This window comes from Megascapheus bottae, chromosome 1, assembly GCF_031878675.1.
Source record: "Megascapheus bottae isolate mThoBot1 chromosome 1, mThoBot2.hap1, whole genome shotgun sequence".
NCBI classification, from domain to species: Eukaryota; Metazoa; Chordata; class Mammalia; order Rodentia; family Geomyidae; genus Megascapheus; species Megascapheus bottae.
Genome location: NC_143509.1, coordinates 32,209,515 through 32,353,693, shown reverse-complemented (window position 1 = coordinate 32,353,693; position 144,179 = coordinate 32,209,515). Strand labels below are relative to the sequence as shown.

The 144,179-nt window shown below is 41.0% G+C and overlaps 3 protein-coding genes across 11 annotated transcripts; 2 read left to right on the top strand and 1 right to left on the bottom strand.

Moving 5' to 3' along the window:
- Positions 1 to 12,740: 12,740 nt before the first annotated feature.
- Positions 12,741 to 41,746, bottom strand: LOC150068922 (olfactory receptor 7E178-like). Its single transcript, XM_090329651.1, has 7 exons — positions 40,949 to 41,746; positions 39,783 to 39,799; positions 37,485 to 37,652; positions 35,697 to 35,820; positions 35,408 to 35,524; positions 24,554 to 24,675; positions 12,741 to 12,909 (listed from the first exon to the last, which is right to left on the bottom strand). The coding sequence occupies exons 1-7, from the start codon at positions 41,744 to 41,746 to the stop codon at positions 12,741 to 12,743; spliced, it is 1,515 nt and encodes a 504-aa protein (XP_090185777.1).
- A 14,668-nt stretch (positions 41,747 to 56,414) lies between these two features.
- On the top strand, positions 56,415 to 128,644 carry LOC150068921 (olfactory receptor 7D4-like). 9 transcript variants are annotated; one of them, XR_016537120.1, is made up of 7 exons: positions 56,415 to 56,515; positions 57,626 to 57,717; positions 58,340 to 58,502; positions 59,586 to 59,693; positions 60,675 to 60,800; positions 70,831 to 70,999; positions 84,652 to 85,814. XR_016537120.1 is itself a non-coding variant. In XM_090342184.1 (7 exons), exons 6-7 carry the CDS (start codon positions 126,962 to 126,964, stop codon positions 128,642 to 128,644), a joined length of 1,026 nt encoding a protein of 341 aa, XP_090198310.1. In that variant the 5' UTR covers positions 56,415 to 56,515; positions 57,626 to 57,717; positions 58,406 to 58,502; positions 59,586 to 59,693; positions 60,675 to 60,800; positions 126,904 to 126,961. The 9 variants fall into 9 exon arrangements, 6 of the variants coding, with proteins under 6 accessions (XP_090198310.1, XP_090198291.1, XP_090198282.1 ...); XM_090342184.1 differs by lacking the exons at positions 70,831 to 70,999; positions 84,652 to 85,814 and adding exons at positions 126,904 to 126,978; positions 127,636 to 128,644 and having other exon boundaries at positions 58,406 to 58,502; XM_090342165.1 differs by lacking the exons at positions 70,831 to 70,999; positions 84,652 to 85,814 and adding exons at positions 126,904 to 126,978; positions 127,636 to 128,644 and having other exon boundaries at positions 59,586 to 59,682.
- Positions 128,645 to 134,316: 5,672 nt separating this feature from the next.
- On the top strand, positions 134,317 to 135,330 carry LOC150068920 (olfactory receptor 7D4-like). Its single transcript, XM_090330296.1, has one exon. The coding sequence runs from the start codon at positions 134,335 to 134,337 to the stop codon at positions 135,328 to 135,330; it is 996 nt and encodes a 331-aa protein (XP_090186422.1). The 5' UTR covers positions 134,317 to 134,334.
- The last annotated feature ends 8,849 nt before the right edge of the window (positions 135,331 to 144,179 follow it).

Sequence of the window (144,179 nt, the reverse complement as noted above, 5' to 3'; positions counted from 1 at the left end):
CCTTTGAATCCTGAAACAGAATAAAGACATGAATTAGGTATGGTCTTCCTCCTGATTGTGTGGATTGCAAGTTCATTCAACTCTAAGCTTGATAAGAACATTTAGTAATGATAAGAAAACCAGAATTATCTGTTCAGTGTGAAAATCTCAGCCTAATAGCACACTCAATTACTGAGAGAAACCAAAAAAAGCAACTTAGAACTGTATATGTCCTTTTACTACCATATTCAAACTAAGAATCTTCCAAAGGAGAGCATTTGCCTTTGTCTTGAGAACTGGTGTCTCTGCCTCTTAGAGTCTGGGCCTATCTCCTCCCCAACTCCTCCCTACATGGCTAGGGTGTGTTGTGATCCTGGCTTGTTCCTTTTGGTATGGTAGAAAGCAGGCCGGGTTCATGGCAGTCAGTTATTCCAAGTCTTTTTTTTTTTTTTTTTTGCAGATGAATCTTGGCATTTGCTGTCATAGGAAAATATTTAGGGAATCCCTGATTAGGTATGCACCAATACCAATGGAGTCATTGCCCTTTGTTTTTCTTCCCTCTGGCATTCCTCTTTCTTTCCATTCAATATTGCTTTCTCTCTGAAAGATCCACTCTAAACAACAGAGTCCAGGCCCAAGACATTGGCCTACTGACAGAGTGCTTGGTGAGCATTCATAAAGACCCACACATAATTTTTGAGGGGGGATGCATTTAGGGTTTTTTAATTCTTTTTTTTTTTTTGACAGTCTTGATACTGGAACTCAGGGCCTGAGAACTTGAGCACTATTTCTATCTTTTCTATACATGTCCTTCCAAGGAATGGAGTTTGTGTGTCTGTGCATCCTGGGCAAGCCTCTACCAGGAGAGTGCTTGAGGAGAGCTTATTTCTGTAGAGATAACAGGCCCCTCTACCGTTTGTCGGTCTTTGGGAACCATGGATTTCAGGTCAAATTTTCCTGAGCAGGGAACCTCTGATCAATCAGGTATGCTGCAGAGTTTGAGGCTGGCTTGTGTGTTCCCCTTCCTCCATCCAGAATTATCAGTTTTGTGTGAAAATATAAGGTTACTACTCCAGTGAATTACTAAGAGAAGCCATACAAAGATAGAAATACTCTATGTGTACATTTATTAGGATATTCAACTAAGAATCTTCCAAAAGAGTGCATTTGCCTTTGTCTTGAGAACTGGTGTCTCTGCCTCTTGGAGCCTGGGCTGGTTTGTATATCATAGATACATATTAATATATGTAATAAAACATTATGTCTATAGAATCATATGTTTTTTCATATATTTTTATTTTAATTAATAGAAGGGTTACATTATATTTGCCAGATAGAAGGTGCATTACTTCACATACATTGAATACCCTTTCTCATGTCTTGGTCCCCATTTCCCTCCCCCCCACCCCCACCTCTCATCTTGTTTTCCCCCCCTTCCCTATCCTATTTCAAATAACCAAATATAAATACATCCAATATATCAGATAACAAAGTGAGATACTGTAACAATATGAGATAACCAAGGGACAGCAAAAGAGATGAGAGATAACATAGTACATTAAGGACAACAATCACTTATTATATGGCTTTTGTTTCTGTATCCTAGAGGTCCTTTCATTTACAGTCATACTGTATGGCCTTGTCAAAGATTAGGGACAGACAGTTCTTCAAAGTCTTTTTTATCCAGATGATCGTTGGTATTTGCCGGATTAGTAAATATTTACGGAATTCCTGATTAGGCATGCAACCAATAGGAATGGAGTCATTGTCTTTTGACTTGCTTTCTTCTTTGAATGCCTCCTTCCCATTAAGTTTTGCTTTCTCTCTTTAAAGATATAATCTTAACAGCACAGCTAAGTCCATGTCATCAACCTACTGGTAGGGTGCTTGGTGAGCAGGCACAAAGCCCAGGTCCTATTCCTTGGTTCCCCATACTCTAAGAAACCCAGAAGGTATGCTCTACTTCAAGTGATAGAGTGCTAGCCTTGACCAAATGAAGCTTAGGAAAAGTGCTCAGGTCCTGACTACAAGCAACAAGATTGGGGGGAGGGGAACCCACAGGCCAGCCACAAACTCTGCAGCATACCTGATTGATCAGAGGCTCCCTAAAAAAAATGACCAACCATGGAAGTGCCAACACACAGCAAGGGAGGAAGGACAGTGAAGAATTCTCTCCTTTCCATGCACACTTCTTTTCCACCCAACAGCTGGTACCAACACAAGAGAAAAACTCATCTTTACCCCAGGGGGATTAGAGGGAGGGTTTGGAGATCAGTGTGGATTGCCCACACCTGTAGGCATAGCCTACAGCAAGCAGAGACACCGGGTTCCCAAGCTCAATCTACCCTGTCCTTCCCTGTGACACCATCTCTGAAACCAAACAAGCCAAGAAGGTCCTCACAGGCCAGCCAGCAGGCTCAAATCACCACAAAGATCCAAGAATAAGGAAGACAAGCCTGGAAGACAACACTCACCTGAACAAATATGAATACACAACATATGTATATATATTTGCATATATCTACATATTTATGTTATTATCTATGAGTATATATATTCACACACATATACATTACGAGGCATGCATACACATATTTACATATCCACATAGGTAATAAATATTTCCATGTGTGCATGTATTTATTTCTCTGGACAGAAGGAATGTCTGCTGTGTTCAGGTTGATTGGTGTATGGTTGCTCGATCAGCAAGTGTCCAGATTGGGAAGTGCCAACAAGCATCAAGTGGTGATGAAGGGCTCTGAGGTGCCAAGGATGGCCACAGCCCTGGAGTGTGCGGAATGAATATTATAAACTGAGGGTTAGCATGGGGGGGCGGAAATGAAGGGCCAGATGGACAGGTGCTGGTAACCATGGTGGGAAAAAGCAGTGTTGGTTGAGAGTTCTAGAGGCCACATCTTCTGTTTCCCCAGGCAAGAGGATCTTGGTGGATGTCTTTGACCCAGAGGCCCCAAGAGAACTAGCAATTGGTGCCTAGGGAGTTGTGAGGAGGGTGTGGCTGAAAGACCAGTCCAGATGCATCCTGGGATACCAATCTTCCCTGGGGGAACTTGATCATGAGGAGTAGAAGTTTTGCAGATAGAAAACATTGAATCCCAAATACAAATAAATTCAATTTGGATATTTGAAATTTGATAGGGAAGGGGGAAAAACCAAGACGGGTGTGGGGTGTGGGGGAGGAGGGAAATGGGTACCAAGACATGTGAAAGGGTATCAATGTATGTGAATTAATGCACCTTCTATCTGGCAAATATCATGTAACCCTTTTACTAATTACAATAAAAAAATTAAAAAAAGAGAAAACATTGAATCCCATGGGTAGTGGGTTGGCTTAAGTTTATTGCCAATTTTTACTATAATTTTTAAGTAGTTGCACTAAGGATTTGACAGTTAACAGTTTTTGAGTCAATGTCACCCCTTTCCATATTCATGCCCTCCGCTACTCCCTCCTCACTCTCTCTTCATAATTTTGTGGGATATACATTGGATAATTGTCTGCATTTTCCCCATCTTCTCCTCTTCATCAACCCCTGGACACCACTCAAACCCTGTCACTACCCACTTCCTGGTGTTTATTTCTCTGAACTTTGATTTTGCCTTTCTATGGAATTACATCATTTGAGACCTTCCTGAATCTGCTATATATATCAGTGAATTCATTTGTATACAAGATCATACCACCCCATGTATTTACTAAGGAGTTTGTAAGCTAAAAGTACCTCCAATGTACAAGGAAAAACATGGATCCCGAATCTCTCTGAGTCTAGCTTCCTTCCTTGAACTTAATTTTTTTCCAGGTCTTTCCACTTCTTTACAAATGATACACACACACACACACACACACACACACACACACACACAATTTTTTGCTCTCTTTCTCTCACATACTATGTGTGCAGCAATCCCATATTGAATGAAGGACTCTTGGACTCTGGAAAGCACAAAGAAATCAAATGGGTTCAAAATATGTGGAAAGACAGTAGACTTTTGGCTCTAGTTTGCAATCCTACTCAGGAAATTTTAACTTGAAATCTATGGTTCCCCAAAAAGGGGCAAAAGGAACAGTGGCCTGATAACTCTACAGAACTAAGCTCCTCTCAAGGACTGTCCTGGTAGATGGCTTACCTAGGATGCACAAACACTTGAATTCCATTTCTTGCATCCACATAGATAGAAAAGCTAGAATTGTCCTGTGGCTAAGTGGTATAGCAATAGCTTTGGAACAGCAAAACAAGGGGAGTTCTCAGGCCCTTAGTTCCAGTCTCACTACTGGGAAAAGAAAAAAAAGAACTAACATCCCTAAATGCAACACTTTCCCTTGCTGTAGACAGGCTGCACAGGTGTGGGAAATAAAGACCTACCACCTCTGCTTCTCTCACATCACCTGGGGGTAAGGATGTGTTTTGTCTTGGGTTTGTACATTCTGTTAGGTTGAAAGGAAGTGTGGGTTGATGGAGCAGAATTCTTCACTGTTCTTCATCCCCTGATCCGTGTTGGCATTTCCTGAGTTGGTAATTCTTTATGGAATCTCAAATCAATCAAGAGGTCACACAATTTATGGTGCTCCTTGGACTTTTTCGTTGTTTTTTTTGTTTTTGTTGTGTTTTTATTTACCAAGCCTGAGGCTTAAACTCAGTGCCTGACAACTTTCCTGGAGATTATTCTTCTTCAGGCTAGCACTACCACTTGAGTCCCTGCACCACTTCCTGCTTGTTCTTAGGATATGGAAACAAAGAATATTACCTGGATCTTCATGTATGCTAGTCAAACACACTTCCATCCAGCCAAACTCTCAGACCTAGCCAGTGCTTTTTAGAGGGTCACTTTCTGAGAGAAAGTGTGGGGGTGGGGGGAAGAATGGAAAGAATGAAGGAAAGAAGTAAGAAAGGAAGGAAGACAAAAGGCCATTACCTCCAGTTGCATTGGTGCAGTACTAATCACTCTATTCGAATAATCATTACTTCCATTTTTACATCCATCACACTGCAATAGAACAGGAAATTAGCTTTACCTAATTGTAGGACAAGAGACCAAGTACAAGAGATCTGCTCTTAGGGACAGAGCAAAAGGAAATTAATTACTACCAAATCAAACAGTTAAGATCCAGTCTTCTAATCTCATGCCTTCTATCCATAAGCAATGCTTCCAATGCAAACATGGCTGAAATAGTTTGGTTTAAACACTGAAAATTACATTTGGGGATGCTATTTGCTGCTGATTTGCCCTGTTGCACCTTCTATGATAATTTAGGTACAGCATACACAACTGTCCTGGGATCCTCTGGGACTGAGTTGATGAGATACAACTTAGACATTTGTACATTCTGTGCCTTCAGGTCAGAATTCTATCAGAGATGTAATTCAATCATTGAAAATGAGGGAAATTACGCAACCTAATGTCCCCTGGGCCAGGACTACTCTGTTTATCATAGTTTTACTCAGTCTTCCATTTCCTTAGAATTTTTTTCTGTTTATAATTAGATGCTCATTGTTTTTATGTGTGTACATATGTGTATATGCTATACATAAATATACATTTATAGTACATATATATACACACACACTCACATAGACACACACACACACACAAACACACACACACCATAACATATTGACCCATTCATCTACTGAGGGGCATCTGTGTTGGCTCCATGTCTTAGCTATGGTAAGTAATTCTGCAATGAATATTGTGTTCCTGGATCTTCCTTTGCTAATTTGGGTAAATGCCCAGGAGTGAGATTGCTAGACTGTATGTGAGCTCCTTAAATAGACTTTGAGGAACCTCCATATTGCTTCTGATACTGTTTGAAACATACACACATATGTGTGGATTCTCAATAATCCCACACAGAGACCCGAATAGTGAGTCATTGCTGCTGTACTGTTTGAATCTTATATTGTCCTATTAAGGCTACTAAGCACATGTTGTTCCTTTGGTCTTGACTTATTTCATTCAACCTGATTCCCTCTTATTTCATCCACTACCCAATGAATGCCATTATTTTTTCTTGTCTGTGGCTGTGTGGAATCACATACACACACACACGTATATTCACATACAACACAGACACACACATACACAGAATGTTTTGTTCCCTTTATATCTTCAACTGTGTACGTAGGTCTCCCAGACTCAATAAAGTACTGACTAATCTGTGGGACTCTGTGAAGGGCCAAGTAATCAAATGGGTTCAAAACATTGGGAAAGGCAGCAGACTTTTGGCTCTAGGTTGCAATCCTACTCAGGAAATTTTAATTTGAAATCCATGGCTCCCCAAGGTGGCGCAAAAGTTACAGGGGTCTGTTATCCCTACAGAACTAAGCTCCTGTCAATGACTCTACTGGTAGAGTGCTTGCCTAGGATGCACAAACACTTGATTTCCATTCCTTGGAACCACATACATAGAAAAGCGAGAATTGGTCCTGTGGCTCAAGTGGTATAGCAATAGGTTTGGAACAGCAACCCAAGGGAACATCTCAGGCCCTGAGTTTAATTGGCAGAACTCCTCACTCCCCACCCCCCACCCCACCCCCCCTGCTAAAAAAAGAACTAATCATCCTTAAATGCATTCCTCATTTCACTTGCTGTAGGATGGCCTCACAGGTGTGGCCAACAAACACCTACCTCCTAGCCCTCCCTCCTATCCCCAGGGGGTATGGATGTGTTTTGTCTGGGTTTTGTACCTTAGGTTGAAAGGAGCATAATCCTTCATCACCTGATGTGTGTTGGCACTTCCTGATTTGGTAATTGTTTAGGGAATCTCTGATCCATCATGGCTGTCCAGAGTTCAGGTTGGTCTGTGGTTCTTTTTGTTTTCTTTTTGGCGACACTGGAGGTTGAAACTGAGCGCCTAGCACTTTCCTTGAGCTTCTTCTTCTCCAGGCTAGCACTATCACTTGAGCCCTGGCACCATTTCCTGCTTTTTCTTAGTATGTGAAATCAAAGAATAGTACCTGTGTCTTTATGTATGCTATCAAGCACACTTCCACCCTGCCAAACTCTCGTGACTAGCCAATGCTTTTTAGAGTCTCTGTGAGAGAAACAAGTGGTGTGGAGGGAGGAAGACAAAAGTCCTCTGCTACTATTTTGTTGATGCATAATATTCTAATGTTTATTTCACCTTCTACTTCCATCACACTGCAATAGAACAGGAAAAAAGCATGACATTATTTCTTTGTTTTTGTTCTTCTTTATTAAAGTTTTTATTAACATTGATTTTTACATCGTATTTTAAATGTCCTTTTTAATGAACAAATATTCAAAAAGGCATTCTCTATATACAATCACTGGCACACAGATTTTTAGAATGTAATTAAAATTAAGCTGAGAGTTTGTATGTCATAGATACATATCAATGTATATAATACAACTTTATTTCTAGGGTATATATCCCATCATATATTCGATGTCTATGTAGTTACGTTTATACCTTGTGTACTATGTCCATAACATTGGATACCCAAATATTGAGTTATCCCTCTTGTACTGTTTGGATTTAATATCCACATATTAAGTATACCATGAGCCTTTTATTCTTGGGTCTTCACTTATCTCACTCAACCTGTTTAGCTCAAATTTAATCTTCTACGCAGTGAATTTAATTGATTTATATTATCTGTTGGCTATGTAGAATTAAATTGCATGTATCTACCACATTTTTGGTATGTAATCATCTTCAGTAGGACATCTGGGTTGTTTCCATTGCTTGGCTATTGTGAACAATTCAGAAATGAACATGGGTGAGCAGGTGTCCGTATCATATCCTGGGATATTCAGCTGTGAATCCATCTGGCCCAGGAATTTTCTTGCATAGGAGGTCTCTTATTGCCATTTCTATTTCAGTACTTGAAATAGGTTTGTTTAGCTTGATTAGGTCTTCTTGGTTCAGTGTGGGTATGTTAATACTGGCTAGAAATTCATCCATCTCTTCTAGATTCTCAAATTTGTTGGCAGAAAGGTTTGAAAAGTATTCCCTTAGGATGCCCTGGATATTGGTAATTTGTGTTGTATTTCCATTCTCATCTGTGATTTTGTTTATTTGCCTTTGTCCCTTTATTGTTTTGGTTAGATTTGCTAAGGGTCTGTCAATTTTGTTAATATTTTCTAAGAACCAATTCCTTGTATTGTTGATACTTTCTAGAGTTTTTTTCTGGTTTCCAATCCATTTAATTCTGCTCTGATTTCAATAATTTGCTTACTTCTACTGGGATTCGGGCTGTTTTGTTCCTCTTTTTCCAAGAGTTTAAGGTGGGCCATTAAATTGTTGGTTTGCAATTTGTTTCCAATTTGTGCACTCAGAGGTCTACATTTTCCTCTGAGAACTGCCTTTGCTGTGTCCCAAAGGAGCTGGTATTTTGTGTGCTCCTTTTTGTTAAATTTCATAAACTGTTGAATTTCTGTTCTGATCTCCTCGATGACCCCTTGGTGATTCAACACTGTCTTGTTCAATCTCCATCTGTTTCAGGGTTTTCATTGGTGGAGATTGCTGTTCAGTTCCAATTTGATGCCCTTTTGCTCTGAGAAGATGCAGGGAATAATGTCAGTGTTTCTGAATCTATAGAGATTTGTTTTATCCCTTAAAATGTGGTCTATTTTGGATAATGTTCCATGTGCTGCTGAGAAAAACGTATATTCTGAAGTTGTGGTGTGGAATCATCTGCAGATGTCGGTAAGGTCTATTTGGTCTATACATTTGTTCAATTCTCAGGTTTCTCTGTTGAGTTTTTGCCTGTTTGATCTGTCCATAGGTGAGAGTGGTGTGTTCAAGTCACCAACAATCACTGTGTTTAGATCTATGTGTGGTTTTAGTGAAAGTAAAGTTTGCTTAATGAAGTTCAGTGCTCCAGGATTAGGTGTGGAGATATGTAGGACGGTTAAATTGTCCCAGTAGACAGGCACTTTTATTAGTATATAATATCTTCTTTGTCTCTACTCACTAATTGTAGTTTGAAGTCCATTTTTTATGATATGAGGGTGGCAACTCCAGCCTGTTTATGGGGACTGTTAGCTTGATAGATTTTATTTCAACCTCTCACTTTCAAAATATGTTTGTTTTTGGGAGCAAAATGTGTCTATTGAAGACAGAGGAACGATGGATCTTGCTTTTTGATCCAATTAGACAGTCTATGCCACTCAATTGGAGAATTAAGTCCATTGATATTTAGGGTTAGGATTGAAAAATATTTACTAGTTCCTGCCATTAAAAAATTTCCTTATTGCCTGTACCTTGTCAGGTCTTGCAGTAATTAGCTGGTATGATTTTTCTAGGTGCCATTTCTTTGTCAGTACCATTTTTGTATTGGTTTTCAAGGTGTAGAAAATCTTTGAGAAATTTCTGTATTGCTGGTTTGGCCGCTATGTAATGTTCCATCTTTTCCTCGAATGGAAGGTTTTTATTGTTCCCTCAGAGATGAATGACAGCTTAGCTGGGTACAGTATTCTTGGTTGGGAGTTAATTGTCTCTGTGGCATGACATACATCCTTCCAAGCTCTTCTTGCTTGCATGGTCTCTACTGAGAAATCTGTGGTTATTCTGATTAGTTTTCCTTTGTCGGTGATTGTTCTCTTCTCCTTGGCTGCTTTTATGGTCCTTTCTTTGGTATCTCTTGATCCTGTGCAGATTATAATGTGGCAGTGGGATGTCCTTTTCTGATCAGGTTTGCTTGAGGTTCTTGTATCTGGATGGATGTGCCCTTCCGGATATTTGGGAAGTTCTCTAAGATGATTCCTTGAAGTATATTTCCAATTCCATTCACTTCTTTCTCCAGGCCCTCCTCAATACCGATTAGCCTTACATTAGGCTTCCTAATTGTATCTAGGAGCTTCTGAAGAGATCTCTCATATTTCCTAGATTTGGTTTGACTCATTTTCTGGTGTTTATAATATCCAGATTGTCTTCGACCCTGGAGATTCTCTCTTCTGCATTGTATCACCTGCTATCTATACTTTCTACTTTGTTCTTCATCTCCCTCCCTTCCAATAGGTCATTGTTGATGCCTTGCATCTCTTCTTTTAGATCATGTATGGACTTCTTTACCTCCTTAATTTCGATTGGAGTGGTCAGTTTGAAGTCCTTTAGCTCAGCAGCTTTACTCTCATTGGACATTTTTTGGAGTTCAGGCAGCTTTTTGCTTGTGGATTCTAGGAATTCATCCATTTTTCTTTGCCTGGCTTCCTCTCCTTCATGGAAATCCTTCTATATGGTTTCCTCAATTCATGTGTATCTTTCTTTATAGCTTCCTCACTTTCATGTATGGCTTCCTCTCATGTGTATATACTTCTTTATGACTTCCTCATGTTCACATACATCCTTCTTTATGGCTTTATCATGTTTACATATGGCTTCCTCTTGCTCAGGCATATCTTTACATTCCTTGGTTGTGTGGGTCCGTTAAGCTGGCAGATCAGTGCTGCGGGTAGGTGATTGGCTCTCTGCTCGGTCAGGCTCTGTCTGTAGCCAGCAGGACTGCTGAGAAGAGCTGAGAAGATCTCTGTGGTGTTAAAGCTTACTTAGAATCCATCTTTAGGTACAAACTTTCTGCTACGATGCTAGAACTGGTATCTTGGTGAGAGCTCAGACTCACCCAAAACTGCTTCCCATCTTCTCCGCTTCCAGGTAAGAGCCTCTTGCTGGGAGTTCTTTCTGTTCTGCTCTTTGTTCTTGATCATTCAATATTGTTTTGTTCATGTTGCTTTAGGGTGCATATATTCATATAGGTACTTTTGGAATGAAATATACTTGTTTCTCCCTCAAATGTAGGAAATGCTAGCATCACAGGATATCTCAGTCTGGGTTGGCAGTTGTTGGTTTTCAGGGCATGAATGATATTTTTCCAAGTGTTTCTTGCATTTAGGGTTTGCGTGGAGAGGTTAGCCGTCATTCGAAATCTTTTTTCCATTGTAATATAGGTATTTCTTTGTTTTTGAGGCTTTTAGATCAGCTCATTAGCATTCAGGTCTAATGTTTTTACTGTGATGTGTCTGGAGGAGTTTCTTCTGGGACCTGGCATTTTGGCTGTTCTGACGGCCTTCTTGTAACTACTTAAGAATAAAAATGTTTTCAAAATTATAATACACAAGATCTATGCCCTCAATGTAGAAGAAGCCTCACATATTCTCTTATGGTTTCCTCTTCCATTAATATTAGAAAATCCTTGGAACCAGTGTGACTGATTGTGATCTCTAGAAGCCAGGCAGTAGTAATCAACCTGTACCTTTAGTGTAGCTGTTGGCTGACTGCAGTTTAGGAGCTTGATAACTGTTCACCTTCCAAGCAGTATTTTGTCCATCAGAGGTTTCTGTCACTCTACTCAAATCAATTCCTGAAAAGATAGCTTGATTTTACACCCTATTTTGAGCCAGTCAGCACTGGTGATGACTGAATAGACCCACAGGGAACAAAGGAAATCATGGAGGGGTACAGGAATGAAGGACAGTCTACCAGGATGTTTTATTTTGTGAGTCATGAGGGCTTGAACTCATCCTGAGCACTGTCCCTGAGCTCTTTAGCTCAAGGCTATTGTGCCAGTCTTGAGCCAAACCCCAGTTCGCATTTTCTAGAGGTTAGTTGGAGATAAGAGTCGCTGGTCCTTTTGAGCTCTGAGTGGCTTTGAAACTTGATCCTTAGATCTGAGTCTCCTGAGTATCTAGGTTTATAGGCGTGAACCACCCAGACCAACGATAATGATTTTTGCTCATCATTTAGCCTGATGAGGGAATAACTTTATGTACATTTCAGGCCAATAGTCTGGAAATTGCCTGTTTTATGTTGCACTGGAAGTTCCCAAATTCACACTCAATGATTTCCTTTTTATCAAGAGTAATTCTCCTAGACCTTGAGCATTTTCCTTGAGCGTGGAATTAATTAAATAAGTTCATCTGAATTTCTCTTAATTCTGTATTTATTATTATCAAACACAGAGGTGTTGTAGTTACATAAGTCATGTCATAAGTATATTTCTATTTGGACAATGTCATCCCATATTGATTTTTTTCATAAGATCTTCTAATATTTTTCTTCCTCTCTGTCTCCCTCCTTTTTTTCCTCCCTCCCCAAGTCTTCCTTTATTCCTTCTTCTTTTGTTTTCTTTCTGCCAGTACTATGCCTTAATTCAGAGCTTGGATTCTATCCCTGAGTTTTTGTGCTCAAGGTAGCACTCCATCGCTTGAACCACATCTCCAGCTCTGGGTGTTTTACTGGTTAATTGAAGTTCAGTATCTTATAAACTTACACACACACACACATACACACATACATATTTTCACACACATATGTTAGATGTTGGGCTTAAGTGAGGGAAGAAATTGAGCAGGGATGGATGGGCAAATGAGGTCCTCATTCTCCAGGGGTCAGTGTCCAGAATGATCCAGCTGGCCAGTTCCTGTTCTTCTGCTCTGGCTGCCCCGCCCCTTCTGTCAGCTACACCTGTAGGCTCCTCCCTGGCTCACACCAACCACACCCTGCCTTCCCAGCTGGGGGTCTCCCAACAAGCATCTTGCTTGGTCTTCCAGCCACACTCTCCTCATAACTGCCCAGGCACCACTTGCTAATCCTAATGGGGCACCTGGGTCAAGGTAATCCAACTGGAGTTTCTGGCCATTGGCCATGCCCTGGGGCAACACAGGTGTGTGGACTCTTGTCTTCTCCACCAACACTGCTTGGTAAACAATCCTGGTGACCAGCACCTATGCATCTGGCCTTTCATTTTCCTCCTTGAATGCTATCACTAAGTGCACTTTAAAATTCACTCCCCACACTCCAGCCCTTTGGCCACCCATGACATCTCTTCATCACCACCTGATGCTTGTTGGCACTTCACAGGCTGGACCGTTTCTGAGGGAGCAACCATGCAACAATCAACCTGAGGACAGCAACCATTCCTTTTGTCTGAAATTCTAGGACATCCTTGAAATCTGAAAGAGAATAAAAACATGAAGTAAGCAAGGTCTTCCTACCTCAGTCTCCTGATTGTCTGGATTGCAAGTTCACTCAGCACTCTTAAAGCCTGATAAGAAAATTTGGTAATGATAAGAAAACCAGAATTATCTGTTCGGTGTGAAAATATTGGCCTAATAGTACACTCAGTTACTAAGAGAAGCCAAAGAATGGTAGAAGAATTCTATATGTACTTTTATCTGCCTCTTGGAGTCTGGGCCTATCTCCTCCCCAAATCCTCCCCACATGGCTAGAGTGTGTTGTGATCTCGGCTTGTTCCTTCTGGTATGGTAGAAAGCAGGCTGGGTTGAGGGTACACACTTTTTCAAAGTCTTTTTTATCCAGATAATTGTTGCCATTTGCCAGCTTAGGTAAATATTTATGGAATTCCTGAGTAGGCCTGCACCACTAGGAATGGAGTCATTGCCCTTTGTCTTCCTTCCTTCCTTGTATGCCTTCTTGTTTCCATTCAATTTTGCCTTCACCCTGAAAGATATAATTTAAACACCACAGGCTAAGGCTGAGACATTGTCCTACTGGTAGGGTGCTTGGTAAGCCTGCACAAAGCCCCTGGTTCTATTCCTTGGTTCCCCATACTCAAAGAAAAACAGAAGTGATGCTTTCCTTCAAGTGATAAAGTTCTAGCCTTGACCAAAAAAAGCTTAGGGAGAGTGTTCAGGCCCTGACTTTAAGCAATAACAATGGGGTCGGGGGCCAGGAAACCAACAGGCCAGCCTCAAACTCTGCAGCATACCTACTGATCAGAGGTTCCCTAAAAAATGACCAACCCATGAAGTGCCAACATACAACAAGGCATGAAGGACAGTGTAGAATTCTCTCCTTTCAACCCACACTTCTTGTCCACCTAACAGCAGGTACCAACAGAAGAGAAAAACTCACCCTTATCCCCAGGTGTTGGGAGGGAGTGATAGGATTTCACTGTAGATTTCCCACACCTGTGTGTATTGTGCCAAGATTGTCCCATGTTCTGGGAATGACCCCCTCCTCCCCGTGCTCAGGGCCCATGTACTTGAACCTCCGGTGGCAACAGCTTGATGCTCAGTGGTTAGACACCTGAGCTCTGATTAATCTTAAAGTGACCAGTGGTTTAAGTTACCAAATAGCCAATCAGGTGATTGTAACTATGAAATTCCCCTATAAAAGCTGTGTAAAATCTTTGTTCAGGGATTCTTAGCATTGCCAGCTACCGGTACGTGGAGGTCCGAGTCTAGACTCGTAATAAATGACCCTTGCTTTTTAGCTTTGACTGTGGCCTCTGGTGGTCTTTTTGGGGTTCTAGGAATTCGGGTACAACATGTGCACAACTTAGACTAAGCAGTGACACCTGGGTCCAAAGCTCTAATGGACTCTGGTCTTTCCAGTGACAAACTCTCTGAAACCGAGAAGTTAACAAAGTACTTTGCATTCCAGTCATCAGGCTCCACCACCACAAAGCACCAAGACTAAGGAAGACAATCCCGGAAGATAGCACTCACCTGCACAGACATGCATACCGGTCTCTAGTTTGCAATCCTGCTTAGGAAAATTTGACCTAAAATCCATGGTTCCCCAAGACTGACAAAAGGTAGAGGGGCCTGTTTTCTCTACAGAAATAAGCTCCTCTCAAGGACTCTATTGGAAGTTTGCTTGCCTGGGATGCACACACACACACACATTCCATTCCTTGGAACCACATACATAGAAAAGCTAGAAATAGTGCTCCGAGTCAAGCAACAGGCATTGAACAACAACCCAAGTAGAATTCTTAGGTCCTGATTTCCAGTATCAGGACTGCCAAAAAAAGAATTAAAAAACCCTAAATGCAACCCCCCTCAAAAATTTTTGCTGGTCTTTCTGAATGTTCACCAAGCACTCTATCAGTAGGCCAATGTCTTGGTCCTGGTTTGTGCTGTTTCGAGGTTATCTTTTATGGAGACAGCAAAATTGAATGGAAAGAAGGAGGAATGCCAGGAGGGAAGAAAGACAAAAGGCACTGACCCCATTGGTATTGGTGCATACCTAATAGGGGATTCCATAAATATTTACCTATGACAGCAAATGCCAAGACTCATCTGCTAAAAAAAAAAAAAAAGACTTGGAAGAACTGACTGCCATCAACCCAGCCTGCTTACTACCACACCAGAAATAACAAGTCAGGCTGACAACACAGTGTAGCCTTATAGGGAGGAGTTGGGAGGAGATAGGAACAGACTTCAAGAGGCAGAGACACCAGTTCTCAGGACAAAGACGAATGCACACTTTTTGGGAGATTCTTAGTTTGAATATGGTAATAAACATACACATACAGTTCTTCTAAGTTGCTTTGTTGGTTTCTCTCAGTAATTGAGTGGGCTATTAGGCTGAGATTTTCACACCGAACTGATAAATCTGGTTTTCTTATCATTACCAAATGTTCTTATCAAGCTTTGAGAATGTGGAGTGAACTTGCAATCCAGAAGATCAGGAGTCTGAGGTAGGGAGACCATACTTATTTAAATCAGTCCATCTGAATTTCTTAATTTTGTATTTATTATTATCAAGGTAATTCACATTGGTGTTTTAGTTACATAACTCACAGTTGGGATTCTATCCCTTAGTTTTTGTGCTCAGGGGAGCACTCCATCTCTAGAAACACATCTCCATCTCTGGATGATTTAGTGGTTAATTGAAGTTCAGTGTCTCATAAACTATCACACACACACACACATTTTCACACACATTTATGTTAGGTGTTGAGCTTAAGGGAGGAAAGAATTAGAGCAGGGATAGTTGGGCAAATGTAGTCCAGATCCTCCTGGCGCCGGCGTCCAGAATGAGCCAGCTGGCCAGTTCCCCTCCTTATATTCTGCTCTGGCTGCCCCACCACGCTCTGACAGCTCCCCCTGTAGGCTCCTCCCTCCCTCACACCAGCCAATCACTGGCTTCCCAGCTAGGGACCTCCCAACATGCACCTCGCCTGGCCTCCCAGATACACCCTCCTGACAGGCACCACTTGCTAGTCCTCTTGGGGCCCCTGGGTCAAGGCCATCCTCCCAGATTACCTTGCCATGGGGCCTTGCCCTGGAGCAACACAGGTGTGTGGAATCTTGTCTTCTCCACCAACACTGCTTAGTAACCAATCCCATTGACCAGCACTGGTCCATCTGGCCCTTCATTTCCCGCCTTGAATGTTAACCTTTAGTCCACTTTAATATCCACTCCCCACACTCCAGGGCTGTGGCCATCCATGGCATCCCAGTTCCTTTCATCACCACCTGATGCTTGTTGGCACTTTCAGGCTGGACCTTTGTTCTTCATCTCCCTTCCTTCTGATTAGATATTGTTGATGCCTCACATCTCTTTTTTTATATCATGTATGGACTTATTTAACTTCTTGATTTCCATTTGAGTGGTTAGCTCAGCAGCTTTACACTTCTTGGACATTTGTTGGAGTTCCATCAGCTTTTTGTTAGTAGATTTTATGAATTAGTCCATTTTTCTTTGCAAATCCTTTATTATGGCCTCTTTTGTGGCTTCCTCTCATTCATGTATCACCTTGTTTATGGTTTCATCTCATTTAGATATGGCTTCCTCACGAATCTCTTTCTGTATGTTTTCAAACTTTTCATTAATCATGTTTATCAATTGTATGTGTATAGCATTTAGAGAACTCTCCTCTAGTTTTGCCATTGACCGCTCCATTACCTGTTTATATTGGGTGGGAGATGCTATTCCTTGATTTGCCATTTTTCTTGAGTTTCTTGTTCTGCCCATTTGAAAATGCGAACAAGATTAATACTGCACAAGATTACAATTTTAAAGATATAACCAACCTAGACCTCTTCAGCTGGCCAGAAAATAGATGTTCACAATTTTAGATTGGTATTATCACTCTCTCTCTCTTTTTGTGCACTTACAGACAAATCTAATACCACCAATGATCACCATTTTATGACCCAAAAAATAAACCCCTCAATCCAATCTCTATTGTATTTAAGTCCCTCTGGACCTACAGTATAATTGAACACCTAAATATACAATTGCTCAACAACCATCAACTGTAGATCCATGCATTATGAAAGTTGAAGGATGAACAGAGGACCAGAGAGAGAAAAATAGTATGAAAGACAAGAGGGGAGGTAAGAAAAGAATAATGTAGGAGTGTAAGATTAATATAGTAATGAAGAAAAGGGAGAGTGTAAGGATAACTGACCTAAGGTGATAGAAAGGTAAAATAGTTGAGTACAAAATTTAGAAAAATAAGATAAAACTTATGAAAATAAGATGAATAATAAGAAGAGTATAAGAAAAAAAGGAAATAGGAGAGTTCAATGATAAAAATTTTAAAAAGTAAAAATAAATAAGAAAAAGAAAAACAAGAAAAAAAGTTTGGGGTAGATCCCCCACAATTGTGAGTTCTTAGACAAGAAATACTAGGGTTAAGAACCAACAGATTAAAAATCAGGTGACTATATCAATATAAATATCCTTTGTATCCAGTCTGTACCCAGTGCTGTCACTATGTTTCTAGGATTGACCACAATGACAGAAGGAAATGGGGGGGGGGGAAGGAAAGGTTCATAATATAAAAAAAAGGTGGAGGTAAAATGGCAAAAAAAAGTATAAATAAAAATCCAAATAAATAGAGTAGAAAAAAAGGGGGGGGGGGAAGAAAAGAAAAAACATGTTATTCTTCAGTTTGTCTTTTTGTGATGGACAGGATACCAAACTTGTGTCTCCACTAAATTCGGGATCCAAACCCTTCAAAAAGTCTTTTTCTCTTGCCATTTGGCTTTGCAGTTTTTCTGATCAGTTTGCTTGATTGGGCAGGAAAAAAAAAAACAATGGAGTCACGAGGGGCTTTCTTTATGGGGACTGCGGCCCCCGCTAGGGGTAGGACTTCCACTGGTGCCTGAACCGACATCCAGCCAAGCTGCCTCTGGGAAAAACCTTTGCCCTTTTGAAAGATGGCACTGCTAGCACCACTTCTCAGGCTCCAGTTGTTTTAGCCGTTTTTTGTTTTTTTTTTTTTTTTTTTTTTGCCAGCAGTCAAGATAGCGCTGCTCTAGGCTGGTACCGTTCTATGGAGGTACTCACAAAATGATGGGTTTTCTGGTTCCGTGAACCTAGCAGGTTCGAGATATGGTTGAGTGACGGCTCTGGGGTCGCGCAGGCTCTGTGTGGCTCTGTCTGGTACTGGTCTGTGCTGCGGAGAAGAGCTGTCTGCTCAGGTTCAGGAGAAAGGCTTTGTCTCCTGAACCGTGGTGGCTTTGAGTGGCGGGCACCACTCCACACTGTCTTCTTGCTCCGGTTTTCTGCCTTTTTCCTCTCTGTCTGAGATTGCTGTTGTGGTAAAGCTTACTTAATATTGATCTTTGGGTACGAACTTTCCCCTATGATTCTGCAACTGGTATCTTGGAGAGAGTACAGAAAGACTCTCACTGAACCGCTGCCATCTTCCGCCATTGACAAGTTCTTTTATCCCTATTATTACTATTATTTTTAAGTAGTTGTACTAAGGATTTGACAGTTACAAAAGCAGTTTTTGAATATATCTCGATCAATGTCACTCCTCCAAAAATGTCACCTTCCCCTGCTCATGCCTTCACTCTCTCCTCACTCCTTTTTAATGACCCATCTGTTTCTTTCCATTTCACTGTGAGAAATCATACAACACGAACCTTAGACTTCTCCCCCATATTAAGGTCAAACTTGAGAGCACATATTATAGCAGAAGGACAGTTTACATATGTCTTAATAAAAACCCCTATTTATTTCTACAAAATGAAGAATTTATCATTATGTTTCTGAGTATCAGAAAATGGAGTACTGGAAATCTAGAGAGTAGGAAAGAGGATGGTAGAAGAATGAAGACAAAAGGGGGAAATGTTATAAAAGATTTTATACCCTTCAAAATTAAGACAATTTAAGGGAGGGGAGTTTGGGTAGAATGAAGGAGAATGGAAGTGTTGATATGGATCAAGATTCATTGTGTTCATCAACTGTTTTATTGAGTGGAAACTCCTTTAGACAACTACTTTAATGTAATTCAAATGTTTATTTAAAAAAAAATAGAATATTGAAGATATTGTTGAAGTTGGGAGAGTTGGGGAAACAGAAAGAGTGGCAACAACCAAAATACATTGTACTCACAAACTGATATATTGAACTGTAATATCAAATTAATATTAATCATGATAATGAAGAAACCAGTGCACAACTTAAAATCCTATTCTTGTTTTTGCCAGTCCAGGGGCTTGAGCTCAGGCTCCTGGGAATTGTCCTTGAACACATTTTTCTCAATGACACTATTCTGCCATTGAGTCACAGCACAACTTCTGTTTTTTTTTCTGCTTATGTGTTTCCAGGGAATCGAATGTAGGGCTCTGTGCATAATAGGCAAGCACACTACTCTAGGCCACACTTCTGGCCACATGTCATGGATATTTTTCGTGATTCTGCCGTCCTTGTGTTGGAAATGTCCAGAGACTTGGCCTATTAATACACAGAGTTTGGTTAATTGTGAGGTGTGGGTATTAATCCTCCAAGGCCATATAGAAGTCAAGGATGAGCCTTCCCCCTCCTGTCTCCAGGACACTGGTCCTATATCTGTCATCTCATCAACACCATCTCTGTTCCTTCTGTGTCTTCATCTCTTTCCTGAGGACAGAGGCTGGATGTGTGCTGGGCACCATATCTGGGGTCCTCAGATCTGTCTCCTTGGGCCATAGCTCAAGAGAGAAGCAGCTTAAGCAATAGAGTGGGGCGGAATGGGTGGTGAAGGACTTTCAGGAATGTCTTCTCTGCAGCATGAGGACAGGTAGGATGGTTTGGGCATCACAGAGGGTGAGGATGCCCTTGTAAAACCTTGCACAAAAGGAGAATCCAAAGTGTATGTCCTCAATGAATTTGCAGGTAGGGGTTGAAGGTTAGGTGTACCAGTATATGTAATGGAAAATTCTATACCTACTGTGCTTTTCATTCTCATTTGTGGGTCACCAAATGTAGCAGCATATAAATGGTCCAAGCCACTTTCCTAAGTTCCTGGAGGTCCTTTCATTTCGCCTCCTCCTAACTTCCTGCTTTTCGCTAGTTAATTTAAAACAAGAGTTTCTCAGAACTCCCTGCCACAGACTGGCTTCCACCTGTGAATCTCAGACCTCAGCCTCTGGAATAGTTAGGATTAGAAGTGTGAGCCACCTGCCCCTGGAACACTGTATATTTTTAAGGAGCAGGCTGTTTCAGCTTCCTCCTATTCATGTGGTTAAACTACAGCTTACTTGATGAGAGGAGTTGTTCCATCAGAATCCTTTCCTACCACACTTTACTCAATTTGTGTGTGCATTGATCCCCATGACCCAATGTGTATTCATATATAGTGAAAATTGAGATTTAATTTCCATGGTTTAGAGAAGGACTAATGCCCTTTGTTTCTGTGAGCCTGACTTATTTCACTCAATACCACATTTCCAGGCCTGCCCATTTCCCTACAAATGCCATAATACCAGAAGAGGCAAGTCAAGAGGAATCAGAAGTAGATTCCTGCCTGTCTGATGAAAGAATAGAGATGAATAAGGACTGTTCATGGGATTGGATTTTCTTTTCAGTGCACTAATGGATGGGAAACTGCTTTGTTCTCCTTACTCAATATTGCTCTAGTGGCTTGGCCTACTGCTGGCCCTTCCTGGTGGGATCTTCCTGAAATCCTCCAGCCCAGTTTACAAGCCAGAATCTCAATCTACACATAAAAGCCCACTCTCCCTCCCTGTCAGTGGATGGCCTTCCAAGAGTCTAGGGCAGGGCACTGGCACCAAAAAATAGGACCCTAGACAGAGACATGCATCATAAACATGTAAAACTCTTGGATCCCTTCTGCTGCCCTGGAACCTGCTTCCTCACACTACAAAGGGTGGGCTGTACTGTCAGGTGATCTTCCTCTAGCCAGCCTTTATGTTCTTAGCTTTCCAACACAGCTGTGTGTCACTGGGCAGACATGTACACAAAAGACAGGAACAGGCATCCCAGAGTGAGAAGATTCTAGAAGTAAATCATTGTCACAATTCACAAACACAAGTATACTGTACTTCATAGGTGGTACATGGTTCAAACTTGTAAATACTTGAGTTTCAAATATTTAGAGCTGAAAATAACTGGATATTTGTTTTCCTTTCTATCAAGATGTTTTTGTTTTTGAGTAGATGTCCAGGTGATAAAGAAGCACAAAATCTAACCCACGTTACAGTTTTCCTTCTCCTGAGAATCTCAGAGGATCCAAAATAACAACGTGAAATTCTCAGGTCTCTGCCTCCTGAGTTCTTGGATTCTGGGTGTGAACCACAGACACACAGCTAAACCTGTTTTTCTTCACAGAAACCAATAAATGATCATTATTTGTGACTGGGTAGGAAAATGAATACATAAGCTATCTTACATTATAGAATGTTTATTGATTTAGAGAATATGGATGAGACAAATAATATGATGTAAGATCAATAATGTAAAATGTATGGCTCATCATATATTTTCTTTAATTATGGGAGAAGAATGTGTGCTGATATCATTTGTGTGCTTGGCTCTCCACACATACTTAACCGAAACAGTTTTACAAAAGTTTGTATTTCACAGAAGTCACTGATGATAGTTAAAGACTATATCATTTAATAATTAGACTAAGCTACTTTTTCTCTTTAACACTTTTTCTAACTTCCTTGTAGAAAAACATTTCAGATTAACAAGTCCACACACTTGTACAAAGTATATTCATCAGATTCACCTCTTCCTTCATTCTTCTCTTCCACCTACCCTTTCACCAATGTGCACATTGCAATCCAAATTTCATTTTTACACACATGACCATTGATTGTCATGACTGCATTCTCCTATGACTCCTTGTTTCCATTCATTCCAGTACCTCCTAAATGGAACCCCACTCAAGACACTGATATTCAGAATATTTCTGTTGTTAAATTGTCTGGGGACTATTCAAAAGTCTTACAACTTGGAATTGCATTCCTCTACATGCTATAATTAGCCACATTTTTTGCCAGTCCTGGGGCTTAAACACAGGGTCTGGACACTGTCCTTGGGCTTTGTCAAGGCTAGAGCTCAATGACACTTGAGCCACAGCACCACTTCCAACTTTTTCTCTACTGAGGAATGAAACCCAGATCTTTGTGTATGCTAGGCAAACAGTCCACCACCAGGGCAAATTCTTGGCCCTAATTAGCCATATTTTTGATGCTGTGTTCTAGGCATAGAACTTGGAAGCTTTGCTTTCCAGAGGACAAATATAAAATCTATTGTTTTGGACACTCTTTTTTCCCCTCTCATCGATGTTAGTGAGTTGATTGGGATTTGTAAGCTTTGGATTAATTTTTCTAATTGTGAGTTCTGCAAATCAGGTTCCATGATGGTAAGAGAGCCTGTCATCAGCCTGTCCTCTGGCATCTCATCAAATTTCCAACAGTATATGACACTGCAGCTGGAAATCCTCCATGTCCACCTATACAGAATCTATTCTGTGAGATTCTTTTTCCTTTTCTTTTCTTGTCTTTTCTTCTTTACCAATCCTGGAGCCTGAACTGAGCACTAGGTCACTGTCCTTGGGCTTTCTCCAGGCTAGTGCTCTACCACTTGAGACATAGACAGTTCTTCCTTTTTCTCTCACTGTGGTATCAAAGAATCAAACCCAGAGCTTTGTGCATGCTAGGCAAGCACTCTACCACCTAAGCATGCTCGCAGCCCTACATAATCCATTCTGAAGAGAGAAAGCTGTGCTTTTTTGTTCAGCTGTGGAGCTTAAACTTGGGGCCTGTCACTGTCCCTGAGCCTCTTGTTCTCAAGAACAGTGCTCTACCACTTGAGCCATTCAGGTTGAGTAAACTGGAAAAAAGTTTTGTTTACTTTTTTCATATATTTTTATTGTAAATAAAAGAAGGGTCACATTATATTCACCAAATAGAAGGTACATTACTTCACAAACATTTATACCCTTTTTCATGTCTTGGTCCCCATTTCCCTCCCCCTACTTCCACCCCTCATCTTTTTTCCCCTGTTCTCTATCTGATGTCAAATAACTAAATAAGCATATATACAATATATCAGATAACAAGGTAAAATACTGTAACAATATGAGATAACCAAGGGATACCAAAAGAGATGAGAAATAATCACTAGAAACCTTGGGATCTCCTGGCAGAGATTTACAATAGAGCAAAACTTAGATATATATTATGATGCTAAATGAAAGGACCTCCAGGATATAGGAAAAAGCCATATAATGAGTGATTGTTTTCTTAAAGTATAGTTTGTTTTGGGTACCTATGGCTGACACCTGTGTTCCTAGCTATTCAAGGCACTGAGATCTTAGGATCCCAGTTCAAAGCCAACAGAGGCAACAAAGGCCATGAGACTCTTATCTCCAATTAACCATCAAAGAGCCAAAAGTAGAGGTGTGACTCAGGGGTAGAAAGAGAAGAAAAATCTCAGTGAAGTTTCCAGAATCTGAATACAAGTCCTTGAGCTGACATACACACAGAAAGAAAGAAAGAAAGAAAGAAAGAAAGAAAGAACAAAAGAAAGAAAGAAAGGAAGAAAGGAAGAAAGGAAGGAAGGAAGAAAGGAAGGAAGAAAGGAAGGAAGAAAGGAAGAAAAAGAAGGAACCAGGATGGGAATTATAAAACCAGGAATGATGAAGAAATCTCCTTGGAGATAGATGACTCAGCAGAGTATTTTCTAGTGCTGAATTATCTGTATGAAATTAAGGGTGAGAAACCAATTGTCTATGTTTTCCAGAACGTTTACAAGGATCATATCTTCAGAAAATGTCACTATTTCTTTATAATAAAAGAAAGTATGCATGAGTGTTTCTTTATAGAGTAGAGGAGATTGAGTTTCACCAACAAGGATGACTGCTGTGGGTTTTTCTCCAGTGATCTTTGAAGAGGAGCCTCTATTGTTCTGTGATCTGAAAACATTGCATATAATGGTCATTTCTTTCTTTCTTTCTTTCTTTCTTTCTTTCTTTCTTTCTCTCTGTCTTTCTTTTTCCTTCATGATTCTTTGTTTTTTTTTTGTAAAAATAGAACATCTAAGATTATTTATTCATCCAACTAATCAACATGATCACTTCTGAGAAAGACATGAAATTAAGAATAGAAGGTAGCATAAATACAACCAAGAAACGATTCTAACACATTTTAAGGGACATTTTCACAAAGCAAACTGTCTTATTGGGAATCCCACCTGGCAGGGCCGGTCAAGTGAATGGTATGGATAGTTATAGGTAATAGTTGTATGTGACTGGGAGACAGAGATAGGAGAATCATGGTTGGGGGATAGCTTAGGCTAAGGGCAAGAACTTAAAAGTCAGCAGGACACAGTGCTAAGTGCCTGTAATTTGAATCATACAGAAAGTTTAGGAAGGAAGATCTCAGTTCGAGGCCAGCTGGAGGATAGCCTGAAACCCTATGTGAAAAATAAGGCAAAACAGGCTGAAAATGTGGTTCAAGTGGCAGAGCACCTCGAACCATCATCAGACTCTGAGTTTAAACCGTGGTACTATCAACAAACAAACAAAATGGTCCTATAAACTGCCAAATACAGATGAGTGGAAGCCAACTACTTAGCTGTGTGAAGCCATACCTCTTATTTTGTGGGAAAAGGAGAGAAGCATCTTTCTGTCTCGTGTGGAGGATGCTCGTGTCTTCCAAGAATGCAATGCCCACAGTGTTAGAGCTAGGAGTGGGAGCAATGAAGAGAAGCCACTGGGAGCAAGGAAAACTGTGCAGAGGAGGATAAAAGGAACAAGCCCATTGACCCCACAGGCAGGTAGGTGAGCAAAAGCAGAAAATCTGAGAAAAAAAACAGCTCAATTTTTTTGCCAGTCCTGGGCTTAAGCTCATGGCCTGAGGACTGTCCTTGGATTTTTCTCAAGGCTAGAACTCTACCACTTGAGCCTCAGCACCACTTCTGGCTTTTTCTAAGTATGTGGTACCAAAGAATTGAACCTGGGTCTTCGTGCATGCTAGGAAAGCACTCTACCACTAGGACAAACTCCTGGCACCATGGTAGCTCTATTTTTTTTGATAGTCCTGGGGATTGAACTCAGGGCCTGAGCTCTGTCCTGAGCCTCTCTGTTCTCAAGGCTAGCACTCTTCCACTTGGAGCCACAGCACCACTTGCAGAGTCTTCTGTGTATGTGGTACAGAGGCAGTCAACCTAGTGCTTCCTACTTGCTAGGCAAGCACTCTACCCCTAAGTCAGCCCCTTCTATTCTACTATAGTTGAGTGTCTAACATGAGTACCTAGAGGTTGATTGAAATGAGGAATGTGGAATAGAGTACCATTTTACAAATATACATATAAAGACCTGCAGGATCATAGGTGACTATGAACAAATGTATTGATAAACAATAGACTATATAGGGGAGGAGTCCAATGGTATGATTCTTTGAGCCATGAAATTATTACCTAACTTAAAAAAATATTAAGTAGCTTGTACTTGAAGTGTTGGGGAGGGGGATCAGACCAAGAGGAACGGTGTAGATGGGTGAAGATGCAAGGGTAAGAGAGAAAACACTCATGATATTCAGTAAGTATATTCAATATTATCCACCATATGTGAAAATGAAAGTAGGACAATCAGGAGATGAGTAAGGTTGAGAGATATGGGGCGGAATGATGAAAGGGGTGATATGGACACAGATACATAAAGTGACATACTAAATTGTGAACACTTTGACATCCACTTAAAAACAATAAAACTATTCCTTGAAAGGAGTGTGGGTATTTCCATGCTGATTTCAATGGTCACTTGTATACAGAATTACTCAATCTAAAACCTTAAAAGCCTTTATCTACAGATCTGGCCAGCTGCTCTGAAGTTACCATTACATGTGTGAGCCTCTGTCTCCTCATTAAAAAAATTTGGGTCATATGTTGGGGTGGAGAGTTAGTTATTTGTTTGTACCAGTCCTCAGGACTTGTTGCTATCCACAAATTTGTTTCCTGAAGACTAGTGACCTATCTCTGGAACTACACCCCACTTCTGACTCTGTGTGTATGTCTGTGTGTGTGTGTGTGTGTGTGTGTGTGTGTGTGTGTGTGTGTGTTTAGTTGGAAATAACAGTTTTATGGGATTTCCAGCTGTGGCTTACCTCAAAATGCAAATCGTGAGATTTCTTCCTTGTGAGCAGCTAGGACAGTACCCATGGACCAACAGTGCCTGGCTGTTAGTGTTTTGGGTCAGGAAAAAAATAACAAATGACCTTTCCTTGCAATTTTACCTAAAAGATGTTAAGTACATTCTCTCACATGACAGATGGTTCATGGGCATGTAGAATATGATTGAAACAAATGAAACAGCCTAAAATAAATCATATGAAATGTGTGTCTCATCGTTCATAGTTTTTAATTATGGGAAGGCTCTGTGTGTCCTAATGTCACTTCTGGGATCTGCTATAGCATACCACCACGTGCATTTAACTGAAACTTTTAAATAAATTTTTGCATTTCACACGAGTCATTGATGAGAGTTAAATATAAGTTACATTCTGTTTTTAACCATTTTTGTGCTGATCCTTGTGGTTGAAGTCAGGCATTAGACACTGCCCATGAGCTTTTTGGCTCAAGTCCTGTGCTCCACTCCTTCAGCAACATTGTCTCCTCCAGCCCTTGCTGAGTAGTTTATTGTAGATCAAAGTCTCACAAACTTTCCTGCCCATGCTGGTTTAAAAACCTGATCTTGCAACTAGAAAAGCCTAATGAAAGAAATTAAAGAGGACACTAGGAAATGGAAAGACATCTCATGCTCATGGCTAGGGAGAACCAACATAGTGAAAATGGCTATACTGCGAAAATTGATATACAAATTCAATGCAATCCCCATCAAAATCCCAAAGACATTCTTTACGGAAATAGAAGATATAATCCAAAGATTCATATGGAACAATACAATGCTAAGCAAAAAGAGCAATGCTGGGGGTATTACAATACCAGACTTCAAACTCTACTATAGAGTCATAATAACAAAAACTGCTTGGTATTGGCACAAAAACAGACCAGAAGATCAGTGGAACAGAATAGAAGACCCAGAAATAGAACCACATACCTATAGGCAACTTGTATTTGACAAAGGAGCCAAAGATGTACAGTGGAACAAACATAGTCTATTCAATCATTGGTGCTGGCAAAACTGGGCAGCCACATGCAGAAAACTAAAAATTGACCCTAGCCTTTCTCCATGCACAAGCATTACTTAAAGTGGATCAAAGACCTCAACGTCAGACCTGAAACTGTGAAACTGCTACATGATAAAGTAGGAGAGACACTGGAACTCATAGGCACAGGCAAAAGATTCCTAAACAGAATCCCAGGGTCACAACAGGTTGGAGAGAGACTCGATAAATGGGATTACCTAAAAATAAAAAGTTTCTTTACAGATAAAAGCATAGTCGCAAAAGTAGAGAGACAGCCAACCAATTTGGAAAAGATATTTACCAATAATATATCAGACAAATGCTTAATATCCAGTATCTACAGGGAACTCAAGAAACTAATCACCCCCAAACCCAACAAATCATTCACTAAATGGGCTTGGGAACCAAAGAGAGACTTATCAGAAGAAGAGATTAAAATGGCAGAAAAGTATATGAGAAAATGTTCATCATCTATGGTCATAAAGGAAATGCAAATATAAACAACCCTAAGATACCACCTTACCCCAACAAGAATGGCCAAGATTTTGAACTCAGACAATGACAGTTGCTGGTGGGGTTGTGGAGAAAAAGGAACCCTACTATACTGCTGGTGGGATTGTAATCTAGTTCAGCCACTCTGGAAAGTAGTGTGGAGGTTTCTTAAAGAACTGAAAATAGACCTTCCCTAAGATCCAGCCATACCTCTTCTGGGCATCTACCCTGAACATCATAACCCAAGATGTGATAAGGATACCTGCTCAGCTATGTTCATCTCTGCACTATTCACAATAGCCAGGTGATGGAAACAATCCAGATGCCCTACTTCAGATGAATGGATACAGAAAAAGTGATACATATATATACTATATATATGTATATATATAGTATATATATATAATGGAATTCTACATAGCCAACAGACAGGATAAAATAATGGCCTTCACAGGGAAGTGGATGAATCTAGAGCAAATCATGTTGAGTGAGACAAGTCAAGACCAAAAAACAAAAGGCGCCTGGTGTCCTTAATATATAGCTATTAGATCCAAAGAGTACAAGAGTGAGGACACAATATTTGCATACCCAACGCTATGGACATGGTAATGGAAATATAAGCATAACTATATAGACATAAAAACCTATGACTCTATAGGCATAATGTTTTATTTCATAAATTAATATGTTTCTATGACATACAAACCCTTAGCCTAATTTTAAGTTCTAAAAACTAAGTCCCAGTGATTGTATATAGAGATTCCCTTCTTGAACACTTGTTTGTTAAACTTGTTATTTGAAATCAATGTTAATAAATTCTTTAATTAAAAAAAAACTTGATCTTCCACTCACAGCACCCTGAGTAGCTAGGATCACAGATGTGAGCCACCAGTGCAGCCTTGTTTTTGAAGATATTAATTCTTCACTTGTTTGTAGACAGAACTTTCCATTTCAGACATTCATGTACATGTATAATGCATCTTAAACCCAATCACACCTTCCAAAATACTCCCTCTCCCCCTCCCCAACTGCCACATTAATATCTACACTTCCTTTTATACATGCACATTGAGTATGGTGACAAAATTCTCTGTCTGTTCAATGATTCCATGTGATTTATTCCTTCCTGCTAGTCCCTCATTCAAGACACTGATATTCTAGGTATTTCCTTTATGAATTTTCTGGGAACTGTCCAAAGGGTTTGCAAAGTGGAATGGCCTTCTTGTATAGCCTGTAATTACCCATACTTTTCACCTTGTCATCTATGCATAGACAGACCAGCTTTGTTTACCAAAGGACATGCTTCAAAACTATTCTTTTAGGCATTTGTTCTCCCTCACCCCCCTCCATGTTCGGGGTGCCTAGAGATAATTTGTTTGGCACCAGTTTGCCAAATTGTGAGCTCTGTGAATTGTGCATCCACAATCATAGAAGAGCCTACTACCAGCCAGTCCCCTGACATCTCTCTAAATATCTCCAATGCAATATTAGCCCCAGTTGGAAATTCTCCTGTATTGCCCTATTCATGGTCCACTGTGAAGATTGAGCCTGAGGTTTTAATACACTTCAGGCATGGGACAATCTTTTCATCTGTACTTCCTGGACATGACCCAACCAAGAAGCAACACAACCAAGTGTGTAACGAGTGTACCACATCATTCATACAAGCATGCTTTCTGCAAGCTTCTTGGTGATTTAGAGTTTTCCTTCTTGTCTCAATATACAATGAAATGTCTTATGTCTTAACTAAAGAGCCAAATAACTGCAAGTACTATTTCTACATAATGAAGACAAGCCAACAACTTGGTAAACTGTTAGAGGAGCCCAAGGAATAGCAGTAGTGAAGAATGTAAGTTATTACTTTTCTCCACTGAAGCTCACAGGAATCTTACATAAAATGTCTTACGATTTGTATGGAAATGATTGTAGATGGTTACATTAAAAAAACCAGTGTGAATCTTGCTTTCTATTTTTCTATTGTCACCAAATATTAAATACTGGAAAGTGTTTTGTGAAAGGCCTTGTTTGTTCTCCAGTGAGAATCTGGGCATCTGTCTCATTTCTCTCTGACTTTCAGAAAAAGAATACCAGTTTCTTGTTTAGGGGATTATTGGCTGATCACAAAACAGAGCTGCAGGGGTCACCGCTAGTAACCAGTATAGAAAGTGCAACAATCAAGTAGATAATTGAAAAGGAAGAATCCAGTAACTAAATATTACCCAGCAATTGCCTTTCAGGAATCCCTTGCTACACTGTCAGTAATTTCCACAATTCCAGAAATTAGTTCAGGAAGGAGCAGATATCATATCGGAGGTCTTGATTTATTTATATGTAGGAGACTAAAGAGTTTGTGTTTTTTTAAGTATACTTCAGTCCCAGTCCTGGTATCTCATACCTGGAATCCTAGCTACTTACTTAACAGGCTGAGTTCTTTAGACAGAGGTTCAAAGCTAGCATGGGTAGCAAAACCTGTGAGCACTCATCTCCAATTAGCTACCAGGAAGCCAAAAGCTGAGTTTCTTACTCAAGTGTTTGAGCTTTCCTTTGGGCAGGAATGGCTCAAGGCCAGTACCCAGGCCCTGAGTGGAAATCCAAGGATTCACACAAACACACACACACACCTGGGACCTTGCAGGCACATTGGATGAAAATGAAGTTCACAGATTAAAAAAAAATCACTGCTGTGAATTACCCTGTAATGAAGAATAATCTGTATTTTCTCTGATCAGAAAACACTGCCTATAATGTTCTAACATAGTCGAGTACTACAATGAATACATAAACAGGAATAAATGAGACATAAAAAAACTAGAATGATTGGGTTTGTGACAACTGAAAAGTGTGGTACAGAATGTCGGTATCAACTATGCATATTTGAATTCAAAAATGATTGTGGAATTCTGACTTCTTCATTATGTTTTGCTCTCTCTTTATATCAAAGGTCTCCAATTAATACAGAGCTGTGCAATCTAACACACATCTCAGAATTTTTTCTCCTGGGACTCTCAGATGACCCTGAGCTACAACCCATGCTCTTTGGGCTCTTCCTGTCCATGTTCGTGATCACTGTGCTTGGAAATCTGCTCATCATCCTTGCTGTCACCTCTGACCCCCACCTCCATACCCCCATGTACTTCTTCCTCTCCATTCTCTCCTTGGATGACATTTGTTTCATCTCCACCACCATGCCCAAGATGCTGGTGGACATCCAGACTCACAGCAGAGCCATCTCCTATGGGGGCTGCCTCACCCAGATGTCTATTTTTGTCATTTTTGCCTGTATGGATGTTTTGCTTCTTGCTGCCATGGCCTATGACCGATATGTGGCCATCTGTCAGCCCTTGAATTACCCTCTCATCATGAACCCTCGTCTCTGTGTCTCCTTGGTTCTGCTGTCATTTGTCACCAGCTTCTTGGAAGGACACCTGAACGTGTGGATGGTGTTACAGATAACTGATTTCAAGGAAGTGGAAATCCCAAGTTTTTTCTGTGACCCTTCTCATGTCCTGGAACTTTCCTGTAAGCACACACTCACAAGTGATTTATTTAAATACATTTTTGGTACCATTTTTGGTTTCCTTCCTACCTTAGGGATCCTTTTCTCTTACTACAAGATTATTTCTTCTGTGCTGAGAATGTCATCTTCAAGCGGGAAGTACAAAGCCTTCTCCACATGTGGCTCTCACCTGTCCATAGTCTGCTTATTCTTTGGGACAGCATTGGGGGTCTACTTTTCATCGGCTGTGTCACATTCTCCCAGAGACATGGCTGTGTCTTCAACAATGTATACAGTGGTCACTCCTCTCCTGAACCCCTTTATCTACAGCCTGAGGAACAAGGACCTCAAAAGTGCCCTGAGCAGGTTGTACAAACCAGGAACTGAGACCAGCAGGTAGGAAGTTCATTTGTTATGGCTTTTGCAGAAGCAACAAAATTGAGCATATAATCTGATAACTTTTATGTGTCTGAAAACCTTATTATTGTATTTTCATTAATATAATCTATTCTTAGAAAGGCCCTGGCTATATCAGGATAGATTCCTAAAGGAGGACTATTTCTTTTCAATGTTTAAATTGTTAGTTTGTAAAGAATGATGAATGTGTGCAGATGGTTGTCCCAACAAGGAATGTTGCAAGGATTGAGTGGTGAAGTTTGTAATATGTAAAATTTATCTCAATAAACTTGGATCAAAACAGATTTTTGTTTTTTTAAAGTAGGCTTTGAAATCATAACTTTCTAATTGGTAGATATCCTGCCTCCTCCCTTTTGTTTTGAGTTATTTTAGAATTTTAACTTGGTCTCTTAATTGTTGCCTGTGATGCATTGTTGTTTCTTAGACATTTGAGTGTTCATCTCAAATTCACTTGAAGACCCCACCAAGAGTAAGGGACATCGGCTTGGTTGTGGCCTTCCAAGACTCAACCAGCCACTGCTACCCCACCCTTTATCCCATCCTTCATCTGTCAGCCACATCCTCGCCGTCCACTTATTGCTGTCAAGACAGGGACACTCAGGGGCATCAACTTGTGGATCTGAAATGCAGTGTACAGTCCCCATCTTTGACAGGAAGATTCTCTCATGGATGTACCTAACATCCAGTGTTGGTTAATACACAAATGCAAAGGACTAGCTGGCCTTTCTGTGTCAGTCCAGGCCAAGCTGAGCGGCCACCCAAAATGCAAAGTATCTGATGGGATTGGCTGGGACCACTGCATCCCACGTCAACTGCTTTTTATCTACTTGCTTTTCTTTTCAGCTCAAGAAGTTCCTGCAAGAAACATTTCTATATGCAATTTTCACCTCAAAATCTTTCTATGGATTTTAATGGCAGTTTCCTATTAAGTCTTACACACTGTATATGTATGGTACATTGTGGTCCAAATACTTAGGAACATTTTGGAGAAAACTTATATCCCCTTAACTCCATTAATGTCCCAAGAGTACCAGGAGATGTAGATAGAGCAAGTCCATAAAATACTCAGCATTTCCATATGACAAAACCTGATGTACTTGGATATTTCAACTAGCAGATCCAATGTCTACCACCAGAATTACAAGTGATGATGTTTAAAATAAGTGACAATTGTCATGCTTTGCCTACATTGCCTTAGTTTATTCTTACTGTCTGTTAATAATTCGTATATATGTGTGAAATAATATTGTTCTTAGGACATCATTATCTCATTGTGACATCACATAACTAGTAAAAAGATCATAGTTTGTGACATCACATTTACACAGTGACATCACTGACGTACCATAACATCCTAACCTTTGTGATATCATGTGGCTATTTTGACTTCAGAGAAGCTTTGACCTCATGTCTTGATTTTAGACTAAGAAAGTTTCAGACATGACAGGCATTGAGACAGCAAAAAATCATCGTGACCTCACATCAGTATTTTGGCATCATTGTGCCACTGTGATGTCAGAAACCTATTTTGACCTTAGAATGTTTGTGACATCATTGTCCTATTGTGACATCATAAACCTACTGTGACACCCACAGTGCTTGTGGCAATCCATTGATTAAACCTGCATTAAAAGTATCGGCAGCCCCACCCATGGAGATTAAAGAAACCCCTGCATTATTCATAGTTGCATGCTCACAATTCACACATATACAGAGTCACTATTTGTATATGTTTCTAGTTATGAATATGGATAGCATGTACTTTTCTGATCATAATATCTAAGCTATTCTAAGTATAAATATAGGCACAATTACAATTTCATTGATTGACACCAAAAGAAATGATAACACCAGTGGAGTTTTCTGTCCTATACCAGGACTTAAATTCAGGATCTCCTGTTTATATTCTGTTTGCTCAGCTTGTTTGCTCATTTGAACTACATCTCCAGCCAGCCTTTTTGCTGAATAATTAAAATGGGTTTTCAAACATTTTTTTTTTCTAACCAGACTGACTTAATGACATTCACAGGACAGAGAGAAAATCCTGAAGATAGAAGAGGAAAATACAAGTGATACTAGAAGCAAGTAAAAGCACACCAATATTATTGACAAATATTCAAAAGAAATGCTTTGGCTTGGCTCTGATATTAAGCTTCCCCAAATCCTGGACTTGTGATAAACCATGCACAAGGAAGCCCAAACCACGGCTTTGTTTGCGTTGGGCTGATATGTTACATCAGGCCACAGGAGAAGTTCTCTAGGCCTATCTCTGAATGCATACTACAGGGTTGTTCCTGATATGCTTATTTAGATCACACAGGAGGATGTCATACTATTGTTGGAAGGTAGATTCTCTAATAATATAAACGTAAAAGAGTCTGAACTTTATTTTTTTGAAGTTCATGGGGCTTGAACTCAGCCTGGGCAGGGTCTCTGCTTTTAGGCTCAAGGCTACCACCCTACCCCTGGCCTGGGTTCTGTCCCTGAGCTCTTCAGCTCAAATCTACCACCCTACCCTTGAGCCAAGCCCCACTTACTATTTTCTAGAAGTTAACTGGAGATAAGAGTCTTAGGTCTTTTTTTGCCCCAACTTGCTTTTAACTTTGATCCTCAGATCTCAGCCTCCCGAGTAGCTAGGATAAGAGTCTGAACTTTGTCTGAGTGCTCCTCCAGTATACCTTAGTTGATAGTTTTACCGTTGTTGACAGAAAGCATCTTTCTACCTATTCCCTAAGTTCATGACAAAAATTATTTCACTCCAGCGCTATTTCACCTTCATAGACCAAATATTCGAAGTTTATAATAGTGGCTTTTCTCTTCCAGGAAATTATAGCTACACATAGCTTTAGACTGAGGGTAAAACATCAGTACTTATAATAACTCTGGTTTTTGAAACCAATACTGCTTAACTGTATTTCAAGCTTTCTAGTATTTCACTGGCACTTAGGTCAGTTTTATATTGATAGAAGCATTGAAAAATAATAAGCCAGTATTTCATAATGTGTGTGTGTGTGTGTGTGTGTGTGTGTGAATAATTTTAATACCCATCTTGACTTGCAGACCAACCAGAAAAACTATAGGACTGAGTGGTGTTTCAACAGTACCAATGAGCTGATAACGAAATCTTTACGGTAGAAAATTAGTTGTTGCTGAGGTTTCCTGGTTTAAGGATGGTGCTTTACCACTTTCATGAGGGGGTGTGCATTTAGAGGAGGTTACTTCATTAGGGAAAACAGGCCCCTGCACTTCTAGAGCAACCTTGTTGGAACCATGAACTTCAGATTGCAATTTCCTGAGAAGCAAGAATTATCTGGCAAATATCATGTAACCCTTTTATTAATTACAATAAAAAATTAAAAAAAAAGAATTATTAAATGAACCAAAGATCCTCTATCCTTTCCGGTGTTTTGAACACATTTAATTACTTACCCCTAACCAGAGGCCCACTGAGTAGAGGCCAAGAAATAAATTCACAAGTAAATAGAGACACTGATTTAAAAACATTAAAAATATTTGGTAAATAAAAGAGTTTAAACCATTGTAAGTACATCCCTGGGATAGATGATTGGTTGAAAGGCAGGGGACACAGGCTGCGGCCCTCAGTGTGGGCTTTGGCCTATGAGGTGGTAGAGACACTCTGGAGCCAGGTGGTTCACCACCAGGTTGCTGGAGAAACCAGTACTTTCTGTCCGTGGAAGCATGGGAGGAGGGCAGAGGTAAGAGAAGGAACACACAGAGGAGAACTTCCATGGCCAATGGCACCACTTCTGGGGGCCTAACCAATCTAAAGGGACCACCTCTGTCCAAATCACACCATTTTCACAGAAAGGCTTCAACCTAGCAGGGAGTAGTTTCTAGACACAGCCCCCCAACCCACTCAGCTCATCACATCACCGTCTCTGGAGCCAGCAGCACAGACCCCGCTAAGCCCAGCTTCTCTTTCCTGTGCCCTACACTGCTGGACAGTGGGTGGGTGGTTGTGCGAGCCATTCCCATGTCCCCCACTTCATTCTGCAGAACATCCAACACATCCAGAAAAAGATCCAGACAGGCTGTGTAAACTAGCTCAGAAAGAAATCCCTCCCCTCTACTCAGCCTGCTTTCTGCCTGACCAGAATCAACCTTCCCACAGCAGAGCACACCCTAACCGTGGGTGGTGGAGGGTGGAGGAGTTAGAGGTTACTGTTGATAGTCTACACTTGTGGGCCCAGCCTACAGGAGACACCTCGGGCTCTAGTTCAACAAGGGCTCCCTCACTGCCTTCTAATGTGTCCCGGGACACTTGGGCTCCCTGGCCAGCTTCACTGCTGGGTGCCGAATAATGCCATGTCTAACTTTGAGCTATATCGTTGGTAATTACTTTCTGCTGAGAGGCAAGGCAACACGCAAGTGTTACTGCTTTGAGGCAAGGGGCAACAAGGCAAGGCACCCGAGGCGAGGCGCAAGACTTGATTACCATTGGTTACGAATGTGTTGTTGCTTTATCACTCTCTGCTGAGACCTATAGTGGGAATAAACATGTGGACCTCCCTGTCCTGTCCACCTTTGTGCTGATAGGCTCTGGCACTCGATATAAGGAGGAGGGACTTCTGGAATAAAGAGAGATTCCTGCCTTGACGAACCTGCCTGACCTGTCTATTTGTGCTCCGGAACAGGAGGGCTGGGTGCAGGCGGTCAGTGAGCCCTCTCCTCCCTTGGCTTGTCCTGGTCAGGGCGTGTTCTCCCTGTCCCTCCTGCTGATCGAGAGGGACCAGGGAAGAAAGACCCCTACACTTCATGGTGGTTTTTTAAGAGCCTGCCTGACACATTCCATGAGGCCAAGTTCCTGACCTTCAGCATGCTGGTGTTCTGCAGTGTGTGGCTCACCTTCCTGCCTGTCTACCACAGTGCCAAGGGGAAGGTGATGGTGGCTGTGGAGGTCTTCTCCATCTTGGCCTCCAGTGCAGAGATCCTGGGCTACAATTTTGCCATCAAGTGATATTGTCTTTTAAAAAAAAATTCTTTTTTTTTTTTTTGCCATTCTTGGACTTCTACTCAGGGACAGGGCACTGTCCTTGGTTTTTTTTTCCTCAAGGCTAGAGCTCTACCACTTGAGCAACAGTACAACTTCTGGCTTTTTTTCTGTGCATGTGGTACCTGCATAGTAGGCAAGAAGTGATATATATTCTCAAGAAGATCAGAGAGAATTTCTCTAAGAAGGTTCAGACAGAGACATTCCATTCTGGAAGCAAGAAACCTTAAGATGAGTATTAAGTGTTGCCTGGAATACTTAAAGGTTCTGTGCCATTTTGACAGCCATAACTCAGTAGAATTTGAGGAATTCCTTCAACAATAAGTTACTATTCTTCATTATATTATTGTCACAGCAAGTTTCCTCTAAGACTTCTTCATTATGCATTGTATCCTGGAATTTCTATACTTTCTATGCAACTGGCAGCAGAGGACTTTTGTCTTCCTTCCTTACTTCCACCTCCCAAGCCCACTCCGCATTCTTTCAGAAACAGATCCTCTAAAAGCACAGGCTAGGGCCAAGAGTTTGGCTGGATGGAGTTGTGTTGACAAGCATTCATGAAGACCTGGGTACTATTCTTTGGTTCCATATACTCTGAAAAAGCAGGAAGTGGTGCTGGGGCTTGTGTGGTAATGCTAGCCCAGTGCAAAAGAAGCTCAGGGAAAGTGCTCAGGCCCTGATTTTAAGCCCCAAGACTGGCAAAAAACCAAAATAAAACCCAAAGAGTACCCTAAACTCTGGGTCAAACCTGAATGATCAGAGACTCCTTAAACAATTATGGACCCAGGAAATGTCAACACACTTCAGAAACTGCAGGACTGATGAATTGAAAGCGTGCCCCAAGAAGAAACAATGCTTCAATGGTCTCCCCTAGACCATGCCTCTCCCACACAGGTGAATGTACTCATTTGAACTTCAATCACCAACTGCAAGTTCATGACCAGATCGTAATCCCCTCACTGCCTGGGGATCACTGCAGGCTCAGGCAGATTTCCAAGCACAGTGATCAGGTATAGGGACAGAAACAGCCCACAGAGGACGGGCTGCAGATGTGGATTCCCGGAGAAACACAGGACATGGAACTCTGAGACTGGGGTAAGATTATCTGCCTCTGTCTTGTTTGGACCCCTATTGAAACAAAATGTTTTAGAAAAATTAAGTGGAAACAAAAGTTATGTATAAATGTTCAAGTATCTGCAGGATATTGTCACCACCTCATACCAATAGTCTGAAATCATTCTCCATGGTGACATTTCCTGAATGTCTCAAACCCTGTCTTTTGGTTGATCTACTTTCAAATTCCTATTTGCATCTACTGTAAAGAGTTTACAAGTGCACAATAACACTGAGATACAATCTAGTCTTAAAATAGAGAATGAGAAGCTGGGTACTGGTGTCTCACAGCTGTAATACTAGCTACCCAGGAGGCTGAGATCAAAGCCAGCCAGGGCAGAAAGGTCCTCCGTAGAGTGTGTTGTGATCTCAGCTTGTTCCTTCCGGTATGGTGGAAAGTAGGCTGGGTTCATGGCTGACAGTTCTTCATAGCCTTTTTCATCCAGATGATTGTTGGGATTGGCCATTTTAGGTAAATATTTATGGAATTCCCGATTAGGCCTGCACCAAAATGAATGGAATCATTGCCTTTTGTCTTCCATCCTGCCTTGAATGCCTCCTTCTTTCCATTTACTTTTGCTTTCTCTCTGAAAAATACACTGTAAACAGCACAGGCTAAGGCTGAGACATTGGCCTACTGGTAGAGTACTTGGTGAGCATGCACAAAGACATGGGTTTTATTCCTTGGTTCCCCGTACTCAAAGAAACCCAAAAGTGGTGCTTTTCTTCAAGTGGTAGAGTGCCTTGGCCAAAAGAAGCTTAGGGAGAGTGCTCAGGCACTGACCTCAAGCAACACAAATGGGGGGCAAAAAAGCCCCACAGGCCAGGCACAAACCCCACAGCTTACCTGATTGATCAGAGATCCCCCAAAAATGACCCACCTGGGAAGTGCCAACACAAATCAAGGGATGAAGGATAGTGAAGAAGTCTCTCCTTTTAACCAACACTTCTTTTCTCCCTAACAGCAGGTACCAACACAAGAGAAAACACACGAATACCCTCAGGTTCTGGGAGGGTGGGGTAGGAGTTCACGGTGGATTTCCCACACCTGTGTGCACAGCCTACAGTAAGCAGTGACACCTGGGTCCAAAGCCCTAATGTACCCTAGTTTTCCAGGGACAACCTTTCTCTGAAACCAAGAAGCTAACAAAGTACTTTCCATTCCAGTCAGCAGGCGCCCAGCATGTCAGCAAACCAAGACAAAGGAAGACAATCCTGGAAGACAGCATTCACCTGCACAGATTTGCATATCAGTTTCTGGTTTGCAATTCTGCTCAGGAAATTTTGACTTGAAATCCGTGGTTCCACAAGATGGGGCAAAAGGTACAGAGACCTGTTATCTCTACAAGCTAAGTTCCTCTCAAGGACTCTAATGGTAGTGCTTGCCTAGGATGCAAAAACACACAAATTCCATTTCTTGGAACCACATACATAGAAAAGCTAGAATTGGTCTTTTGGCTAAAGTGGTATTGTAATAGAACAACCCAAGGGGAGTTCTCTGGCCCTGAGTTTCATTTGCAGGACTGCCACCCCCCCTCCAAAAAAAATCCCCCCAAACTAAGCATCCTTAAATGCATTCCTCATTTTGCTTGCTGTAGGCAGGCCAACAGGTGTGGGCAACAAACACCTACCTCCTAGCCCTCCCTCCTCTCCATAGGGGGTATGGGTGTGTTTCCTTTTGGTTTTGTATCTGTTAGGTTGAGAGGAAGTGTGGGTCATGGAGCAGAATTCTTTATCCTCTGATATGTGTTGGCACTTCCTGATTTGGTAATTGTTTAGGGAATCTCTGACCAATCATGTCTGCCCAGAGTTTAGGGTGGTCCATGGTTCTTCTTTTTAATCGCCAGACTGGATTCTTAAACTCAGGGCCTGACCACTTTCTTTGAGCTTCTTCTGCTCTAGGATGGCTCTACCACTTGTGCCCCAACACTATTTCCTGCTTTTTCTAAGTATGTGAAACCAAAGAATTGTACCCTTGTCTTCATGTATGTTAGTCAGGCACATTTCCACCCTGCCAAACTCCCAGCCATGGCCTGTGCTTTTTAGCGAGTCCCTTTCTGAGAGGAACAAGGCATGTGGAAGGAAGGAAGACAAAAGTCCTCTGCTGCTATTTGTTGATGCATAGTATTATAATGATTATTTTACCTTCTACTTCCATCACACTGCAATAGAATAGGAAAGAAGCATTGGTGATGACTGAATAGACCCACAGGGAACCAAGGAGTTCCTGGAGGGGGACAGGAATGAAGGACAGATTACCAGGATATATTTTTTTTGTGGGTCATGAGGCTTGGACTCATCTTGGGCGCCGTCCCTGAGCTCTTTAGCTCAAGGCTCCTGTCCCACTCTTGAGCCAAGCCCCACTTACTGTTTCTAGAAATTATTTGGAGATAAGAGTCTTTGGTCCTTTTGTGCCCCTGTTGGCTTTGAACCTTGATCCTTAGATCTGAGTCTCCTGAGTATCTAGGTTTACAGGTGTGAGTCACCACACCAGATATAATGATTTTTGCTCATCATTTAGCCTGATGAGGGAATAACTTTATGTACATTTCAGGCCTATGGTCTGGAAATTTCATGTATTAGGTTGCACTGGAAGTTCCCAAATTCACACTCAATGATTTCCTTTCCATCAGGAGATATTCTCCTAGACATGAGCATTCATCCTTGAGAATGGAATTAATCAGTCTATTTGAATTTCTCTTAATTTTGTGTTTATGATTGTAAAGTTAATACTCCAAGGTGTTGCAATTACAAAAGTCATGTCATAAGTATATTTCTATTTGGACAATGTCATCGCATATTGATTTTTTCATAAGATCTTCTAATATTTTCTTCCCCCGCTCTCTCCCTCCCTTCTTTCCTCCCTTTCTCCTTCCATCCTTTCTTCCTTCTTCCTTTGTTTTCTTTCTACCAGTACTACGCCTTAATTCAGAGCTTGGATTCTATTCCTGAGTTTTTGTGCACAGAGTAGTACTCCATCACTTCCAACAACCTCTCCAGCTCTGGCTCTTTTAGTGGTTAATTGAAGTTCAGTATCTTATAAACTTTCACACACATACACACATACATATTTGCACACACATATATGGTAGGTGTTGGGCTTAAGGGAGGGAAAAATTAGAGCAGGGATGGGTGGCGAAATGTAGTCATAATATTCCTATGTAGTGAAAAGAATGCCATAAATCTATGATTACAATATCCTACTAAGGCAGGTTTTATATTTATGGAGGATCAGTTTTCCAAACAAAATGAGAAAATGACAACACATGGAGCACATTTATATGGAATCTGCCCAGAAGATAGCCCAGGGCCTTATGGAGGTCCTTGTTTCTCAGGCTGTAGATGAAGGGATTGGCCATAGGGACAACCACAGCATACATTAATGATGTCATTGCACTGTCTTGAGGAGAATTGGACACAAGTGATCCAAGATATACTCCAATGGCTGTCCCATAGAACAAGCAAACTATTGTCAGGTGAGAGCCACAGGTGGAGAAGGCTTTGTATTTCCCACCTGAGGATGGGATTCTCAGAATGGAGGAAATAATTTTATAGTAAGAGAAGGTGATGGCTGAGACCGGAAGAAAGCCTGAGATGGCACTCACAAAATTCATGACCACGGTTTTGGTAAGGTTATCAGAACAGGCCAGATTTAGAACTTGAGAAGGCTCACAGAAGAAGTTTGAAATGTCCATACCTTTGAAGGTTGTAAAATATAAGGTAATCAAATTGTGCAGCTGGGATTCAACAAAGCTACTTAAAAAAGATGTCCAAACTGACAGTACACAGAGGCCAGGGTTCATGATGACTGTATAATGAAGAGGGTGACAGATGGCCACATACCGGTCATAGGCCATCACAGTCAGCAGCATGTCATCCATATTTCCAAAAAGGAAGAAAAGAGACATCTGTGTCAGGCAGCCCACATAGGAGATGGTTCTTCTGTGACTCTGGATGTTCACCAGCATCTTGGGGACTGTGGTAGAGGTGAAGCAGATGTCATCCAAGGAGAGGATGGAGAGGAAGAAGTACATGGGGGTGTGGAGGTGGGGGTCAGAGGTGACGGCCAGGATGATGAGCAGATTTCCGAGCATGGTGATCAGGTACATGGACAAAAAGAGCCCAAAAAGGATGGGCTGGAGTTCAGGATCCTCTGAGAGTCCCTGGAGATGAAATTCTAAGATGTGTGTTACATTATGTAGCCCTACATTTGCTGGACACCTTTGGATGTAAAAAAGAACAATATGTAATGAAGAACTCAGAACTCTGCAATTAGTTTGAATCCAAGTATTCATATTTGATGAGTACAATACCCAGCCACTCTCCATTGCTTGTTTTTCATTCACTCCTTTGTCTGTATTCACTTTAGATACTTCAACTATGTTAGAACATTACAGGCAGCATTTTCTGATGACAGAAAATACAGCTTATTGTTGTAAGCTCATTAGAGATTAATCCGTAGCAATCATCTTTAGTTTGTGCAATTCATTCTCATCCACTCTACAAAGAACACTTCTATACATTTTATTTCACCCTAAGGAAATAGTGAAATGGTCTGTAAAATATAGAACTCTATTATTTAAATCTTAATTTCAAATAGTTTAGCACTAGAAAATATTGTTTCATCCCAATTATCTCCCTGGAAGTGTCTTCATTGTTTCTTGGTTTTTTACTTTCCTTTCTGGATTTCTTTCTTTCTCTCCTTCCTTCCTTCCTTCCTTCCTTCCTTCCTTCCTTCCTTCCTTCCTTCCTTCCTTCCTTCCCTTCCCTTCCCTTCCCTTCCCTTCCCTTCTCCTTCCTTCCTTCCTTCCTTCCTTCCTTCCTTCCTTCCTTCCTTCCTTCCTTCCTTCCTTCCTTCCTTCCTTCCTTCCCCCCCTTCCTTCCTTCGTTCCCTCCCTCCCTCCTTCCTTCCTTTCTTCCTCTCTTTATTTTTTTCTCCTTTCCTTCCTTCCTAACTTTCTTTCTTGATTTCTTCTTTCTTTCTGGTGTTGATCCTAGGACTTAAATTTAGGGGCTGGGCAGTATTACTGAGCATTTTCTGCCCAAGGTTAGCACTCTATCATTTGAGCCATAACTCAGATATAACTGACTTCTTGCTTGGGTTGGCTTTGACCTTCTGTCTTCAGATCTCAGCCTCTTCAGTAGCTTGGATTACAGGCATGAGCCACGGCCACCAAGCTTCCTGATTTTCTAATTTGTAGCTTTGAAGAATGTAAATATTCCCTGAAATTGTATATATTGAAAAAAAACATTTTATACTATAATTTTTGTTTTTTCTTTGAAAAAAGTTCAGCCTTTTGTAAGTGTAAGGGTTTAGTTAAATACACATAATTAGCTGAGTGCTGGTGGCTCAGGCCCATAAACCTCATTACTGAGAAAGCTGAGATCTGAAAGCCAGTGCAGGAAAGTCCATGAAATACAAATGTCCAATTAACTATCCAGAAAGTCAGAATTGTGACATAATCAGTAGAGCACCAGTCTGGAGTGAAAAATTCTCAGGGCCAAGGCTTCGAATGCAAGACTCAAGACCAGCACAAACACACACACACACACACATACACATATCTGAAGAGTATATTAAGAAATTACACTTTCTATACAAGCCTGACTCATGACATCAGAAAAAGGATCATTGTACTCAGTGTTAAACAGAAAAAAGTCAATCCTCTGAATAATTAGACAAAGACCGAGTAAATGGCCTGTTATGGAAATAGAAATCCGATCACTTCCGATAATAGGATAGTGTACTTGAATGTTATGCAGACTAATCTTACCATTGCCCATAATAACAGCTTAGTTTTCTTTGCTTTAAATTATGCTGTATCACCCCTGAATTCAGGACAATTTCCTCAGCTAGAAATTCACATCAATGCTAATACTGATTCTCAGAGATACTGATAAATCACAGAGTTTCAAAATTTTAAAAAAAAATCAGGTCTGTTTCCTATGAGGTAAGTACTTTTAATGTTTCCAAATAAACATAGAAATCCATAATTCTTAACTGGTACCTCTAAAGTATACATGTGTGTGTATGAGCACGCGTGTGTGTGTGCCGGTATTGGAACTTAAACTCTCACTTGCCTTTTTCACTCAAGACTGACACTGTGCCACTTGAATTACAACTATACTTCCAGCTTTCTGGTGGCTTACTTAGATAAGAACCCTCATGTGTTTTGCTGCTTCTACTGTCTTGGAACCTCTATTCTCAAATCTCAGCTTCTTGAGTAGCTAGGATTAGGAGTATACTTTAAAAATACCTTTGTGATTTTCTAAATAGAAATAAAAGCAAGACATGATGTTACATCTGTTTCTGTGATTGATTGAGCTTATTTCAGGAATTTAGGAATATGTTGACAGAGGCAAGAGTATATCCTGGGATGCAGGATACATCCTGGGATGGTGGTTGAGACTTAGTTACTGGGTTCTGCCATCTCTGATTTATTGAACTTTCTATACTGATTTCCAGTTAAGACCCCTGCTGCTCTGATGTGTGATCAATTTGGAATCCCCCAAGAAGAAAACAGCATGCTCTTCTTGGAAGTCTGAGAGAAAAGAGACAGATGTTCCATGGGCTATCAAGGTCTTAAACAAGGTATGCTTTTCAAAAGTAGATATTCTGTCAATAAACAGACATAAACATGAATACACATGTTTATTTTTTTTATCTGTTTACCACAGCATCCATAAGAAAACTGTAAGAAAACCATATATTATAATGGATCAATGCAGACTACACGAAAACACAACACAGGAAGAGATTTTCAAGTCATATTTCTATAACTTAACAGAACAAAAGTCATAACTATTAAATTCCTCATTACTGATAATCCATGCTGTTACTCAATGTGCTAGCTTTGTCTTCATGATGCAGAAATAATTTTTTCACTCTCTAGTGGGACTTCTGGCTATGTTTTGCTACAGGAAGGAAACCTCATGATCATGAGCAAGATTGTAGAAATTGTGGCTTGCATGATTAGTATGGCATAGTACCCTACTTACTGGGATGAGTTACTTCTCTGTTGGGTCATGACCCCCTCACGCCTGAGGTCTAAAAAAAATCTCAGCTTCACTGCTTAGAATCGAGCCTAGATAGACAGACAGGAGAATTTCCTCATGTAGTCTAATATTGTTATGGAGATATTTATGGAGATGTTTGAGGACAGGCTAATTATGGGCTCTCCTATCACTTTGGACACTCAATTCTCAGAGCTCACAATTAGACCAATTAGTACAAAGTATATAGATCTCTATGGACTCATTAACATTGATGGCAAAAAGGAAATGTCGAAAATAATAGATCTTAGGCACTTTCTCTGGTAAGCAAAGCTTATCTGTTCTATGCATCTGTGACAAGATCAAAAGTATGGCTCATTATGGGATATACAGAAATGCAATTCTAGTGTTGTAAATGCTTTTGATAGTTCCCAGGCAATTTAATGGATGAAATACCTTGAATATTAGAATCGTATAGGTGTATTGAGTAGGAGAGGCTGGAACTAACGGAAACATAGAACCACAGGAAAATACAGTCATAATACTTAATGTCCACTTAAGATCTATACTTCATTAAGTGTAGATCTTAATATGTCTGTTGGGAGAAGGACTTGGTGGAGATGATGGTAGGAGCTATTCAGACTAAGATGCATTGCACATGGACATGTGAAGTTGAAAACCCCTTCTATAATCATGCAGAGATGTTGCTCTTAATGTACTAAGTAATTTCTTTTCTCTTTTTTCCCCTAATGGTTAATCTCATGTGGTTACTGTATTTGACTTTGTTACCTGGTATATTGTATAGATATTTATTTGTTTACTTGGAATAGGGAAGGGAATGGGGGAAAACAAGATGATTGGGAGGTGTTGGGAGAGAAAAATGGGGACAAAATCGTGAGAAGTGGTATCAATGTATGAGAAGGAATGCACCCACTACCTGACGAATATAACTGTAACCCCTCTATAAATTACCCTGCCAATAAAAAAACACAAAAAGTATTAAAAACAGAATGTAACTTAGTTGTTTTATTAAATTCCATACTATTTAACTCTCATCAGTGAATTCTGTTATATGTAAACTTTTACAAAACTGTCAGTTACATACTATAATATATCAATATACTATGATCATATCGTATAGCCAATCACAGAAGTGACACTGGCACCCACTAACTTCCCAATAATTAAAACTAATTATTATTAAAATATAATATAATTAAAAATTATATTATGCAGTTCTACTTCTTTCCATCATGTTCTGTATAGTGAAACCTTCTGCCACATAACATTGCATATGTATTCATTGCCCTATCAAGAATCATATTTATTTTTTTTGATCAAAATCACTTTTAGCAGGGTGCCTGTGATTAAGGCCTATAGTCCTAGCCATTCTGGAGGCTGAAATTGGAGGACTTTTGGTTTCAAAGCCAGCCAGGGCAGGAAAACCCATCAGGTTTTTATGTCCAATTAAACACACACACACACACACACACACACACACACACACACACACACACAGAAGTGGAAGTGGAGCTGTGGCTCAAGTAGTAGAGCACTAGCCTTGACTCTCCCCTGATCTGGCCAGCAACTTTACCCAGTGCAAATGGACTGTACTTTTGAGTTAAATTACAGAAATAATGTGTGCAAACAGGTAAGATTTACAGGACTTCCTGCTAAATTTTCTTCCTTCTGTAAATCCACATTACAGATGGACTTCCTACCTGCTGGTATCAGCTCCTGGTTTGTACAACCTGCTCAGGACACTTTTGAGGTTCCTGGTCCTCAGGCTGTAGATGAAGGGATTCAAGACAGGAATGACCACTGTGTACATCACTGAGAACATGGTACTGCCCCTGAGAAAATGTGACATAGCTGACCCAACATAAACTCCCAATGTTGTCCCAAAGAATAAACACATCATTGATAGGTGAGAACCACATGTGGAGAAGGCTTTGTACTTCCCCCTTGAAGATGGCATTCTCAGCACAGAAGAAATAATCTTGTAGTAAGAGAAAAGGATCCCGAAGATAGGAAGGAAACCATATATGGTACCAATAATGTATTTAAATAAATCATTTGTAAATGTGACTTTACAGGAAAGATCCAGGACTTGAGGAGGATCACAGAAGACTAAACCCTTTTCTTTCAGTGGACTAAAAATGGAATTCAGTACTATTTTGCAATTAGATGCCTTTTGTAAAAACCAAAAATTAGGCAGTAGATTTTTGGTCTGGTACCAGTCACATAAAGTCATCTGGTACAAAAATAAAGAGGGTAAGACTGGAGTGTTAGTAAATCAGAATACTTGGCTAGAGCTTCAAAATAGGACATCTGGCCATTTGAGCTTAATAGATCTCACACACTTATGAAAAAAGGTCTTAATATCTATGCAGATACTTTCAAAATATGCTTTCTTAGTAGTAAAACTCCACAATAAAGCATGGGTCTAAGATCTTATACCTATTTAATGTTATCTGGGAATCTTCAATTGATTTCTAAGTCAGTCAGGGAAATGCATTTTACAGACTTGAATGCTAAACAGGCTGTACTGACTTGTTGTATAAAATGGCTTTAATGCCTCCTATACCCAAATTTCTTCAAATCAACTTTCATCTAGGTGGAAGGGGCCTTAGGCAAGTCTTCTCAGTACTCGTGCAGTTGTAAAAATAGTCTGGCAGTTCCCCTTCAATATGCATTTCTAAAATAAAACCTTTATCTCTTCAACTCCAATCTCAGGTTTCCAATTCATCCACACCCTAAGGTCTCACAGGACTGCTATATTTGTGTACTTCTAGAAGACTGGAGATTCCTCTTCTAAAACAAAAAGTAGACTCAAGCAGATTGCCTAGAGGGTTTGCAAACTTTCTAATTTTAATGAGCATATATTTAAATATTACAAACGACTTCTGTGACTCAATTATAAATAACCTCTGCAGTGTCATAACAATTGTTAAAGCTCCTACTTTAATCTTTGGATGTATAAGAAATTGTCTTTACTTTTTCTTCTTCTTATTCCCTGGAAAAGAATTCAAAATGAACTCACTTTTGCAGCGGGACCAGCATTATGCAGGAAAGGCTATTTCTAGGAAATTATTCCATCCTAGCTGATCACTATTGGATAACTCAGTCAAAAGACTCCTCTACTGGAAACAGCAAAATCATACTTATTATCAATTTGATGAGACAAGCTATCCTTCCAAATAGGATGGCTTTGGACATCCTTATTGCAGCCCCCCAAATAACCTGCAAAATGGTGAACGTTAAATGTGTGTATAGTCCAGACACCTGAAATGTTGCCTCAGCCCTTCAGGGTCTAGCATTCACATTCATGCTATGTCTGACTCTGCTCTTCAGTTCAATGAACTCCTTACTTCACGGATCTCTGGAACCATTTAGTGGAAGAAAGTTTTTATCCTTCCAGCATTAATATATAGAGGAATTCTAATCTGCTGCATTTTATATTGTTTCTGAGGCTTTTTTTATCCTCCCTCATTTTTTTTTGTTTAGCTTCCTTTTCAGTTCAGCAAGAAAAAAAAATTATCCTAATGATGTCTGATCCTTCTAATTCAAAAATTGAACTTCCCATGTCACCCCTTGATAAGGTAGGACAAGACTTCAGGCCCTTGTTAGGCCTGATCAATGCTCCTGATGAGCTTGAAGTAGTTATGAAAAACAGATCTTCACCCATCAACTTCCCTGAGGATCTGAAATCATTTTAGGGGAAAAGGAGGCAAGAGAGATTTTGGGAAAATGAATCACAGTGAACAACTGCCAGGAATTCAAAAAACACAGATAATACAAGAGCTGTTTATGTAAGGCAATGAAGCTAGTTTAGGGGAAAATGAGTCAGGATAAATTAGGAAAAATGAGGCCTGGTGAAGGCAATACAGAGATGAGGTAGTTAAAAAGAGAAGCTATTTATGCTCCAAAGAAAAGCAACAGGATGCCTTCCTTCCTGAGAGAAGCATTTCTCACCCCCCCACAGAAATTAACATTATTTGGCAGGAAATATGCCTTCCTAAGAAAAATGCTCCCCCTAAACATAATCAGCCTCCTACTCAAAATTCAGACAATTGGACACTTTATATCAAAGATAAGGATCTGTTTTATGGCAGGATGCATTGTTGTCTGGAAGAAATGCCCCCAAACATCCAGAAATTGTAATACAAGGAGTGACTAGAGCAAAGATAAAACACTTGTCCTTGCCTAAATTTGAAGTCAGACCCTGTGCGTTTACCCAATCACAACCCCCGACACCAAAGAACTTTGTACCCCTCTCCCTTTGAGAGCACTCACGGTGTTAGAGTGTACACCTGCTTTGCTCCTTGTCTGTCTGCTGTTTGTCGGCTAGTCTGCTTATTTAATACTCAATTAAGCTCTGCCAAGTTTGCTCACCATTGTGACTTGTCCAGAAAGTCATATTCTACAATCAAAGTCAAGGAACCTAAGTGGACAGACTCTACTTATAAGAAGGGAGATTTCACCAATCTTCACCTGCCATCTGGTGACAGTACTACCACCCCCCCAAAAGATCTGTTTCTATCCACCTTTATTGAGGTAAAATTATATAATACAAATTCACATCTTAACCACTGTAAAACAGTTCATTGGCTGATGACCTCCAGGCATTCATCATGTTTACAAGCTAAACATTTATATATTAAAAACAAATGAACTCCTCCTTCCTGAATCCTTTCTGACCTGGACAGTATCTTTCTCCAGTGCTACTTTGTCAGGAATTGCACTAATAAAACTAGAAAATGTGTGCAGCTAGGTAAGATTCACAGGATGAGCCAGCTAAGCCTTCTGCAAAACCACATTACAAATGGATTTCCCACATACCAGCTGATACTGGCCTCCTGCTTTGTACAACCTGCTCAGAACACTTTTGAGGTCCTGGTTCCTCAGGCTATTGATGAAGGGGTTCAAGAGAGGAGTTACCACCACATACATTGCCAAGGGCACTGCAATATTCCCAGGAGATTGTGACACAGCTGACCTAACATATACACCCATTCCTGTCCCAAAGAATAAACACACAACTGATAGGTGAGAGCCACAGGTGGAGAAGGCTTTGTACTCTCCCCTTGAAGATGGCATTCTCAGCACAGAAGAAAGAATTTTGCAGTAAGTGAAAAGGATTCCTAAGACAGGAAGCAAACTATATATGGTACCAATAATGTATTTAATCAAATCATTTGTGAGTGTGTCTTTACAGGAAAGATCCAGGACTTGAGAAGGGTCACAGAAGAAACTTGGGATTTCCAATTTATTGAAATTGGTCATCTGTAATGCCACCCACACATGCAGCTGTCCTTCCAAGAAGCTGGAGACAAATGACAGCGGAACCAAGGAGACACAGAGATGAGAGAGGGTTCATGGTGAGAGTGTAATTTAGGGTGTGACAGATGGCCACAAAGCGGTCATAGGCCATGGCAGTAAGAAGCATAACATCCATACAGCCAAAAATGAGAAAAATAGACATCTGGGTGAGGCAGCCTGCAAAGGAGATGGCTCTGCTGTGAGTCTGGATGTCCACCAGCATCTTGGAGACGGTGGTGGTGATGAAGCAAATGTTATCCAAGGAGAGGATGGAGGGGAAGAAGTATATGGAGATTTCCGAGCACAGTGATCAGATATATGGATAGCAACAGTCCAAAGAGGATGGGCTGTAGTTCAGGGTCATCTGAAAGCCCCAGGAGATGGAATTCTATGACACAGGTTAGATTTTTTACTTCTATATTGCTCAGACAACTGCTGTAAATAAAACAAAGAAGTCTCATTAGATAAATGAAGTTCATATCCAGATCCTGTCAACTGTGTATGTTTGAAATTCAAGTATTTATGAGTTTGAACTTTGTACCACACTTGAGGTTCAAGGAACATAGGAATATTTCTCAATTGTGGAAATCCCCATTTCTAGAATTTCTCAGCCAGTGATATCTTGCTCCTCAGTCTCTTGTCTACACATTAGCTCAGTTTCACACAGTTGTATTAATAAGTTAAACACAGTCAGATAAAGCTCCATCACATGACAATATAACCCATTCTTGTCTTGCTTTAGCATAGCTTTATTGAGAAATTGTTGGTGTAAGAGCCATTTCTCACAAACAGTTCTGTCACAATTAGGCAACTATTAGCATAGTTTTATCACAGTGAAAAGAAATTCAGTCCCATGAGTAGTCAATCCTTATTTGTCTTAACTGCAACCCCAGCAGACATAAATCTACTTCTGGTCCTTCTGGACTTGCCTATTTTGGTTTGATGGAATTTTCAGGGAGAAGGGTGGGCCTGGTAAAATTGAGCTCAGTCAGGCACAGAGAGAGAAAGGACACTTGTGGTCTCTCATACATGGAAGTTAGATCTAAACTATCAGTATACATGAAAACATACACAGACTCCCATGCATTGTATATATAGGAGAGAATTCCCATGGTGTAATTCCTTGATCAATAAGCTGAGTTATGGTCAAATGAATACTAGGAAGGTAAAACAACCTGCTCTTTAAAAACAGACAACGTTCCAGGGGCTGCTGGTTCACGCCAATAATCTTAGCTATACTTTAGAGACTTGAGATTTGAGGATCATAGTTTGAAGTCAGAGGGGGCAGGAAAGTCCATGAGCTTCTTATCTCCAATTAATCACCAGAAAAGTAAGAAGTGGACCTATGGCTCAGTGGAAAAGGGCTGGCTTTGAACAATACATCTCAGGGAACTCTTCTAGGCTTTGAGTTCAAGCACCAATACCAACACACACACACCCCACAGAGAGAGAGAGAGAGAGAGAGAGAGAGAGAGAGAGAGAGAGAGAGAGAGAGAGAGAGAGAGAGAGGGGGGGGTGGGGAGGGCGGGGGAGGAATATCATGGAAGGCAGGAGGTTGAGATCTGAGGATCACAGTTCAAAGCCAGCCCAGGCAGTAAAGTACATGAGACTCATATCTATTTGGCTGGGAGTTTGGCCTAGTGGTTGTTAAAGTGCTTGCCTAGCATGCATGAAGACCCGGGTTCGATTCCTCGGTACCACATACATAGAAAAAAGCTGGAAGTGGTGCTGAGGCTCAAGTGGTAGAGCTCTAGCCTTGAGAAAGTCTAAGGACAGTGCTCAGGCCCTGAGCTCAAGCCCAGGACTGGCAAAAAAAGAAAAAAATTAAAAATTAAACACTAGAAAAACTGGGGAGAGGCTCAAGGGGTAGGGTGGTAGCCTCAGCTTAAGAGCTTAGGGACAACACCCAGGACTAGAGTTCAAGCCCCATGACCCACAAAAAAAAATTCACAGAAGACAAAGCACAGGAAATGGGAAAGAATGACCTAGGACACTGAGCTCACAAATGGACACAAGGCCATCTGTCATAAGTGGTTTGTCACCATCATCATCATCATCATCACCTCCTCTCAGTCTAGGAAAATGTTAGGAAACACATCAAAGGATCTACCTGATGTTGCTTTGGTGAGACACAAATGTAAATTAAAAACAAAGTAGATAAAGAAATCTACATTACATATTCTGGTATCTGCTTGCCCCCACATCACTGAGGACAAACTTTCCAAAAAGTGCAGGCTTTGATGTGGGTTTCCTCACCCCCTGAGATTCCCAGATGATCCTGTCTGTCTTCATGAGAAATAGAAGATACTTCTGAAAGGCCTTCACCATCTATCCCTCAGCACTTACTGGCTTAAGCTGCATTTCTCTTTAGCCATGACACAGGTGGACAGATCTGAGGGCATAGGCTTGGTGCCCAGCCTAAGCTCAGCATCTATCCTCAAGATAGATATGAAGACACCAGCAAAGCAGAACTCACAGATGCCAGTGATGAGGAGACAGATAGGGGACCAGGGTCCTGGAGGCAGAAAAGTGAAGAGCAGGGAAAACAGGCTTACCTTTGACCTTGGAAGATTATTTCCCAGAGCTCCCAATAAGCCAAATTGTGCTTATCATTGAACCAAGTCTCTGTGGACATTTCAAACAGAGAGCTGAGAGAACAGAAAATAAAATCCATGACAGGTTTAAGACACTTTGTCTAGCTAGAATATTTATACACTTGAGCTTCAATCATTTATGACTTTTTAAATGAATGTCCATGAGCTTTTGCTTTCCCTTTTTATTGATGTTACAATCTTCACACAAATCTATCTTCAGTACAAACAAGAAATATACAGTAAATTCAGTAAATTGTCTTACAATTATGTACATCCTATAGCTCCAGGAAATCAGCAACTTGAGAACTTATATTGATTCGCACATCCCATTTTCTTCCCACAACCAAATACCCGCAAACACCATTCCGCGCTTAGAAACATATCTTGACATTACAAAGCCATGATGTTGTAAATACTATGAGGCCAAAGAGGTCTTTTTGTTTGTTTGTTTTTGCTTTTTGTGGGCTTGAACATGGCCTGGGCGATGTCCCTGAGCTCTTCAGCTCAAGGCTACCACCTTACCTTTGAGCCAAGCCCCACTTCCTGTTTTCTAGAGGTTAATTGGAGATAAGAATCTCAGGTCCTGTTGTGCCCAGGCTGGCTCTGAACCTTGATCCTCAGATCTCAGCCTCCTGAGTAGTTAGGATTATAAGCATGAGTCACTGTGCCTGGCTAAAGAGGTGTTTTGTTTTGTTTTTTACATCTGGATATTAAGTTCACTAGTATTGAAAATGATATTTTAAATAAATAGTATAGGTCCTGGGTTTAGATGATTCTTCCGTGAACTCTTTATGAAATATTTGAGTTTCCTGTTTTTAAGATTTTAGATGCAGGAAGTCTTCACAAGGATGACCATAGAAATCATCACCAAGGGCTGCGAGTGTGGCCTAGTGCTAGGGCACTTTCCTCACATGCAAGAGTCCCTGGGTTCAATTCCTTAGTACTACATACACAGAAAAAGCCGAAGGAGGAGCTGTGGCTCAAATGGTAGATTGCTAGCCTTAATTAAAAGAAGGTCTTGGACTGTGCCCGGGCCCTGAAGACTGTAAAACAAACAAACAAAAAAAACACTGAGGGAACACACACACACACACACACACACACACACACACACAACACACACCTTAAAAAAGTTCTATCCATTTTAAGCTGATGTACATGGGGGTTACAATTCAACGTGTCACTTTATGAGTCCAAGGCATCTTGATCAATGTCACCCTTTCATCATTCTGCCTATCTCTAAACCCTATCCCTCTCCTCAATTTTCCTGATTTCATTTTCACATATATTGCAAATGGTTTCACACATATTGAGTCATATTATTACCATTGCATTCTCCTCCTTTACCTTTTTTTGTAAGATTGTTACTGTAAAGAGGATGTACAGATTGCTTACAGTTAGGAGAGTCAAAGAGTATATTTCTTTTTGAAGAATCTTACCCCTCCCCTTGCTCTTTTCCAGTTTTTTACTCCCCTCCCCACCCAGAAGTTGTATAGTTAATTTCAGCATAGCATCTAGTGAATACCACTGCTTCATTTCTTCACCCTTTGTTCTTCCGTTTCTGTGTCTGATCCAGTTATTCTCCCAAATACAGATGCGCCAATAATGCAAAAGGAAAAGAAAACAAAAACAGCAACAAAGAAAATAAACCCTCATTTCCATTTCTTGGAATTCATTATTTTATACAGACAGATGCACATAGCTATTTATTGCATCTTTGTGATCCTCTCCTAAGAATATCTTCCTTGCATCTCACTCTGTGTGAACTGATTATATCCTGGTGTAATTTTTTTAATCATCCAGTGTGTATTCTTGTAGATTTATAGAAAATATACATCCTTTGCCTGTTTGGGGCCTGACTCCCTTCATGTAACTTTTTGCAGTCCATCAATTTCTTTGCAATATTATTTTTTTCTTGACTGATGAGTACAATTCCACTGTGTGTGTGAATTACATTTCTTGGTTCATTATCTATCAAAGAGCATCTTGTGTATTCTTATATCTTGCCTGTGGTGCTAGTGCAGGAATAAGCCCCCTCACAACTCCCAGATTGACTACCTCTGCCTCCTTTATTCTATGGGATTCCTTTGCAACAACGGGGCCTTTAGTGATTTCATGGCTTTTTTAATCTACCTGATGTCCCATTCATAGGTTAAAGGCCACGGTCATATTCAATGAGTTCTATTATTTGTATTTTTAAAAATAAATCCTATATTTTGACCTTCTTTTGGGGACCACTTCTTACCATTGTCAGGAAGCTTCTGCTTCAATAAACTGTTCTTATTTCATGTCTGCAAATGTCTGGGAATCTGGGAGCTGCCAGTCAGACATATTATTTCTCCATCACTAAGGTTCACTTGCACAGTCTCTGATTTACTGATAATATTCGTGTCAGGTCTGCAGCAAAAAAAAAAATTCTAAAGAAAGTGCAAAGGCAGAATTAGTGTAAATTCTTGCAATGACTTTGTACTTGCAATAGAGAAAGAAATGTCCATGGAAGCAGTGGCAGCTGACACCAATTTTCAGGGCTGGCATAGCAAATATTCTCTAGGGTAGATGCCCATAGTTTGGGCGGCAATGTCCTTTTTGAAGAATCAGAACCTCTGCCCTCCTGTCTATGTCAAGACTTGTCTCCCACGTCCTTGTTCTTCTAGTCCTTATTCTCCAGGTTTTGTTCCAAGGAAAGCTTGAAAGCCCTGTTTCCAGCTCAAATCTTCTCATTCATATTTAACGTATTTTCCTGTCCATCTTCAGTGATGCACAGATTTCAGCTCTCTTCAGTTGCATGGAAAAAACTAGACCAAAGAATTAAGTCTCATGGACTTTCTTACTTGGGGCTGGCTTTGAATTGTGATCCTCAGATCGAAGCCTCCTGACTAGCTATGATCTCAGGTCTGAGTCACCAAGATCTGGCAGCTTCCTCCCTTCTCTTTTCCCCTTCCTCCCCCCTCCTTTTCTTTCTTTTTTTCCATAAAAGTGTATATCCTTATTTAAAAAAAAACACAAACATTGGTGTTTAAATATTAAACTCTGGAGTTTGGAAGGCTTCACCTCTGTGCAGGCACAACTGAAGTTGGTGCATACCTACTAGAGCGCAAGGCTGTGCAGGATGGGGCTCAGGGCATGGGAGGGGGAGGAGGTTTAGAGTGGACAGCAGATCTGGTGATCATGAACAGTTTGTCCCTGGAAGGCCGTCATTAGAGGGCACCCCCTCTGGGCTGGACCGCTTTGGCAGTCACGGTCCAAAGTCAGTTGGTGACCTAGGCTCCAATATAACATATCTAGAAAGTTTCCTGGGGTATTAAGGACGCTGAGGGTGGACCCAGGTAGAAAGTAGGGAGATGCTGAGTCAAGTTAGCTATATTTTAAGAGAAATCTGAGCTATAATCCCCTCCAGTGCAACGTGCCAATCTCAGTACCCAGAACTTTGCTTTCTGCCTGAGACCATGCATGCTCTGAGGCTCCCCTCTGTTCTGCAGCCTTTCCAGGGATGGGCTTGCAGACACTCCTCATGCATCCCATTGGGATGTCCATTACTCCTCTAAGAGTGCAGGGATTAAAAGATTAAGAGTTGAAGCACACCCACTTCCCGCCTCCCCGCCCCCTCCGCCAACCCTCTGCGCATGTGCCTCTTACTCTGGGCGCGCGCGCCTTGGGGGTCCCACGTGGATGCAAACGGTCGTTTGGCAGACAGTTGCTGGCCAAACGGTCAGGGCCCACGGCATCTCCCACTAGCCTACTGCAGCAGCAGCAGCAACCTCATGGTCTCCATCTCTAACCCCCTGCCACACATAATGTCTCTCCAAATTCTCTTCTCCAACCTCCCTCCTGTCTCCATCTACCCAGGTGAATCAATTGCTTGGGCCTGGCTTTTTGATGGCTTTGCTCGGGTCCTCTTCCCTCCCAAGTCCTCTGAAATCGCCTAGACCCTCATCAGTTCCTGCTCATCAAGACCTTGCTAGGAAAAATGTAAGCAATTATCACCACCAGTTCAAGCCTCCTCTCCTGACCCAAGGAGTCAGCGATAGGTGCCAAGGGTAATTCTGGTTGATTCTGGGGTTGGTAGAGCTTGCCTGGGAGGTGCAGGGGGAATCCAATGAGTGACTGATTGTACCTTGAATTTCTCCAGCTTTGTTTCCAAACCCTCTCCAGCATCTCTTACCTTCCTTTGGGGGAAACTTTCTCTTTCTCTCTCTCTCTCTCTCTCTCTCTCTCTCTCTCTCTCTCTCTCTCTCTCTCTCTCTCTCTCTCTCTCTCTCTCTCTCTCTCCCTCCCTCCCTCCCTCCCTCCCTCTCTCCCTCCCTCCCTTTGTATCTTTCTCAGCTTTGTGAGACTTTTTTTTTATAATCCAGTTGTCATTTTTTGAGATGTTGGTGTTCTTAGCTCCCTTTTTGGGTACAATTAGCATACTCTAATGTTGATTCTTCAATATTTTGAAATCTTATCTTTCTACAGGCCTGTCATTTTCTTCCTCTTTCTCCTTCTCTTTTTCTTCTTCCTCCTCCTCTTCTTCCTTCCTTCTCGTTATTCCTTTTTCGGGGGCACCAGTACTGGGGGCTTAAACTCACAGGTTGGGTGTTGGTCTTAGCATTTCTGTTCAAGACTAGCACTCTACCCCTGTGCTACAGGTACAATTCTGATCTGGCCTTTTGCTACTTAATTGGAGATAAGAATCTCACAGACTTTCCTTCTGGGCTTGGCTTTGAATAGCAATCCTCAGAATTGTCCTCTCATGTTATAGGAAAGCCAGCCTCCAGTTACACTAAATCTCCTGCTTTATTTCCATCACATGTTGCCTGGTTTTTCCTTTTTGTGTTTGCTAGTCATAGGGCTTGAATTTGGTCCCTGGGCACTGTTCCTAGGCAATTTTGTTCCAGGCTAGCATACAACCACTTCCAGCCAAAGTGCCACTTCTGGTTTTCGGTTATTAACTGGAGATAAGAGTCTCAGAGACTTCCCTGCACAGGCTGGCTTTGAATTGTGATCTTCACATTTCAGCTTCCTGAGTACCTAGGATTACAGGCAAGGGTGCTTGCTATTTTTAAATTATGTGTTCTTTACAATTACATCTCTCAACAGGTTATGAAAACCAGGAGACTCAATGTTATCTACATTCACCTAGGTTTTCTTCTTAGTGCCTAGAACAACACAGCAGACCTGACAAGTTTTCTGTAAGTTCATTTACTAAATTTATGGTAGTTTTAAACAGAAAATCATGATCCTGACAATTCCCAACATTTCCAAATACCTCTTTCATTTCAATATTTAGCATCATTCTACTTCTTTGACAAAAAGTTTCGCTGCAAAAACACATAGGGTTTGTGTATGTGTGCTCATGTCAGTCTTGGGGCTTGAACTCAGGGCCTGGGCTCTGTCCCTGAAATTCTTCCTAAAGGCTGGAGCTCTACTGTTTGAGCCACACCTCTACATCTGGCTATTTTGCTGGTTACCTTTCTATCCAGGCTGGCTTTGAACCTCGATTTTCAGATCTCAGTCTCCTGAGTAGCTATGATTATAGTCATGAACCACCAGCATCTGACTCATTAGGTTTTGTTTTGACTTTCCTGAAAAGCATTAAAAATTTTTAGTTTACAGTTCGTTTACAGAAAACACAGTCTTTGCTGCAGTGATTTGGGTAGCTCACATGTCATTTGGAAACCACATGGATTCTAAGTCAAGAACTAGAACAGAAAAGAGAAGCAGACTATAAAAAGAGCTATCTAGGATTCACCCAAGAGCCTTTGAGAAGCTACCATTGATGATAATCAAATTATCTCACTCCATTATTTACAGGTCAGAAGGCATGTAAAGGAGGGGCTATCATAAAGCTAGTCTTATTTCTATGTTTTTGTGGGGTAGTAATACCAAACTGGACCACCTGCCTACACGAACACCTCTTCCTATATATAGTACTTTCTGTGTGGAAATCCAGGATATCTGCCCAAGTCTTATCTTGGTAAGTCTCATTTGGGCTTTGTAAATTAAGAGAAGAGGAAGTTTCTGGGAGGAGATTTTTGGGAGGGAAAAAATGTGTCACAAGATGGAAAAGGTAATGCTAAATCCACTTTGGCATTGCCTAAGGATATTCATTCGTCCTTGGGTGGAAAAGTGGGATTGAGTTAGAACATGAGGGGGATACTACAGGAAGGAAAGACAGTTGAATGGGCTGACTTCAAAATGGCAACTTATATAAACCCTGAGGCCAATTAGAATGTTCTCTGTAGACAAAGAATCTGAAATGTTATTTGCATAAATTGCTTCTTGAGATGGAAATGAGTTTATTGAAGTGTATTCAGAATCTCACTTCAGCAGCTGAGACTTCATCTGCTACGCACATGCATGCGCGCACGCGCGCGTGCACACACACACACACACACACACACACATATATATATATACATACATATATATATGACAGTAAGTCTTGAATCCAGGGCCTGGGCGCTGTCCCTCAGCTGTTTTCTTAAGGCTATACACCTCTACCACTTTGAGCCACAGCACATCTTCTGGTTTCCTGATACTTTTCCTGGCAATAAGAATTTCATGGACTTTCATGTCCAGGTTGGATTTGAACTTGGATCTTCAGATCTTAGCCTCCAGAGTAGCTAGAACTTCAGATGTGAGCCACTAGTGCCTGATACTTTTCTTTTTTCTTTTTGGCCATCATGGGGCTTGAACTCAGGGCCTGGACACTGTCCTTGGGCTTTCTCAAGGCTAAAACTCTACAACTTGAGTCACAGCAACACTTTTGGCTTCTAACTTTTTCTATGTATGTGGTACTGAGTAATCAAAACATTCTACCACTAGGCCATGTTCCTGGCCCCACTTTTTTTGAAATATAATTATTATTGAGGTTTTGTACAGAGGGGCTACCACTTCATAAATCAGGTTCTGAGTATATTTCCTTTTTTATACAATGTCATCTCTATCCTTAGCTTTTCTCCACACCTCATACTTAATTAAAACTTACATATATGCATTTCAAATGTTAAAATATCAGGATGAAAATATTCTGACATCAGTTATTCTTTGATTATAGAATGGGACAGAAGATGAGCACTGAGCAGTTGTCTAAAACTGGTATTTCAGGCTATCACCATTCTGGGACGATTCTTGAGTCAGCACCTTTGAAGATGGTATATGCATTGTAAGTGCTAGACACCAGACATAGAGCCACTTTCTTTCTTCTTCTTTTTTTTCTTTAGTCATAGGGTTTGAACTCTGGGTCTGGGAGCTGTCCAGTTTTCTGGGGGTTCATTGGAGATGAATTTTAATGGATTTTTCTGCCCAGGCTGGCTTTGACCCATAATCCTCAGATTTCAGCCACTCAAGAAGCTTGGATTACAGGCATAAGCCAACGAAGCCCAGTTTTTATTTCTTACCTTATGATCGATTACATTTTGGCCAGTCCTGGGGCTTGAACTCAGAGTGTGTAAACTGTTCCTGAGATTTCTTGCTTAAGGTTAGTCCTCTACCTACTTGATCCACGGCTCCACTTTTTAATTTGGAGAGGAGTCCCATGGACATTCTTTCCCAGGTTGGATTTTTTTTGAGGGGGGGGTCGGTCATGGGGCTTGACCTCTGGGCTTTTGAGCTCAGCGCTACTGGCTACCCCCCCCCCCGACCCCTGATCCTGGGCATTGTCCCTGAGCTCTTTAGCTCAAGACTACCACCCTACTTGAGCCACAGCCTTAGTTCCCTTTTTCTGGTAATTAATTGGAGATGAGTTTCATGGTCTTCAGTGCCCGGGTTGGCTTTGAACTGCGATCCTCGAGCTCAGCCTCCTGAGTAGCTAGAATTACAGGTGTGATCCACCATGCCTGGCTCCAGGTTGGCTTTTGAACCACATTTTTCAGATTTCAGCTTCCTGAGTTGCTAGGATTACAGGTGTGAACTAACAGTGCTGGGAATACTTGTAATATGAGAGATAATATGTCTCTCTGGGCCTGAATTTATATAATTATTTCCCTTCCCATCTTTTCCTTTCTCTGCATAATATTCTTCCTAGTAGATGAATAATGCAGGGTTCTGTGAGTGGTGAGTTAGAAGTGGACAAGGGGGGACAAGAATGGATAATGTTGGCTGGTGAAGATGATAGGATGTTATCCAGAGTCCTATCTTCCAACAGGATCCCAGAGTAGCATCCAGAGGGAGAAGATTATTTCCAGGAAGCTGGAGGGAAGTCGTGTCAGCAGGAGGCCAGGAGGGAGAGCTCATGGCTACAAGCATTGGTGGAAATAGCCCCAAGCAGCAGGTAACCACCCTTACATGCAAGAAGGCACCATGACAAGTGGAGACCAAGAGAAGAGGACATGCTTATCCTTCTGGAAGGAGGTGCAAGTGGAACTTCAAATCTCCTCACTCCAAGAGAGTAGGCTTGTTTTACCATCTCGGTGTCTCCTCTCCCTTGGTGAAGAGTGTGTCCTAATCATTGTTGGTAGTATTCAGCCTCGAGGCCAGAAGAAGGGATGGTATGGGGCCATTTTCTTGAAGCCATCTTCCTGCATCTTATCTCAGCCTGGGCTTTTGAGAGGTGTGATTTCCATTATGTCCCTCCTCTGAAAAACAGGTGTGGAAACATCATGACGTATGGGACTTTTTTTTTTTTTAGTAAGTTGGGGAATCTTTAAGATACGTACCCAGATCACAAAGGCCTCTCCCTCATAAACAAGGAGATGTGCAGGGATGGGCTTGCCAGTTTTCTTCTTGGCTCTCTTGGTGGGTTGGTGAGGATCCAGCAAGAATGCTGGATCCCCAGTGCCATCAGTGTGGACTTCCCAGGTTCCAGAACTGTGAGGAAATGAATTTCTGGTCTTTATACAAAGTAACCCTCTGTCATTTATGCTGTTAACAGCAGAAGAAACACTTATAACTTGCTTTGTGCTGATATAAACCATGAAATAATGGGAATGAAGGGCTTTGCAGATTTCTCCACTATGCCAGGTGCAGGAGGACTTTAAGGGCTGTTCCAGATTGCCCCACTGTGACCTTCAGACGATCCACCATGACCTTCAGCTCTACCTTCCCCTCTCCACCTCTTCCTGTTTCTCACTCCTCACCACTCTGGTAGCTTCCAGTTTTACTTTTTGTGAATTAGAAACCAAATTTTACCATTCCTCAGCCTAGCAAACAATACAAAGATCTACCTTTGTCTTCAACATTAAAAGTTTCTTTTTCATAATTTTTGTTTTTGGTGGCAGTATTGGGTTTGAACCCAGGACCTTGTGGTTGCTAGATTGGTCATGAAACCATTTGAACTTTGCCTCCAGCCATGATTTTTGCTGGTTACTTTGGACAGGGAGTCTAGTAAACTCTTCTGCCCTTGCTGGCCTGAAAACCACCATATCTCAGCCTTCTGAATCACTAAGCTGTGACTGGAGGAGGGACTGACCAGCGTTTAGCTTGAAGACCAGTGTCTTGGTTTTCAGACTTCTAAGAAACTGCTGTGGCTCCTTTCATCTCAACTCATTTTCTCATCTTTCCCACTTATTTTCTCTGGCCCCTCAGGCTCACCTGTGCCTTCTGGCATCGTGGTTGTGCTGCACTGATTTTTCTATCAGTCGTTCATCGTTTGTCGTTGTTTTCTCCCCTTCCTGAAACACATTATTCAATTTACCCAGGAAACGACCGAGCACGACCGGCGAGAGCTGCTCTGCTCTGGCTTAAGTTGGATGACAGATGCACCTGCGTGCATGCGCACATGGCCCTAACCTTAGGCGCGAGGGAGAAAGGCAACAGCCAGTTGGAAGGCGTGATGGGGCTGGGACTCCAGCACCTCTGGTCTCTAGCTTGTCTCTCTGTTACTTCTCGTGTGCTCTTTCCACGTATTTTTCTTAAAAAGCACATGCAAAAAGAAAAAGAAAAACAAGAGAGTTTGCTCTGACCTGAATGGCCTATCCCCCCCCCCCCCGGAACCCCCCCCACCGTTGCTTCCATTCTTCATGGGGTCACCTGTAGGGTACCCCATCCAGGCTCTCAAAGCTCTTGGGAACTGTTTGCCTCTGGATCCCTTTCTGTCCAGTGGCTTCTGGTCTCCTCTTAGATTCTGCCCCTAGAATAGTTCAAAAAGTGTCTTTCACAGCCTCTGATCCCACTTTCCTCTGCATCGTCTCTGATGTCCCACCTAGCTCTGGTCATTAGGCAGTACATGCGTGCTTTGGTAAAGCACCTTCCAGAGGGAGCCAGCTGGCTTTCCATTCTGTCAAATCTTGTCACTGGCATTTGTTTGTCCTACTTGTCTATTGGTCACCTGTCTCTCTCATTGACTTATGAAGCACCAGTCAGAGGTTTCCTTTCAATGTTTGTTTAGTGAATGAACAATGGGAATTGTAGGTGGAAGTGGGGAGCCCAGGAATTGATCGGTGTAGGGAAGGGTACTTGAGGAAGACAAAGGGAACAGAACAAGTGGCAAAGATGAAACATAGAATGGACTGATGGCCCCCTCCACCTCCCATCCCAGTACAGGCACCCTCAGCTCTTCTTGTCCCTAAAGACTTAAGTTTCCAGCACTAGGCACCCTAGCTGTTTGTGTCACCACACTGTCAAGTTCTTAGTCCATCATGGGGGCCCAGTTGTTAAGTCTCAAAAGCAGGATTGGCTGAATACAAGCCTAGAGAGACAGTGTGACCTATCCTTGTACAGGGGCCTTGAATGTTGAGCCCCCAAAAGTTTATATTTTTAATCCTGTGAAGAAACAGAGCTGTTGAAGGGTTTTCTAGTTATGTTGTCAGTTGTTATTCCTTTTTTTTTTCTTTGAGAAGCCAAATATGCTATTATTCATGTTAGGGTTTAGCTTTAAATCTGAAATACTGATTGCTGGGGATTTGCAAGGAAACCCTAACCCTAAACCCAAAATCTCCCAATATTTATGTCATATTACAAAAACAACACAGCATCCAAGCCAAGATACTGGTCCTGGCATGACCAGGGGTGGGAAATGTGTGTCCCTCAGGCCACAATAAGGCCCATGAAACCATTTGGTGGTGTATGACCAGACAGACGTGTACGCTTCTTGTTGGTTGCCCGTGGCCCATCTGCATGTATTGATAATTATGTATGGCCTACAAGTGCTGCACATACTCACAGAATCCAGTTGGTCCTTGGTGTACCAGAAAAAAAATGTTCCCTGATGTGGCTCCAAATTTACAGCACTTCCTTAGATCCAACCAGTGTATGGTTTATAGGAGTTAATTTCTGGGTGTGCATAGCTCCATGCAATCATACTCTGGGCATAGTGGCCTTGCTTTTTTGGCACTGTCCCTGAAGTTTTTTTTTTTTTAAATTGTTTTATTGTGGCTAATAGAAGGGTTACATCATATTCACCAGATAGAAGGTGCATAACTTGTGGTTGCCAAAGGCTGGCACTCTGCCACTTGAGCCACCACTCGACTTATGGCTTTTTGCTGCTTCACTGGAGATAAGAGTCTCAGGGACTTGCCTGCTTGGGCTGGCTTCAAACCATGATCCTCAGATCTCTAGCCTTATGAGTAGCTGGGATGACAGGTGTGAGCCACCGGTGTCTGGTGTGAAGATGGTTTTGGAGCCACCATTCCAGTGGATTCTCCACTATCTCATCATCACAGAGCTCCCTCCTCTCAGGCCAGGCAGGGGGATGGGACCAGAAAACATCAGCACTCACTCGAACTTTGCTTCCTGGAAGTAGCAGAAAATTGATCTGAGGTTGCAGGGAGTTTATCTGGGGGACACAGCATCTAATTTCCCCAGAACATGGAACAACAGTGATGAGAAAGCCGCCATCTATCCTTCTATCTGTCCATCTGTACATCCTGGCGTTGGCTGACTGAAACCTAGAAGGTAGGGGAGGAATCAGGGTGGCAGGAAGTGGTAGAGAGATGTGGTGGGGCCGGGGCTCTGCCAATCCTCAGGCAGGGCCCCAAGACACCTGGTCCTTTGATGGCCATGAGGAAAGGCACACAGAGATCCACCAGGCTCTTTTCTTTGCTGCGAATCTATCTTTGAATAGTGGTCTTGGTTCAGATTGATCTTGGGAGACAGGTAGTTAAGGGCAAATGGCTGGTGAGAGAGGGAGGAATCTGTGAGATGGGGACAAGTCAGTGGGTGAAGAGAGAGCTGGGGCAGGAAGCTGAGGGATGTGAATGGGTTGGAAGAGGGGGAGGAAGAGGAGGAGGAGGAGGACAAAGGAGGAGGAGGACAAAGAGGAGGAAGAGGAGGACAAAGGAGGAGGAGAAAGGAGGAAGAGAAAGGAGGAGGAGGAAGAGAAAGGAGGAGGAGGAGGAAGAGGAGGAGGAAGAGGAGGAGATGGAGGAGGAGGAGGAGATGGAGGAGGGAAGAGGAAGTGCAAATGGGAGGTAGGTCTTAAAAGGATCTCTCCTCTGAATCAGAAAGTGCTTGGGTCAGGATGGGGAGCGAGCTGGTAGTATCTAGGATGTGTGTTCTGGGGCAGGGGTGGGGAGGGATGGGACCCAAATTTTCTAGGTGAGACAGGAGGTCATGGTGCTTGAAAACAAAAGTGAAATAGGTCTTCTTCAAGACAGTGTGACAGGAATGTAGAGCAGACCTATTTCTCTCTCTATAGAAGTGGTTCCTTCTCCCCCCACCCTACCACTAGGGGCCAACATCACATCAGCATGCATCCTAGACCTCTTCTCTCAGGAGCTCTGAAATCCATATTATCTTGTCCACAATGCCACTCAGTCTTTAAAACAGGGAGAGAGCCACGAGTTGGGCATCTGTTTTCCCTGGCCCTGATGTGGTTAAGGCTTGTTCCCCTGCCCTTCCCTCTTTCCCTCTGATCCAGCCACTCCCTTTGGGCACTACTCACTGCCTTGTACCTAATGCATCTTAATGGTTTTCTGGTCTTGGGGAGTATGCCTCTGGCCCAAGCACAGCAGCAGCTGAATGCATCCTGGAGTCTGTGTGTGGCAGAGTCTTGTGTTTCTGGCCTTTGGGGCTGAATGCCCAGGGGAAGTTGCTATTCAGGCTGCATCAACATCCAGCTTCTTCTCATGTCTGCACATTAGGTACAAGTTCACATCTGGGAACAGACAAAGCCAAGGAAGCTTTTTTTATCCTTGTAGAGGTATTTGAATGGTTGGTCAGCCTGGTTTCTTCCCTAGGCTTTATCCTGGCTAAAGACAGGTAAACCTTTGGCCCATCCATCAAAACTGCCTCCTTTGCCTCCTCCTGGTACATTGTCCTGGTCCCTTGAGGTTAGAATTTCCTGATTCCCAGGGCTTGTATAAATGTCACCAGACCAGCAGAAACCATGCAGTCCTGATCTAGCAATAGATAGCTATGACCTAAAAACCCAGGTACTTTCTTAATTAATTGCTTTCCAAAGCTTAGATCTATTAGGAGCTGGGGTGTGTGCGCATCTGTCTGTCTGTCTGTCTGTCTGTTTGCCTGTCTGTCTGTCTCTCTGTCTGTGTGCCGATCCTAGGTTTTGAACTAGGGACTGGGTGCTATATACTTGAGCTTTTTCACTCAAGGCTAGCCCTCTACTGCTGGAGCCACAGCTCCACTTCTGGTTTTTGGTGCTTAATTGGAGACAAAATTCTCATGGACTTTCTTATCCAGAGCTGACCTTGAACCGTGATCCTCAGATCTGTCTTTTGAGTAACTGGGATTATAGGTGTGAGCCCCTGGTACCTGTAGCACCTCAGCTGTTTTTGATACCAACAAGAATGTATGTATGTACGTCTTTGTCCAGTATGACTGTGTATCTCAAATCAGCAGTACTCTGCTAAAGGGTACTTTGTTCTTTTGATTTTCATTTTTTGAGAGATGATTCATGCATGCTTTTGGCTCCCTTTCCCCCCTTTCTTCCTGTTTTAACAGATGAAGAAGATAACAGGCAGTAGGGTCTCCATGTCCCTGGGGGTAGGGACAGAGGCTTTCTGCAGCTCTGTGAAGATAGAGGTTTTCTTCTTAAAAATTTTTTTTCACTGAAATTTCTTTTACACTCCCCTATTCCTTTAGGTCCAGGTTAAGAGAGGGGCTCATTAGTTTTTTAAAAAAATTTTCCACTCACAGGTGGGAAAACTTAGTGTGCAAGGAACCATAACCATGACCTGTGTGGTTAAATGTAGGTGGGTCGGTCGGTCGGTTGTTTTTTTTTTACTTTACTGAAAAGTGATTGGCTCTCAGTCGAAACAGTAGCTCTTACAGGTCAAGTTAGAAGGATGTTTTGACACTCAGAGGCACTATATAGCTGGTAGTCCATTTCATAAATATGGGGGGGTTACATGCACACCCTCCTCTCAGGGGAAGTTCAAATATTGGCAGTTCCTGACTCTGAAAAAGCCACAAGGATCATCTCTTATTTTGTTTTTGCACTACTGGGGGATTGAATTCGGGGCTTTATTCTTGCTGGACAAGTCCTCTATCTCTTGAGAGAAATCTCAACATCTTTGTATATAGTTCTCCCCACCCCTTTCCCCAGGGGATGGCTTCAAACTTGGGATTCCTCCTTTCTGTACTTTCCAAGCAGCCGGGATTACAGACCTGTGTCACCACACCGAGCCACAAATAGATCCCTATGTGTAAGTTTTTGAATGGACATGCACTCACTTCTGTTACAGAGAAATAATATGCAGCCTTTTAGGAAATTGCCAGCCAGTTTTACAAAGTAAGCATCTCTCTATTCCCCCATTCCTCCTCCTCCTGCTCCCCCGTCCTGCTCCCCAGCCCCCTTCCCCACCTCTGTGACACAGCAGTGTGTTAGAGATGCAGCTTTCATATATATTTTCTAGTGGGAATGATGCCATGCAGCTCTTCAGTGACTACTGGCCCTCTGGGCATCGCCTTTGCCCAAGTGGCTTTTCAGTTTTTGGCCAGTGTTGTCCATTGGACGCACTGTCTTTTTATTCTCAATTCCTAAGGTTTTCTATTTGGCTTTGTTGATGCGTGTGGCATGTTTTTTCTCCCTCCCTGGTTTATACCTTTTAGCTCATCACCTCAATGGGTTCCTTTTTTTCTTTTTTTAAAATGAATTCTCATCAAATTTTGGGTCAGTTTTCTTGTGAAAGACTCTTTCCCTCCATGAGTGCAGATGGGAATCAGCTGGCCCAACCATTTGGTGGCTTCTCTAAGACTTGGTCCAATGCAACCTTGGTGTGGAGAGAGAGGTATGGAAGAAGGGTGGCCTAATCTCGAAAACATTGTGGTTTGAACCGAGGCCAGCTACGCTGCTCTTCGTGCATAGTGTGGGCTTTGACACCTTGAGGACAGAAGGTAGAAGTCAAAAGGAAGGAAGGGAATCTCTCAGAGGGAGGCTGAATCAAACACGTCCGCATTACCTAAGGCTAAGCATTCTGGATGTCTCACCTAGTCTTGGAAGAAGAGGCTGGGCTGTGTTTTTATTTCTTTGTTGTTTTTTCCCCCATCCCAGTGCCATCAGACAGAATGTCTGGGTGGCAGGTCTTTGGAAAGGTGAAGTAAGGGGACCCCACTCCCCGCATCATGCTTGCCACTAAGTGGGTTCAAAGCCAAAGGAAAAAAGAAGCCCAGGCCCTCAGCTAAGAGAAGCCCTCGGCCTTTCCCACCTCATGCCAGAGAGGACCCTGGGAGTAAATGAATCTCCTCAGGCACTGTTCCTGGGAAGGTGAAAACGCAGTGCAACCCACTGTGGACGTCAGTATGGAGGTTCCTCAAAAAGGAAAAAAAAAACCCTAAAAGTAGAATTCATGGCCACAGCGTGTCAGTACTACTCAAGCATGTGTCTGGAATTGGGATTAAGAGGTTACTCTTCAGGCTCTTGTCACTGTCCAGGCTCCGTTGTAGCACTGGTCACCAGGGCTGGTGGCTGCCCTCTGCAAGCAGCACAGATGCCCTTCCAATGATAAATGGGATACACAGTGGAATATTGTTTACCCATAAAGAATGAAACATGGGTAGTTTGCACGGAAATGGATGAAGCTGGAAGAGGTTTGTTACTGTGGGTGGCGGTGGGGGTGAGGGCTGCGTGAGGACATTGGGAAATGGCGGGGGAAGAGAGAAAAGAGGTTAGGGGCAGAACAATGTCAAAATGCTGAGCACCTGTGAATGAATATGGCCAAAGGAAACTCACTGGAAGCTCCCAAGTAAGCTATCTGGTGGTGTGGCCTGGCAGGGGCCCCTTCAGGCTGGCCCATTAATTTTTTAGAACACACCAATGGCCTCTGGCTTTCTATGCCGTTTTTAGATCCTTTGATCAAAAACCTGGAGGAAAAAGAGAAGTAAGACAACAGACATGCCTAAGATATCAAATCCGTTTACATGCAGACACACAGAGAAAGCTTTAAATTCTTTTTGAGCAGTTTTCCCTTTCATCACCTGGGTAGCCAGGAGCTCCCAGGCTCTGGGTTTCAGCAGAACCCACTTCCTGACCTGTCCTGCACAGACACCGCTGGCCTGGATTCTCCCCTCCCTCCCTTTTCTTCTCAGCTGGGCTTTTTTCCTCAGCACTGTCTGTCCACCCCTTCAGAAGGTGACCTCCCTGCACTGCCCACCCAGTAGGAACGCACAGGGACCATCTCCCACTCAGGTTTACAGATGGGGAAATGGAGGCACAGTGGCTGTGTGGCTCCTGCTCCCTAACGTTTGTAGTACAGACCCTTCTAGCCATAGTGCTTGGCTCTTTGTACTTACTGTGAGGTCGAGTTTACTATTTTTTAGGGTTTGGTTGTCTAGTTGCATGAAATTCTTGATTTGCTATTTTGCCTTTGTACTCTTTGTTTAGAATTTATATTCCTATTGGCCTCATAAGTATTCTGTTTTATTTACAGGAAAGATTATCTGACCAATTGATGAAAAGTATTAATTTTTAAAAATTAAATAATTTTTATGGTCCTCTAGGGAAATCACCTGGATCTAAAAGATATATACACACCCATATATATTATACTCTACATATTATATATATTAAGCTCTCTATGGGCTGTAATTGGTGGCTAGTCAAGATGGCCTTTTTATAAAATTTTAATTTTTTTTTGAAAAATCTTGAGCCTGTTAATCATGTCTCATGTGTTATACTTGATACTGATATTTGTTTGTCATTACATTGCATACTCCCCTCCTTCCAGTCTTGCTGGAAGTATCCCAGTTTTGCAGAATTTCATCAATGGGCCAGATTCTGTTTTTCAATCAACCTTTCCCTTTTTCTGTTCTGATACTAAATCTGACCTACGCTGATCTTTATGAATATCTTTATTTGTCTAAGATGCTTACTTTTCATCTTTATTTTTTCAGTGTCTTCAACTCAGGGCCTTTTTCTTACTAGGCATGTGTTTTCTAAGATACCAGCCAAACCCCACCCTGCCTTTTTCTTTTTCTCGAGTTTGGTTGCAGATAGTGGTCTGTGTAGTACTACTGCATTATCTTTCCCTTAGTCTAAATTAAATGTCTGTGGTTCATGCATACATATTAAAAAAGATTTTAAACACCCGGTTGGTAGATGCTTCATTACATAGCATCCCTTTCTGATTCTGTTCCTTTTCCTTTGCTTTAAAGCTCACTTATCCAGTTTTACTGTAGATCTATTTTGATCAGTGTTGGCATACTATATATATATGTGCATATGTATATTTTAAATTATTTCCTTTTATCAACATTATTGAATTTTCAGCGAGTTTCTTATAGATCTTTAGTCCATTTTTGTTTAAATTTGAGAGAGGGTCTCGCTATGTAGCCAAGGCTGGCTTTGAACTGTCGATCCTCCTGCCTTTGTTTCGTGAGCTAACTGGGGTTAGGGATATGAGCCATCATGTCCTCTGGGCAGAAGAACACATGTAGCTTGGTGCTTTCCCCCGTTGTCTCCCTATTTCTTATGGTGTAACATGGCGGTTTGTGCATTTGTTGGATCAGTTGTCTCTACCACTTCTGTGGGGTATGCCTCAGCCATGCCCAGCTCCTTCTGGAGATGGCAACTGGAGGCGTCAGTTTTGTGGGCATTGTGTGCTTTAATACCAGGTTCCAGTTGTGCACCACAATCTCATCCTTCCGTAGTAGGTCATTGGCTGTGACAATTGTTCTGAGGAAGGAAGAGGACTGGACAGGGCAGGATGGAAGCTTATGTGCTGTGTATGGAGGCCAGGGAGGGGTTGGAGACATTTTGGAGGCCCAGGCAGGTGTGTGTGTATGCGCGTGTGTGCGTGCGTGCGTGCTTGTGTGTGTGTGTATGTGTGTGTGTGTGTCTCACACACAGAAACGTACACACACGCACACACACACAGCCCGCAGTGCACATGGGGTTGTCGTCGTGTGGTATTGGTTGGGCGATGGAAACTCCCTCAGACACTGCTGATAGGATTTTTGCCCTTGTTTAGGGCCTTTGCTCTCCAGCATCCCCACAGGTGCTGGGTGCTGAAGCCAGTGGCGTTAAATGAGACAGCAACTCAGGTCCACGTAATGGCATCACAGAAGGGCCAAGCCAGGAGCTGCAGTGGGGTGCTGGCTCCCTATCCTGATAGTACCATGCACCCCACATATGTTGAGGTAATGGATAGGCAATTGGAATTAACAGTGCTCACTCCAAGGCTCAATGGCAAAAGGAGATGGGGGAGGGACTGCATGCAGGTTGAGCCCCTCCACAGCTCTGGCCATTCCCTTGGTTCTAGTGTCCTGATTTCTAGGTTTCTGATCATAATACTTGCCTTTCTCCTGAATCTTAAAGCACCGGCCTCCTCTAATGCAGGACGCTTAGAGAGGCTGAAGTGCTGGAGCCAGGAGCCACAGCTGCCCGATTGGCGTTAAGTATTGTTTTGGTAGTTAGAACCTTCTGCTGGGGGAAGGGAGATGTAATATTTGTGGGGTGCCAGAGATTAGGGCATGCCAGAGAGGCCAGATTCCTAAAGCAGTATGAATTTAGAAAAGAGACCCTTTCCTAGGATGGGCCCTTGCTTCACTACAGCAAGCCTGGACTCTTCGGGAATAATTTCCCTGGAAGATGGGAAACCACTTTCCCATAAAATTATTGAACGTTTGTGTTTCTCCATTTGAGCAGTGTTGGCTCAGTTCACTGGCACATGTGGTCCTTTGAGTGTAAAAGTGAACGCTCACTAAGTTACTCTGTTCACTCTGCGAGCTGCCTTTCACTCTGATGATTATTGTGCAGAAACTAATTGGCTGTCATCCCAGATACTTCTTATTTCCTGGGTCCTCTTCTGGAAGTGTTTCCCTGGTGCTTTCCTCTAGCAGGTTCAATATTTTAATGCAGGTCCTACAGTAAGGTCTTTGAATTTTAGTTGAGTTGGGTTGAGTCGAATTTTGGACAGGGAGAGAATAACTATTTTCAGTCTTTTACCTGTGGGTATATAGCTGTCAGAGGCCCCGTCTTTTCTTTTAACGTTATAAACAGCATTGTGAGACTATGCTATTTCTGAGTTGCCTATTCTATTCCATTGGTTTGTGTCTGTTTTTATGACTATTTTGTTATTGTGGATGTGTGGAATAATTTGAAGTGATTTTTCTGTGGGTCTGATATCACTGCTCTTGTTCCCCTCAATATTGCTTTGGTCATTTGAGTTCACTGTGTTTCCATTGGGGTCTCAGGAGGTTTTTTAAAATTAATCTGGCCCTTCTAATACTATTAATTCTGCTGGTCCATAAGCATCAGAGGTCCCTTTGTTTTTTTTGTTGCAATTTATTCCTTTAGTGTTTTAAGTTTTCATTGTACACATTTTTTTTCACCACATGGGTAGACTGATTTTTTTTAAGTCTAATGAGTGTAGAGTTGTTTCTTGATTTCTTTCCTTGCTTGTCTCTTGTATATATTTAGAAAAGCTACTGAATTTCATACATTGACTTTATGCCCCAAACTTTGGTATGTTTGTTGATTGCATCTGTCCTCTGACAGAATCGTTTTATTCATCTATAATAGGCATGAATCTTCATTTCCTATTTAAATCATTTTTGCATTTTATTTTTCTCTTCCTTTATTGCTCTGAGTACAGTACATACAAGTCCAAGCATGATTTTAGATGAAAGTGGTAAGAGTGCAGGAAGCCTGGGCTCATTCTTGATTTTAGAGGAAATGGTTTATGGATTTCCCAATCAGTTTAGTGTTGACAGTGCCCTTTATTATTGGGAGGTCTGATCCCTCGCCTATAAGGTCTTCAAGGGTTCTTACTGTGAATGGGGTTTTGAATCTGTGAAAGACTCTTCCCACATCTATTGACATAAAGGTGTGGATTCTGAATCCTTGATTTATTCTTTTTTCTGCGTTATATTTGTTGAACTGCATATGTTCAGCCACTTTGTAACAGTTGAGTGCAGCACATCAGATCATGGTATTTGACCTTTTAAATGTGTTGTCTAATTTTATCTGAACATATATTGTTGAGGATGTTTGGATCTGTGATCTTAAAAGGAGACAGGTGTGCATTTTTCCTTTCTTGTTATACCTTTATCTATTTGGATATCAAAGCATTACTGGCTTCACAGAATGAGTTTGAAAGTGTTTCTTTTTTAAGGTTCTGGTAAGAGTTCATTGGTGAGTCATTCTCAGCCTGGGATTTTCTGGGTTGCAGTTTATCCATCTATCTTCTTTGTAGATTAACTCTGAAGTGTGTTGTTTAAGTAATCTACCTACTGATGGGAGTAGGGGATTGGAGTTACCCACTAGTATTGTATCTGGATTTATCTGACACATTTTGTTTTGGTAGTGTTGCATTATGTTAGGTGGATATGTATTTAGTATTGTTATATCATCTTTATGTATTGTTCCTTCTAATAGATGGTGGCTTGCTTTAGATTTTCTAATTTTGTATGAGGTCTACTCTAGCTTATTTCCCCGGTTCAGTTCCACTTGAATGGAATACCATCTTCCACCCATTTTACCTTCCTGGCTTTTGTGTGTCTTTCCCAGTTAGGCAAATTCTTGCTGATAGAAAAAGAGTTGGCTGGAGTTGGAGGTGTGGCTCAGTTTGCTAGAGCGCTAGCCAATGAGCAAACACATCAGGTACCGAGTTCGAGTCCCAGTCTCAGATTCAAAAACAATTTGGATAAAAAAATGAATCAGTGAGACTGCTTATTTTAACTGGGAAAATTGGGGAAAGAGTTGTTTCAAATACTCTGTGTTCCTTTCCTTTCTGTTATATGTCTTAGAGATGTGCTATTCACTGAGCTGATGTCTTGCTCATCCTCCCCCCCCCTGAATCATTGCTCTTTTACTCTTGCTGTGAGATTTATTCTTTCCTAGGTTCTCATGATTGGGCATATCTATCTTCCTTGTCTACTTGTAGGATTTCTTTAGATAATTTCTGCAATGTTGGAGTGAATGGCAGGGAATCATTTCGGTTTGTACTTACCTGGGAAGGTCCTTAGATAGCCATTGACTTTAAATGACTATGTGAGATGAATAATCTTGGTAGGGATTTTTTTTCTTTCAAGGCTTAAAATACTTTTCCATTCCTTTCTTGTCTGGAGGGTTTCTGCTGAGATGTCTGTTATTATTTGAATTATTACTAGATTTATTTATAGAACAAACACACATATATATATCATTCTGAATGGTTTTCCTTTGTGAGTGACCTTGGCACTCTGTTTTTTTTTCTTCTAGTCATTTTAACCATAATATGACATAGTGGGTTTTCCTTTTCATGCCTATTATGGGTTTTGTCTCCTCTATGTATCTGCATACATCTTTTCTTCAACTTGGGTAAATTCTTGCTTTAATTTCTACTGTTAATCTCTATCCCAGTTACATCTTCTATATCGGTACTTCCTAAATCTGGTCTCCTGTGTTCCAGGTGTGCTGAATATTACTTACTTTCTTCATTGTGACAGGCACTAACCGTCAGCCCTAATACGCTTTCTGTAGCCTGACTCATAGTCTCAGTGAGCTTTACACTACATTTTATTTGACTCATTGAGCTTTTCATGTTTGAAATTTCAGTTTGGTCTTTTTTGTTCAGAACCTCTACTTTCACTGATGAGTTAATTACTCAAGTTTCTGTATTGTTTTCCTTAGTTGATTCTGATATTTATCCTTTCTAAATTCATTTAAGGTTTTCAATTACAGATAACATGCCTCATTTACATAATTAATGCAGTTCAGACTGGGCACAGTAAGTGAGTAGTAAGTTAATAAACACATAATTCATTGAGTAAAAATTTTACACCCTGCAGGTGTGTTCTGCAGCTTAGGAGCCTGGAGAAGGCCCAGGTCAGTTTGAAGCTATCATCAGCTTGGTTTAAATCATTGTGTGATGTACTGAATGTTTTGCTGTCCTTAATTTTCTGAAAACGTGTCTCCTGCCTTCCAAAAGCAAATGGTGCCTAAAAGAAACAGCAGGGTTCAGAATAATGGGGACATACAATAAGTGACAGAGTGGATCTCATGGACTGGTCATGAGGCATCATGTCTGGAGTGGCAGTTTTGTGGCACTGGGGGAAAACATGCCTCAGGCATCTGCTGGCACTGTATTGGGTCCTACTAGACACCCCGAACTTTGCCAGGGTATCTCCAGAGCAGTGTCCTCGGGACTGGAGCCCTGTGGATACCACGGGTCTGTGAGGGGCTTTGAACTTTCTGCCTGGCACTTTGTCTGCTTTGATGTCTTTGGATTCAGTTGTTCTGTGGTTGAACTGCACTGCAATGAATTGTTTGTGGGTCCACTTCGTTGGATGGGTCTTCTTAGTAAACATACACCTTCCCAGGGGTGTAAGAGGGCATAATAACCTGATGCCACTGGGAAAGAGAAAGGCTGCCTGCAAGAGGAAGAATACTGAGACAAAGTAGACATAGACATGTGGTACAAACATGTCAAGGAAGGAAAATGGCTGCACAGAATGAGTACTGACGGAAAAGGATGGGTCAAAAAATAATATTGGGAACTTAAGAAGCTCCATGTGAATTAAGGAAAATGATAGAATAATAATAAATAATAATAATAATAATCAGGGTATATAAAAGGAAAAACAGAAGGAGCAATTTGGGAAAAGAAAAAGAAGTGGGATAGAGGAAAAGAGAGATTACAAAGGTGGGGGGATGAAGCCATTCCAAGGATGTTTAAAAAAAAACTAGTTAAGTAGATAAACGTAAATGAAATAACAAGAGTTCCAACAGCCCTCTCACCCCAGCCAGCATCAGAAGTGGGGGAGAGTCAATAATTCCCTGTACCTCAGATATTTGGGCTTGCTGAGGTTTGTGTTCTGCAAGACCTCTGATTTTGGAATCTGCTGGTGTGGAAGGGGACATCAGGGAGACAGCTGAAGGCTGTTGTATTTCTTTTCTGGTTTTCCTCTCTCCCTCTGCCCTCCTCCCGCCTCCCCAACCAGGAAAAAAAAAGTTGGTTGCCAAATTCCATGTTTCCTGCAGTGGTGTGGCCTCAAGGATGTTTTGTTAGGAGCCAAGCCAGCATTCTCCTCCGATGGTACCCGAAGTATCAGCTCCATGTGCCTCAGGGTCCTGTCGACTGGGTTCCTGTTTTCTGGTCTTGGGACTTCCCTGTCTCTACCTGTCTGCATGAGGTGGGGTGAGGTGTGGTGGAGTGGGGCGGGGCAGGAGGGGTGTGGCAAATAACGAAGTGAAGGGCAACCTGCCACCTTGGGTCTGTCATCCCTACCTTCCCGCAAAGCACAAGTACTGAGCAGTGATCTGGCCCTAAGGAGGACGTGGTGAACTGGCCCCAGGTTTGATAGTTTATTTCTTACTCCCAATCTGGTGGGATGCCACGGGGAGCTGGCCAACTTGTAAAACAAATCCTTACCAATCTATGACCACCTCACTCTGAACACCCCGGATGCACAAATTCCTCCATGAACTTGTGTCAAAGTCATAGTTAATTCCCTGGCCTGATACTGTCACATCCCATCCAGCCATGGGGAGGAGAGAGAGACAGAGAGAGAGAGAGAGAGAGAGAGAGAGAGAGAGAGAGCTATTGGCACTTGGAGATATAAAATTGCAAGGGCCTCTCAGATGTGGAGCCTCTTCCTGCTGCACACAGTCAGCTTCTCTCTCAGTCCTCCCAGTGAGTGCTCCCTTTCCTTCTAGCTCTACAGAGGGCGAGTGCGCATGAGCATACGTGTGGGGGGGCAGTATTTTCACTCCCCCATAACTTAGGCCTGAGACCTACAACCTGGGAACTCCCTGATTCCCTATCACAGCTCCGTGGGCAGACATTCAGCTAGACACAGCTATGCACTCACTGCAGCTTGGGTCAATCAGTGAATGTGGGGTGTCCAGTGATGTGGGGAGGCCCTCCTTGTAGGTTCCTGATGTATCAGGTGATTATTTTCAGTTACACACTGGACATTTGCCCCACCTGATTCCTCACCATCCCCCCCCCCACTACATTATCTTAGGACATTCAATTGTATTTAATCTGGTTTTGTAGGCAGTGGCCCCTGCAAGGAATCCCAGTTGCTCCCAGCCTATGAATTGGAGCTCTGGGCCCAGTGGAAGCTTAGTTTTCAGAACTTTCATGGTGTACCCTACCAAGGTCTGTCTCTTATTGTCTTTGATGGCCCTTGAGGCTTCCATGACAGGTTTTTCTTGTTCTGGAATCTCTCCATTCTGCCATCTACTTGTGTCAGAGCTTTCAGACAGAGAGGAGATTCTGAGAGGGCTGGTTGTGGCTGGATACTTTCTGATACCGTCTAGTCATACTGTCTAGTCAACCTGATAGCTCGTAGAGAGGAAGGTGAATCATAGGATTAGTGAGAGTTGCTCTTCCTGGGTCCCTTCTTGTTAGAAGGACTCACCCCTCCCATCTCAGCAGTATGGTCTGTGCCTCACCTGGGGATCCCAGAGAGATCTTGACTGGCCAGGGAGATAAATGAGCAAATGACAACCGCCTTTTGTTGCTGGGTTGGGAGACCCAGGCCCAGCTCACCTTCCGCTCCTGGATGTGAAGGCATTGCTAGGAGGCTCTGATGCTGCTCTTCTCCCAGTCATGGTGTCCGGAAATCACCCACTTCCTTCTTGCCATCTTTTCTTTTTGCTTGCACTGTTTCCAGACTTTGCAGTTGTGACCAGAGGAAAAGAGGTAAGGTGACACCCCATTTGTCTGAAGCATATTTCCAATTAGTTTTATGTTCAACACAACTTTCCAAATATTCCGCTCCCCCATTCTCGAATTGTTTTCCCAAAGTCTAGACGCCAAGCCGAGATGTCATCATTTGGCAAAATTTGCGTTGAGGCCTGATTTATTATGGAAGAAGTGTTCCATTTTTATTCTGAAGTATAAGGGGGAGGCAAGGTGGAGTGGAATGAGGTGGGAGAAGCATAGGTCACAGGTTCTAGCTGAAGGAACCAACCTAGGGCCATCCAGGACCCCACATAGCATAGTTCATGTAATGTTTCTACCACTGAATATAGGCAATTCCCCCAAAGTGTTTGGATGAAGAGCCCTATGTTGACATTTCTCCTTGTTAATGAATACATTATGGTCTTCGGTTTGGTTAAATGATTTTGAATACAGAAGCCATGTGCCTCACCCCCACCCCACCTGACCTCATCCTACCCCCTGACCCTGTCTGCACTACTAGGTCTAGAACAGGACCTAACCATGAGCACCTAACTCTTCCCTCCTTCCGTTCTCTTTCCTTGACTTTTAGGAAAACCTTGTTATTCAGTGTCCAGTGTGTGGTTTAGCTCATGTAAAACTTTGCTTTCTCTGTTTTTTTTTTCCGGTGCTACCGAGGCATGCATGTGTTTTGATAGTCATGATTATGCTCTTCTTGGGCAATGATATAAAAGATTGCTTTCCCCCTTGGATATTGTAGGTGGTAGTAACCACAGTTCCTGTGAGCTGACAGAAAAGGAGAGATTCTTTGCAGTCCCCATTTTAGTTGCTCAGAGAGATAGGATGACTCTTTTGTGGTTTATGCTTTTAGCCAATTTTATTCACTTTCTAGTGAAGATCAGGAGGCTGGAAAGGGAAGTTGTAAGGTGAATTCCAAGTTCATGTAATCTCAAATCAAGCCTCAGTGAATACAACTCATGGCTGAATCATAAGGGCTGTGAAACCTTACAGTACATGGGGTCAAAAGTGATGGCTTTGATTTGGCAAATGAAAATATAGTAGAGAACACTTTTACTGACCTAAAAATGTGAGGTGTATTGAGCACAAAGCTAAAGAATGAAATTCATTGAATAAGATGGACACTGTATGTGTCTTTGGGGTTTCAAAACTAAAACCTTCCCAATCACTGCTCCCCTCATCTCTCTGTCAATCAATCCTATCACAAAATATCTAATCTTAATACAAAAAGGACAGAAGCAAGCCTGACAGTGTCATTTATGCATGGGATCCAAGTTGATTTGGAGGTAGAGGAGGGTCACTGTTGAAGACTAGATTGGGCAAAAGCTTTCTGAAACACAGTCTTTAAAGAAAATGCTGAGCGGGGTTGCACTGGCCTGTCCATCCAGCTGGATGGGAAAATTAAGTAGGAAAAATGTGATCCAGGCCAGCTTAGGTACCTCTACCCCTACCAAAAAATACAAGCCCTCCCCCATCTAAAAAAAATTGCTAAAGCAGAAAGAGAAAAAGGGCTAGGATGTGGTAGAACCCCTCTCTGTTTAGCCAATCTGAGGTCCTGAGTTCAAACCACTTCATCACCAAAAAAAAAAAAACCAAACAAACCAACAACCACACACAAAAAAACAAACAAAAAATCAGTAACAACAAAAAGAAGCTCAAGGAGTCAGTCAGCAGTGCTCTTGACATTGGCAAGAGTCTAAGCTTATGGATAGCCTCAGAGCAGAATTAAAGAAATGTAAAGAGTTTGGGGAAGGCAGCCATCTGACCCTACTTTTTTCTTTAGTCAATATGACTCAAGAATATCTTGGGTAATACATTTTTTTCTTTGCACTAAAGTAGGAAGTTCATAGCAATGTCCTCTCAAGTCACGAGGCACCTGTTGGTAGGAAAACGACTTTGAAACTTGCTGGCAGTACCTATATTTTAAGACAGAATATGGTGCTGTGATTGTTTATTTCAACAGAAAAAAAAGATCTGCTATTGTGTCAAGGATACATCTGATCCTCTGAATTGGATGTCTTACCACACACACACCTCTGGTGCGTGCATGCACTTTGTGTAGACATTAAGTAGTAGCATGAATGAAAGGGGAGTTGAGGTCTTTACTGCCTTGTTACAACAAATGCTTTCTATTTTTTCTTTGAATGAAGGCAGTATATTCTTCAGAATCCCTTTGAAATGGTAGTTAATTTTATGGACAGGAGACCTCCGCAAATGCCAAGAGAGCACATCCCTACCTGTCACGGATGCCTTGTGTGTGTGCAGTTCATGGGGCAGGCTGGGAGAGGGAGGAGGTAACTCAAGTTGAGGAACAGGCCAAACTCAGATAAGGCACTTTCATCCATCCAGTCAATTCAACTGTGATGATGGTTGTTTTGCTATCAAGGTACACAGACTTACCAGTCTAGGAGTCCATCAGAAACACAAAGACTGTTGGCAAAGTGACTTGTTTCAGTATAAAAGATTTTGAAAAAAAAATAAGGGAAAACAGATGTCCATTCTTTCTTCTTGGGAGAGTGTGACTTAGGCCTAATTCCTCGGATCTACAGCAATGTTGATTCAACATGAATTATACTTATTCAGTGTCTTGCAAGATAGGGGCCCTGGAGTACATGAGTTCTCCAAGTCAATATTGCCCAAGTCAAGCTGTGTTTTCCTTGTCTGGCAGCCTGGGTGTCATGCCTATCCATCATGGGTGCCTGGAGAGCCAAACAATTGCAAAGTGTGCAGTAGTCTTTGCAAATAACAAAGATAGACTATATAAAACACAAAGCATTTTGGGATGAAGGATCTGTCTCTCTTGTATGGATAGAGAAGAGCAAATGAATTTGTCATTTGTCTTTAGATCAGACAGAAGTTGACCACAAGACCAAGAAATGGGCTTTTGGGAAGGAGAAATGGAAAGAGGGGATGCATGAGTGTGTGTATGGTGGGGGTAAAGAATCCCTAGTAACTATTGTCTTATTGTGATTCCAGTCAGGTGGGTGGTGTTTTTCCTTTTCCTACCTGCCAATAGGAAGGGAAAAATGATTGGAGGTACGATTTCTGGTAAGTAGAGAAGTAATTTCTTCCAGGCACCCCTACCATGAGATCTTCATTCATACCTCACAGCCTTGGCAGTGGTTGAACCCTGCAGGCTGGCTTCCATGTATGGCCTCCCTCTGTGTGGCAATGCCAGGCTCCACCTTCACCTCTGATTGTTTGGGAGAATAGCCAGGGTCCTCAGATGTCCCTTAAGGACAGGGTTGTGATGTTGCTAATTTTAATCATTATAACTGTTATTAGCAGGCCCAATGGGCCCCCAAGCAGGTGGTCAAAAATGTATAGTTTTATAACTCTCACATTCTGTAGGTTCCCAGAGAGAATTTTTTTTTGAAATTTTTAATCTTGCCACTGAAAAACAGAAAAACACAAAGCAGTGTCTCAAAGGGGAGGCAATTTCCAGGTGACTGATAAGGAAACGAGTTTGGCAAACTGTCAGCCTAAGAGAAATGGCCACTGGTTTGGCTCTTGTGAAACATGTCACATAATTTCCTTCATTACCCAGTTAGGATTTTCTTTCTCTTGTCTTTATTTTCTTGTAACGATTTTTGATGACTGGCATTCTTCTTGCTGATGTCAGTGTCATTGCTGCTGCCCTTTGGCCAGTTGCTGACATTTTTAACAGATCAAATGAGCTATCTTCTCCTGCAGTGCTTCTCAGGGGGTGTCAGTCAGCGGGGCCAGGACCCCACCATTTCTCTGATGTGTGCACAGCCACCTTTGACCCTTTACACCTGTGCTGTCAGGAGAGATCAGCTTCTGCAGCAGGAAAAGGGTAGGTTTCTGGATCATGCCCAATGCCCAGGCACATTTTGAAAAGAAAGGACTCTGAAATGAGCAAATTGTTCCTTCTTTCTCGACACAGCGGGTTCCTGGAAGCGTTGAGCACCATTTTAATACTACTGGAAAACGAATTTGGCCAACACCCCCCCCACACTCACACTCAAAAAATCTGTCCATTTTTGTGGGTTCCTAGAAGGTGCCACAGAAATAGTCACCCTTCAGATTTGGCCGGGGGATGGGGAAGCAGATAATGGAGGCGCATTGTCTACACTTTCCTTTATGACAATACATGCTGCTTTTCCTGGTGTGTTGCTTAGTGATAGTTTGGTTGCTTAGTTACTGAGAGGATTCCATACATAACATGGAGATGACAACTCCTTACTTTTTCCCTTCTCTCTCAGTCTCCAATTCTTCATTTAGGATGGGCTGCTCTTCTCTGGGCCTTCACCCAACAAACCAACAATGCAGGCATCTTTTTTATAGAAGATGCGTTCTCTAGTCCTCTGCCAAGTAGCTAAACTCTCAGAAAAGTGCAAATCCCATGCATTATTAGGGAAAAAATCCCTAAAACATTAGGTGATGTTCTCTCACCATAACATTTTTTGCGGGGGGAGGAGAGCCCAAGTCCTGTCTATGGAGAATCATTTTTGACTTAGGGAAATTCAAAAATGATTCTTTTTTTCTGGCTAACCTCAGGGGTCTCATTAAGAAAAAAGAAAAAAAAACAAAAAAGAAAATTAAGAAAAAGTGGTCATAAAAAATGACTTTTGTCTTTATAGCACTATCAGCCAAAGTCCTCTTTCTGTTCTCACAGACATTAGGTATGCCTGAATGGTTTTGGACTAAATATTGCCTACCAGGCCCCACCAAGTCCCAGGAGCCTCTGTGTCTAAACCAGTCACCATTATCCAGGCTCACCAAGAGGGATGAGATACTAGAGGAGAAGCATGGGTGGGGCGGCTGTTTTCTGCCTACTTGTCTCTTATTAGGTCTGCTTTCTATTTGGCCCCATGGAGAGATACGGGCTTTCCAGACTCCTGATCCAGCTAAGGGCTGCACCTCTGGGCTTGTCTGCCCAGCTTCCCAACTTAGTCTTTTGTCATCTACCAGTGTCTTGCCCCATCCCGGGACCCTCATTGGCTTCAGGAAAACCAGACTATGTGATGGTAATTGTGAAAGGCTCCCATGATCCTCATTTAAGGAGCCTGTTTTCTTTTTCCCTGGACTGACTGACCATTTTTGCCTTATTTTTTGAGAGGCTAGTGCTTTTGTTTTCAAACTGGCCAACCCATTTCTCTCTCACCTAGGTGCTGGGGTGAGGAGTTACACATTGCCTCTGAAAAACGCATGCTCTGCAGTGGACTCATTGTTGTTGTTGTTGTTGTTGTTGTTGGAGTCTTCTAGAAATAGCATTCAAGAAATGAGGCTGGATAGACACCCACTAAAAGAATGCTCTTCTACCTGGGTTCTTGGAGCCCAAAAAAAGTCTAGCTACCCGAAGCTTCAGTGTCTGTGAATAGGAAGTGTGCAGAATTTGGGGAGTTGCAGCACTCTTGGGGGGTGGGGGATGAGAAACACAAACCTGGAGTTTTCTGGTGACCCAGGAGAAGAGAAGGAGAAGGAGGAGAAGAGAAGGAGAAGGGGGAGAAGATGTGATGGCAAGCCTCTTGGGCAAAGGTTCATTTTTGAGAGGGGGTAAAACCTCAGTGTTTTTGGTTTGTGGCATTAGTCTTGCCCACTTCTGTTTTTCCTCCCTGTTCTCCACATCCCATGTTCAAAATCAGATTAATAAGCTTTTGTATTTCAAGTTGACAAACAGACTATCTGAGATAATCCTCTTCTCCATACAGGGGGCTGGTTTTAATGGCTGGCTTTATTTAAATTTTCATTTTATTTCCTTTTGGATAAATCCCCTTGAGAGAAGACAGATTGCCAATCTGGTCTCTTCTGAGTTGATCAGTGAGCAGAGTTGACGTGCCCTTGAACTCTTGCTGACCCCTGCTATATGGAGGTTGCAGGAGTCTCTGGGACAAAGCTTTGGTTCCAGGACTGGTTCCAGGACTGCTTCCGGGACAGCCCAGGAGCTTAAGGTGCCCCAGAAATGGCCACTTGCTTGCACTCAATGGAAAAGGTTCTATTTTTTATTTTATTTCTGTGAGGGACTTACTTGTGTTCAAGAGAAGTCTTCATCTTTTTGAGAATGGATTGCATTGTAGCAGGATGCCATTATCTTTGTTGTTCTGGGGAAAATCCATGACATGGGCAAAGCTTCGAATCCAGATGGTGGATGTTGTGTTCTGGGCAAGTGAATGTTACCTGCTAACCTTGGAGATTTTTGAGGAGCACCTGTCGTGCCCCATGATGGACACAGACCCCCACCCCAGGCTTGCTCCCTCCTACCCCATCTCCTGGCCACCTCCACTGAATCATGTGCCACACCTAACAGCTGGGACTCAGCTGGCTGGTTTGTGTTGAATGTCTTCATCTCAATGGATGATCTTAAGTGAAATCATAGAGGGGGTCCCAAGAGGGACCTGAAACCCATGGATGCCTCAACATGTAGATGAAGGGATGTCTAGATGGGAAGAAATGTCTGCAGCATGTCGAGAGTGAGACTGCCTGCAGCTTGGGGACTGCACGTGATTAATGTGTTTTTGGAGAAACCTCATTTCCCACCCACATTCCTATCTTTGTTTTCTTAAAAGATTGGTTCCACTTGCTTACTTATTCCTTATAACATCCATGAGGACCATGGAATTGTTCTACTTCCAGCTGTCAAGTTGATAGAAAGTCATTGCCCAAAGGAATCACAGGTAGTGACCGGCCGCAGAGGAAATGATAGTCCAAGGGTTGTGTGTGTGACTTAACACCTATCCTGACTTCCCCGCCCACAACAAGGCTAGCTGTTTCATGGAAAATGCTAAAATTCTGCACTGTATCTTCCCAGTGTTCATTGGGAACCAACCCAATATATAAGGATTCTTCATCAGCTTTAAAAGAAAGACTCAAAGGCTCACACCATAGAAGGATAGCGAGAACTTGTTGACGGTGACGACCCCATTGTGGAAATATTTCTTGGGCTTCTCCACCATGTTGATAACACACACTGACCTATTGGCTGGCCTTAGAAGGAAAGAGGCATACACCTATTTCTTCTATTTCTTTCTTTTTTCTTTCTTGCTTGTTTGCTTGCTTGCTTGCTTGCTTTTTGTGTATGTGTTGGTGTTGGAGCATGAACCCAGAGCTGAGCAACTGTCCCTGCACTACCTTCTGTAACCAATCCCCCATTCCCTTAAAAAAAGTTGTAAATGACTTTTTTTTTGTTCTGGGCTACAGAAAGTCAAAGAATGCTTGAAGCTATGCACACAGACTAATCCACTGCAGTCATCGGGATTGCAAGTGGAACGATGTTGAATGTGGGGACCTCACCCCGAAGAGAGAGACCCTGTAGGATAACAGTTGGGGGATTTGGGGAGTAGGTGTAGCAGCCTAAAGCCAGGGAACATGCACAAGACATTTCACTGGCTCATTGGAAAGGCAGAACACCCTACAACACCTCCATTCTGCACAAGGAGCCTTGAAAGGACTCAGAATTTCTGGTTGCAGTCAGCACAGAGACCTTCAGAGAGACAGGCTGACACTCCAAGAATGTCACCATGAATTTCTTTTTTAATTGTACACTGACTTCTCCATTGTTCAATGAAAATGTAAAAGGAATTCAGGAAAACAGCTCCCAAGAATGCCTGTGTTATATTTTGACTGTAACTAATGTGTTTAGGGTGTGGAAAATCCTATGATATTTGTGGATGTTTTTCAACCCACCCTCAACCCATACATGAACATATACATATGCATACACACACACACACACACACACACACACACACACACACACACACATACACACTTCTTTCCAAAAGCTTCCTGGTGTGGTTCTCTTTTTTATTAGCAAAAGTTCATTATAAGAAACAGTCTTCATTGTGACACTGTTGTAATGCTTATAATGGGCTTTAAGATCTGTAAATAATTATTCACCCCAATTTTTTTTATCCTATTGCCATTGCGCTTTCCTATGAGAACCATGAATCCTGGGGAACGAAGCTTATCTTGACACCTGTTGAACAAATTAGAAGGACTAGGTAAACAGACCCAGGTTAGAGTTGACGAGGTATCAGTATAGGACTCATATAGAAGAGAAAAGATCATGGAAAAGCAGCATCGAGCACATTCTCTGGTGTTCCCCAGTGTCATGGGCCCTGAGCCTTTGGGGTGTGGGCAATTGTGGGAGATGAGCTGTTGTTCAGCTAATAATCATGTAGGGTTAAATTCTGTCTGCAGGAATATGCCCTTCTGACAGGGTACAAAATGCCAGTTTTGTAACTGTAAGTCTATGTCTTCATCCTTGACCCAGCTCTTAAAAATCTGTTACTTTGGAATCCCCTTTGTACAGTTTGTCACAAATGATTTGTTCTTGTAGTAACCAGTGATTTAAATAAAAGCTTTCATGTGTTTATTTTATCTTGGCTTGTGTGTCATAAATTTTAATTTATTATAATTATTACATTATTGTCATTATTAATCATTATTTGTGCCAGTCCTGGGGTTTGAACCCAGGACTTAAAGTGCTGTCCATGAGCTTTTATGCTCAAGGCTAGTGCTGTACCACATTCATCCTTTTGGCAGTTTATTGCAGATTAAAAACTCGAAGGTTTTCATGCTCAGGCAGGTTTCAAGTCACGGTCCTCAAATCTTAGCCTCTTGAATAGATAATAGGTGTCAGACACTGGTGCTCTGGAACTCAAAAAAAACAAAAAAACACTCCATAGCAGCTTGTAGGATCCACTGCCCTGGACAATAAAAGTTATCAAGGTACACATAAATGTGATGTTTATGACCTCTGAATGATTTGCACTAAATCCAGTGGAAATGAATTCTGTGAGGTGGCACTGGGTTGAATCTCTGCAATTTTACACTAAGAAGATGGCCACCCATGGCAGTTTATATAGCTCACCCATTTGGACACTTTTCTCTAAGGAAAAAAATATTTAAGCACAAGCAAAGAGATGACAGAGTCTCATGGGGAATTTTCTGCCTGGGCTGGCTTTGAACCAAGATCCTCAGATTTTAGCCTCCTGAGTAAGACGTGAGCCATTGGTATCCAGCTGACTTCTTTCTGATCTTGTACAAAGCAGGGCTGTGGGGGCCTCAAGGTGTCCAGTGTATGGCATTTCTTTGTCATCAGCCTGAGACTCCAACTCCCCCTTTCCAATCCTCTCAAGGAGTATACCAGGTCCCTGCCTGGCTCCTAATACGGGCTCCAATTTACCATTTGTAACACTTATTTGAAATTCTTTTATATTTCCTTTTTATTTTGCATGAAACAGTCAACAAATATGTACCACTTTCTAATTTTTTCCATATAGAAATTTATTTTAAAATATATTTAAAGTAGTAATTTTACTACCTACACTTGTAGATCAATCTGACTTCACATTTTTTTGTATCTTATGCTTTTACTTTCCCGTGATATTTGGCTGTGTTGAGGGTGAAATAGAGGATTCGGTAAAAATTGATCAATTTTCAGCTTTCTAAAATGAGAAGTTTTCTGGAGTTGATTGCTATCATTGCATTTACCACAGTGTGAATCTAATAATCTTTTATTTAAAAAAGTCTTATAAGTAGTTGCCATCCAACAAAGCAGTCTGTGAATACAATGCATCTTGATCAATGTCACTTCTTTGATCATTCCCTCCCAGCCCACCCTTCCATCAGTGTTCTTAGTTTTATAGGATATGTATTGAATTTCACGACTGTATACTCCCTCCTCCCTTCCTCTATTCATCTCTCAAGTTCTTACTATGGTTAAAATGGCAGGTATACCTCATGACAAATGGAAGTTACTAAAGTGATGAATGAATGAACTAATAATGAATTAATAAAACAATAATGGATTATTAAGATAAATAAAGAAGGAAGAAATGATTACATAGAAGCCCTTCCTCCATGGGGCCTGAGTCTAAAACACATCGGGGACATTGGCTATTTTCTTCTTTTTTCCTCCATTAATAGGAGAAGATCCTTAGAGAATTTACTTTGGACAAATAAAAGGAGCAGATCTGGCAAATTAACCAGCTCTGTGAATTGAGCCTCCAAGGTCATAACCAGCCTACCTCCTCAGCCCTGCAGTTTGAGATCTCCGGTAGAGAAGGTCTCCAATGTGATCCTCTGCTCCTGGAAGCTCCTGGGTGCCATTTGGGGACCTAGATTGAGGGTGGACTGGTCACTGGGCATTGGGGACATCTCTGAATCAACACTTCTTTGCCATGGCTCGGCAGGAAAGCTTCGCAGCACAGTAAGGGTAGTAGAAAATAGTTGTGGCCTATGAATTCCTCCTTTTGAAGGCAGGTGTGAGAACTTGGGTCCTGAAGACTGGAGGTGACTAGTTGAAGCACATATTATTCATGGATTCACGGGATGTGTGTTCTTGATTGTCACAGAAACAACGGTGTGTCCTTGAGAATTTCTCAGCATCAGTGAATTATACAACTGGTTTTCACTGTGGTAAGTACATGTGTACATATAATTAAATTGGTTACATTCGTTGATTAAATTCATATTGTGACTAAGTTGGTACCTTTGGCTCAAGTCTGTAACCTGAAACCACTCAGGAAGTTGAGATTGGAGGATCACAGTTCAAAGCCAGACTAGGCCAGGAAGTCTGAAAGAATCTTCTTTCCAAATAAGCATTGCAATGTAGAAGTGGAGCTATTACTGAAGTGGTATAGTGCTGGCCTTGAGGAAAAAAGCTCAGGGACAGCACCCAGTCCCTGAGTTTAAGCCTCAGAACTGGCAAAAAAAAGTCATCTTTTATTAATGAACCTCCCCTCTCACCTGCTTTCTATCTTTTCCATAGTTTTTAATAGATTTTACTATGGCTTCATAAATCTTATTCTGGGTTTATTTTATAAATGCTCGGGGTATAGGTCCATAAATACCATAGATGAAGGTCATATAAAAAGTAGGCAGGTGATAATTAAGTATAACCTTATCTCTCATTGCCATTGTGATATTACAAAATCCCACATCCTTCCCCATGATTGTAATTTGCTCATACATCCTCAGATGTAAACATGGTATCAGAGATTCAGAGCTTTATTTGAAAAAATAAACAGAGGAACAGAGATAAAAATGGGGTGTGAGCAAGGAGGGTGAGGCTGGGGGCCAGAGGCAGATGAATAGAGAGAGAATACAGTCATCACGTTTCATGAACATGTGTGAAAACAAAATCAGATCACTTGAGGGGGATGGGCGGGACTGGGAAATAGGGGAAAATGATGGGGATGTGGCAACATTGATCAAGATGCATTGTACTTAAGTTGTACAACGAGACAACAGAGAAGCCACATTCTGAGAGGGTGAATCAGGAGGCTTCATTCAAAGGTCAATGACTGACTGGTAGACTCCTGTCTTAAAGACCCACAGCCCTTGACCAGAACTTGCACCAAGCTTTTAAAGACAACAACCACATGTCTGGAGTGAACGCCAGGTCTCGACAAAAGCTTACCATATATGGATATGCTCAGTTACAAGCTCAGGTACCAGCAGAACTTTTCCATCTGGGAAAAAGACACTTCAAACTTCCATGTAGGGGAAATCTTAGAGGCTACTCAGAGGTGAGTTATTCAAGCCATTTGAGGGGAGGTAATTGAGATATAATCAGAACATTTTCTATGTAAAGTTTTCCTAAGGCCAAGACAAGGGCATTTCTCTGAAGCAGAAGCTCTTCTAGCTCACCTTGAACTGGGCATCTGCATTCAGTGAATGGCCTCTTTCACCTCTATGCTTTTCAGCACTGGGTGGAAAATTCCCTCCACCCAGCAAGAACAGCAGGATGGCTGTATGAAGTCACTTTGACTCAGTCTTCTTCACTTAGAAACTGACATGTTGGACTGAAACCCCTTTGTACAGCTACTTAATGATAATAACGTGATAAAAAAACACGCTTAAAAACAGAACCTGCTTAAACTGTTCAGGTTCCTGGGAAACAATATAATTATTCAGTGCATTGGAACCATCATCTGGCAATTTTACTTTGAAGCCCGGACACAAAGCTAATTATTTCTGTGTCTTAAGGCCAACTCTTGTCATTTCTGACTCATCATTTCTCCTTTGATGCTATTGCAGGGAGAACTAATGGCATCATTGGCACTTTAAAGTGGGGAAGAAGTAAGTTCTACTTTTCTCAGCAGGTAATTTCTACCTGCTCAATATTATTAGAATAAGATTATTTATAAAAAGGGAACCAATCAATGGTCCCTTCTGGCTTTGCTTGTAAAGAGTAGGCTGTATTTTACTGTAGTCATAGATAACATCTCTGGAATTGGCTTTTCAACACTGCTCATTTGACTATCTTGAGAGTAAGTGTATAGTGGAAGAGGTGGATAGTAACAAATGATAAAGTGCAAGAAGACTGGGTTTGTCACAAGAGGGAAATACCTGAACTTTAAAAAAAAAGCTTATTCTTTGATGCACACTTCTTTGTTTCACTTTCCGTATTCATTTTTTCCCCAAAACGTTGATGGCCAATAAGTCTACCATCAAAAAATACCACACAAGTCACAGAATTCTTCCTCCTGGGGCTCTCAGAGGATCCTGAACTCCAGCCCATCCTTTTCGGACTCTTCCTGTGCATGTACCTGATCACCATGCTCGGAAATCTGCTCATCATCCTGGCCGTCACCTCTGACCGCCGTCTCCACACCCCCATGTACTTCTTCCTCTCCATCCTCTCCTTGTCTGACATCGGCTTCACCTCCACCACCGTCCCCAAGATGCTGGTGGACATCCAGAGTCACAGCAGAGCCATCTCCTATGGGGGCTGCCTCACCCAGATGTCTCTTTTCATCATTTTTATATGTATGGATGACATGCTTCTGACCGTGATGGCCTATGACCGCTTTGTGGCCATCTGTCACCCCCTGCATTACTCACTCATCATGAACCCTCGTCTCTGTGTCTCCTTCGCTCTGTTATCATTATTCATTAGCCTTGTGGACTCACAGCTGCATAATTTGATTGCCTTACAGCTTACCTGCTTCAAGGATGTGGAAGTAGCTAATTTCTTCTGCCACCCTTCTCAGCTCCTTAATCTGGCCTGTGCTACTACCTTTGCTCAAAAGGTAGTCACCTATTGTGTCGGTGCCATATTTGGCTTTTTCCCCATGGCAGGGATTCTTTTCTCTTACTACAAGATTGTTTCCTCGGTTCTGAAAATCCCGTCTTCCGGTGGGAGACACAAAGCCTTCTCCACGTGTGGCTCTCACCTGTCTGTTGTGTGCTTATTTTATGGAACTGGCATTGGGACATACCTTGACTCATCTGTATCTCACTTCCCCAGCAACAGTGTAGCGGCCTCAGTGATGTACGCCGTGGTTACCCCCATGTTGAACCCGTTTATCTACAGCATGAGGAACAGGGACATTAGCAGGACCCTGAAGAGGCTCTATAGGAGGCCCACTTCAACCTGACATTTGTCCAGCCATATTTGTTTGGAATGTAAGTTAGAAAAATGACCAACATTGATCATGCAGACAACATGATGTCTCTACTTGTCATGTTGATATTTATAGATCCATTTTTTTCCCTAGTTAATTGGTGGTGGATAGATGGGAAACTGGTATATTATAAAGACTTAATTGAAGAGGTAAACATTTTCTGGAAATGGATGTTTGTGGAAACAGGTCAATATAGGGGATATCAAGAAAAGAAGCACTAAATAGTGACAAATTGCATGCTTTCTGGGAATATCTCACCATTATGAAGATAAACATGCAATTTTCAGCTGAGAATTAGTGGCTCATATCTGCATTATTAGCTACTCAGGACACAGAGATATAAGACTCACAGGTCAATAGCAGCCTGGGCAGGAAAGTCTATAAGACTCTTCTCTCTAACCAGTAAAAATCCAGAAGTAGGGCCGGGAGTTTGGCCTATTGGTACAGTGCTTGCCTAGCACGCACCAAGACCCAGGTTCGATTCCTCAGTACACAGAAAAAAACCAGAAGTGGCTCTGTGGCTTAAATGGTAGAACTCTAACCTTGAGAAAGTCCAAGGACAGTGCTCAGCCCTTGAGTTCAAGCCCCAGGACTGGCAAAAAAAATCCATAAATAGAGCTGTGGTTCAAGTGTTCAAATAGTAGAATGTGAGGCCTTGAGCATAAAAGCCATGCAAGAGCACAAGGATGCGAGTTCAAGTCCTAGTATTGGCCATATACATACAAACAGAAAAAAATACATATTCTTTAAAATTTTTTTTGAATTATCAGGGTAATGTATAGAGGGGTTACAGTTACCTTTGTCAGGTAGTGAGTACATAACTTCTCTGAACATTGTTAACCCTTCCCATGTTTTTCTCCCACTTTCCCTCCTCTCCACCCACTCCTGAGTTGTAGAGTTCCAACATATTCTCTTGTGAATATTGCCGTTACATTGATTCATCCTTTGTCTCATCATCTTGTTGTTTCCCTTCCCTTCCTTAATTCAAATCAACAAATATATATACAATATACCAGGTACCAGAGTCAGATACAGTCATAATGGAATAAACTAAAAAGGGGGGGAGAGAAAAAAATAACTTCACATAGTACATTAGGAATAATGATTCCAAACCTCTTGTTTCCATATCCTGGAGTTTATTTTGCTTAGCTTCACCCTATATGAGCATATACACATAGCTATTAAGCTATAGTGATCCTAGATAAAAATACATGTATTTAAAGTTCAGAAACTATTGTAATTTTTTTAAATAAAGATATTTACAAAATGAGTTATAGCCAAGCTTCCACTTAGTAGAGGGAGACCATAATCACTTTTGTGATCATGTATTCTTCTTTCTTGGCTTGATGACATCCTGGCAGTAGTCACAAAGAGTTCAATAAAGGGTTTGATTTAACTCCTCTTCAAGAAATTGGAAAGAGTTTGCTGTTATTTGGGAAAAAATAATCCCTGGTTTAGAACTTTGGACTTTTGCTTAAAACTTTGTGATATATGTGAAACCTGGAGAAAGTACTTTTGATTCAAAGAAGGCTGATTTAACTTGGGACATTTTCTCTAGTCTTGGAGCTTGAACTCAGTACCTGGGCATTGTCTTTGAGCTTTGGTGCTCAAGGCTAGCACTCTACCACTTGAGTCACAGCTCTTATTTCTGTTTGGTAGTTAGTTGGGGATAAGAGTCTCATGCTCTTCCCTGCACGGGCTGGCTTTAAAAATCATGATCCTAAGATCTCAGCCTCCTGAGGCAGCTAGCATTACAAGTATGAACCACCAGGGCCTGGCTTTTTGGACCTCTTTTTATCATTTTTTTGCTTTATTATTTGATTTTATTATTTTGTTATTTATTCTTTAACAGAGGGAATAATTTGTTTAAACCCTATCTGGGAGAATAGCTGATAAAATTGGATTGAGAAAAGAGTGAAGAGCTAAAATGATCCCCTTGTCATATCAATAGGTAGTGAATATATTATAAAAAAGTGAAAAATGTGTTATATGTAATTATTATTGTCATTATGATGCTATGATAAGGATACACTTCATATGATTCAATTAAGCATGGCCAGCATCTGAACTTGCTATTTTCATATTTTAAAAATAGGGCATTTCAAGTTTTATTTGGAAATACTACAGAAATGTGGGAGCATTGTTATTCCACTCCCATTTCATTTTTTTTGGTCAGTTGTAGGGATCAGTCACAATATAGGGGAACACTAAAAATAAAAACCTGGAGATTGGAGGTGTGGTTCAGGTGGTAGAACTTCAGCCAGTGAGCTAAAGCATCGAATGAAGAGTCCAACCTTGTTAAACATGGACTACATCCATCCTTACTTTCACCAGACATGGCTATCATTAGTTTAGCTTGCATCCCCTCCAGGGTAAACCCAGAGACTATACAAAATAGCAGTGGTATGCTAGGTGACACATTTCAGAGCTTTGTAATTCCACTGAACCCTATCAGCATTTAAAATTCCAATTTTGTATGGTTTCTCTGGATATAAGATCAGACACAGGGTGGATGGGTGGGTATAGGTAAATTTGTGAGTCTGGTCAGGACACCTTTGAGAGTGTCCCTGCTGAATCCTTTGTGTTGTTGGGGGGGGGTTTCTATTTATCACCACCAACCTTCTCTTTTCATAATGATGAGATCCTCTCATCACACACAACCCACAATGATTATATTTTCTCTTTGCCATTTCTGTGATCAACATATTGCAAAGAATCACAAAACATAGGGACTGGATGGGAGCTATTTTCATGGAAAATAGATGAAAAATTAAAAAACAAACATATTTGAGGCTTAATTTTTTATCAGCTCATATTATGAATACAGAGGGGAAATTTCACTGTTACCCCTACACACATACTTAGACTGTCTTCCCATCAGTCTCACCCTGCTCCCCTCTTCCCCCCACCAAAAAGAGTATTTGTGATTTCCTATTCACATAATGGGATATAATTATTTGCAATTTTGTTTTCCACATAGGCAAAACTTTTATTCCAATAATAAATAGGTAATTGAGTAATTAGAAATGTTTTTTGTTGTTGGTCAAAAATTAAGTTCTAGTCTTAGAGAAGCATACAGAATCTGTCTGGACACTGGTGATAAGTGTTATCCCAGTTACTCATGAGGCTGAGATCTGAGGATCATGGTTCAAAACCAGCTCTGGTTCTGTGGCTTAACTTTAACTTTTTTTTTTTGCCAGTCCTGGGCTTGAGCTCAGGGCCTGAGCACTGTCCTTGGACTTTCTCAAGGCTAGAGCTCTACCACTTGAGCCTCAGCACCACTTCTAGCTTTTTTGTATGTATGTGGTACCAAGGAATTGAACCCGGGTCTTCGCACATGCTAGGCAAGCACTTTAACCACTAGGCCAAACTCCCGGCCCCTTAACTTTAACTTTTATTCTTTATTCCACAAGAAGTCATCATGGCTGTGGTACCAGAGGAAATTCAGAAAAGGATGGAAAGAAGCAGCATGCTCAAGAAAGAAATGTTTATATTATTAAGAACAATCACAATTATATTTCCAGGCTTTGAAAACTACAAAAGGCCCCCAAATACTTTATTAGTTATACTTCCATGAACAGTTAATACAATATGATCTAAAGAAAATACATTTCACCAGATGCTGGGTGGCTCATGCCTATAATCCTGAGATCATGGTTCAAAGCAATCTTGCAAAGGAAACCCCATAAGATTTTTATCCCTAATTAACCACCATAAAATCTGGAAGTGAAACTGAAGCTCTAGAGGTAGAGCAGTAGCCTTGAGCAAAAATGCTCAGGGACAGTGGCAAGGGTCTGAGTTTCAAGCTCTAAGACACACACACACACACACACACACACACACACACACACACACACACACACAGAGCGCAAAATATATTCTATAGTAATTTGAACTCTTTCTGGAAAAGTAGAAATAAAAATTTGGGGGGGCCATTGGTTGAGTGGCTGGTGTGACACCATTAGAGATTTGCAAATGCCATAAAAGGCAATCCATTTTCTTCTACTGTCTATCTGACCTAGAAGAAATAACAATTATCTGAAGAAATGAAGAAATCAAAGTAAATTCCTATTGACATGCCAACTTTTCTGAAGTGTGTGTGTGTGTGTGTGTGTGTGTGTGTGTGTGTATGTGTGTGTGTGTGTCCTACAGCTTGAAACTCAGACACTTGCTGGGCTTGAACTCAGGGCCTCAGGCTCTCACTTAGCTTTTCTGACCAAGGCTGGTGCTCTACCACTTGAGCCACACTGACATTTCTGGCTTATTTTTGGAGGTTAATTGGAGATAAGAATCTCAGGGACTTTGCTTCCCTGGGCTGACTTTGATCCACTATTCTCAGCTCCTCAGCCTCCTGAGTGCCTGGGATTTCAGGCCTGCACCACTGGCCAAGTCATATATTTTTTAGTTACCCGTGAAAGGATAACACCCTTGAACTTGAGATTTATTGGTTTAGAGCAAATAGTGGCTTTCTTGTGAGAATAGGATTGCCATTCCCAGGTCCTCCCAAGAAAGTCTGTGTTTTGCTTCTTCTTTATCCAATTATCAAGACTCCTGAGATTGGAAATTATGAGGAGCAATTTAGTGAATGAGGAGCTTTGTGCATTGAGGTCTCAAGGCAATATAGTATATATATATATATATACATATGTTTATATCATTCCCATTCTCTAGTGCTTCAGGGCTGGATGTCTCTGTACAGTAGTCTACAGTCCTGTGACCTGCTTCCAGGGTCACTGTGTGGGTCTGGGGCATGACTCTTCCTGCCTGGCAGTGGTAGTGACCAAAGCTCTACCGTGCTAACACACCAAGCATGGGAAGAAGAGAGGATGGAGATGCACCCTTCACGCTCCAGCAGAGGCCCAAGGCATCTCAGTAAGTTATGAGGGTTACAGTATTGGGAGGGGGAAGGGATAGAGGCTTGCTTCCTCATCATCTGTTCAGGCCTGGCAGGTGGGTGAGCTGGATGCAAAAGCTCCAGGGTGCAAAGCTGAGCTCAGAGGCCCAGGCAATTTTGTGACTTTATATTGTGAGAGTGGAATTCATCTCCTAGATGATTTTGTTTTCCTTCCACACTGGACTTAAAACAATCCTCTACTTTTTGGACAAAAATTGCTCCCACTAAATAAAGCTCTAAGAATGATTGGCCATGGATGGCTCACACCTATAATACTAGCTACACAGAAGTCTGGGATCTAAGGATAACAGTTCCCAACCAGCTTAGACAAGAAAGGCCATGAGCCACTTATCTCTAGTTAACAGGCAGAAAGCTGGAAGTGAAGCTGTGGTTCAAGTGGTAGAACATCAAAGTGGAATGAAATAAAGTTCAGAGACAGTGCCTAGGCCTCTCAGTTCAACTCCCAGGCTGGCACAATGAAAAACTAAAAAATAAAAACAATAAAAGGAGCAACTGAACACTGTATATTTAGATTTTTTTATATAATCACAACCAAAATAACATTACACCTGTTTAATTGAAGATAAAACTGCTGATGTATTTTTTAATATGACTAAAGCTTCTTAATTTTTTTCCTAAGTATATTTTTATTGCTAGGAGAAATGAAGATCCACGTTTTCATCAGGAGCCTATACTTGAGGAAATATTCCATCTTTTTTAGAACAAAGGGTAGAGTTAATAGGTTCTGATTGACATAAGTTGGCAGAATTATAGTTTCTCACTTTGTTATGGTTCTTACACTGGTCGATATCTCCAATAGAGTGTTGTTGTTGATCAGGAGAACTTCTACAGATAGATGGTAGTAAACAAAATGAATGGGAAGGGGTGGGAGAAAAACATGGGAACGGGTAACCATGTTCAAGAAGTAATGTGCCCACTACCTGATGAATGTAACTATAACCCCTCTGTATATCACTCCAATAATAAAATAAAAAATAAAAAGGAATCCTGGGCTTGAACTCAGGGTCTGAGTATATTTTCTCTCAAGGCTAAGTCTTCCACTTGAGCTACAGAATGACTTCTAGCTTTTTGATGCTTAGTTGGAGATAAAAGTCTCATGGACTTTATTGCCTAGTCTGGCTTTGAACCACAATCCTCAGCTGTCAGATTTTTAGATCTTCAGTTTATAGGAATGACTCACCAGCACCCAGAAAGATTTATATTGTATCAGCATGAATGTTGAACCTTTGACCCATTCATAATGTCCTTTTAGTTAGATTATATCTCCCTTAGGGAAATAAAGAATATTTCTTTGTCCTATTTCTTTTATCCCTTCATGTAGAAGGAACTGGCAGTTACCTAACTCAGGATTTGTGACTTAAAAATAAAATTTTGAATCTTTAAGGATGAGTAGAGCACAACTCCAGTGGGTTTCAATTAAAGAGCACAGCAGTGAAGACTATTTCTGAAGACATTTGAATGACACAGCTGAGTTGGTGTGTGATTCAAAAGTCTATAAACACCCACTCATAGCTGAGGTGTTTACACCAACACTTTTCTCCACCAGGTGTCCCATCCACAGCAGGACAGACAACCTCACCTGTGTCTGGGAATTTCTCCTCCTCGGACTCTCACAGGATCCTGAACTCCAGTCCTTATTACTGGTGTTATTCTTGACACTTTACCTGGTCACCATGCTGGGAAACTTGCTCATCATCCTGGCCGTGGGCTCTGACCCTCACCTCCACACCCCCATGTACTTCTTCCTCTCCATCCTCTCCTTGGCTGACATTGGTTTCAGCAACAGTATCGTTCCCCAGATGCTGACCAACCTCCAGACACACAGCAAATCCATCAGCTATGCTGGCTGCCTGACTCAGGTGTTCTTCTCTTACCTATTTGGATGTCTGGAGTGTCTGCTTCTTGGTGTGATGGCCTATGACCGCCTGGTGGCCATCTGTCACCCACTGCACTACCAAGTCATCATGCACCCTCGTCTCTGTGGAGGGTTGGTTCTGGTGACATTGTTCTTCAGCCTCCTGGATGCCCAGATGCACTGCTCCATGGTGTCCCATCTAACCTTCTGCACGGAGGTGGAGATCCCCCATTTCTTCTGTGAGGCTTCTCAACTTCTCACTCTTGCCTGTTCTGACATCTCCAGTGACTCCATACTGATCTACATGGTGAGGGTTGTGTTTGGGGGTGTCCCATTCTCGGGGATCTTTTATTCTTACACACGCATCGTTACCTCCATTATGAAAATCCCCTCAAGAGCGGGGAAGTACAAAGCTTTCTCCACCTGCGGATCTCACCTGTCTGTGGTTGGCTTGTTTTATGGCACTGCCACTGGCGTCTACCTCGCTTCAGCCATCTCTCAGTCCCCCAGAATGGTGGCTGTAGTGGCAGTGATGTACACCATGGTCACACCCCTGCTGAACCCCTTCATCTACAGTCTGAGGAACAGGGACATCAAGAGAGCTCTCCTGAGGATTCTCAGGAGAATGGAGTGATCACTCTACCTCTACTCTCCAAACAGAATAAAAACAGGGCAACATGAAATTCTGATTTTGTAACTCGAGGGTAGGAATGGAGGGGGAAACTGTGGAGGAAAACAAGAGGTGACATTGAACAAGAAGCATTCTACTCATAACCAACTTTTACAACTACTTAATAATAACATTAAAATGATAAGAAGAAATTCTGAGTTTCTAGACACAGTGCATATCTCCATTTCCACATGACCTTCTACTTTGTGTTTATCCATTTTTTTCTCTTATGAGTGTCATTATTGTAGACTTTTTCTGCATGTGTTTTCAGCTTAGGATACTATACTCAAATTTATGCATGGATTCTATTTTGTAACATCCCTTTGTCATTCAGGTTCTTAGTTCTTACTTTAAAGCATTGAGAGGTAGTATCCTTTTTAATTTCATAGCATTTATTGCGCCTAGAAATTTTAAGTGTATATATGTATGTGTGTCTGTGTATTAAGAGGGTCTAAACTTTATGCTAACACATTAATAAATACCAAATAGGAAATTAATATAAGTAGAATCTTGGCATTTTTGAGTGATTGTTGAATATTTGTGAGTGCCAGAGGTTGCTACTTCTGTTTAGGTTGAATGAGTAATTTATTATGACCTAGCAGTCTTCTAGGTTAATTGGAGTGTTTGAGTTCCTTGGAAAATTTGAGAGATCTATCAGAGCCAAGAATTATTCCTGGTATATATCATATTCCACAGGCGACCAACATGCATATATTTTAATATAGATGTTTGTAAATTTTTAGTATCAGAAAAGGGAAAACCTGGCACCAGTGGCTCACAAGTGTAACCCCAGCCATACTCAGGAGGGTGAGGACCATGGTTCAAAGCCAGCCCAGGGAGGATAGTTTACGAGACTCAGCTCCAATCAACTACCAGAAGACTGGAAATTGTGCTGCACTAGCCTTGAGCCAAAGACTTCAGGGGAAGCACTAATGCCCTGAGTTCAAGCCCCATGACTGACAAAATAAAGGGGGAAGGGAAATGTACCATGACTAAGTGGGGACTATATAATCAGTGAAGATAAGACATTAGTATGAATATCAGGAAGAACAGATTTTGGGGGGTTGGGCCTGAGTGCTGTCCCTGGCCTCTTCTGCTCTGGGCTACCATCCTACCCTTGAGCTGCAGCCTCACTTCCATTTTCTAGTGATTAATTGGAGAAAAGAGTTTCATGGTCTTTAGTGCCTGGGCTGGCTTTGAACTGTGATCCTCAGATCTCAGCCTTCTGAGTAGCTAGGATGACAGGCACAAGCCACCACACCCAGCTACTAAGAATAGATTTTTTTTTTTAGTTACCAATGCTGCCATCATTATTTCAGATGGAAGAACAACAACAAGAAAAGAAAATCTCCAAGAGTAACAGTTTAAAATAATGATTGCAAAGGCTGGGAATGATAGCTTACATTATACTCTAAGCTCAAGGAGCAGAGATAGGAGCATCACAGTTTCAGACCAGCCCAAGAAAATATGGATGAGACTATACCTGGAGAACAAGCCTGGTGTGATGTTGTATGCCTGGAATCCCAGCTACTTTGGAGGTAGGGGCTGTAACAGTGGATCCTACTGAGGAGTAAGCTGAAGAGAAAAAAAAATACAACAAAAATCTGGAATTGTTCCAAGGGTAGAACAGTTACTTACACAGTGTAAGGCTCTGAATTCAAACACCACTATTAATTGCAAAGATACCAAATTTGGATAAGATCAGGAACAGATGATTACTGCTATCGCCAATCAATTTCAACCTAAGGAGGAACATCTGTACATACAGACTTGAAACTACCCAAAATAAAAAAAAACATAAAAACAAATTTCTGAGAAAATACAGATACATATGACATATCATTCTCAGTGGATTCTCAGCCCATAAATACAAATAATGAGAGAGGGAATATAATTAGTGTCATGAAAGGAAATCATTGCAATCAAAATATGCATTACTTGGTAAAAAACAAAGACAGCAAAAGCTATCTTTCAGACATGAAGAGATACAAAAGAGCTCGGGCAGACAAACTCTCAGGGATTTTGTCATAAAGTAGTGTGTGTGTGTGTGTGTGTGTGTGTGTGTGTGTGTGTGTGTGTGTGTGTGTGTGTTCTCGGCTTGCACATAGAAAGGGGGTCAATCACTTGAGTCATACATTCAATCCAACGTATTATTGGTTTACCAATAGATGGAGTCCCATTGATTTGTCTGCCCTGCCTGACTTTGAGCAGGCTCTTGAATAGCTAGGCTTCTGAGCCTAAACCAATCACTGGTGTCTGACTCTACTAAAGACATCTTTTAAATTAGAATTAAAGTCTAGTAATGAATCCTGTAATCCACATGACAACACAAGACTCAATTACACATGTAAATAGAATCTCATGTAAAATACTCCAGGAACTTTAACAATGGCATGTAAAAGAAAGAATGTTGGTGGTTTTTTTGTTTTGTTTGTTTGTTTTTTGGTTTTTTGTGATATTAAGGTTAAAAGAAATCACTAAATTATTCAATAAGAAAGAAAACAACTCTAGTGAAAAGAAATTGCTATGGATCCAATTTACAAGATGAACCAAATTTAGCATCAATGCTGTAACAGTGAGATCAAAGTGAACTAGCTAAAAGTCTAACAAAATCCAACTTTGCTTTTTGTAATTTGCTCTGAGGAAACCAGAAAACAAAAAGATCTCATCTCAACATAATAAAACTCTAGAAGCGAGAAATATAGCCAATATCATATTGAATTGAGGGGAGGGGGAACAGAAACAATTTCCTAGCTTGGATGACAGGCCTCAGTCACTGGGCACTTTGTCTTAGTATTTATCTAAATATAGGTTATGGAGGCAGAAAGCCAATTAATCTCTAAAGTCGGAGCCTTCTCTGGATATTTCTACAACCATCCTGAGGCAGGATAGACAAGGGAAATGAAGCATGGTAAATGGCTTCCAGGAATTCAATAACTCAAGCTTAAAGCTTGTCAGTCTAGGTCCCTTAAGTTTAAGGGAACAAAACCATCTAAGGGAAAATGAGACAGATAACTTGAGGAAAATGAGAGGTCTCTCAGGATGTGTTCTTTCCTGAGGAATGTATTTCTCACAGCAAGAATTAACACTTGTCTGTTAGGATGTATGCTTTCCTGAGGAAAATGCTTTCCCCAAACTTAAGCAACCTCCTACCCCAAATGCAGATAACAGGAAACCTTCCTTACCTCAGGTGAAGGATCTGTTTTATGGCAGGATGCGTTCTTACCTGGAAAGAGTGCCCCAAACATCTAGAAACTCAGCCCATATCCAGAATTAGCTCAGGTATCTGCAGACCGTTTCCATCTAGGGAAATAGCTCAGGGGTTAGCTAGAATTTTCCATGTAGGGGGATATGCCTCAACCTTTCCATATAGGGATATGATAGAGTTCCCTGGTTCTACTTGACAAAAATTACTCCATGTTGGTTCATGTTGGAAGTATGCAAACCCGTGGGAGTAGTTCCTTGAGACATTTACAAAAAACATATACTCAGTGTACCATCCAAAACAAGTCCTAGAAATAGGTCCTAGAAATGGATTATGCTTGTTTTATTAAACTTTTAGGGGATGTGAACCTGCATATCTGAGAGAACATTTGAAGACAGGTTTTTAAGTGATAGAAGTTTCTCCTTCATTGTTTGCTTACACTCTGCCCTGCCCAAATACCTCCACTGTGGAAGCCCCAGAAGTGATGAAACTCCCTCATAAAATAAAATTTTAAAAAAATCAGAGAAAGGGCTGGGAGCGTGGTTCAAGTGGGTAGAGTGCCAGCCTCGAGAAAGCCTAAGGACAGTGCCCAGGCCCTGAGTTCAAGCTCCAGGACTGGGAAAAAATTGGAAAAAGAAAAAGAAAAAGAAAAAAATGGAGTCCTACATGTATTTGTCTTGTTTTTCCTACATTGACTTTTTTTCCTCAAGAAAGTGCAGGGAAATATTCTGCTTAGGGAATTGCTCACTTAAAACTCTGGGGGTTATCCAGGATATAGAAACAAAAGCCATATAATGAGTGATTGTTGTCCTTAATGTACTATGTTATCTCTCATATCTTTTGCTGTCCCTTGGTTATTTCATATTGTTACAGTATTTTACCTTGTTATCTGATATATTGTATATATGTGCATTTGGTTATTTGAAATAGGATAGGGAAGGGGGAAAACAAGATGAGGGGTAGGGGTTGGGGGAGGGAAATGGGGACCAAGACATGAGAAAGGGTATCAATGTTTGTGAAGTAATTCACCTTCTATCTGTTGAATATAATGAATATAATTACAATAAAAAATATGAAGAAAAAAATTCTGGGGTTTATATAGTTTTTTTAATAAAATGTTTTATCTTGAGGATACTAGAAGTTTCTTTAAGCCTTCCATAACTGGTCATTATGCTCCAGTTGAGTTAAAAATAAAAATAGAACATGTTACTGGAAACAAATACAACTACATAGACATAAAAACTTATGACTCTATAGACATAATGTTTTATTACTTAGATTAATATGTATCTATGACATACAAACCCTCAGCCTAATTTTGATTATGTTCTAAAATCTAAGTGCCAGTGATTGTATATAGAGATTCCCTTCTTGAATACTTGTTTGTTAAATATATCATTTGAAATGTGATGTAAAAATCAATGTTAATAAATTCTTTAATAAAAATAAAAATGGAAAGGGAACGCTTCTTATTACTTTTTGTCTCTGGGAAGATAGCTTTGATCAAAGGGTAATTTTTTAACAAGATCATTTGCCTGAAGATTCAAAAATGTTCATTATCTCTCTTCAAATTAGTCTCATGGGACTCCTTACTGGTGCCTGTGCTTGTTGCATTGTGTTAATGAGGATTCGTTTAAGACATAGAAATTTGTTAAGGAGGATATCTTAGGGGAGGGATCCAAAGACACAATGCCTCTGAACTTTTAAAATTCTATTTATTGAAACAAATTCCAGGAAGAGGAGACATAATTTTTTAATTGTTGCTGCTGGTGGTGGTGTTTGTCTTTGCTATTTGTTCTGTGTGCTTTCTTTTGAGAGGGGAGAAAGGGAAAGCACAGAAATGGAGGGAGGAAGGGTGAATAAACACAGGCATGGTATTCAGTAGAGGCTGTGGGAAAAAAAAACACAAACCATGCAACTTGTGCTCAGGGACAGGAGGTGGGAGCTGAGGAAAAGCAAAGAAAGATGTGACATTGCCAGGAAGATGGGGGAGGGGGTATCATTGTTCCAAGAGAAATGTACTCATTACCTGACTTGTGTAACCAGAACCCCTCTGTACATAAATTTTCAGTATAAAAAAGAAATTTATTCATTACCTGACTCATTAAATGGTAACTTATTTGTACCACACTTTAATAATAACAATGAAATTATATCTATTTTATATGTAGAATAGAGAGCAATAACAATAATAATAAAATTATATAGAGAATATCAATATTAAAAATAAAATTACTTTGTCTTCCAGGATATAGAAACAAAAGCCATATAATGAGTGATTGTTGTCCTTAATGTCCTTACTATGTTATCTCTCATCTGTTTGGCTGTCCCTTGGTTATCTAATATTGTTACATTATTTTATCTTGTTATCTGATATATTGTATTTATGCTTATTTAGGTATTTGAAATAGAATAGGGAAGGGGGAAAACAAGATGATGGTTAGGGAAATGGGGACCAAGACGTGAGAAAGGGTATCAATGTTTGGGAAGTAATGCACTTTTTATCTGGTGAATATAATGTAACCCTTCTAATAATTACAATAAAAAGTATATAAAAAAAGAAAAGCTTTACTTCTTCCAATCTACTATGTAAAAAAAGTATTTCCTATTTGAACTTATCATGAATCTATTCCGTCATGCTTGTATTTGGTCTGAAGGAAATAAAGTGAAATAATTTTCAAAAAAATTGCTTAGTCAATATTTGCTATATATTCTCTGTGGAATATATATATATTCTTATTTTGTATTTGTATATTTATTTCTTATATTTTATTTTATTATATAGTTTTAGAATATGTAGTTTAGTATATGTAGTATGTTACATAATTTTAATGTAATTTTATTACATACATCATATATATCTATCATATATGATATATATACAATATCATATTCTACATATAAAATATAATTTATTTTTATTATTAAAGTGTTGGATGATGAGTTACCATTTGTATACATTCTGTTTTCGCTGCCTGCCACAATGGCCCGTCACTTTGGAGGTGGACTGGGAATGATCACAGACTCAAATAGCTGCAAGCAGAGGTTTTTATTTCTCTCTCCTTTCTTTTCTCTCTGCCTTTCTCCTTCTCTCTCCCTTTCTCCTTTCTCTCTGTCTTTTCTCCTCCTCTCTGCCTTTCTCCTTTCTCCTCCCTTTCCCAGTAATCCCACACTATTTATATCCTTAAGCAGCCAATTACAATAAAGTTCATCTGTACAAGCAGGAAACAAAGAAAGAAAGAAGAAATCTATTGATCACATTTTATCCACAAGCACGGAAGAAACAAATCAACAAATGCAAAGAAACTTCCTGGTTAGCAAGTACTGACTCATTGATGAGCTGCCAAGTGCCATCTTATAATCTTACTTCCTCAGGAGGCTGAAAGCTATGGTCTCCAACATTCTGTAATATATGTATATGTCTAGATATGTATATGCAAATATATAGGTCTAGATATACACATTTAGATATGTATATCTAATATACAGATAAGATATGTATATGTCTAGATAGGTATATTCATACTCACATTAGATATGTTTGCATTCTAGACAAATAAGTTTGCATATACATCATAAACACACACACATATGATAGAAATTTGTTCCTGGGGATGATTTTCTACCACTAAAAATTGCAATCTCCTTAGCCTTGGAAGTCATATCCTTCCCAAAATTCAATGCAGAGAAGAGCGTAATGTCCCTAGTGGCTTAGGTGCTGAACTACTGAGTTCTCTGAAGAATACAGGATTCTGCACTGTTTGGGTATGAATAATCTCCTTGCAGCTTCAGAGGGGAATACTGTAGAAACAAATTTTCCATGTGAACCAACAGATAGCAAGTTTAGGTCAACTCATTTAAAACTGGGATTTAGCCAGAGGGACGTACAGAATTATGAGAAAGGTCATTTTTTAATGAAATATATGGAACCACTATGCCTGGCCTTCTCTCCATTTTTTCACATTTTCTGAGCTTCTTTCAATAGTTATTTTATGTTTTATTAAGCAATTTATGCTTGTATTCTATCTATCTACCCATCAATCTGTCTGAAGGCTAGTGCTCTACCACTTGAGCCACAGCTTCACATCTGGCTTTCTGATGGTGAATTGGAGATGAGTGTCATGAAAGTTATTACCTGGGCTGCTTTGAAACTCAAGTCTCAGATCTCATCCTCCTGAATAGCTAAGATTGAAGGCATTAGCCACAGTGCCCCAGTTTTCAGTTCTTTTGATACTGGTGACATTTGTGGTTTTCACCTTTTACCAAGTCATGGGATGCACGTGACTCACTGATAGAAGCAAAAGATGAGAGTAATACAAAATCTCAGATCTACACATGAACCCAGCTTTTCTAGTGCAAGATGAACTTCGAGGTAGAGTGCCACAAGTTTTACTGTAGGGGTTTAGATTTGATCCCTCTGTCCTTCAGCCTCTATGCCCCATCAAACCATCTTTTCAAATCCCTTCTGGGGTCCAGCTCCACATCTGTCAGCCAATTTGTTTGTGTATTTTTCCCTAGACTGACCTGGAATTTCAATTTTCCCTACCTCTAGGTCCTGAACACCAGAGGGAAATAGGCATCAGCTAATGCATCAGGTAACCTTTCAATATTTTAACTGGTTCCCTCAAATGTATCTTTTATCCACAAACTCTGCTAATTTTACTCAGTTCATTAACACTGAAGAACACTGGCAAATGAGCACAAATCTCACATAGATTCCCTGTGATTGCTTTTAGAAATGTTTGGGAACCTGTTCTATCTCTTTGTCATTATTTTGGTTCATATTAGAAAGAATTCACTAGGAGGTCATTTTTCTTTTCTGAAAAATTCATCTGATGTGAAATGGTGCAGTTGAGGAAAAGATGTTAACAGACATGTTTGACTGAGAGTTTTATCTTGGATGGATGCCAGTGTACGATGACATGGTTAAAATAATAACCTTTTAAGACTGTTGCAGGGGATTTGTGCCTATAATCTACATTCCCAATTCTAGACACTCAGGAGGCTGAGATCTGCAGATGGCAGTCCAAAACCTGCCTGGATATGAATGTCTGTGCTACTCTTATCTCCAAGTAACCACCAAAAGAGCCATGAAAATCTCAGGATCAGCACCTAGTCTCTGAGGTCAAGCCCTCCCCACTTCTTCCCCTCCCCCCCGCCACAGATACTAATCCAGGGGTAAGAAGGTGAAATATCTTTCTGAGTTTCAGGAGAATGAGTTAGATGTGTTTGTCCCTGAAGGAGAAAAGCCAGTGATATGGAAGAAGAGAATCACATATCAACAGCACACTTCTCAGATGACCCTGAACTCCAGCCCATCTTCTTCGGGCTCTTCCTGTCCATGTACTTGTTCACTGTGCTTGGAAATCTACTCATCATTCTGGATGTCACCTCTGACCCCCACCTCCATGCCCCCATGTACTTCTTCCTCTCCATCCTGACCTTGGATGACATCTGCTTCACCTCCACCACTGTCCCAAAAGTGCTGGTGAACATCCAGACAAAGAAAAAAGACATCTCCTACATGGGTTGCCTCACTCAGATATAATTCCATATTAGGAATGGATCATTTCCTATTGGCAGTGATGGTCTTTGACTGCTTTGTGGCCATCTGTCATCCAGTGAACTACCTGGTCATCATGAACCTTCACTTCCGTGGCCTCCTGATCTCATCATGTTCTATGTCTCCATGCTCCATCTCCTGCTGGTGATTCAGCTGACCTTCTCATGTGGGCACCACAAAACTGATTGGGGTAAGTGAAATAAAATACATTCTTCTCTATTTTCTGGGAATAGCAGGCCCAGAAACATGAAGCTGTTAGCTAACATCATTCACCACCAATGTTAAATAAATATCTAGGAATTATAAACATGATCACACTAGAAAAAAATAGTTGAAAGAGGTTATTAACAATTCTTCTTTGGCTAGCAGCTTTAGTTGAGCCTGTGAGTTAACAATGACAGTTGCTTATACAAATAAAGAATGGATGTTTGAAAACCAAATTCTACAAGTATCGATGAATTAAATCACTAGAGTATTTGTGTTAGGAGACAGAAAGGAGGAGCAGAAAGAAAAGCTGATATGAATAGGAGTGAGGTACATACATTAAAACCCAGTGATAGGAATGTCAAGACTAAACCCCTCATTTTGTAGAAGGTAATATACACACATAAGGCAAATTTCAGAAGCATGTGAGTTCAGTCTTCTCTAAACACGATTATGGAATAGTGAAGATTTTCTGCCAGTCCTGCCAGGATCTAGGTATCATCCTGGAGCTTTTGCACTGAAGGCTAGTACCTTTACTGTCCCTTGAACCAGAGCTCTGCCTCTGTCATTTTGATGGTTAACTGTGATCCTCTGTTTTCAGCTGTCTGCATAGATAGCTAGGTGTAAGCCATAGGTACATGGCCATGTGATTTTTTTCCTGCAAAATTAGAAGGATTGTTAACAAGAAGAAAAGGAAATAACAATGAGTATAGTTAATTAAAAGATAACTGAAGATGGAAAATACAAAGGAAGATTGTCAAGATGCACAAAAATGAGTAAATGAGATTTGAAGAATGTAGAGTGTCCCTCTTGAAGAAACTGGGTCTAGATTCCAGAGCATAATGACTGAAGCAAAATAAAAGGCTAAGAGGAAAAAAACAGATTTTTGTGAAATCAGAACTTTTCATTCTAAAGAGTGACTACATGTTTCCATTCTTTCTGTTTCACAACTCAAGCTAAGAACTCACATTTTTATCTTTTCTTTTTTTTTAAATCACTTGATTTTGTGTTTCACAAAGGTATCCAGGATCTCAAACAAAGGCAACCGAAACTCTGTTTTTGTAAAATCTGTTCTCAGGAACACGGCTGGGGTTTTAAATAAACCTTGAATCAGACAATTACAGGGAGTGGTTAACAGGGATTTATTCAATGGTTTTTCCACATTCATGTTTAGATGATTAGAGCTCTTCATTAAATAGATTGTACAGTTGATTTCCATTCGCCAAATATTTTTGATCTCTGGAGGTAAAAGGAAGATTTCAATAAGAAAAAAATAGCTCTGCCAAATTCAGGTTAGTTTAGACAGAAATAGGAATTAATAGATTCATTTTGTCCAAAGACAGTTTAATACTTTTTTCTTTATTGGCTTCATGTTGGTGATGTTTTCTTACAAAAGTTTTGCAGCATCATCTTTTTTTTAAATGGGAGGGGGTGGGGAGACAGTTTTCTGAGCACAGAGATCAGTTACATGGGACAAGAATGGACCAAAGAGGACAGGTGACAATTCTGGATCCTTTGAGAAGCCCAGGAGAAGGAATTGCTGAGAGACCAGAATGTACAGCTGGCTGATGGATTGGGAGCTAGATCCCAGAAGGGATTTGAAAGGACAACGTGCTAGGGAATATGAGGCTAAGGGCCAAGAGAGATCAAATCTAAACCCCTATAGTAAAACTTCTGGCACCCCACCTCAGTGTTCTTTTAGCACTAGAAAAGCTGAGTTCATGCATGAATCTGAGGTTTTGTGTTGCTCTCCTCTTTCCTCTTTCATTTTTTTTCTTTTTGCTAGTCCTGGGCTTGAGCTCAGGGGCCTGAGCACTGTCCTTGGACTTTCTCAATGTTAGCTCTACCACTTGTGCCTCAGCACCATTTTTGGCTTTTTTAATGTATGTAGTGCCAAGGAATTGAGCTAGGGTCTTTGTGCATGCTAGACAAGCACTCTACCACTAGGCCACACTCCCTTGATTTCTGTACCCCCTGCAAACTCTTCTGAAAATATACTTGTGAATATACCATACATAAGTTAAAGAAGACAGAATCATCAAAAAAAACCTGGAAAGCAAAAGAGAAAATGAGAGAAAGGAAAGAAAGAAGGAATAAGAAAGAAAAGAAGAAGAAAGAATTAAAGAAAGAAAATTCTCTTGTTTCCATGTCTTGGAGTTTGTTTCATTATGTATATTATTTTACATAAATATAAAGAGGCACTTAGGCATTGAGCCTTTGTATTTGTCTCCCAAGAGTGTCCAATCTTGGTCTCAATGTGTGTATCGAGAATCCAGTATAATTTATCATTTACCCGTGTATTTTAGATCTAATTTCTACATATCAGAGAGAATGTGCACCATTCTAGTCCACCCATTTTCCTGAAAAATTGCTCCTTCTAATTGCTATGTAAAATGCCATTGTGTATGTAGCTATCATGCTTTTGGATTCACTCTTCTGTTGTGGGGCATTTGGGCTGTTTCCATATCTTGGCTATTGTGAATGGTGTGACAGTGAACATGGATGTGAGGATGTCTTTATCATAGCCTGGCTTGTGAAGTTCAGGATACAGGCCCAGGACTGGTACAGCTGGGTCATAGGGAAGGTCTGTTTGGTTTTCTAAGGTCCCCAAGACACTAGTGGATACCTTCAGTCACAGCAGATACATTTTGTACATGGCCTGCCTATCACAGGTATCTCTTGTTGTAATTTTTGGATGTACGGATGACGTGTTGCAGACTGTGATAGCTTATGACCAGTATGTGGCCCTTTAGCACCCCTCACATTATCCAGTCATCATACACCCCTTGCTTACGTCAGTGGTGTCTTAGTTCTGGCATCTTATTTGTTTAGCTTTTCAGGTTCCCACCTACAAAATTTGATTGTCTTACCATGTACTTGCTTTAAGGATGTACATATTTCTAATTTCTTCTGTGAACTTTCACAATTCTGTTATTGTTCCTGGTCTGAAACATTTATGAATATCACAGTCGTGTATTTTATTGGTGCTATGTTTGGTTTTGTCCCCATCTCTTGGATTCTTTTCTTCTAGGACAAAATTGATTCTTCCTTTCTGTGGATTCCATCATCAAGTGAGAAGTACAAAGTCTTCTTCTACCTATGAGTCTCAATTCGCGATTGTTTGCTTATTTTATGGAGCAGGACTTGGGGTGTATTTGGTTCAATGGAATCACCTTGCTCCAGCAAAGTTATAGTGGCCTCATTAATGTGGTTACTCCAGTGCTGATTCCCTTCGTCTACAGCCTGGGGAACAAGGGCTTGAACTCAGGGCCTGGGCACTGTCCTTGAGATTTCCCCAGGCAAGCACTCTACTATTTGAGCTACAGCTCCACTTCCAGCTTTCTCTAGGTGGTACCAAGGAATTGAACTCAGGACTTTGTGCATGCTAGACAAGCACTTTACCACTAGGCTATACTTCCAGCCCTGTACAATGAATTCTCAAGTGTAGTCTGCCCACTTCCCTGCTTCATTTATTTACCCCTGTCCCACTGGCCCTGTCCCCTATCTTGTATGTACCCATCTCCCGATGCTGATCCTGTTGGGCTTTGACCTGGCTATTGTAACTGATTATACTATTTGAATTCTCCATGAAATCTATTATATTTTCCTGAATTCTTTTGTAACAACTTGCATACTGTGCAGCGTGTTTACTTATAGATTGATGGGCTTATTCCATCTACCACAAATGAAGGAAATCGTGCAATTTTTCATTCTCTGGGTCAGGCTTACTTAAAATATTTTTTCCTAAGTCTTTTCATTTCTTTAAAAATGGTATCCTATCATTCATATCAAAATCACATATAAAATCATATAAAAATAAAAATGACTTATTAAAGCATTAAGTCTTTTTTTGGGGCAGTCCTGGGGCTTGTACTCAGAGCCTGAGCACTGTCCTTGGACTTTCTCAAGGCTAGTGCTCTACCACTTGAGCCACAGCACCACTTCCAGCTTTTCCTCTGTATGTGATACTGAGGAATCGAACCCAGGGCTTCATGAATGCTAGGCAAGCACTCTACCACTAGGCCATGCTCCCAGCCCCTAAAACATTAAGTCTTTTAAAGTAGAAGCCAAACTAAAACAATTTGTCTTTGTTGGAAATTGGGATGTATTCCCCTGCCACTGTTTAAATAAATACCAACCCGATGCTGTTTCTAACACCTATTAATTTCTTTGTGTCCCAAGAAATCTGGAATGCTTGCAAAATAGAAAATTTTAATGAGGAATTCTGAGAATTCAAACTTGGTCACAGCAGAATATTTATTAAGGCTTCCAGTTCCTTCTGCTTGTGCTTTCTGATTGCCTCCAAGCCTAACTCAAGGAGGGCTTCTAGGGACAGAGTGTGGAGAAGAGGTGACTTCTGAGACAACCATGGAGTGTGTTCCAGCCAGTGTTGGTAGAGTGAAAAGAAAATGATGACAACACTATGATTGTGCCATATGATTTCTTTTTCATAGCCCTGTCAAATTCTTTCTGCAAGGATTTTATTGACAATTTTTGCTTTGATATTTATTGATGAGATTGGTCTATGACTGATTCCCTTTCTTTGTTTCATCTCTGTTGGGCTTTAGAGTAAGTATATGGCTTGCCATGTGGAACAAGTTTAGTGACATGCCTTCTTTTTCTATTTTATGAATGAGTTTCATATTTGTTGATCTGGTAGAATTTGGTGATGAATCCGGCTGTCTCTTGATCTATCTGGCTCTGAATTTTTCTTCTTTGAGAGAAGATTATTGCTGCAATATCATTGCTTGTTATGATTCTGTTTGACTGCGTTGTTCCTTCTTGGTTCTGTTTTGGTAGCCTTTGTGTCTCTAGGAATTTGTTTTATTTCTTCTATATCTTCCAACTTATGTTAATTTATTCTCCCATAATATTTTGTACTTTTTTGATGCCTATTGAGACTCTGTTTTTTTTTAATCTCTCTGGAAAATACAATCAAACTCTCCTATCCCCCTGTCTCACTCTTGGGTAAAATTTCACTCTTCATTCAGAAAATACTCTTTGGTAATCCCCCTTCCCACCAATTTCCTATAAATTATAGTTTTCTCCCCATACCTCTGTATCCAATGGTTAATTTGATGTACAGATAATGCCAATTCATAATAAATGAGAGATTATAATTTTAATGATGTTTTAATAGCATGTGTTGGTTTACTAAGGGCGATTTACTGTGGCAATGTATGGAATTCTGGATGAATTTTTCTGGCCCTCTGAGATTGTACAATTGAATGCAAGCAGACAGACCACAATAGGTGGCCAGTGCAAGGTTCTGATTAATCCTGCATCTCCTGGCCTCTTGGTTCTTTTTATCCTATGTTACCTATTCACAAGAAATTGAGTCTCTTACCTACTACCAGATTTCGGGATGTAGCTCCACTCATGTGATAGTTAGAAGGTCAATAGCTTGGAAAAACTTGGAAAATGGGGTGTTCTGACATGGAATTGTTAAACCATCTCTGTGCGGTGTCTTAGCTGTATTTGGTCATTGTGTTGAGGGAGGTGAGGGGAAAGAACACAGAAAGGTATTTTGTCAGTATGTGTGAGAAAAATTCAGTTCATCCATTACCTCATCTTATATATAAATCATTTCCCTCAGCAACTAGAGACAGACAGACAGATGGATAGACAGAATCTTAATTTGATAGAAATGAGTCCTACTTGCATAATATCTAGTCTCTTGATATGGTAGAAATTGTTAACGTGTGATAATAGTAGAACTGGGAAAATAATATTTTTGGAATTTTTCAGTAAACTTTGGTCTTTCATTTATTATTTTGGTTTAGTTATGTATTTTTATTACCTTTAAGTAGCTGTACAAAGGAGGTGTCATTTAAACAAGGCAGTTTATGAATATAATGCATCTTGATCAATATCCTCCCATTTAATCTTCTCATCTGTTCCACCCCTTCCCCTCTATTTAATTTGGATATATATTGGATTCTTTCCTGCATTTTCCTCCACTTCTTTTAATTCATCTACCCTTTTCCCCTTGACCCCAATCACTCCTTCATTGTTGGACTGTGATTTTGTTTTGTCTTTTTAAGCAATTACACTTTCTAAGATCTCCCTTGAGTCTACCATATTTCTTTAATTTGTATACAATTGCATACAACCCAACATATTTACTTACAAGTTTGAAGCGAATTTTAGCTTCCATATATAAGGACAAATAGGCATCCTTTGTATAAAAATAATAATAGTTAATGTAGAGTCAAGTTTCCTCTGTACTGAACACTTCTTTTTATCTTCCAGAAAACACAAAAGCTACATGGAATCACAAAACCATACAAGAGTACCACAATTCCTCCTGCTAGGTTTCTCTGATAATCCTGAATTACAACCTGTTCTCTTCACATTGTTCCTGTCCATGTACCTGATTACTGTGCTCGGAAATCTGCTCATCATCCTGGCTGTCACCTCTGACCCCCACCTCCACACCCCCATGTACTTCTTCTTCTCCATCCTCTCCTTCGATGACATCTGCTTCACCTCTACCACCGTCCCCAAGGTGCTGGTGAACCTCCAGACACGAAGTAAAGCCATCTCCTACCCTGAGTGCCTAACTCAGGTCTATTTTTTTATTATTTTTCTTGGCATGGATAATTTTCTGCTGACTGTGATGGCTTATGACCGTTTTGTGGCCATCTGTCACCCTTTGAACTACACAGTCATTATGAATCCCCAACTCTGTGTTTTCTTGGTTCTAATATCTTGGCTTGTTATATCTTTGATCTCCTTAATGCATATTTTACTGATGAAGCCATTATCCTTCTTGAAAGGGACTGAGATCCCACATTTCTTCTGTGAATTAACTGCGCTTCTCAATGGAGCCACTTCTAGCACTTTTGTCAATAACGTCGTTACGTATATAACAACTGCATTGTTTGGGGCAATTCCTGCCACTGGGATTCTCTGGTCTTACTCTCAGATTCTGTGTTCTTTGTCTAAGATGTCTTCCATTGCAAGCAAGAGCAAAGCCTTCTCCACCTGTGGGTCTCACCTCAGTGTGGTCTGCTTATTTTATGGGACATCACTTGGAGTGTACCTCAGTTCTGCTGTGAGTTATGCACCCCAGGAAAGCATGATTAGCTCAGTAATGTACACAGTAGTCACCCCCATGTTGAACCCCTTTATCTACAGCCTGAGGAACAAGGAGGTGAAGGGAGTCCTGGGGAGACTCCTCAGCAGAGCTGCATTCCATTCTTAGAGACCACTGGACACATGAGAGATTATGTTTCACTTAGTGACATACAGGACATCTTGACATGGCCTATTCTCTGAAGGATATATTTCTATCCCTCGTACCCTATTAGTTTGCCTGTGTATACTTTTGATTGCCAAAATGATTTAGTCATGCATTTAAAATTTTGTCTTTTCCACATACGGTGTACAAACTTTCCAGTATAGAATGTTTTCCTGTAGACTGTTGGGGCCTAGCCTCCATCCCTGAAGCCTGATTCTGGCTCAGCTGCAATTAAAGGGCTTTGTCCAGGCATTCGGTCTTTTGCATACCTCTCTTAAGGCATTTCTGTGTACGTGACTCGATTGAACCCCCCGCAGTTTCGCGGGTCTCGCAGCAGCTCAAGTCTCGCGCGCTTTCCTGCACCTGTCCTGCCCACTACCTGAAAGCCCCATCCAGACCCTTAGTGGTAGCACAGGGGCCCTCTTCCTATTGGCTAGCTTCCCAGTGCCCACCTTCTCCTACCCTAACAGTATATAACTAATTGTCTGACGGAATAAAGGAGGAGAGCATCGGAGAGATCAGCAGAGATCAGCAGAGAGATCTGATGCGCTTTCATGGTTAACACTGCTTCTGACTCAGCGTGGTTTTTTCTTCCCCGGTGATTGGGGGAGGGCTGGGTCTTCGACACTTACCATCTCGCTCGGCTCCCGGGGGACTACAGGCTGGCCCTGTGTGTCCCTCCCCGTTCCCGTGTTGCTGCCCCGGAGAGGAGGGGAGCAACAGTAGAGATTCCCAAGGTCTCCATCTTGACATGCATGAAGACAATAATAGGTTGTGTGCGTGTGTGTGTGTGTGTGTGTGTGTGTGTGTGTGTGTATAGAGACATGGGTTTATTTATTGGTTTCTTTTTCACTTATATTTACTCTATCAAGGTTGAATGATGCTGTCATAATGGAGAGAACAATACATAATGACATACTTATTTTTTACTCTGCAATAATTTTTTTTATTGTTCATGCAGTGATTGGACACTGGATCTTACAATAGTTCCATTTTTTGTGTGCCAGTACTGGGGCTGGAACTCAGGGCTTTGGGCACTGTCCATAAGTAGTTTCACTCAAGCCTAGCACTCTAAAACTTGAGCCACTTACAGCTTTTGGAGTGTTAATTGGAGAGAAGAGTTTCACAGAGTTTTTTTTGCCCCAGTATGCTTTGAACTAAGATCTTTAAATGTCAGACTCCTGAGTAGCTAATATTACAAGTATGAATCACCTCCACCCAACTTTATTTTAATTTTTTTGAGGAACCTAAATATTGTTTTTGGATCCTTACAACACTAACACACATTCATAATGATAGCATTGAGACAAAGACAGAGAGAGAAGTAGGAGGAGGAGATTGAGAAAAGGCAGGATAAGGAAGGAAAAAAGAAAGAAAAGAAGGAAGGAAGGAAGGATGGAAGGAAGGAAGAAAAATAAAGATAGAAAAGAAAAAGAAAGTAGATGGTGGCAACTGGTCAATAGAAATGTTAAGACAAAAATGTTGGGGAAATACAGGTGAACTAGAAGAAAATTCCAGGTAGATTGGAGAAATGAGTTCAGCGCTCCATTGTGTCTAATGGCAATGATAAATGATGATATATTGAGTTCATGAAAAAATATTGAGCTGATAAGATTTTTCACACAAAGATGATAACTAATTTAGTATGAGAAAAGATGCTTGTTAATTTTAAACAATGACTAATACAAAGTATTTCTGGATCAAATATATGAATCAAATGTGTAATTTTTCAGGCAATGTAAATAAGTTAATAAAAGACGTCATTAAAAATCACTCTAAATACTGTTTGAAAGGGGTATATGGAGGATTCAATGGGAACTGGTGGCAGGAATAAATTTGTTCAAAGACCACTGTATACCTGTATGGAATTGTCACACTGTGTTCACTTCATATTACAAATCTATGAAAATTCAAAAAGTAAAAAGTAGAAAAAAGTTTTTCAACTTGGGGAACAAGTAAAACAAAAGGATTGTTCTATCACAAAAATGTCTAAAATCTTTACAGATTATTAAGCATGATATGAAAGGGGGAGAGAGAAATAGAGTTTGTATTTGTGTCAGTGTCTATGTGTGCTTCTGGAATTCATATCTTTTTAAAACTTTTATTTAAATATTGTAAAAACAGAGAAGTTACAGTTATACAAATCAGTAGATAGATTCACTTTTGGACAACATCATTATTACCTTCACTGTCTCCCAGAGTTTCCTCTCTGGAATTTGTTTCTTGTAAAAAGTAAAGTTCAGTTAGGAAAATCCTAGACATACACTAATACACTAATTATTACAAATGAGGGAAACCATGGAGCCTCTGTTTATATGGTTCTGGTTTAATTCACTTAGTATGAACTAAATGGTGATACAAAGGACAAAAGGTAAGCCAATGCAACAGTAATATACACAAGACAATAAGTTGAAAATGAACTCTACAACCTGGTGGGGGGCAGTAAAACGTGTGAGAAAAACATGGGAGGGATAACACCATCTAACAGGAAATGTACTCACTACTTATGTATGTGCTGGTAACCCCTCTGTACATCACCCTGACCATAAAATTAAATTTTAAAAATTTGAAGTTCAGGTCAGGTGCTCGTGGCTTATGCCTGTAATGCTAGCTACTCAGGAGGCTGAGAGCAGACATCACAGCTTAAAGTGACCCCCGGAAGGAAAATCCATGAGAATCTTATCTCCAAAGAGCCACCAAAAGCCAAAAGTGAAGCTGTAGCTCAAATGATAGAGCATCAACCTTGATCTAAAAAAGCTCAAGGACAGTGCTTAGGCCCTGAATTCACTCCTGAGGACTGCCAAACACACGAAAAAGTTAAAGGACAAAACACCATGGAACTTTACAACTAATCAAAGATCCCTGTGACTTCTTCCTACACAGTTACAAACCCGACAGGTTTTTTAAAAGCTTGTGGTATTTTTTAAATATGTGAAGCAAATTAATTGATGACCCCAGAGCCTTCTGCCACAGAGGAAGCAACTTGAAAACTTCAGGGGACATTCATATCATCTTTTCCTTCTTAGTAAATCTCAGAAGTCTTAAGAGACTGGGATGGTAATGGGCCAATTTGGCTAATGATGAGAAATGTGTGTTGATCCAGTAACGTCCGCTACCAGTCATTGATAAGGAGCTTATATTCCCAGGGTTCTAGTTGGGTAATTGTAGGCCAGTGGGTTCCATGCGTGTTTGTGCTCTCCTTGTGCTGAGAGAGACAGAGAGAGAAAGAGAGACAGAGACAGACACACACACACACAGACACAGAGAAAGAGAGAGAGAGAGAAAGAGAGAGAGAGAGAGAGAGAGAGAGAGAGAGAGAGAGAGAGAGAGAGAGAGAGAGAGAGAGAGAGAGAGGGGGGGGGGAGGAAGGGAGAGGTGACTTTACATCAGGTGCCTTGGCCATGCCACAGCAAAGAAGAAACGTCACCCAGTAAGTCCTGAGGAAGGGATGGTGGATGGAGGGATGGCGCAGCAGTGACAGTGTTTTCTCATCATAACAGGACTGGTTGTGTATCTAGATAGGAAGATTTCAGTCAGGAAGACTGTGATTATGTGTCCTTGGGTGTGGTGATGGTATGAGAAGTGTTGTTCAAAGGGGAACTTCTATTACTCAAGGCTTCTACTTCCAATAGACTGATTCGGGTATGTTGGAGAAGATGGAGATGAGGGAACGATGATGTACACTTGTGTGTGCTGTGACATAAAAACAATGTAGGCAATGGTAGCTAGAGGAAGGCTACGTGGATGTGTGAGTAAACTGCTAAAAACACAGCTCATAGCATGAGCTTGAGCACTAGATGGTTGAAGTTCAAAGCCCACTGTCTTGGTGAACCAGCTCCTTAACCACTGAGCATCATGAAATGACAGGAGTGAAGCTACCTGCCTCATAGGACAGTTGTGAGTCCAAACAGGTTTTGTGCCAGGATGGTGTGGCACAGACTTGGCCCTGTGTGAATGTTAGCTCTTGATATGACTCACTCACACAGATCCTATTTTGTCTTTGTTTAACTGGAAAGCATGTTTTATGGGTCAAAGTACTTTCTCAGTGACTTCCACTGTTTAAACTTAAAGCTGACGTTCCATCCCTCAGTTAGTCTGTGTCATTATCTATCTGCTCTTGGAAGAATAAACCAGGGAATATTTATTCAGTCTCTTTCCTGGTCAAGAACACAAATAAAAGTGAGTCCAACTGACTTCATTTTTGTGACAAGATTGACTTCACTCATCGTTTATTGGATTGAGTTTGTATTTCTAGATAATCGCTTTCTTTCGCTAACGTCATGATGCTTAGTGATTTCAGAAAAATATATATACAGTAAATAATTGACCAAATTTGAAAAAACAAAAAACAATACCGAACTCAGAGTTTGGGATTTAGGAAAATTTTAATAGCCCTTTATAATTTTTCTCATTCCTTTCTTCCTCTCCCCCTTTCTGACCTTTGCCTTCTCAAACTCCATAGAATGTGCTGGAAACATTTTAGGATTTATTGGGTTATGTTTGCTCTTTCTGTACCATGCTCAAAGTTTTCAAAATTTCCTGTTTGAACTGGGTGCTAATAGCTCAGGCCTGCAATCCTGAGGATTAAGATTTGAAGCTATCCCAAACATGAAAGTCCCTGAGAATTTTATCTCCATTGAACCACCAAAAAACCAGAAGTAGAGCAGTGATACAGTCAGTGGAGTGCTATTCTTGAGCCAAAGATGCTGAGGTACGGCATCTAGGCTCTGAGTTCAAGACCAAGCACCAGAACACAAACAAATGCTTGTCTGTAAGGTAGGAAGTTATTGCCTTGTTCTTAAGAATTCTGAATTTGGGCCAGAGGCTGGTAGCTCAAATTTGTATTCCTAGCTACTCTGGAGGCTAAGATCTGAGGATCACGGTTCAAAGCCAGCCAGGCACAAAAGTCAGTGAGAATCTTATCTCCAATTAACCACCAGAAAACCAGAAGTGGCACTGTGGCTCAAGTGATAGATCATTAGCTTTGAGCTGAAGAGCACTCAGGCCCAGATTCAAGCCCTACCATTGACCAAAAAGGAAAAAAAATCTCCTGAATTTGTCAAAGTATTTGTTTATTTCCTATTATTCATCTCATCCCTGTTCCCCTTAACCAAGAAAAATGTCTACCCAATGAAATAATGAACCCTACTTATCACTGGTAAATGCAGAGAATTTCTGTCAGTAAGGAGTGACCGAAATCACAACCTACTAAACAGGCAAAAGAATGTTGAAACTCAAACATATTTTAAACAGCCATGCAATGCTAACTCATGCCTATAATCCTAGCTACTCAGGAGGTTGAGATCCAGAGGACTACGGTTCAAAGCCAGGCTAAGCAGAAGTCTATGTGATTCCATCTCCAAACTAACCCAATGCCAGGCTGTAGGCATGGCTCTCCAGGTTAAGTACCAGTTAAGATAGAAAATGAGCAAGAGGTATGAGCGCCATTACCAAGGATTACCAGTAGCTTTTGTGATAATCGCTAAGGCTACAATTCTCCTTGTTAAAGAAATAAATTTATATTGATAAAAATCATGAAGCTTGTAATGAATAGGCCATTGTAGAATGCAGAGTATGTGAGAAAAGAAAAGAGCTGATCCTGTAAGATAATAATAAGTGTTTAGTTTAATTTGTACAAATGAGTCCTATTTTAAAAGTTGGAATTAATTCTTTCTTTTTCCTCATGAAATAGTATAGCTGGAACTCAGAGCATGGGCAATCTCCCTTTGCCTTTTTGTGTAAAGCTAGCTCTTTACTATTTGAGCTACAACTTTACTTCTGGATTATTGTTGGTTCACTGGAAATAAGAGTCAAGTAGTGGTACAGATGAAGCTGATTTGAACCTTGATCCTCAGAACTCAGATTCCTTAGTACTAAGATTACAGGTGTGAGCCACCAGCATAGAAAATCGAAACACCTTTGTACAACGAATTAAAGATAACTTTTTTCTGTTTTTTATTAATTGTATTTTATTGTCAGGATAAAAAGCAGAAAAAGAGAGAGGGAGAGATCTGTTGAATGCTATTTTATTTGGTTTTCAAACGTTTATTTTTTGCTCATTTAATCAGATGTCCAAGCAATATAGAAGCACAAAACCTAACAGGAGTCACAGAAATCCATCTCCTGGGCCTATCAGAGGATCCCCACCTGCAGCCCATTCTCTTTGGGCTGTTTCTGTCCATGTACCTGATCACCGTGCTCGGGAATCTGCTCATCATCCTGGCTGTCACCTCTGACCCCCACCTCCACACCCCCATGTACTTCTTCCTCTCCATCCTCTCCTTGGATGACATCGGCTTCACCTCCACCACAGTCCCCAATTTGCTGGTGAACCTCCAGAGTTACAGCAGCTCCATCTCCTATGGAAGCTGCCTCACTCAGATGTCCTTTTTTGCCATTTTTGGCTGCATGGATGACATGCTTCTGACTGTGATGGCCTATGACCGCTTTGTGGCCATCTGTCACCCCCTGCATTACACAGTCATCATGAGCCCCCACATCTGCATGCTCTTAGTTTCAGTGTGTTTTGCGATTAGCCTTCTGGACTTACAGCTGCACCTTCTCATTTTCTTCAAGTTCCCTTCCTTCAAGGACACGGAAATCGCAAGTTTCTTCTGTAACCCTCCTCAGCTCCTGGGTCTGGCCTGTGCTGACACCTTTACCCGTGATGTTGTCAAGTATTTCACCAGCACTGTATTTGCCTTTTTCCCCATCCTGGGCATCATCTGGTCTTATTATGAAATTGTCTCCTCTATTCTGACAATGTCTTCCCAAGGTGGGAGGCACCGAGCCTTCTCCACCTGTGGCTCTCACCTGTCAGTGGTGTGCTTGTTTTATGGAACCGGCCTGGGGGTGTATCTTTTCTTAGATGTAGCATCTTTCCCTAGAGAGAGCATGGTGGCCTCGGTGATGTACACAGTGGTCACCCCTATGCTGAACCCCTTTATCTACAGCCTGAGGAACAGGGACATTCAAAGCGCCCTGTGGAGACTCTATAGAAGAAAAATGCCTCTGTCTTCTTCCATGTAAATAGAGGGTAGAAAAGGCAGCAACATTACACATTATGATTTTATTTATTGAAATTATTTTTATGGTTGTTGCAGAGTTGTTATAAAGAAGGATTATAGTTTTATGAATCAGATAACGAGTAATGTCTACAATTCTTTTTGAACACTGTTGCTCCTTGCTCTTTAGCCATATTAGCACATAATTTGGTGTCATTAATTCCCAACTGTTTCAGTTTTTTGGTGTTTCTGTTTGTTTATTTACTTGTTTGGCCTAGAAGTCGGGCTTGAATTCACAGCCTCAATACTCTCCATTAGCTTTGTCACTCAAATCTCAGTTTACCCTTTAAGCCATAGCTCCATTTATGGCATTTTGCTGGTTAATTGAAGGTAAAATTCTCACAGACCTTGTTGTCTTTGGTGGCTTTGAGCCCCAATCTTTAGTTCCCAGCCTATTTGTTTTTTGTTTTTTCCATATTAGCTCTACATTTATTGTAAAGGACAAGATTTCCTCAGTTTCAAGCCTGGAGAGGATCCCATACTTTTAATCAGTTCATTCTCTCCCATGATAAAATTACAGTGTGTTTTTAACCTGATATGTTGATATTGTTTCCTTTGTTAATCCACCCAGTAGGGAAGTTGTTGGGTCACATGATACTTTCATGGCTTGTTTGCGTATCGATTTATTTTTATGTTTGAGATACCTCTTTTCTTTTCTCCATACGTCTTACATTCACGCAACATTTCCAACCAATCCCATCTACTGGGTCCTTTCCCCCCAAATCTCTCATCTCTGAACATGCCATTTAAACAAGTGTAAAATGAGATCTGTGTTTGGTGATTTACATTTCCCTGGTAATTTGTGATTTTTTTTTTAGTTTTTTTTTGGTATATATCTGTTTGTTGTTTATAGGTCTCATGCGTGTGTGTGTGTGTGTGTGTGTGTGTGTGTGTGTGTGTGCCAGTATGCCAATACTGAGCCTTCCGCTAAGGACCTAGTTGTGGTCCTTTAACTTTGTTGCCTAAACTGGTGCTCTACCATTTGAATTATAGTCCCACTTCTAGCTTTTTTGCTGGTTAAATGGACCTCTTGAATTAGTTGACCCAGTCTGGCTTTGAAAGAATGGTCATTATCAATAGTACAAACAACAGCAGATGCTAGCCTGAATGTGAGAAATAAAGAACCCTACTGCACAGTTGGTAAGAATGTAAACTGATGCAGCCACTCCAGAAAACAATCTGGAGATTCTCAAAAATTGAACTATGATACCACTCTTGGCCATTTGTCCAAAATATTACAATCATGAGATAGTAAAAGAACGTATACCTCACTGTTCATGGCTTTACGATTCACAATAGCCAAGGTATGGAATCTGCCCAGATGCCCCTCAAAGGATTAGTGAATGGAGAAAATGTTGTCTATACACACAATAAAATCTTAACCATCTTTTAGGAAGAATGATACTGCTTCATTTGCAAAGAAATAGAGGGACTTAGAAAAAAAGTATGTTAAGTGAAAAAAGTCAAGGAGCCAAAGGACACATATTTTTTCTCATATGTGAAAGCTAGATCTAATTTATAAATGTGTAATTAAACACTGACAGGATCATAAGCAAATGTACACAAATTTATGTACCAAAGGGAGCATTCAAGTGGTGTAGTTTCTTTTTTTCATATATTTTTATTGTAATTAATAGAAGAGTTACTTTATATTCACCAGATAGAAGGTGAATTACTTCACATACATTGATACCCTTTCTCATGTTTTGGTCCCCATTTCCCTCTCCCCACCCCTGCCCCTCATCTTTTTTTCCTCCCTTCCCTATCCTATTTCAAATAACCAAATACACATATATACAATATATCAGATAACCAGGTGAAATACTGTAACAATATGAGATAACCAAGGGACAGCAAAAGATATGAGAGATAACATAGTACATTAAGGACAACAATCACTCATTATACGGCTTTTGTTTCTATCCTAGAGATCCTTTCATTTGGCATCATTCTATATGGCCTTATGCATCTAGATTTTGTTCTATTGTGAATCTCTGCTAGGAGAGCCCAAGGTTTCTACTGATTATGACAAATGAGGGAAACCATTGAGCCTATGTTCCTTTGAGTCTGGCTTACTTCACTTAATATGATTTTTTTCTAAGTCTTTCCATTTCCTTACAAATGGGGCGATGTCATTCTTTCTGACAGCAGCATAGAATTCCATTGGGTACAGATATCAAGTGGTGTAGTTTCTTAGAAAAATAAACTCACATTCCAATGAAATATTACTTTGTCATACAGAAAACAGACACTATATCATTTCTAGAAAAATTGGATTGACTGTAGACCATTAGGTTAAATGAAGTAATCCAGGTTCCAATGATATAGTTTGTCTTTCCTCCTGTGGAAGAAATCTTTATTTATAGAAAAACCAAGCTCATTAAATCTACAGTGAATAAAAAAGTATCTTTCTTGTATCCTCCATAAGACTTGAGTTGGCAAATAATCCTCAATTGTCTTCTAGAAAAAAATATTCCAGGCACTAAGTTCAAGCCCCAGGACTGGCAGAAAAGAAAAGAAAAAAATATTCCTTGATGTGATTTTTAAATTAAAAAAATTAAATCCCCATGGGACACAATTATATCTATTAGTTTTTATTTCTATCCAAACTGACATGAATTTGGCTGAAATTCTTTTCCATTCTGCAATTCTCCTGACACCTCAGGAGAGCTAGAAATAATTAGAGAATTGAAGAACAACTGAACAATGTATTTAATGAGGAGTTCTGGTAATGCAGCCATTAACCACTAGATTAAGCACATCCCTGTTGACCATTTCCTGTAATTGTCTGAGTCAAGGTTCCTTTAAAACCCTACCAGGGTTCCTGAGAACACATTTCAAAAATGAGGGTTTAGTTATTGTTATCAGAGTTATCTGAAGTATCTCCGTGGAGGAAAAAAATCAAATGGATAAAAAAGAAGTAGGAAAAAAAAGAAGTGAGATCAATCCCCAACACTAAGAACAAAAAAGTGAGTTCTTGATTTTAGTTCTGAAACAGTAAGAATGGGAAGGAATCAAGGTTATGTAGTATATGAATATGAAATCTCTCCTTAGGAAAAAGCATTCTGATTTCACAAAATTATCACTTCCCCCATCCAGCTTTTAATTTTTTTCCCTTTGTTAAGCTCTGGAATGTAGGTTTTCTTCATGAAATATGTCCTGAAATGTCTTCAAATCCTCTACACTATTTCTTATACATTGTCATTTTCCTTTGTATTTCCTGTCATCAAGTATCTATTTATTAACTATATTCACTGCAATTTCCTTTTTCTTGTTAGGAATCCTTGCCAGTCAGGAAGCTGAGACATGAGGATCATAGTTTGAAGTCATCTCGGATATGAAAGGCAGTTAAGTGGCAAAAGACAGATGTGGAGGTTTGGCTCAAGTGATAAAGTTCAGGGACAGCATCCAGAGCCTGCATTCAAGTACCAAAACTCACACACACACACACACACACACACACACACACACACACACACACACACAAGAATCCAATGGTTGTAGTTAGTCTGCACTGATATACTACCAAGTACATTTCTTCTCCTCTTTCTTGTTCTCTCCTAATACAAATACTGTAGTGATTTAATCTTGATTTCAGTTTTCAAACACCTTATCATTATTTCTTTAGGATATTGTCACAGTTAACTCACATACTCGGATCTAACAGCTAGCAAACATTTCCAATATTTTCAAATATTTTCCAATTGTGATCATGCTTACAATTTGTATTTGTTGAGTTAACATTGGTGGTAAATGTGGTTAAATAATGGCCTCATATTTACTGGCCTCCTATTCTCAGAAAATAAAGAATGCACTTTATTTAACTGTTCCCTATCAACTTTATTTCTGCCTCCAGAAATACAGTAGAGACTATGTTTAATTTTTTGGTTATCTCATTAGCCTGGTGGTCTCAATCTTTGTGTGTGTGTGTGTGTGTGTGTGTGTGTGTGCACTTTTTTTGCTCTCCTATTTGAGCCACAGCTCCACTTCTTGCTTTTTGGTGGTGACCTGGACATAAGAGTCTCACAAACTTTCTAGCCTCCGAAGGCTTTGAACCTCAAGTCACAGATCTCAGATTCTTGAATAGCTAGGGGGTACAAGTGTGTCACCAATGCTCTTAACCTTCCATCTTTATTATACTGCTGAAATTTGTGTTTTTCCACTGCTTCTAGGTCATAGGATTCCTGTGAGTCACTGTAAAACCAGAGATGAGAGCAAGACAAAATTTCAGATCCACCCATGAATTCAGCTTTTCCAGTGCAAGAGGAACTTCAAGTCAGAGTGCCAGAAATTTTAGCATAGGGGTTTAAACTTGATCGCTTTTTACCCTCCACCTCTATTTCCCATCACATCATCTTTTCAAATCTCACCTGTCAGCCAGCTGCAGATTCTAATCTCACTTTGGACTACCTCTGGATGCTAGGAGGGACCACAGGTAACCCATCATTGCTCTCAGAACACAAGCATTCCATGCCCAGAGGACTCTCTCCTAGTACCTTTCTCACCCACTTGACAGACAATCAGTCTTTAGTCTACTTCATTCGTAGACATGAAGACTCTCTACTTGCTTGAATCCCTGTCTTTGTAAACACGTAGTTTATAAACAGACATTTGTGTCTTCTTTAGCCTTGATTATTAAACTACCTTAATTGTGCCTAATATCAGTTTTTGTTGTCATATTTTTATAGATGATTTATCCTTTATTCATATTCACTCTTCCCAGTAAGGTCACCTGCTTCTTCCTCTAACAACCACTTTAATTCTATACACCTTTTCTTTTTTTGTTCATTCATTGCACAATGCTCTTGCTTACACATGGGATTGCTTGCTCTCCACCTCTGCATGCTTCAACTCCCATAAGGATCTTTAGGTCCATTCATGTAACTGAAGAAAAACATGACTCCTGGTTGGTTGTTGTGTGTCCTGTCAGAAATGTGTCTGTCTGAATAAGACATCATCATGCTTGTATACTACACTTCATTGATCTACATGGACTTTCATTTTTAATACTTAACATGACATGATTTGGGGTTTACAAATGCATTGAAATTGTATTTTTGGTTGACTATGATTTAAACTCCTAGGCCCATTCTCCCTAGGCAAGTGCTTGAATATTCAGACAATATCTCCAACCCTTTGGGCTTTAGGTTATTATTTATTTAGGGCCTTGCACTTTTCCATGAGGCTGGGCCAACCACGAATCCTAGCTAGAGCTCCTATTTTACTGTGAGTATAGGAGTACATCACTATGGATAGAGTCTCATTTATTATTTAGTTATTTATTTAGTCATTTATTTATTTATGTTTTGCCTCAGCAGGCCTGGAATTTTGATTTTCCCAGCCTCACCCTCCTGATTATCTGAGAAAATAGACATGAGCTACTGCATCAGGTAAGCTATCAGCATTTTCATTGATTCTATGGAACGTGCATTTTATCCAGGAACTCTATCAATGTTCATTCATCCCATAGCCACTGAAGAAAATTGAAAAATGAACAGGATGTACCTTCTCTGTGATTGTTTTTAGACATAGTTGGGAATTGGTTTTTTTCTCTTATTGGTGTGCCTGTCATCATGTTGGTTCATACTGGAAAGAATTCACCTGAATGGCATTTTTTTTTCCTGAAAGATTGCCTTTGGTGAGAAATGGAGCAGTTGGTCAAAAGATGTAAAAATATGCTTGATTTAGGAGAATTCTGTTCAGTGTAAGATGCCATTGTTTAAAATTAACCTTTTAAGATTATCCCAGGGGACTCATGCCTTGTAATACGTGTTTGTAATCCTGGACACTCAGGAGGCTAAGATCTGACATCGGCATTTCAAAGCCTACCCGGACTGAAAATTTGTGAGACTGTTTTCTCCAAGAAACCACCAAAATGGTTAGATGTAGAGGTGTGGCTTAAGAGGTAGAGCATTAGCCTTGAGCATACAAGCTCAGGGACAAAACCTACATCTTTAGTTCAAACCCCAGGACCAGCATACATACATACAGAGACTAACTCAGGGGTAAGATTGTGAATGTGTTTCAATTTGTGTTTGTCTTTGAAGGAGAAAAGCCCATGACATGGAAGGGGAAAATCACACATCAATACCACAGTTTCTGCTCCTGGGCTTCTCAGAGGATCCAGAATTGCAACCTGTCCTCTTTGGGCTCTTCTTGTCCATGTACCTGATCACTGTGCTCGGAAATCTGCTCATCATCCTGGCTGTCACCTCTGACCCCCACCTCCACACCCCCATGTACTTCTTTCTCTCCAATCTCTCTTTCATGGACATCTGTTTTGTCTCTACCACCATCCCGAAGATGCTGGTGAACATTCAGACACAGACAAGAGACATCTCCTACAAAGGCTGTCTCACTCAGTCATATTTCTTTATGATTTTTGCAGGACTGGATAATTTCTTATTGACACTTATGGCCTTTGACCGCTTTGTGGCCATCCGTCACCCATTAAACTACCTGATCATCATGAGCCCTCATTTCTGTGGTCTGCTGGTCCTGGTGTCTTGGCTTCTCATTTTCTGTGACTCCCTACTCCATATCCTACTAATGAAACAGCTAACCTTCTCCGTGGATACTGAGATCCCCCATTTCTTCTGTGATGTAGCTCAAGTTCTCAAGGCCGCCTGCTCTGACACCCTGGTTAATACCATCTGCCTGTACGTGACAACTTTGTTGGTGGGGGTCTTTCCTGCCTCTGGGATCCTGTTCTCTTACTGTCAGATCATCTCCACTTTAATGAAGATGTCCTCTGCTAGCAAGCAAAAAGCCTTCTCCACCTGTGGCTCTCACCTCTGCGTGGTCTCCTTGTTCTACGGGACAGGACTTGGGGTGTACCTCAGCTCTGCTGTGTCCTCCTCTGCCCACAGAAGCATGGTGGCCTCGGTGATGTACACAGTGGTCACTCCTATGCTGAACCCCTTCATCTACAGCCTGAGGAACCAGGACGTGATGGGGGCTTTGGGGAGACTCCTCCGCAGAACTGTATCCTTTCCTTCCTGGATCCCTACCCTCAGCTGTAAATGGAAGCTGCGCTCCTTAAAAACCATTTTGTAAATGTGCATATGCTTTCTTTTTCTCCAATAAAAAGGATATGCCTCTGCATTTTCATCTATTCTGGAAACACCTTTGAATTTACCTATGTGTGTGCATGCACACGTGCATGTGTGGGCTTTTATTTGTTTCTCTTCAACCTCCTATCCTCTTTCCTTCTTCCTCTATTTTCCTTTTCTATATTTTAATTTTTTGAAAGATTTTACTAACACTGATTTTTACATCATATTTCAAATGTCATATTTAGCAAGCAAGTATTCAAGAAGGGAATCTCTATATGCAATCAGTGGCACATAGAGTTTTAGGAAATAATTAAAATTAAGTTGAGGGTTTGTACTTCCTGAGGCTTGAACTCAGAGCCTTTGTGCCATCCCTGAGTTTTTTTTCCCTCAAGGCTAGTACTCTCCCACTTGAGCCAGAGCTTTGCAACCAGGTGGTTAATTGCATATAACATACCCACAGACTTTCTACTTGGTCTGACTTCAAATCATGATCCTCAGAACTCAGACTCCTCAATAGTTCAGAATATAGACATCAGCTACCACCACCACATGCTGAAATCATCTCTAAGTAGTTGTCCAAAGAGGCTTCATTTTAATGGGCCCATTTATGAGTCCAATGCCACTTGATCAATCTCACCTCTTCCAGAAAGTGAACTCAATAGACCAACAGGATTTACTTGGGAGTGAAATCCTGGAAGGGCAACTAACTCTCCCTCAACATGGCTAATAGGGAAATGACATATTTCCAATGTTACTTGTAGAGCCTTTTAAACATTAGTCAGAAAGCATGAAGTTCGGGCCAGGGTGGTGGGGTGGGGTGCAGATGGAAGTGGGATGAGATGGAGGTGGCATGGGTAAATAATGTTATTATTTATTTGTTTAATTTTGCTAGTCCTGAGGACGAACTCAGAATGTACAATATTTCTGGACATTCTATGCTATACATCAAATATGTATGTTTTATCAGGCCTTGTAGATATGTTAATACCAAGCACATAACTTGAAAAAAACCACAAAAACTCAAAATACTATTTGAAAATGGGTATATGAATCCATGAGAACTTGGAGGCAGGAATAAATCTGTTCAAAGTGCACTGCATAGTGTCACCATTTTACCATTTCATATTACAAATGTAAAAAAAAGATCAAAAATAGAAAATAGAAAATGATGCTTGAAAGTTTATGATACTCTTCTCTCCAATTAATTTATCAAAAAGCTGCCAGTGGAGCAGTGTCCCAAGTGTTAGAAGGCTACCTATGAGCCAGAAAGCTTAGGAGTAGTACCTAAGTCTTGAGTTCAAGCCACAAGACCTGAACACACACACACACACACACACACACACACACACACACACACACACACACAAACACACAAAACTAGGCTATCATTTCATTATGATATAGAATTTCCTTGGTATATTCCAAGGATTTTAATTTTTAGTACAAAATAATCTATGTGAAATAATCTATGTGACAATGTTAGCAGTAGCCAATTCATGGGAAAAAATTCAAATGTCTGTGAACAGAAGAATGCCAGATTTATACACAATGAAGTATTATTTAATTCTACAGAAAATGACATTATGTCATTTATAGAAAAACATGGATTGAATTATAGACCCTCAGGTGAAGTGAAATAATCCAGGTTCAGAAAGATAGAGTATGTCTTCTTTTCTATGAAAAAAAATCTAAGTTTATAGAAAAATGAAAGCTCATTATTTTTGCAGTGAATAAAAATGAATGACTTCTCTATGCCATAATATTTCAGATGAGAAATAACTCTTTTTATATCTCCAGATATTCTTGAAGGGCCTTGCCATGGATCAATGAAACCTGGATTTTATCTCTTCTAGAAACAACTAGGTCTTCATGAAATTTCTTGTGACTTTTAGATGAAACCAAAATAAAAAGAATTAAATTCCATTTGAACAAAATAAATCTATCATTCCTATTACTGTCTAAGCTAAACTGAATTTGGCTTAATTTTTCCCATACTTCCATCTTCTTTTGAACTCCAGAGATCAAAAATATTTGGAGAATGGAAAAACAACTGTACAATTTATTTAATGAGGAGTTCTGATAATGCTACCATTAACACACTAGAAACATTAAACAGGTCCCCATTGACCATCCCCTGTAATTGTCTGATTCTAGGTTCCATTAAGAAAAAAAAAACAACAGGGTTTTTGAGGACAGTTTCAGTTACTGTTATCAGAGCTGTGGAATATCTTTGACAAGCACAAAATCAAGTGAATTAAAAGATAAAGGAAATAATGTGAGTCCTTGGCATGAGTTTTGAAACAGAAAGAATAGGAATGAATCTAGTTTGTGAAGTATTTTAATAGGTAGTCCTTTAGACCAAATGGTTTGGATTTCACAAAATCTATTTTTTTTCCTCTCAACTTTTTATTTTGTCTTGGTCATCATGCTCTAGAATCTGGACTGGCTTTCCTCATGAGGTATGTTCTGTAGAGTTTTCAAATATTCTCCATTCTTCCTTCTATGTGGACATCTTTCTTTGCATTTCCTATCATCAGTTATCTATTACCTATACTCATCGCTGTTTCTTTTTGTCGTTAACAATCCCTATAATTATCAGGACAAAAATAAATTGCATGGCTTTGTGCCTGTGGGCTCACACCTGCAGTCCTAGTGGCTCAGTGGGCTGAAAACTCAATGATCACAATTAACCACCAAAAAGACAGAAGTGGAGCTTGGACAATGCCCAGATCCTAACGTCAAGCCTAGGGCAGAAAAAAATATATATATATATTATGCCTATCCTGAGGCTTTAACTCAGGGCCTGGGCACTGTCCCTGAGCCAATCTGTGCTCAAGGCAAGTGCTGTATCACTTGAGCCACAGCACCACTTCCAGCTTTTTCTGAGCAGTTTGTTGCCTGAATTATTTTTTGCCCTAGCTGGCTTTGAACTGCAATCCTCAGATCTCTTCCTCCGAGTAGCTAAGATTACTGTTGTGGACCACCAGTACCCAAGAAAAAAATAATTATCATCCTGTCATTGTAGCCAGAAGAGATTAGACTGTTATACTTAGGAAAATTTGCTTTACTTGTGTATATTAACTTCTAAAAACAATGGGGCTTTGTCTTCACATTTCTATTGATGGATTTTAGTATATATTCCTCAATCCTATTCATACCTATTACTTTTTCTACCCTTCCTTCCTCTCTTGTGACATGAACACTATAATGATTTAATTCATCTATTCTTGTACAATTTGGTTTTCAAACATCCATTCTTCATTTGGTTAGGATATTGTCATTGTGAAATCATGGGCTCAGATTTAGCTGCTACCACAGGAGGACTGATAGTAAACTTTTCCAATCATTTTCCTATCATGATAACATTTATAATTAATATATATATTGATTTACCATAGGTAGTGATAAGATTAAGCAACACCCTCATGTTACCAGCCTGCTGATCACAGAGTACAGAACAAAATGCATTTAATTCAACTTGTTCCAGTCAGTTTCATGGTGTCTGTCCCCCAAAATGCAGTAGAGATGGTGTTTAATTGTTTTGTAATAGCCTTGGCCTTTTGCTCTCAATCTTGTGTGTGTGTGTGTGTGTGTGTGTGTGTGTGTGTGTGTGTGTGTGTGTGTGTGTGTGTAGGGTGTGTGCCAACACTGGAGCTTAAACTCTGGGCCTCTAGCTCTTGTCTACCTTGTTTGGCTGAAGGCTAGTGCTCTACGACTTGAGTGTCAACTTCACATCTGCTTTTTTGGTGATGACTATAAAAATAGAGTCTCACAAGTTTTCTTCTCTGGGCTGGCCTTGAGCCTCACTCCTCAGATCTCAGCCTCCTGAATAGCTAAGATTGCAAGCATTAGCCACAGTGCCCCAGTTTTCAGTTCTTTTGATACTGGTGACATTTGTGGTTTTTCACCTCTTACCAAGTCATGGGATGCATGTGACTCACTGATAGAAGCAAAAGATGAGAGCAATACAAAAATCTCAGATCTACACATGAACCCAGCTTTTCTAGTATAAGAGGAACTTCGACATAGAGTGCCTCAAGTTTTACTGTAGGGGTTTAGATTCGATCTCTCTGTCAGTTAGCCTCTACGCCCCTCAAACCATCTTGTCAAATCCCTTCTGGGGTCCAGCTCCACATCTGTCAGCCAGCTGCAGATTCTATTCCTCCAGCTTGGAATGCCTCTGGGTGCTAGGAGAAAGCACAGGTGAGCCATCTTTGCTCTCAGAGCACAGACATTCCATGCCCAGAGGATCCTCTCCTACTACCTTTATCACCCACTTGGCAGGCCACAGTCTTTAGTCTAGTTCATTAATTTCCACTCAACTGACATGAAGACTCTTGCCTTGCTGTCACGGTAAACCCATAGCTTACAATCTTGCATCTGTGTCTTCTTTCACCTTGATTATGAATCTATATTAATCATGCCTAATAACAGCTTTAATTGTCACCTTTTCAAAAATGCATAATAGGTATTTTATTCATATCCAGCCCTTCCACTAGTCACCTGTGTCTTCCTCAAGATGCCCTGTTAATTCTACGTTTTCGTTTCTTATTTATCGGTTGCATAATGTTCTAGCTTCCACATGTGATCACTTCCTTTCTGCCTCTGCATACTTTAAGTCACAAATGGATCTCCTGATCCATCCATTATCCTGAAGAATGACATGCCTTCTTGTTTCAGAAACCTTGAAGTTCATACTTTTTTGATTAACTGAGGATTGAACTCTTTAGACTCATCCTTGCTAGGCAAGTGTTTGAGCATTCAAGGCCCATTGCCAAGCCTTTTGCCTTTTGGTTATTTTTGAGAGAGCATCTTTCAGTTTCCCCTAGGCTCACTGTGAATCTCCTGGTTATATCTCCCATTTGACTGTGGTTACAGGAGTATGTGTACCCAATCTCAGCTTATTAATTTATATAGGTTCTCATTTATTTGTTCATTTTTCCCCACGCTATAGTGCAACTTCTGTTTTCCATACCTCTATATCCTGCATATCCAAGATAATAGAGGAGAACTAATGCATCAGATAAGTCTTCAATGCTTTAATCGATTCCACCAGACATACCTTTAACTCACAAACGCTGCTGATTGAACTCAGTCCATAGCCTGTGATGAACACTGACAAATGAACAGATGACCCCCCCGGATAGGTGTCAGAGATGGTTGAGAACTGCTTCTCTTATCTGTGTACCTGTCACTGTTTTGGTTCTTATTGAAAAGAATACACACAGAAGGCATTTTTTTTTTCTGAATGATGATTCCTCAGATGAGAAATGGTACAGTTGCTCAAAAGATGTGACAGATGGATTCCAATGAAGAGAATGCTCTCTTGGCTGGCTGTTTAGTATAAGACAAACAGCTCAGTAATCCTGGTACCAGTCATTCATGCCTGTAATCCTAGCTAGCCCAGGCTGAGATGGGAAGTTCATGGTTCAAAGCCGACTCAAGCAGAATACAGGTGAGGCTCAAGTGGTAGAGTGCTAGACTTGGGTGGATAAGCCAAACGAGTTTCAAGGCCCTGAGTTTATACTATGGCCTGGAACACTCAAACACAGGAGCATGTGTATATGCACACACACACACGCACACACACACACACACACACACACACACACACACACACACACACACACAGATATTAACACAGCTGATGAATGAATATGTGATTGTCTTTGTAGGAGAAAAGCTAGTAACATGGAAGGAGAAAATCACACCTCATTAAAACAATTTCTTCTCCTGGGCCTCTCAGATGACCCTGAACTCCAGCCCATGCTCTTTGGGCTCTTCTTGTCCATGTACATGATCACTGTGCTTGGAAATCTGCTCATCATCCTGGCCGTCACCTCTGACCACCACCTCCACACCCCCATGTACTTCTTCCTCTCCAACTTGTCCTTTGTGGACATCTGCTTCACCACCACCACCGTCCCCAAGATGCTGGTGAACCTCCAGACCCAGAGGAAGAACATCTCCTACCCAGAGTGCCTCACTCAGATGTATTTCTTCATGATGTTTGGTGGAATGGATAATTTCCTATTGATCATAATGGCCTTTGATAGATTTGTGGCTATCTGTCACCCATTAAACTACCAGGTGATCATGAACCCTCACTTCTGTGGCCTCCTGGTCCTGGTGTCTTGGCTTATCATGTTCTGTGTCGCTATGCTCCATATCCTGCTCATGCTTCCCCTGACCTTCTCCATGGGCACCGAGATCCCCCATTTCTTCTGTGAACTAGCTCAGGTTCTCCAGGTGGCCAGCTCTGACACCCTGCTCAACACCATCTGCCTGTATCTGTCAGCTGCTTTATTTGGGGTCTTTCCTGCCACTGGGATCCTGTTCTCTTACTGTCAGATCCTCTCCTCTTTAATGAAGATGTCGTCCACTGCTAGCAAGCACAAAGCCTTCTCCACGTGTGGTTCTCACCTCTGTGTGGTCTGCTTGTTCTATGGGACAGCCCTTGGGGTGTACCTCAGCTCAGCTGTGTCCTATTCTCCCCACAGAAGCATGGTGGCTTCGGTGGTGTATGCAGCAGTCACCCCCCTGCTGAATCCCTTCATCTACAGCTTGAGAAACAAGGATGTGGAGAGGGCCCTGGAGAGACTGCTAAGAAGACTTGTCGCCTTTCCTTTCTGGACCCCTACCCTCAGAACGAAATGGAAATTGTGGCCCTTAAAGCACATTTTGTGAATTTCTATACACTGTTTTTCTCTAAGAAAAAGATCGTTCGGCAATCATGGTGCCCTTTTAGTTTGGAAAGTTCATTCCATGAGGTTCCCCCTCTGCCAAAGATCATGACACTCCAGAAACATTACAAGAAAACATCATCATCTGTCACTTTCAAATATTTGTTTATCAATGTAAAAATGTGGAATTATATTACTTTGACTTTTAGGAATTACTAAATTATTTGTGTACTCCTATCCTTGTGGACACTCACTAACTCCTATTAATGGTATAAAACAACAAACTTCTTATTTGTAGTTTATGAAGTGTGTCATTTCTGATGTTTCCATACTAGATAGTATTTTTTTATGTGTGCTGGTGCTAGAGCATGAACTAACAGCTTGGACACCACTCCTGAACTTTTATGCTCATACTATTGCTCTACTATTTGGTCCACAGCTTTATTTCAAGATTTTTGGAAATTTCTTGGAGAAGAGTCTCACCGACTTTCAAATCTAGGCTGGCTTTGTACTGTAATCCTCAAATTTCAGCCTCCTGACTACCTAAGATTCCAAGAATGAACCTTCATTCAAATTCACTTTTTTTTTTAGGAACCTGAATATTGTTTTCCTCCTTGATATTCTTTCCCAGCACTAATATATACGGACAACAGTAGCTTTCAGAGAGTGGCAAAGACAAAAACAGAGACAGACAAATAAAGAAAGACAGGGCTGGAGGGAGGGAGAGAAGAGATAAAGAAAGGAGGAAAGACTGAATGGTAGGAAGCAGAAAACAAGAAGGAAGGAAGGAGAAAGAAAGGGAAAGAAATACAGAGATCTGCTGACTTCAACACAAGACAGCATGATGGAATACTAGAGTGGAAGAAATGCGAAAAGTGGGGAGGGAGAAATGCAGTGGGGATCAGGGATCAGAGGTTCATTGGCTCTTGAGCCTTGAGTTCCAGTAAGCAAGCTTCTTTATTTGGCTTAGTCCAGGGAAGGTTCTCATGGGTGGGTGCAGGAAATAAGTCCTCTATACTGTTCTGACAAGCACAGAGACAAACAAGAGTTGTGTGAATAACCAGCTTCCTTATTGTTTTGAGAGTGACAAATCCAAACATGTATTCTACTTCATCTAGCTCTCAAGGTCCAGCTGTCAACCCTTCCATCACTAAGGAAAGGGGCCACATTCCAGCCTATTATCCCACTCCAGAGCTGTCTTTTTTCACTCTTCCATGGCCAGGGGTAGAGTTCCAACCACCCAAACCTTCTCAGACATCATAGCTCAGCTTCCAAGTTCCCTATATTAGACAGTGGTTACCAGGTGGCTCTGGAAAAAGATGTCAATGGGGAGAAAATTACATCGATTGGAAGAATGGGTTCAGGAGCTCCAATGCACCTCAGAACCACCATAAATGATGATATATTGAGTTCCTGAAAAATGCAGAGCTTATGTGAAGAATTTTGACCGCAAATATGATATGTAATTGTATAAGGAAATAGACACCTGTCAGATTTAAGCATTACAGAATGGGAAATACAGCTGTACATTATACTGTATGCATCAAATATATGTAATTTATCAGGCCATGTAAATAAGTTCATACTAGACTGATAATTTTTAAAAGAACACCTAAATATACTTTTCAAATAGATATAGGAGGGGAGACTCAATGGAAGCCTTGTGGCAGGGGCAAATTTGTTCAAAGTACACTGTCTATATGTATGGAAATATTGAAATATTACAACACTACCACTCCATATTACAAATCTACCAAAATTCAAAAATAGAAAATATTTTTAAGTGGGGAGAATGTACAATGAAATGGGGAGAATATAGATTAAAAAGTGGCAAAATATAGGTTGTTAAAAATGGTGATGATGATAATGATGATGGTGATAAGGGGATGTATATATCTATGATTTTTCACTGTCTTTCCTATAAAAACTAAAGTTCAGGCCTGATACTGGTGGCCCATGACTGTAACACTTGCTTCTCAGGAGATGGAGTCTTGAGATTGTTAATTTATTATAACATAACATTTGCTGTGGGTATATTCCAATGAATTAATTTTTTTTGCCAGTCCTGGGGCTTGAATTCAGGGCCTTGCCACTGTCTTTGAACTCTTTGTTCTCAAGCCTAGTGTTTTGCAACTTGAGTCCCAGGGCCACTTCTGTTTTTTTCTTAGTATGTGGTCCCAAGGAATCAAACCCAAGGGCTTGGTGCATGCTAGGAGAGCACTCTATCACTAGGCCACACTGCTGGACCTGAATTAAAATTTTCATACAAAAAGTACAAATTTGCCATGTGCGGTGGCTCACAACTGTAGTCCTAGCTACTCAGGAGGCTGAGATGAGAGGATCAAAGTTCAAAGCTAGCCCAGGCACTAAAGAGTATGAGATTCTTATTTCCAATTAACCAGTAGAAAACCAGAAGTCGGACTGTGGCTCAATGTGTAGGGCGGTAGCCTTGAGCTTAAGAGCCCAGGGACAATACCCAGGCCCAGAGTTCAAGCCCCAACAAAAACAAAACAGAAAATGTCCAAATTTATGCTGTGAACAATAGACAATTCACGGAACCAGTCCAGATTTCTATAAACAGATGAATGGATAAAAATATATTGAAAGGCCGGGAATTTGGCCTAGTGGTTGAGTGCTTGCCTAGCATGCACGAAGACCCGGGTTCGATTCCTCGGTGCCACATACATAGAAAAAAGCCAGAAGTGGTGCTGAGGCTCAAGTGGTAGAGCTCTAGCCTTGAGAAAGTCCAAGGACAGTGCTCAGGCCCTGAGCTCAAGGCCAGGACTGGCAAAAAAACAAAAACAAAAACATATTGAAAGGCCTCATATCTAAAACATATCAACAACTAAAAAAATTGAATCACTTCCAAACTAATCTTCAAAGAAACAACTAGCCCATTAAAAGATGGGCCAAAGACTTAAAGAGAGACTTCTCTGGAGAAGAAATAAGAATGGCCTATACACACATGAAGACATTTATGATTTCTCCTTCTCTATGTTATTTCTCATCTCTTTTGTTGTCCCTTGGTTATTCTCACAGTGCTACAATATCTTACCATGTTTTCTAGTATATCGTATATTTGATTATTTGTTTATTTGAAATAAGAGCAGAAGGGGGAAACAAGATGAGTGGAAGGGGAGGAGGAGGGAAATGGGCACAAAAACTGTAGAAGGGGTATCAATGTGTGTAAAGTAATGTACCTTCTATCTGGCAAATATAACTGTAACCCTATTAATTACAATAAAAACATGTTGAGCTCTATAAACAGATGAGTATTATTTAGTGCAATAGAAAAATGACATTTTTATCATTTGTAGAAAAAAACAGGTTGAACTGTGGACTATTAGATTAGGTGAAATAATACAGAAAGAGGTATATACTATGTCTTTCTTCCTATGCAAGAATACTCTAGATATATGGAAAAATGACACTCATTATTTTTTCAATTAATGAAAAAATGTTGTCTTTCTTTCATATTGGATAATATTTGGATGGCAGGCAAACCTCTTTATCTCCAGACATTTCTCTAGAGACTTAACAATATACCAAGGATACCTGGATTTTTGTCTCTTCTAGAAATAAGTGTTACTTAATGAGATTTATCATTATTTTTAAATAAAAAACAGCTAAATTCCTTTGGAACAAAATAAATCTGTTAGTTTAATTGGCTGTCTAAACTGACAAATTTGGCTGCAATTTTTTTTCATACTTCAGTCTTCTTGGTACCATAGAGAACTAAACTATTTAGAGAATGTGTTAATGCAACTATTAACACACTAGAAACATTAAACACATCCCTGTTGACCATCCTCTGTAACTGATTTAAAACCCCAACTGGATACCTGCAGACAGATTACATACAGACTTTCTGTTACGGTTACCAGAGACTTACGATGTCTTCATGGAATAAAAAATTCAATGAATAAGAAGGAAAAGGAAAAAAATAAGTGAGTTATAGTGAGTTATAAAATTTACTTCAGACACAGAAGTAATGGGAACAAATTTTTATGTAGTGTTTAGGTATGAAGTCCCTATCCTTAGGGAAAAAAGATCCAGTTGCACAAAATGTACTATTCCCTCCCCTATCTTTTTATTTTGTTTCCTCCATCATCCACTGGAACCTAGTCCATCTTTCCCCACATGTTCTGCAGAGCCTTTTAACTTTCTTCACTCTTTCTTACACATTGTCATTTTCCTTTGTGTTTTCTGTTGTTAGTGGCCTGTTTATTAACTGTATTGATTGTCACATGCTTTTGTTCTTGTTAACAATCCTTATAATTTTGTAGCAAAAAAATTACATGGCTGAGTGCTGGTGGTTCATACCTGCAACTGTAGCTACTCAGGAAGATGAGGCCTGAGGAGGACAATTTGAAGTCAGACTAGATAAGAAGTCAATAGGCTTTTTACTTCTAGTTAACCATCAAATAACCATGAGTGGAAATGTGGCTCAAGTAGTAGAGCACTAGCCTTGAATGGAAAAGTTCAGGGACAATACCCACCCAGTCCCTGAGTTCAAGCTCAGGGTTGATAATGTGAAATAACAATTGAGTTCAAGTAAATGAGTTGTACTATTAAAAAAAGGACAAATTTGTATTATTTATAACATTAGTTTTTCAGGACAGAATTGTAACCTATTCGTGTGTGTGTGTGTGTGTGTGTGTGTGTGTGCAAATATGTCTGCCAGCACTTATGTTTACACTCTGGGCCTGGGCAATGTGCCATATCTCTTTTGTCTCAAGGCTAATTCTCTACCACTTAAGCCCCACTTACAGGTTTTTGGTGGTTATTTGGAGATAAGAGTCTCACAGACTTTCTTCCTTCAGCTGGCTTTGAACCTCGATTCTCAGATCTCTGAATAGTTAGAATTACAGGCTTGAGCCACCAGTGCCCAAACTTCAATCCTTTATGATCCCTCTTAGCAGATGACAGGATTCACATGAATCACTGACATGGCAAAACATCAGAGCAACACAAAATCTCAGATCCACACAAGATCCCAGCTTCTCCAGTGGGAGAGGAACACCCAGGCTGAGTGCCAGAAGTTTTATTGTAGGGGTAGAGATTCAGTCCTTCTTGGCCCTTAGCCTCGTAGTCCCCATCACACCATCTTTTCAAATCCCTCTGGAGTACAGCTCCCCTTCAGTCAACCAACTGCAAATTCTGTTCTCTGCTCTTAGAATGCCTCTGGGTGCTAGGAGAGACCGCAGGGACCCATCTCAGAACACAAGCTTTGCTGTCCTAAAGGACCATATCCCTTCCGTATCTCACCCATTTGGCAGGCCAAGAGTCTATTTCATTAATTTCTATTCAACAGTCATTAAGACTCTTGACTTTCTTGAATCACTGTGATTGTAAACACACAGCTCACAAACTTACATTTGTTTCTTATTTAACCTTGAATGCTCTATATTAATATTGAGTCCTTGCTCTTGTACTGTTTGGATCTAATAGCCACATATTAAGGATGCCATGCGCCTTTTGTTCCTTTGGTCTGGACTTGTCTCACTCAGTATTATTCCCTGTAGATTCATCCACTTCCCTGCGAATGCCATTATTTTATCTTGTTTATTGGCTATGTAGAATTCCATTGTAGATATATACTACATTTTCTGTATCCATTCATCTGAAGTAGGGCATCTGTTTCCAATGCCTGGCTATTGTGAATAGTGCAGAGATGAACATGGCTGAGCAGGTGTCCTTATCATATCCTGCTGACTTATTTTTTTATACATATGTGGTACCTAGGAATTGAACCCAGGTCTTTGTGTATGCTAGGTAAGCACTCTAACAGTAGGCCAAACTTCCAGCCCTGTAAAATCTTCTATCTTACATATATGATCGCTTCCTTTCTGAATCTGCATGATTTACCTCATGTAAGTGTAGGGTTTGCCAAAAAGAAACTCCAGGCAGTTTAAGAGGCGAAGGTTTATTGAGAGAGAGAAAGAGAAAAAACAGACCTACAGCCACACAAGATGGAGTCAGGTGGAAGAAAGAGCGCTTATGGCCGGAAATGAGACATTATATAGGGTGGACAGCGGAAGCGGATGTGACCTCAGAGGATGAGGAAATACTTCAGACTGGGGGACCTCCCACTGGGGGACATGACAGTTGCCAGGGTTACAGTCTGGGCTGGGATTTCTAGGGTGCACAGAACGCCAAGGGAAGGAATCATTTCTCCCAGGCAGACCTAACATTCCCACCTTCTGATAGTTATAAAGGGATGCCAACTCTTTCTGGCTACTTCCTGCTGACAAGAAGCATCGATATTGGGGGAAGAAGGTGAGGATGTTGTCCGTCCAGGAGAAGGAAGCAGTGACTGTCCCATGGTGATGAGCCTGTATCCCTGGATGAAGTCCAAGTGAAGTCTTATGAGGTGAAGTCTGAACAATAAGAAAGAAAAACTTGAGTGATTTAGAAATAAAAAAGAATGAGGTGTAGAGGAATACAGAGGATATCTAATGGAGGGGGAGACCGGAGAACAATTAGCTCGGCATTACTCACCCTCATCTTCTTCTGAGATACGAGGCAGGTTTACCTTGGTAGGTCCGAGAGAAGGGCAGTCATACCTTGGTGTTATCATTGGTATAGGAGGTTCAGGAACAGAAACAGTAGCCCTCTTTAACTGCAGTAGGAGTGGTCACTAGGACCTGGTACAGGTCTGTCCACTTAGGATGTAAACCAGATGTGAAAGGAGAGTATATGGGTTAGGAGCTACCCGATGGATAGGAAGGACTGCAGCATTGATAATGCGCAGGTCCTGTACCAGATAATAGGTTCCGTTGGGCTTAATCACTGGTAAGATAGGCGTATTGAATGGGGGAGTTAGCAGGTCTGAGAAGTCCTTGTTTAAGAAGACAAAGGATGATGGGTTTTAAACCCCGCCTATGTCGAAGGGAAATGGGGTATTGGGGTGTGTTGGGGAAATGAGTAGGATCCTTCAGTTTAAGAGGATTGACAAGATCAGGAGGGAGAGGAAAAGGGTCCTGTTGGAAGGCCATGAGTGGTGATTCATAAAATGGTTGTTGGCTGTCTTGGAAAATTGAATGAGAGTGGACCTGGAATTTAGAGAGTAAGTCCCTCCCCAGAAGGGGTGTGGGACAATGGGGTAAGATTAGAAAGGAATGTGAAAATGGAAAATCATCTATTCTACATGGGACTGGTCCAGTAGTTGTAGGGCAAGTAGGGAGGCCATCTACACCTACCACTGAGATCGGGGAGGGAAAAGATGGGCCGGAATATTCAGGCAACACTGAATAACTGGCTCCTGTATCCAGAAGAAAGGATACAAATTTACCTGCAACCTGAAGAGATACCCTGGGGTCCTCCATTGTGATGTTTGTGGGAGCCAGTGGCCCTGGGCACTGTCAGTCTTCCACCAAGCCAAGTACCTTGGATGACTTGGGCTCCTCCATGTATGGATGGAACTTGGGAGAGGCTGCCCCCCAACCCCCGCCCCGTAGAGACAAGGAGGGACAATCAAATGCCCAATGTCCCAGCTGTCCACACTTTGGGCAGGGTCCAGATGGTGGTCGTGGAGTAGGGCAGGCTCTTTCCCAGTGGCCTTCCTTGCCACACTTAAAGCATGGTCCAGGTGGTGTACGTTGGGTGCCTCTTCTTTGAGGAGCCCAGATGGCAGCCGCCAGGAGCTGGCAATTTTCTCTATCATGGGCAGCATTATCAGCTTTTTCCTGATCCTCCCGGTTATTGAAAACCTTAAAGGCCATGCTCAGCAGATCTTGTTGGGAGGTTTGAGGGCCATCCTCAGCATTTTTTAACTTTCTTTTAATATCAGGAGCTGACTGGGAGATAAAATATGTGTTAAGGACCACTTTGCCTTCCCTTGACTCTGGGTCCAGCTTTGTATAACGCTGGAGTGCCACTGTGAGGCGATCAAGAAATTCATCTGGGTTTTCCGTGGGTCTCTGGGTAACCTTCCTCAATTTATCATAATTGACTGCACGGTGGGCTGCCTTCTGGAGGCCAGCTACCAGGCAGGTTACCATCCTATTTCTGTTAGCCCTTCCAGGAGCATTATTTGTAATCCCAATTGGGCTCTTCCCGGGGCACAGCTGTTGCCCCTACTGGGAAAGTATTGTCTAGGCAGTGGGTTTCATCAGCATATTCCTAAGCTGCAGCCCAAACTCTTTTTCTTCAGAGGTAAGGGTGGAAGACAGGATTGCATATAGATCATGCCAGGTGAGGTCATAAGTCTGAACAAGATACTTAAACTCTTTCGTATAATTATTGGGATCTTGGGAGTATGATCCTAGTTGCTTCTCAGTCTGGGAAAGAGCTGTCATTGAAAAGGGGGAATGCACATGAATGACCCCTTCTGCCCCTGCCACCTCCCGCAGAGGATATAAGGAGGCTGGTGGAGGCTGTGAGCTACCAGTACGAGATCGAGTATGAATAGCAGGAGGTGAGTCAAAAGGAGACAAAGGAGGAGAAGGTGCAGAAGGTTTAACACGGGGAGGAGGAGCAGAGTTCTCAATGTCAAATGAGGGATTGAACACTTCAGATTTGCAAAGAGGCTCCAGGCTCTTAGGGATTGGGCAGGGACAGGTTGCCCCCATGCCAAGAGGATAGGGAAAATTGGGCAGGACTGGCAGAGATAAGGAAAAGAACGAAGAGCAAAGAAAGCCTGAACATACAGAACTTCTAGCCATTTGCCATTATGTCAACAGAAGCTGTCTAAGCCCTTGAGAGTGTTATAATCAAAAGTCCCATTTTTGGGCCATTGAGACCAATTGTCCAGCCTATACTTTGGCCAGACTCGATTGCAATAAAAGATGAGCTGTTTTGGCTTTATGGAGGCCTGAGTATTAGAACATCTAGAGATTGTAAGAGGCATCC

What these genes read in the sequence shown, in the direction of transcription:
- LOC150068922 (XM_090329651.1), bottom strand. Translation starts at nt 41,746, where the DNA reads ATGTACCTGATCACCATGCTCGGAAATCTGCTCATCATCCTGGCCGTC. An exon ending in CCTGCAGTGATCCCCAGGCA is followed by an intron (nt 35,821 to 37,484) that starts GTGAGGGGATTA and finishes TTCGGCACCCAG; the next exon opens with CAGTGAAGCTGGCCAGGGAG. An exon ending in ACAAGTGTAGACTATCAACA is followed by an intron (nt 35,525 to 35,696) that starts GTAACCTCTAAC and finishes GATGTTCTGCAG; the next exon opens with AATGAAGTGGGGGACATGGG.
- LOC150068920 (XM_090330296.1), top strand. Translation starts at nt 134,335, where the DNA reads ATGGAAGGAGAAAATCACACCTCATTAAAACAATTTCTTCTCCTGGGC.